Source organism: Theobroma cacao, chromosome 2 (assembly GCF_053813885.1).
Source record: "Theobroma cacao isolate CCN51 chromosome 2, ASM5381388v1, whole genome shotgun sequence".
NCBI classification, from domain to species: domain Eukaryota; kingdom Viridiplantae; phylum Streptophyta; class Magnoliopsida; order Malvales; family Malvaceae; genus Theobroma; species Theobroma cacao.
This window is the reverse complement of record NC_142640.1, coordinates 50,649,265-50,758,331: the sequence shown is the minus strand read 5'-3', so window position 1 is coordinate 50,758,331 and position 109,067 is coordinate 50,649,265. Positions and strand designations below refer to the sequence as shown.

General features: G+C 37.2%; 16 protein-coding genes across 22 annotated transcripts; 9 read left to right on the top strand and 7 right to left on the bottom strand.

The window, feature by feature from the left end:
* Positions 1–1,875: 1,875 nt before the first annotated feature.
* PPC4 (phosphoenolpyruvate carboxylase 4) lies at positions 1,876–12,946 on the bottom strand. Of its 3 annotated transcripts, none has more exons than XM_007046290.3 (20): positions 12,660–12,946; positions 11,681–11,844; positions 11,038–11,152; positions 10,592–10,669; positions 10,423–10,491; positions 10,177–10,255; positions 10,016–10,092; positions 9,810–9,905; positions 9,325–9,484; positions 8,781–8,912; positions 7,609–7,682; positions 7,243–7,521; positions 6,132–6,257; positions 5,940–6,041; positions 5,718–5,864; positions 4,545–4,643; positions 4,285–4,373; positions 3,557–3,683; positions 3,268–3,474; positions 1,876–2,818 (listed from the first exon to the last, which is right to left on the bottom strand). In XM_007046290.3, exons 1-20 carry the CDS (start codon positions 12,813–12,815, stop codon positions 1,994–1,996), a joined length of 3,201 nt encoding a protein of 1,066 aa, XP_007046352.3. In that variant the 5' UTR covers positions 12,816–12,946; the 3' UTR covers positions 1,876–1,993. The 3 variants fall into 3 exon arrangements, with proteins under 3 accessions (XP_007046352.3, XP_017971375.2, XP_088659570.1); XM_018115886.2 differs by having other exon boundaries at positions 9,343–9,484; XM_088803444.1 differs by having other exon boundaries at positions 11,681–11,860; positions 12,660–12,785.
* Positions 12,947–15,983: 3,037 nt separating this feature from the next.
* MGP2 (MALE GAMETOPHYTE DEFECTIVE 2) lies at positions 15,984–20,338 on the top strand. The gene is made up of 11 exons (XM_007046288.3): positions 15,984–16,162; positions 16,249–16,361; positions 16,659–16,745; positions 16,837–16,914; positions 16,993–17,084; positions 17,216–17,417; positions 17,675–17,765; positions 18,248–18,306; positions 18,633–18,781; positions 19,285–19,366; positions 19,479–20,338. Exons 1-11 carry the CDS (start codon positions 16,057–16,059, stop codon positions 19,860–19,862), a joined length of 1,443 nt encoding a protein of 480 aa, XP_007046350.1. The 5' UTR covers positions 15,984–16,056; the 3' UTR covers positions 19,863–20,338.
* Positions 20,339–20,483: 145 nt separating this feature from the next.
* Positions 20,484–21,557, top strand: NUDX1 (nudix hydrolase 1). The gene is made up of 2 exons (XM_018116235.2): positions 20,484–20,871; positions 20,982–21,557. Exons 1-2 carry the CDS (start codon positions 20,715–20,717, stop codon positions 21,302–21,304), a joined length of 480 nt encoding a protein of 159 aa, XP_017971724.2. The 5' UTR covers positions 20,484–20,714; the 3' UTR covers positions 21,305–21,557.
* A 1,804-nt stretch (positions 21,558–23,361) lies between these two features.
* On the top strand, positions 23,362–24,863 carry LOC18610562 (MIZU-KUSSEI-like protein (Protein of unknown function, DUF617)). Its single transcript, XM_018114658.2, has one exon. The coding sequence runs from the start codon at positions 23,673–23,675 to the stop codon at positions 24,456–24,458; it is 786 nt and encodes a 261-aa protein (XP_017970147.2). The 5' UTR covers positions 23,362–23,672; the 3' UTR covers positions 24,459–24,863.
* Positions 24,864–35,364: 10,501 nt separating this feature from the next.
* Positions 35,365–37,717, bottom strand: LOC18610560 (RNI-like superfamily protein). Its single transcript, XM_007046283.3, has 2 exons — positions 37,380–37,717; positions 35,365–36,722 (listed from the first exon to the last, which is right to left on the bottom strand). The coding sequence occupies exons 1-2, from the start codon at positions 37,587–37,589 to the stop codon at positions 35,499–35,501; spliced, it is 1,434 nt and encodes a 477-aa protein (XP_007046345.1). The 5' UTR covers positions 37,590–37,717; the 3' UTR covers positions 35,365–35,498.
* A 2,936-nt stretch (positions 37,718–40,653) lies between these two features.
* Positions 40,654–48,398, bottom strand: LINC3 (little nuclei3). Of its 2 annotated transcripts, XM_007046277.3 has the most exons (8): positions 47,856–48,393; positions 46,618–46,827; positions 45,967–46,220; positions 45,545–45,815; positions 45,383–45,466; positions 42,645–44,716; positions 41,309–41,480; positions 40,654–41,191 (listed from the first exon to the last, which is right to left on the bottom strand). In XM_007046277.3, the coding sequence occupies exons 1-8, from the start codon at positions 48,174–48,176 to the stop codon at positions 40,979–40,981; spliced, it is 3,597 nt and encodes a 1,198-aa protein (XP_007046339.3). In that variant the 5' UTR covers positions 48,177–48,393; the 3' UTR covers positions 40,654–40,978. The 2 variants fall into 2 exon arrangements, with proteins under 2 accessions (XP_007046339.3, XP_088659782.1); XM_088803656.1 differs by lacking the exon at positions 40,654–41,191 and having other exon boundaries at positions 41,350–41,475; positions 47,856–48,398.
* A 1,445-nt stretch (positions 48,399–49,843) lies between these two features.
* DCP5 (decapping 5) lies at positions 49,844–53,429 on the top strand. The gene is made up of 8 exons (XM_018115245.2): positions 49,844–50,189; positions 50,607–50,707; positions 50,876–50,947; positions 51,026–51,979; positions 52,218–52,283; positions 52,583–52,777; positions 52,870–52,980; positions 53,064–53,429. The coding sequence occupies exons 1-8, from the start codon at positions 50,039–50,041 to the stop codon at positions 53,208–53,210; spliced, it is 1,797 nt and encodes a 598-aa protein (XP_017970734.2). The 5' UTR covers positions 49,844–50,038; the 3' UTR covers positions 53,211–53,429.
* Positions 53,430–54,240: 811 nt separating this feature from the next.
* On the bottom strand, positions 54,241–55,823 carry LOC18610557 (clavaminate synthase-like protein At3g21360). Its single transcript, XM_007046275.3, has 3 exons — positions 55,430–55,823; positions 55,038–55,291; positions 54,241–54,929 (listed from the first exon to the last, which is right to left on the bottom strand). The coding sequence occupies exons 1-3, from the start codon at positions 55,793–55,795 to the stop codon at positions 54,584–54,586; spliced, it is 966 nt and encodes a 321-aa protein (XP_007046337.3). The 5' UTR covers positions 55,796–55,823; the 3' UTR covers positions 54,241–54,583.
* Positions 55,824–57,948: 2,125 nt separating this feature from the next.
* On the top strand, positions 57,949–59,940 carry LOC18610556 (Cytochrome b561/ferric reductase transmembrane protein family). The gene is made up of 4 exons (XM_018115249.2): positions 57,949–58,254; positions 58,340–58,391; positions 58,494–58,690; positions 59,487–59,940. The coding sequence occupies exons 1-4, from the start codon at positions 58,081–58,083 to the stop codon at positions 59,811–59,813; spliced, it is 750 nt and encodes a 249-aa protein (XP_017970738.1). The 5' UTR covers positions 57,949–58,080; the 3' UTR covers positions 59,814–59,940.
* A 477-nt stretch (positions 59,941–60,417) lies between these two features.
* Positions 60,418–64,116, top strand: LOC18610555 (SLH domain protein). Its single transcript, XM_007046273.3, has 11 exons — positions 60,418–60,904; positions 60,996–61,085; positions 61,230–61,409; positions 61,588–61,667; positions 61,764–61,852; positions 61,966–62,069; positions 62,166–62,265; positions 62,349–62,424; positions 62,545–62,659; positions 63,072–63,603; positions 63,828–64,116. The coding sequence occupies exons 1-11, from the start codon at positions 60,610–60,612 to the stop codon at positions 63,919–63,921; spliced, it is 1,755 nt and encodes a 584-aa protein (XP_007046335.3). The 5' UTR covers positions 60,418–60,609; the 3' UTR covers positions 63,922–64,116.
* A 2,155-nt stretch (positions 64,117–66,271) lies between these two features.
* CHUP1 (Hydroxyproline-rich glycoprotein family protein) lies at positions 66,272–71,776 on the top strand. Its single transcript, XM_007046272.3, has 9 exons — positions 66,272–66,684; positions 66,911–67,002; positions 67,160–67,912; positions 68,254–69,621; positions 69,729–69,860; positions 70,226–70,407; positions 70,611–70,722; positions 71,141–71,284; positions 71,495–71,776. The coding sequence occupies exons 1-9, from the start codon at positions 66,576–66,578 to the stop codon at positions 71,591–71,593; spliced, it is 2,991 nt and encodes a 996-aa protein (XP_007046334.3). The 5' UTR covers positions 66,272–66,575; the 3' UTR covers positions 71,594–71,776.
* A 331-nt stretch (positions 71,777–72,107) lies between these two features.
* Positions 72,108–75,938, bottom strand: LOC18610552 (P-loop containing nucleoside triphosphate hydrolases superfamily protein). Of its 3 annotated transcripts, none has more exons than XM_018115247.2 (7): positions 74,546–75,937; positions 73,997–74,140; positions 73,821–73,895; positions 73,523–73,716; positions 73,245–73,416; positions 72,692–73,165; positions 72,108–72,304 (listed from the first exon to the last, which is right to left on the bottom strand). In XM_018115247.2, the coding sequence occupies exons 1-7, from the start codon at positions 74,774–74,776 to the stop codon at positions 72,173–72,175; spliced, it is 1,422 nt and encodes a 473-aa protein (XP_017970736.2). In that variant the 5' UTR covers positions 74,777–75,937; the 3' UTR covers positions 72,108–72,172. The 3 variants fall into 3 exon arrangements, with proteins under 3 accessions (XP_017970736.2, XP_007046323.3, XP_017970737.2); XM_007046261.3 differs by having other exon boundaries at positions 72,746–73,165; positions 74,546–75,933; XM_018115248.2 differs by lacking the exon at positions 73,997–74,140 and having other exon boundaries at positions 74,546–75,938.
* A 2,341-nt stretch (positions 75,939–78,279) lies between these two features.
* On the bottom strand, positions 78,280–79,184 carry CLE12 (CLAVATA3/ESR-RELATED 12). Its single transcript, XM_007046259.3, has one exon. The coding sequence runs from the start codon at positions 78,929–78,931 to the stop codon at positions 78,590–78,592; it is 342 nt and encodes a 113-aa protein (XP_007046321.3). The 5' UTR covers positions 78,932–79,184; the 3' UTR covers positions 78,280–78,589.
* Positions 79,185–80,854: 1,670 nt separating this feature from the next.
* LOC18610550 (coiled-coil protein (DUF572)) lies at positions 80,855–83,900 on the top strand. The gene is made up of 7 exons (XM_018114512.2): positions 80,855–80,942; positions 81,470–81,532; positions 81,654–81,733; positions 82,362–82,470; positions 82,640–82,799; positions 83,142–83,305; positions 83,384–83,900. The coding sequence occupies exons 1-7, from the start codon at positions 80,940–80,942 to the stop codon at positions 83,735–83,737; spliced, it is 933 nt and encodes a 310-aa protein (XP_017970001.1). The 5' UTR covers positions 80,855–80,939; the 3' UTR covers positions 83,738–83,900.
* A 6,991-nt stretch (positions 83,901–90,891) lies between these two features.
* TCP12 (TCP domain protein 12) lies at positions 90,892–92,724 on the bottom strand. The gene has a single exon (XM_007046257.3). It carries the CDS (start codon positions 92,526–92,528, stop codon positions 91,068–91,070), a length of 1,461 nt encoding a protein of 486 aa, XP_007046319.3. The 5' UTR covers positions 92,529–92,724; the 3' UTR covers positions 90,892–91,067.
* Positions 92,725–104,513: 11,789 nt separating this feature from the next.
* Positions 104,514–107,537, top strand: LOC18610548 (basic helix-loop-helix (bHLH) DNA-binding superfamily protein). 2 transcript variants are annotated; one of them, XM_007046256.3, is made up of 4 exons: positions 104,514–104,894; positions 105,121–105,744; positions 106,769–107,226; positions 107,370–107,537. In XM_007046256.3, the coding sequence occupies exons 2-4, from the start codon at positions 105,169–105,171 to the stop codon at positions 107,383–107,385; spliced, it is 1,050 nt and encodes a 349-aa protein (XP_007046318.1). In that variant the 5' UTR covers positions 104,514–104,894; positions 105,121–105,168; the 3' UTR covers positions 107,386–107,537. The 2 variants fall into 2 exon arrangements, with proteins under 2 accessions (XP_007046318.1, XP_088660216.1); XM_088804090.1 differs by having other exon boundaries at positions 106,769–107,537.
* The last annotated feature ends 1,530 nt before the right edge of the window (positions 107,538–109,067 follow it).

Sequence of the window (109,067 nt, the reverse complement as noted above, 5' to 3'; positions counted from 1 at the left end):
AGACGTAAGAGCTGCATTCTTAATAGAGTTAGAGAGGTGAGCTTTCCTCATTTCAGGGACGGAAAGGAAAATTGGATAAGGTTTATATTAACGTCACTCTTACGACTTTAAGATTCAAGATTTAAAGACACATTTTTTAATTAATTAAAATTAAATATGTTTTATTGGAGTTTGAAACCACCTTCTTTGATAATTATTAGAACAACAAAACGGCAATAGGTGATGTAGGTAGTTGGAAATCAAATCAAATCGAATGAATTAACACAACGGAAGAAGTGCTCCTACAAGTGGCTTTCACAGTAACAACTTTCTGTAGTTGACAGAACATGCTCTTTGGGCTTATGGTATCGAAAACATGCATGCCAACACAGGCTTCTGTTCACGATTATGACTGGGGATGGAAGTTTTAGAGTCAAATATAGGTAGCTAGCTAGGTTACAGAGAGAAGAAATTGTTCAGCTCCATGCTTGTTGCTCGAAAAAAGTAAGAGAATTTGGCACCAATTAATCATTGGTTTTCAGCAGCATCGGAAGCGAAATGGAATGGAACCTGGCTTTGTAAAAGTAAACAGCAAATAAAAAAGTTAGGCAAGATTGCATTAATGGGAGCGCCACAGATTAAGAATGTTGGGTTAATCGTGCATTTACACCTAAAAAGATGCAGGAAATGAGATATATATTTACAGTTGTCAATGGAAGTCAGAATCCAGGAAAAGAGATGAAGTGACTCCCCACTCAAATTACATACAAGGCAGGCGGTGTAGTACAAGCTAGCTAGCTAGCTAGCTAGCTGATATAAGTCACCATAAGGTGGATCAGCAGGCAGCAGCACTAAAATGAAGATCGATCTTTGAATCAAGGGATTCAGAAATAAAATTAGCTGGACAGCACTACACCTAAGGCAAAGGAAGGAAGGTTATGTGGCTCTGATCTGGTTGCTTGGTGTTGCAGGCCGACTTGATTGAACCTCACTTCCATAAATGGAGGGATGGTATCTCCTTTAAACAACCTTTTGGCATCTTGGGTATCGAAAAGAAAACTGGAGAAAAAGAGGGAACACCAAAAACATAAAGCCAGGCAAGTATACATGTGTAATGAATTAGACATTAGATTCCACGCACTGTGGAGAGTGTACGTACAAAGAGTACCTCCTCAAAAAGAAGGGGAAGATCAAACGAATTCAGGGATGACTGACAAAGAGAAGTGAGACAGATTAATGCATTCATTTTCCCAAATGACATGTAAAAGATGAGAATGATTGCAGGAATTTGCAGCGGGACAAGCTGTTGCACGTTACGACATTACTGATGGAGCCTCCAATAATTTGCTAGTATGGGTGCAGCTTTATTTGACACAAAGTAATACTACTGGTCAGGGCAAAATAAAGGTACTGCTGGGTTCAAGCTAGATCCATCTTAAAGACCCTTTGACATTGAATCTTAAAGTTGACCATTTGTGTTTAGGAGTCTTAATTATTAACAATTATATAAGTTAATACAAATAAAATATTGTTAATTAAACATACCAAGATCTTAAATATACTAAACAAATAACATGACACGAGGTGTTTAATACTTTCATTAAAACAGCCAAATTAAACTCGATAGTGAATCTAGTATATTTTCATTCATGGAGTTCAATTTTGGGAAAAGCAAATCATCTATAATTAATTATAAACTTTTGGCAATTCGATAGCAAGAAGTAGCCAACAGAGAAAGGCAGGAGGCATCGTGAGATAAGAAATCCGGTTATTGGCGATCTCTACTCGACGCAAACTGCAAACTCTCAGATTAGGCGCCATTGCAGTAATATAAAGCAACTCTCGCATAAACTATATGATAGATATTCAAACTGAAAGGTGGGAAAGCGTTCACCGTTGCACTGACCAAAAGCACGTTGCTATCTGAATTTAGTTTTCACAAAAACATAGCCCCAAGTACAGTCATTAACTCAGCTACCAAGACAAAAGATTACTACTACTCAAGAGAGTTAACTTAACCGGTGTTCCTCATCCCTGCTGCAATTCCATTTATAGTAATTAGCAATGCATCTCTAAGTTGTTTGTTATCATCATCACATCTAAGCCTCCTAAGAACCTCCACTTGCAACATGTTCATGGGGTTGAGATACGGGAGCCTGCTCTCTATCAGCCTTCTCAAGCTTCGATTGTTCTCAGATAGTTTCTCATGTCCACTAACCACCAATACATACTTTTCTGTCATCATCAGCTCCCTCCTAAGTTCCGCACCCAGTTCCCGCCTGCTCTCAGACACTAGCACTTCATCGTAATGCTTGGCTATTGGAAAATCGGCCTTTCCTAAAACCATCTCTATAAGGTCGATTGTAGATTGGAAAAATGGCCATTCTTTGTACATGGCTTTCAAGTCCTCTGTGTGACCCTTCTCACAAACACCCTTTAAACCAGCTCCAACACCAAGCCAAGCTGGAAGAACAAATCTGGTCTGGGTCCATGCAAATACCCATGGAATAGCTCGAAGATGTCCGATTCCTGTTGAGGCCTTTCTTCTTGTAGGGCGGCTTCCTATGTTAAGAAAGCCCAGTTCAGCCTGGGGTGTAGCCTCATGGAAGTAGGCAAGGAAATCTGGATTTTCATACACTGTGCTTCGGTAATTCTGGCAACTGATTTTTGAGATCTCCTCCATGAGATTACACCATTTTTGTTCTCGAGGTGGTTGCGGGGGACGCAGAGTTGCGAGGAGCACAGCAGTTGTGTATATTTCTAGCTGTCTAATGGCAGTCTGTGGCAAACCAAATTTCGCCTGCACCATCTCCCCTTGCTCTGTCGAGCGAAGTGTGCCCTGCCAATTCATCAATAGCATTATCAATCACAAACCACAGAAAATATGCCTAATAGCAAAGATATCCCAATGCAACATAAGTTTAGCTCAGAAAGGCTTTGCTACAACATGCAACGTCATTAAAGTTAATGGTAGACCACAAGTGTTAGTTTATGAAATCAATGAAACACAATGCGTAATACATAAGTTCTACCTTGGGACAATAGAATAACAGGACTCGGGAACTCAAGAATTCATCTTTCCAAGTTAACAAAAAGTAGCAAACTGTAAATTGAAGGGACAGAGTAACTTCATCACAATTCACAACAAAAGACAATCAAATAAGTTATTGTAATTTATTACCTTTCAATTGTTCGAATACAAGCTTATCTCCAAAAATATGGAGTATTAAGTTAATAGTTCAATCACAACACCAAATTTCTGAGATATCAACTAAATTGACAACTCACCATTACAGAACCAGGTGGTTGGGACTGAATGGCAAGGTATGTTGGACCACCACCACGACCAATACTCCCTCCTCGGCCATGGAAAAGAGTAACTTTGATTCCAAACTCATTGCAAGCAGCAACAACATCCCCTTGGGCTTTGTAAAGCTCCCATGCAGCAGTGAAGCGCCCAGCATCTTTACCCGAATCAGAATATCCAACCATCACCTGTTTAAAATAACTTTGTAAACACAAGAGATCAATGAGAACTTCAAAATAGATCTTACAAATCGCCATAGAAACAACATACTTCTTGATGCCCATTATGGTTCTTTATAATGTGCTCCCGATACCAGTCAATTGATAATAATTTTCTGATCACTGAACCTGCTCCTCTGAGGTCCTTTACAGTTTCAAACAGGGGAACCACACGCAACCTTCTCAAAAGATATAGATAGAGAAATGTAGTAAGTATGTATACATGTCTAAAATAAACAGTGCCAGAGTTGTGCTAGATCATTTACCCATTACTGAACGTGTCAAACCGCAATGTAAGATGAGCTCTCATTTTTCCCCTTCAGTAATGCTTTATTATTGTTCTATTATTCTTTCCACAGTAAATATCTACAGGCGATTAAATAGTGATTTAAAAGGTTCTGATTTCTTCTGAAACAAAAATATCTTGTAATTTAAAGCTTCCCATCCCACTCCAAATCCCCAGGCCCCTCTTCTCAATCAAAAAAAAAAAAAAGAAAAGATGCAAAGGGACAACCTTCAGCTATGCATTCAGCCACTCCTCTACAAGAGCATATAGGATCATCCATGATAAAAGAGTAGCCCAGAATTTTAATCATATTTAGAGAAAGTGGATGCAAAAAACCAGAACCAGTTCGAGATAAAAAAACTTTAAATCCCAGGGGAAATCATAGTTATCCATTCAGACAAACATATTATTGTGCAATCCTACTTCTAAAATATAATACCATTGAATATATCTAACAGCATATGAGTATCAACTTCTAAGAGGTGCAAACTTACGTTCCACCAGGACATGGTCTCCCTAATTCCCCGCTAACAGCAAGTCGAGCATCTTTCTGCAGAAGCTCCACAGCAAGGACATCGCTTGCCTGCCAATCAGGAGGTATGGGTAACAGTGTTTCGTTTTGTCCCATATAAGAATATAGGCAAAGTTCTTCAAAAGAAATTAAATGACGAAAGGAAAAATAAAAAAGGTTCTGCTATCAACTGCAGATCTTAGAAAATATTTTAAAAGATAGAATAGTTTTAGTAAATCATACATTGGATGCCATAGATATCACATATGCTCCAAGAGAATCACTTCCTAGTTCGGCAGCAACGCGGAAGGTATCTAACACTTCTTTAACATCAGGAGCAACCTGGAAAATATCCAGTTGAAAGAAGAGCTACACGTTAATTAAAGCAATTAAACGAAAGGGAAAATATAAGAAAGGAAAGACTTTGTTCTACCATTTGATTGAAATATTGCAGGAAAGAAGGCACCATCTTCTAAACTCAAATAATGCGCCCCTAAGACGTATGCACCAATGCAAAAACCATCAAGGCCTTAAGGAGAGGCGGTGCATGATAATTGCAAGACGTGTGGATCAGTGTAGCTACTTTCACATTCTAATTAATTAAGGTGTATAAAGACTAACCAACCTCCCACAACCCTTTTTTATTCTTAAATTTGAAACTAGATTGAGGGTTGTCTAAGGAACTATAACCATGCAAGTTTGCTTGGCCATGTGTCCCAAGTTTGGCTTGTTCAAGGAATTCGACATAGTAGGCATGTTGCGTTCCCTTGGCATATTATGTTCCCACAAAAAATGGGTATCTAAGAAGATCTATTGATATCGTAATCTGATATTACCATGATAATCTGACTTTTGTAACAAAATGTGTCCTTATTGTTCACATTTTTGGGACAAAAAATGCCTTGGAATCAAGATTATTCCCGTTTCCTTCAACCAACCAACAGCCTAACATTTTGCACAAGTTTGCTTTCAGCCACCCTACGACCTCGACAATCAAAACCTTGCAACCACCTAGAGTTGATTTTGAGGCATTATGCAATATATTTTTGTTCTTATGCTTAAGGACTACTGATTGTAGGCAGGTTATTCAAATTCTCTTTACTATTGTTATTATTTGTGATGATTACAAGTGGCAATCAAGCAGGTCAAATTGGATTCGGGTCCTAAGCTGTCTCGAGTTAGTTACTTTTAGATTTGAGTTGTTTAATTTTGAATCATTTCAAGTTCACGTTAACTCACATATCCAATCATTTTTATTCAGTTATTTCGGGTTTGGGTTACTTTATTTATTTAGTCACAATGATGCTGTTGTGAGAAGTATGTTCGTATATATGCATTTCGTACATGCCTCGGCCCCTGCTATCAAAGTTCCTGGCTAGCCGCTATACATGCCAATATACTTTTGAAACACCTTACCTCTATAGTAGGAGGAACTAGTGGTCGCTTCCCCTTTAGCTCTTTTGTCAAAAACTCAAGTTTCTTTTCTTCATCCCACTCACTATAAGTACCCATATCCAAATATCTGGTAATTGCATCAAGTGTTTCAGCGTGCCTACCAGATTCCTGTACATTGACAAAAGTTTAGCTAGAACACAAAACATGAGCAGGTCCCAGAATATAACTGAAACCAAAATGCACCTGACGCAAATCAAGCTTCATTAACACCATTCCAAAGGTGACAACTCTCCGAATCAGGTCAGCAAGCCGACCATCCGCTAATATCCCGGCCCCGCATGATTGCTGCGAATTTTAATTAAAGCACATTAATACATTTTAACAGCAGCATGACCTTTCTTCCTACAGCAGGACATGGGAAACTGGAGTAATTACCAGAGACTCATAACATTGAAGCAGCGGTTCCAGAAGTTGATCTGTTGTTTCATAGTAATCCCAAGGATCATATTCACAGGGAAGATCCTCCAGAAGAAGTTCCAGCCGTCTTCGTGTTTTCATGAGCTGAAATTACAGGTCATCGAACACAAATACACTATCATACTGTGGATATTAAAGACCGATTTACCAGAAAAATAAATTTCACAGCCCATGTTTCAATAACTACAACTAATTGATCACCAGTTGTGAAAATAAATTATCAATAGAAAGATTAAAAACCTTCAATGAAATCCATTTCATTTTCTGTCAATATTATCTTACATGTAATGAGCATAATCATTGTTTCACACCTTCTGAACATGACTCCAGCACTAATTTTACATGCAAAACTAGCTCTGCAGAATAAGCATGACACTTAATTATAATTTGTTTCATTCCCTACTCGAAATAATCTTGAAATTCCAGATAAGCTTTTCCTTTACGGTGCCAGTCGAGGCAATTGTCTGCCTCAACTGCTATTGTTGCAATGGTCCTAAAATATAAGGTTTTTTAAAGATCATTTTCACAAAAATATCAAATTTTGCAGCCTAACCTACAAACCTGGCAAAAAGTGTTAAATTTCTATTGCCTTACGATTTCAAATGATAGATGTAACCCTATCATAGCCTAATTAATTGAAATCCAAAACTGTCAAATTATTTTTCAGTCATTTAGCCATTACCATCAGCGCATTTTGCCAAATGCATCTCCATAAGGGTTTCCATTTCCTTAAAACTAAAATTGACACGATCGTAAACATTTTAAATCTTCCAGGTTTTCGGATTTTATTTAACACCATTTCCAACATATATAGAACAGGTAATATCATTTCTTATCCATCTTGTTATTGATGCCTTTAGCTCAATTCTAAGAGCAAGACCATATGCCAGACAAAAATTAAAATCTAAATACCCTCTATAAGAACTAAATCAGCATTTCCAAAACAGAAAAAGGACATGCTCTCTTTGAGCAAGCCATAAATACACGTGGTTCATGCTCCATGAACCAGAACTTTACTTTGGCTATTACATAATTTAACTCATAGAGGCAGCCCAAAAAGAAGCAATACCTTTTCCTTGACATCTCCAAGAACGATTCGATAGGGAGCAATTCCAGGACGTAGAGACGAACTTGGCTCAAGAAGCTTATGGAAGCTGGACCTTCCTATCTGAGATTCTGCAAATAATTTCCTCTGAGCTAGAAGCTGACCAGAGGAGAAAGAACAGCGTGGCGTGACAGCTGATTGTGACCCGTTGGAGTTAGAAACACTTCCATTTGCCAATAATTTGCGTAGATTTTCACTAGAATCCTTCGATGAAATTTCTGAACTAGAAGAGCCCTGACCATCCTAAAAGTTAATTTTAAACTAATTGTTAGCTATGATGATAAACAAAGAACCATTTAAACAGCCAAAAGCTATGAGGGATGACCTCACCTGACGACTTAATGGCATGTAATCAGTCCTGGGGAATTCTAGTTTTGGATACTGAGATCCACCATCATTGTAATCTGTATGAATAAACAGTCAGATAAAATTATTCAATGAAAGAGTATCAGTTCTAAACAAAGGAATAGATTAATGGCATGACCAAAGAAAAAGAAAAGATATATCTAGGCTCATAGCTGTGAACGGATTGTGTAGGACTAGATATAGCATGAAATGTTACTGACAAAATTGAACTTTCTTAGTCCCCATATCCCATGTGAATATTTGTCTCAATTCTGAGAAGGAAGATAAATCTTATAAGAGCATCCCAAACCACCACGACACCAGCACCACAAAAACAAAATTTTTATTACCGGCTACACAAATCCTTTGTGATTGATTAATCATTTTCCATCTTAGAGCAGCAGAGCCAGAGACAAGCAAAAAGTATTGTTCCTTTTCTAATTTTGTATATCATCCTCATCTAAATTCTACACATATAATCATAATAGCACATGAAATCCTTTAGACAGCTTTAGAGACAAGTAAAAATGGTAAAGAGAGAAATGGACAAGGTCTAGTGCCATGGTAATCTTCTCTTGTAGCAAAAAGTAACTAAATATATATACTTGTTCATTTATTGAAATTAAGTAATATGTATATAATTAAAAGTTTTCATGAATAATTAATTCATTTCTATTATGCTTATGATTGTTACGATCAACTAGTAATTCAATACCATATATTCTTGTGCTCATGCTTGAAAACGATGATAATTAGATAATATTCTATTCCTTCCAAAAGACAGATTATGATTCAATCTTAAAGAAATAGCAATATACCACTTCTAATCCAAAAATAACTATCTCCTATTTGAAGTTTTCACTTTTCATTATTTCTAACAATGTACTTTGGCACTGCCTATGAAAATTTCTGGCTTCACTCCTAACACATAATTCGTTACATTGTGGGACAGTTCGAGAGCAATTCATTTGTCTGATTGAAACACAAAAAAAAAAAAAAGACAATGTTTCACATGTTTAATGAAGGGCTCCTCAAATATCATAATAATTAGAGAGACCAAAAACTCTCCAAAAGTATATGCAAAAATAAGGGTGCAAGAGTATTTCCCAAAGTGAAAAAGGACCAAAACTACTTTGCTTTTCTATTTATGTATATACCAGTGCAGGCGGGTAGATCTGCTCTAGCTGGAAGTTGGGTAGGAAGGGATGGAGCTTGTTGGCCATGAAGCTTGAATTGACTTCGGCTTAAAGGTTGGTTCCGACTCTCATGCAGGTCCTCCGATGAGGTTTCTGAAGATAAAACAAAACCTACTCTCAGATTTCAGAAGAAGTAAAAGGATTGAGATTCAGAAAATTAAAACAGATTATAATCCAAAATCTAATAGAATCAAAAGCATTCTAGAAATGACCAAATAGTTCACGAATAGAATCAAAAGCATGTTCCTAACATCAGTTATATCTTCAAGTTTAGGTTTCTTTCAATGAATTTGAAAAATAATCTTCAAAACAATGTGCCGAATTGACATATTTGGTTATCAAGGCCAACTAGATTTATGCTCATCTTAACACTTTCGAAGCTACATGCGCATGACTTTAGCCCCCTAAGAGTAGGTAGTCTTCAATTAGCATAAGATAAGATCAAACTGATATAATAACCATAAAATTCTAGAATACTTGTTTTGAGGTTGAAAAGAACATAAACCTGCCAAACAGCCCACACCTTTTTCTAGAATTTCATGAGCCAATCTGGATAACCTATCATTGCATTGGTTCATGGATAGTTCAAATCTAAGGCTATCAACTTCACGGATGTACAGATCAATGGCCATCCACCTAGACAAAAGTGAGACATCCCTCGTTACCTGAAACAATGAGAAGAAGAGAAAAAAAATGAAGGCATTAGGTACTTGGTCAGAGTAGAAGAAAATAGAAATTCTGGATGGAATTATAAAGATAGGTACTTCTTCAGAGAATGCTAGGAATCAATAGTTGTAACATAGACAAGGTGGGAAGAGGAACATGAAATCTCAACAAAAAAGAAAAGAATAAGTATCAACCTAGAAATTCCAAAACAAAGGTTCCAAAGAGCATTCCCAAAATGAAAGAGTCGTTCAATTTTTAGCATATAAGCCAGTTTTAAAGCAGCCATGAAAGAGCTAGAAAGTAAAAGGATGTAAAGAGCGTCACCTTTGCTGTGACATTAGGATTTCCATCCCTATCACCCCCCATCCAAGAACCAAACTTTATTGGGGTGCATGTTAGTGGAAGTGGCTTTCCTGTATGCTGTAAAAGAAATTGATGAAGAAAAGAAATAATGAGACTGAGAAAGCCAAGAAAGATCGTCTATATATTCAAAGAGCCTATTAGCTTCAAAACAAAAATTGCTATCCCACTTTCTTTAGAGCATTGCTAACACGACGTAAGTAATGAGGTATAGCTTTCCAAAGGGATTGCTCCACAATGTTCAAACCTGATCAAAAATAATATTATTGTCATAGAGAATCTTTTACAAGAAATAAAGCATGCGATTTCTAATATATGTAAAGTGATATACCAGCCCTGGCTTCATCTACAGGAGTAGGTTTGTGGCGTCTAAGTTCATCAGTCTGCCATATAGATGTTATCTCTCTCATCTACAAATGACAAAAGCAATCGTGGTAAAAAAAATAAACAAATAAACAAAAACTGGAAGACATTTTTTCACATGATCACCACAATAGTAAAAACACCAACCCCCCACCCCCATTTCCCTTTATTTTCCTGGAGAGGGGTCAAAAAACAATGCATTGGGGAAAAATACCAGATCTTCAATTAGCATTTCTCGATCTTCATGACCAAGATCAGGTCGGTCATTGTATTCTAACAGATGCTGCAAGGAAAGATAGGCGGACATTCAGATATATAGCTCTAACATAATTTCAAGACTCAAGTAATTAACAATTTTCAGCATAGCCATTTAAGGAACTTACAGCAATTCTTATATGTTTATATTGTAAGGTACGTCGGTTAATTTGGGTGGGATGTGCAGTAAGAACAATCTCAACCTCCTGCAGCAAAAAGAATTTAGAGTTTAAGATAAAAAATAAAGAAGTGAACAACTTTTTGGCATCACTGGTCTTAATATTGCAATTATGTTACTCTTCAATAGTTTGTACAAAAATGAGGGGAAATTGGTAAACTTGATAGCTTTTAGTTAAAGTTGTAAGACAAGCTCACGTTTGTTTGGCTTCGCTGAGGTGAGTTTCACACTTCTCTCAGAAACACACTGAGAAGTTGAAGCTTCTAATACTTAATATTCTTTGCTAATTGGTATTGTTGGATTTGGCAACTGAACAAGGCAATTTTTTTCTTTGGATAAATTACTGAACAAGGCTTTGAAGAAAACTAAACCAAAAGCATTGATAAGAAAATACACCTGCTTGCAAACAGTGTTATAAAGGTCATTTGGAGAAATGCCACCCTGAACCAACTGGTTGAAAATGTCATCACAAGATCTTGATAGATGTGTAACATTTCTCCCCTTACGAACCCTACAAAATTATTATGTCTTAAGTTATTCCAGTTTTCTGATAAAATATAAACTATTATAAAGTTGTTTTGCATTAGCAAAAACTAAAAGAAATAATAATATCACATTAAAAGGAAAACGCAGGACACCTTATATATAGTATGTCTCCAGATTTGTTTGCATTACTTTTACCGGAAATCCGAAATGCAATGCATGCTTTTGCAAGTAGGCACTTAGAAATTAACATGGCCTATTCCTTTATAGTTCATCCACCACTGATTCACAGAATAAATGAGGAAGGCAGAGGAAAAATGCTTGAGAAAGGAAACCATTTCCAGAGTTTCGATTAGAAACGACAAACTAACATAAAAAAATTTTCGCAGCACTCAGAGTTGTTGAAAAAGAAAATCTACCTGAAGTTACATACATAAAACTTTAAAATAATTCAAGTGCAACAGAGGTCTACAATTCTACATGCATTATTCCTTAGAAATTAACAAGTGAAATGAACTCATGAAATGTCAACAGTTGATAACCTACATCCCATTACCTGTGATGGGTCTCAGCGATTCCCATCAAATTGAGGTAATGGCTAAAAGCACGAGCCAATGTCAAGGCTTCCTCTAATGTCATCTTCGATATCTCAGATGCTAGCTGCTTCTCTAGCAACTCTGCCATATCCTCTATCCCGGACAACCGCATATTAGAAGCACTCTACAACATCAAAAAACTAGGAAAAAATCATTCTCAATAAATCTTTCCCCTTTGTTTGCTTTGTGGAAAATGGTAGGAAAGAAAATGTAAAGTCAAATTCTAACATGCACTTGCACACAAAGAAAATAGACAATCAAGCTTTGATTCAGTTAATTTAACTTTTATCCAGAAACAAGTAAATAAATATAGTATCATAAAAGTACAAAATAGAATTTCTCCTCTTCCTTTATTTTACACTTCTCGTTTGAGTATAATTTCTCAGCAATCAAACAGAATCAAATAACATCTCCAAAAAAGAAAAACAATAAAGGAAAGAGCTAACAAAAAGATATACTAGTAAAGACTTTTTTTAGGAAGAAAAACAAATTAGCTATTTGTCTGAGTTGATTTATCGGTTTTGTTTTCAAACTAAATCATCGTAAACCGTAATTTTGCCACACCTTCCTTCCACACTTACGTTTCTTTTCCACCACTTTCTAAGCAACCAAACAGAAGCATTAGCAAAATTTTTTTAAAAAAAAGCAGAAAATAATAATTAAACAGGAAAGAAATCTGCAGAAGAAACACTCAAAAGGACACCATCGATAAGATGAAAAAGAAAAAAGCAACCACAAAAATAAACACAGTATTCTTTTTTTTTTTTTTTTGCTTTTCCATTTTTAAATAATTATTTTGTTCGGACGGTAACCTTGGTCTCTCTGTTTCATTTCATAAACAGCAAAAGAGAAATGAGAAAACACGCAACGAAATCAAATAAACGAATGAATGAGAGAAAAAGAAAAAGGCAAAGATGATATAGAGGAGCCGAACCAGACCTGAGCGAGGAGCCGATTCCTCTCGAGCTTGTCCATAAACTGGCCGCCTACTTCTCTCTGCAAGACATCGTTGAGCAGATTCCCCAGCAGCTTACAGTCATCCTCGAAGCTCTGAAATGAGATTTCCTCCGCTATATCGTCCGTCGTGTCCGTCATTGCTTTGCCGCCAAATCGAAACCGAGAAAAAAAAAAAGTGAGTCGAAGCAGCAGAGGAAGAGGGAGGGGGAGAGGTGAATGTATATGAGTTTCTATGAATTATGATACTATGAGTCAGCAATGAGCAACAGCATCTCCGTTAAAAAAACTTGAAATGGGCAGTAGTAGTACGAATATTTCTGTTAATGTGGGGCCTATAATTTTTACCAGCATGTGATGCCAAGGATTCCTGACACGTGGCTATCTCTTGCGACATTGCCGGCCTGTTTTTCTCAGGTCTCCTGGTAGCACTGAAACCGTGCCCATCCCCCGGGCCACGTCACCAATGTTCACTTTTTCATTTTTCTTTTCATTTCGGTTTTATTATGTCAATGGGAATTATACTTTCATCAGATTCGCTCATAAATGTAAGATTCCCGGAGTATCTTCTTATTTTATGATTATACTTCTTTTGTAGCATCTAAATTAGATTTTTGCTTTAAATTTGTATCCAAATAAATCTTTGACTCTAACCGAAAATTAATTATTACTAAATTTAATATTTTTTTATTTAGGTGACATGTGACTCGAGAAGTTGAGGTTATAATTTGATTATATTATCAAATTAAATATATCCATAAACTGTTATGTCATCATATCATATATCATGATAATATAAAATATTAAATAATTTTAAATTAAAATTAAGAGTTTATTTGAATAAAAATAAAAATGAAATACTCATTTACATGAGAATAACTTTTTTACTATATTAAACTTTATTATTTGTCAAAAAATTAATTGTGCAAATGACGTTTAACAATAACGAAAACAAATAAATAAAGATGAGATAAGCATTGATTGCTTATGAAACTTTTTGGTGAAAATGAGTGGTTCCTATCCTAATTCATATGCATAGTATATAATAATAATAAAAAAGGTCGGATCATGTCATGTGGTCCCTGTTGGATTTAACATCATTATCGCAAGAGTCCAAAATTAAAATTACTGGCATTAAAACCAACCCAAGTTTTAATAATCCCACCATTTTCATTAATAATAATAATAAATAAGAATGGTTGGGGTGTCATTATGATGGATAGGATGCCTTTCAGCATCATTTAAGCCCCAAAATGCAAAGGACTGGGGGATCCTTTTTTCACCCACAAATTCAGCTTTCTTCTACTCTAATCTAAATATTCCCATCGACTTGCTCTATTGTCTCACTCAAATACTATGAGCAATCAAAATTAACCATAATGCAAGAATGCTTGTTTTGTTTAAGCTAATTAGCAAGCCCTTTTTCCAACTTGTCATGCTGAATTAAAACGGACAAATGTGTGCTGAGCTAGATGATCTGATCCCGCTGATTGAGATTCAATGGTCCCAATACTTTTGGTCCCACAAAATGTCAAATCAATCAAGCACCACCTTCCAATGGTCCAACCCCATTTGGCCAAAATCGTATGCACAATACGGCCAAAATGACATTGCATTTACTGTTCTAAGGATATGATCATAATTTTCCAGTGGGTTCCACTAAGTTTTGATTTATTATCAACTTTTGCTACTTCCTACGATCAATCATATGTGGTTGTGACCGCGTTTGTTCAACATTTTGCCTTTTCGTTCGTGTGTTAATGTGATCGGGTACCGGGGGCCGTGGCTATGAATTTTGATCTTTGGGATGCACAGAGAGCCAAGTTTTTCCCTCACCATTAAATGTTTGTGGGCAAGATAAAGAGTCATTAGAGATATGGTTCTTGTAATTTTGTTTTGTATTGTATTGTATTGTAGCAAATGTAGCACATGCCACATGTCATGAATCAATTTTGTCTTGGATTATAATAGGTTAAAACTGTATAAGAGATTGAGTCTTTTGTATTTATGAAATAAATGTTTTCTTTCTAAACATTATAACGATTCATGGTGATATTTTTAAAAATATTTGTTAAGTCTTTAGGACAAAAACCTTACAGAAAAAAAATATTTTTATTTCAAACATTGTAATGAGTATTGTTTAAATACTTGTAAAATCTTGTAAACTATTTATAAGAGTGAGCAGTTGATAAATTGTTGAACTGTTTTACTTGTAAAGGTATATTTGTAGTGAATTATCTAAGGTTGTCCCTATAGCTTGACGATGGCTTGTCTTGATTCATTTGTACTCATTTTCATATTAATAAAATATTTTATTTTATTTGATTCTAATGGTTACATAACACTCGATATGTTTTATGATTTCAATGTGCGTTGTTTTAGTTTAATTTATTATTATTGTTGATATTTGATAAGATATGAACGAATTATTAGCTGACTTACTTAAAATCATTCACTCAAATATCATACGAACTATCATATATTTAAATAAAGAGTTTTAACTCGTGACACCATTCTTTGCACATGGCAAAAGGCAACTGCCTTTTTTTAGCTATGTTTGCAAATAGTAATTCAATTTTATTTTATTTTATTTTATAAAGATCAATGATCCCAAGATTTATATACAATGGTAAGTGTAGAGTATGCTTATAACTTATACTTAGGGACAAGGCATAGGTCCTTTACAATCGATCAATTGATCGGTGTCGATAGGTAATCAATGATAGATTTAAACAATTCGATTTAACAGCATTTCCAAATGAAACCAATCAATGCACCTTCCTACTTGTCCTATATTTTAAACACTCAATTTCTTACTTTGTCAAGTTAATTGTTTATATTCAAAAATTTTATTATAATTTTAATATTCTTTTATCATTTTATTAATTAAAGGCTATTTTGTAATAATAAAATAATGATTCTATTAATTAATAAAAGATAGAGTTGTTTTTAAGAAAACAATCAATTATTTTCAAGAAAATTTATCCCTACAATTTTCTTGAATATTTTTTCTAATTTTTTATTAAAAAATTCAAAATTCACATAAAATACTAATTAAAAACTAATAATGAAACTAAAATGGGATAATAGTGATGACATCAATCAATCAATCATACACTTTCATAGATGAAAAATGTTGAAAAATTCCCTCATTTTCTCTTGTTTTCGATGGGCTTTGGGTCTTGGGCTGGATTCGGACTCCTAAAATTTGGACCTACTAGCATAGCCCATTCTCCCTGTTTTTTTTTCTGATTTGGTCTCAAAATCAAAGACCCGTCAACTAAAAACAGTTGAAACAAAAAAAAAGAAAGTGATAAATCTACTCTAAAAACAGAGGACGACGTCACCTCTGCGCCTCTGATTTATTCCAAGTGGGAAAACAATGAGGTCTCATCACTCTCACAAGAAACCCGCGCTTCTCCCTCTCCTTTGCGCTGCTGCATTTTTTTCTCTTCTTGTTTTCGGAATCCAATCTTCTTTCTTCGCAGGTTCTTTTCTTGGAAAATTGTTAACTGTTGATTCTTCCTTTATTACTTCTTTCCGAATCTTGGCCTAATCGATGTTTCCTTCTCAGGTCCTAGTGACAAAAAAGTAGATCTCAGTAAAGAACAAGTGCGGGTATCTGATCTCGACACCGAGGAAGTGAGGATTTTATCAGACTTTCAGAGCAGCATTCAACAATGCGTGGTTTGTTCTTTTTCCCAGTTCTTTTCATACTTAATTCTTCGATAGTAGTTTGATATTTTGACTTTTGTTGTTAAGTTTATGTTGCTGAAAATGGAACGAAAGAAGAAGAAGAAGCTTGGATTAGTTTTGTTGAATCTGAATGCTGCTTGATCTAGAATTAGCTCAATTGAATCATTAGCTAAATAGAAGGAAACTACTTTGAATTTTTGTATGTTTGGCTGTTTAGTTAATGATAATTGTATATTGTTACTGAAATGTGCATTTTTTGATTATATTACTGAGCTTGAATTGGTGTAGGCGAACAGAGGACTTGGACTCACTGCACATATTATCGATCATTGCAAATTGGTTCTTAAGTTTCCTCCAGGCACAAATAGCACCTGGGTCTGGCTCTCTTTACTTTCTCTTCATGATTCAATTTTCTTCTCAATTCAAATGTCCTTGAATGCTGATTGTTATGCTTTTCTGGTTGCAGTATAATGCGCAGTTTAAGGTTTTTGAACCATTGGAGTACAGTTATGATGTTTGCGATACCATTCTATTGTGGGAACAGGTTAATGTCCAATCCTTCTTCTTGTTATATTTGCCTCCCGAGGAGATCATTTGTACTGATGTGTCTTTATGAATGCAGTACCGTAACATGACGACAGTGTTGACTAGAGAATATCTAGATGCTCGACCAGATGGGTGGTTGGACTATGCGGCAAAAAGGATTGCACAATTGTATGATTTTCTAGAAAAATACTCTATGGTTTATCTTCTCTGATTCTTAGATTTGGTTTTACAGAATTTGGTGCAATATATGCTTTTCTGAATTAGGTAAGTTTGTGAACTTTGTTTGTTGTGGCTTGTAGGGGAGCTGATAAGTGCTTCAATCGAACTCTTTGTGAAGAACATCTTAAGTTGCTTCTACCAACAAAGCCCCCTTTCCATCCACGGCAGTTTCGCACATGTGCGGTTGTTGGGAACTCAGGTGATCTCTTAAAGACAAGGTTTGGGAAAGAAATTGATAGTCATGATGCTGTTATTCGAGACAATGAGGCTCCTGTCAATGAGGTAAAATGAAAATCTAATACTAAAACCAAATGAGTAATCCAATTCTCTGATAGCTCCAATATTGTTTCTTGCCGTATATTTACTTTTCCCCTATGTCACTTCAAGGAATGGAATAGTACATGAACAATTCTCCCTTGAGGCAATTTCTTCCGTAAATGCATGTTCTACTAGGCATTCCTTTGGGTCTTTGTTCTTCTGGTGTCAGTTTGTATTTAATCTAAAAAAAATGCTTATCTCCCTTAACACTCACTCAACAGAAATATGCCAAATATGTTGGTCTGAAGAGGGATTTCCGCCTTGTAGTACGGGGTGCTGCTCGAAACATGGTTAAGATTGTCAATGGATCTGGTGAGTGTGTCTATGTTAATGTTACTGATAAAGTCTTGGATCTTATCTTGCATACTCTTATTTTCATTTCCCTTTCTACATATTGGGGAAAAAGAAAGCTACCGTTCTTTCCGGTGGTGTGTTATTTGTGTTCTTTGGGAGAGTCATAGGATCTGTTATTTTCCTATTTCATTGTGGATGCATTATGTAATTTGCTATCCTTTGTGCCTGCATCAGTTCAATATGAAACTTGAATTACTTGTTGGTGTCATGATAAGCTTTGTAGTTGTGTCTAAATGAGCCTCTACTTTGTTTTCAGTGTTGTAGTGTGGGAAAAGGCAAGGCTAACCTGGTTGACTTTGTTGGTTTTCTCTATCTCCTGTATCTCTTTTATGTTATTTGTTGCTATTGCTCTCATCAGCAAACATGTTTTCATGCATGCATGCATGTATTGGCGTCTATGATGTTGAAACAAATACTCACATGCTTGTTTTTTCATGCAGATGATGAGGTACTTATAATCAAGAGTGTAACCCATAGGGATTTTAATGCAATGATTAAGGTGAGGGTCCATATCTCAGGAAATAAAAAATGTTTATTTGTATTCAGTAGCTGGTTGAGTGAAAAAAGAACTGAATTTGAAGTTGGCCGCTATGATGGCATATGCGATTTTGGAGTGTTAATACCAGTTATCAGATCAAACGCCAGCGATTCTTAAGAGTGCTACCTTCAGTGTTATTTATAATTGTTTGCTGTTGGTTTTGTTTCTTGCTAGGGTAGCTTTTAGTAATACTATCATTTCTTGTGATGATTGCACAAACAAATACTCAATTTATGAGCTGGTTTTTCCATGTCACAATTAAATATTTTGTTTGATTTGCATCACAGAGCATTCCAAATCCTGTTTATCTCTTTCAAGGAATCGTTCTACGTAGGGGTGCGAAAGGAACTGGAATGAAATCTATAGAGCTAGCACTTTCTATGTGTGACATTGTTGATATATATGGTTTCACTGTCGATCCAGGCTACACTGAATGGTCAGTTAATTCTTCTATTATTTCTCCTTAGCTCTGTTGGATTTATTTTTTCTTCTGAATCTAGTGCCCCACATTAAGATTTTCATATAAAATTACTTGTTACTTTTATCAGTTTGTCTCCAATTGTTTTGAATTTGAGGCTTAAATGTATTAAATATAGTATTGTAGACAAATTTTTGTCTTTAATTCTGTGAGTTCAATCTGAGAAGAATGCTTAAGATTTTCTAGTTTGCATTCTGAAAAACAGAAATTAGTTATATAGCGTTGCTGTCCATAAGTTTGTATTGCTGGTTAATTTTTGAAGAAGATGAAAGTTGACTTTGAAATATTACGAGTATGTGGTAGAAAAACAGTGATATGTTCTCCAACACTTTTTCAACTGAGTCATTATTATTGTTATTTTTTTCCTGGTGAATTTGAGTCTTTTTTCTTGTACATATGATGATTTGCTATTGCTTTTTCCCCCAACTTCTTGCTTATGGTTTTCACAATGTTTTTTGTAGGACAAGGTACTTCTCTACACCGAGGAAAGGGCATAATCCACTTCAAGGAAGAGCATACTACCAACTGCTAGAGTGCCTTGGTGTATGATATTTGCCCCTACAAAATACTGTGAAGGCTTTAAATTCCAATTTTTATCACCGTATGCCTCAAAACAATATCCCATCGAGTGACATTCATGGTATATGCTTTCCAGGTTATCAGGATTCATTCTCCTATGAGAGCCAAGAGGAAGCAAGACTGGTCAGATGTGCCAAGTCGAGAAATGATAAGCAGAGCTCATGCAGCTGCCTTGCACTTAAAAAGGGGTGCAGCTGGTCTGTTGGGACAGTTTGATAGTTGCAAGTTTTGGGGCAACGTGGACCCTGACAAAAGTGGGCCTATTTCAGGGTCTTCAGACATGAGTCGGGTTAGGAAACATTCGAATTACAGCAAATGGGAAATCATGCCTTTTGAGAGTCTTAGAAAGGAAGCCCAAGATCATTATAACCAAATGGAAGGTGTTTCTCTGTACAAAATGGATGGCAACAAATTGGACGATCTGGTATGCGTGAGGCATTCCTCAAAATCTGAGGTATAAGAAATGCTACATGTTGGTGCCCCTTCTGCATTCTTTGGGGTTTGATTGGGAGAACCCATATCTTATCACCAGCAATCAGGTGGCCTTTTTGGACTAGAGATCTGCCAAGTCGAGAGCTCATAGTGTTCTCCCATTTCGAAAATCTTACAGTAATCCGAATGCATCCCCTGAAGCAGTGTGTTATAAGTTTCTTGACTCTTAAGTGGGAAAAAGGAACCATAGAAGACAACTGTGGTCACTTCTCTGACAAACTATGATTACAGGTTTTGTTTTGTTCACCTCGCTCTCTATTTTTCTGATATGAAGTGTGTAATGCTCCTACTAATTATATCAGAATATCTCCATAAAGGCAGCCTTGCAAACTTGAAATGGTGCAATTGCCGGGTGTAGTACTAAGTAGGCACTCGATTCTTGTCATCAACTTTAACCGGTTTCTTCTTGATAATGTATTATTTATGGAGAGCACAGTTAAAACTCGTTCTTCCCAATTGAAATTTTTTATACTGTCATCCCATTTACTATGATAACTAAATTTGTTTTTATTCTTCTCTGTTTCTTGCTAAAAAAGAAAAGAAAAGGAATTTTCTACCAATGTTTTCAAACTTTATAGAGCTCTTTCCTATGGCCTGGCTGTCCAATTGCATTTTGCCACGCCAGAAAATGCAACTTATCTGGGGAAAGCGCGGTCTGCGGAGTAAAACGACGTCGTCCCTTCCTCCCCTTCGGCGTTAAGTTTAAAATATTTAATATCCCCCTATAAAAGGCCGCTTTCACTTTCCGCCGCCAACGGTGGAAATCGGATTGGAGGAGAAGCAAACGGGACGCTTGGACCTGTTGAATAGCAAAGAGAATATGCAAAACAGTGTCGTGATGATGGCGGAAACGAAGCCCGTACCACGAGTAGGGGTGGTATTGTTCGTGTTAAAAGGAAACTCGGTCCTGTTGGGGCGCCGCCGCTCCTCCATCGGTGACTCCACCTTCGCTCTCCCCGGCGGCCACCTCGAGTTTGGTCCGTAACTCACAACATATTTAAATGAATAAATTGTTTTCCTCTTTTAATTTAATTTGTTCTTTTATATTTGAGAAATTGTTAGTAGTAACTAAAAGAATTGCTTGCAGGAGAGAGCTTTGAGGAGTGCGGTGCTAGAGAGCTGAAGGAGGAGACCGGGTTGGAAATGGGTAAAGCAGACTTCTTAACAGTGACCAACAACCTCTTCCTGGAGGAAACCAAGCCCGCCCATTACGTTACCATCTTCCTGCGTGCAGTGTTGGCGGACCCTAATCAAGTGCCACAAAACCTGGAGCCAAACAAGTGCCATGGCTGGGATTGGTATGATTGGGATAATCTTCCCCAGCCTTTGTTTTGGCCATTGGAGAAGATGGTACGATCTGGCTTCAATCCCTTTCCGTCGGAATGCGTTTTAGGACTGGATGGTCAATGAGTCATATAAGGTGGACTTATAGTATATAGTATTGAAATACCTACCCCCCATACGAGTATGGTGAAGAACCCTGGTTAAGATTTGAGTAGATGTATTCAAAGCTGAGTTGGCTTTTTCTGAGTTAGTTTTCATGGAGCTTGGTGGCACTGTCAACATATCTACATTGTATTCACCAATAATTGATCAAAGTTATTTTGGCTGATTCCTGTTTCTCTTTTGAACATCTTACAAATGAATCCAGGTTTCCTGAGTATGAATGACTAAAGTGTTTTTAATTAGAAGGACTTGGCAAAATGGCTTTAGTGATGCGTATTTTGTGAGTCTCAATCTAAAGTTTCATTTCTCTTGGTGATTACATTGTATATTCCTAGATGATTCTTGTAAGAGCAACACCTTATTCCAAATTTGCTTTGAAAAGGAACAACTAAAAAACAAATGATCCGCTACCTTGAACAGCTTGTGCACAGTGTAAGGCAAAGCTGTATAAGATAAACACATTAATTAGAAAGTCCAAAGCCAGAGAAGAAAAGAAGCGGTAAAACTCTGGGGATTTAAAACACCAGTTCCAGAAAACAGGGATGAAAGCTTTTTGGATTGGAATTATAGGTCAGTTGCGGGTGGGGTGTTGATCAAAGCATATCGACTTTCCTCTCTTTCTGCTTGGCTTTTTAACTATTATTAATCAGTGGTCCGTCTCTTTCGGTTTGTGAACTCTTTCTCCTGCTTCATCTTTCGGCGGGACCAATAACCTTGTTTTATTATAAATAAGTTTTGGTTGGTTATCTATACATCGCTCACGGACGAAATTTTGCAAATCTTCTTTCTGCGCTATTTGCTTAATGGCTGCTTTATTGTTCTTTCAATGCCTTGCTTCTTGCTTAATCTTGACCTGAATATGCTTTTATGTTCTGCTCGAGCTGTCCAGGGCGAACCATGCATGATACAAAGTGGTTGGTACACAAGAAATTATATATTTTGTTGTTGTAGTGTTAGTTAAACATCAGCTTCTAGTCATGGGATCCGGATTAGTTGATCTGTGAATTTGGGTTGGTCCCATGAATTGGAAAAAACAAAGCTTAAACATCCGGTTTTCTAACTATTTTCATGTGAATGGGACTCAATAATGGTGATCAGAAATTCAACCAGGTTTGACCCTAAGGATTGTCTGCAGCACATGTGGAGCATATGCAATGGAGTGAGACAAATTTCTCAATCAGTCCTTGACCTGGGGGTCTATACCAAGCTCAAAATTTCAAATATATACCATAAAAAAGATAATTGCGGCCTGTCTTAGCTCATTCTTTTCACAGGAAGGAAGTTTATTGGCTCAAGGTTTTAGTTGTCAAATTACGAGTAGATAGTAATTTTTTGACATTGATGCTCCACCGTATACAACTGATAACAAATCATATGAGGTTACTTGGTTTGTTTTCTGCAGGTAGTCCTTGTGACCTGGTATCTGCGAGTTACAAAATTGGCAGCATCGAGTTCCATCATTTTCCCTTTTTACTTGTAATAAAGGAATTTGTGGTATATTACCTCCTTGTAGTATTAAAATGAAGCGAAAGGAGTGAGATGAGAATATTCTCAGAACCTCAGCAGTCAGCACGGAACAAAGTAAAAGAGGGGCTAGCTTTAACCCAGAATCTTGTGAATCTATAAGGTGGTCGACCATATTTTGCAACAGTCACACTAATCATTCTCTGGAATTCAGAAAGAAGAATTCTAGTCCTCCATAGTAAAAAGATGTTAAGGATTACAAAACACGAAGGAGGCTAATGTTGGGTCATAGGTAGAAGCATAGAAGCGAAATTGGGGCTGCGGTGGGTGTTGTGAGCTCGTGATACGGAGCATGAAAGGACTGAAAGGCAGAGTAGGGGTGGTGGTGGTGGGTACGGTTGGTGTGGCTTTACCTGCCTTTAAAACTGTTTCCAATGCGAGTCAGACTCGGCAGTCAATCCTCCCTTTCACTCTCTACCCCACATGATAAAGAAATGACACAAGCTATTGTCTCCTCAGATTCCCACTATTCTTCAATAATCTCCAAACCATGCCCTTCTTCCCTCTCTCTTGTCTCTTTCTCTCTCAGTTATTGTCTCTGTAAGCTTCCCCATTTCTTTGCTCCTGTTACAGTTAGGTGGGGCTGCTCAACTTCCTTTTGTCAGGATTCTCTTGCAAGTCCCCCACTTAGACCCACAAGGCTGACAAAAAAGGCATTCCAAAGGAAAGAATAAATCCACCCCACATTGCCACTTTCCAAATCTCATCTCTTTATTTATTTTCACTTCCTTCTCTCTTCACTCACCGAAACTTGTTGTCTATAAGGAGTTTACTTGTTGTCTAAATATTGTTTCTTTCCTTTCCCCATATGAAGACAATCACAGCCAAGAGCCCCCACGATTCTTCTTTCTCTTTCTCCAGGAGATATTTCAACTGGAAAAAGAAGGTCGAAGATGATGATGACGAGGAAGAAATCCTAACCTTCAGCTCCTCCTCGCATTTTTGTGAGGAAGCAGAGGAGCTCCGAGTCCCAGTGCCCAGTCAAGTTTCTTTAGTTCCAGCACCAAGAAAGAAGCTGCCAATTGTGGCAGTCTCCAAGCTTCGCTCAGCTCTCGCTGTGTTTGGTAAGAACCGATCAGCCTACCGTTCAGGTTTGGGCACCAGAGTTGTAGGAACCCTGTTCGGATATCGGCGTGGTCACGTCCATTTTGCATTTCAAGAAGAAGCAAAGTCGAGTCCAGCATTTTTAATCGAACTTGCAACACCAACCAGTGTTTTAGTTCGGGAAATGGCTTCTGGATTGGTGAGAATTGCCTTGGAGTGTGAAAAGAAAACAGGGAAGAAAGGGGTGAAGTTGCTAGAGGAGCCTGTTTGGAGGACTTACTGCAATGGTAAGAAATGTGGGTTCGCAATGAGGCGTGCGTGCGGACCGGGGGAGTGGAAAGTCTTGAAGGCGGTGGAGCCAATATCAATGGGAGCTGGTGTGCTACCAGGAAATTGCGATGGGAATGGAGCTGGGTCCGAGGGTGAGCTGATGTACATGAGAGCTAGGTTCGAGAGGGTTGTGGGGTCTAAAGACTCGGAAGCCTTTTACATGATGAATCCTGATGGTACCGGTGGCCCTGAACTCAGTGTTTATCTGCTTAGAGTTTAGTTTTCAGTTTTGATGACGCTATCCCATGATCCACTACGCTTTAGATTTTGCTGTTAAGCCATGAAGTCAGTGGAGGTCTGGTTTGGTTCTCCATGTTTTTTGCCTTGTTCCTCATAATCATGGAAAAAATGGGATGTTTTTGTAGTATCATGCTAATATAAATCAACCGTTTTGCTAGTGGAAGGTACTGGCATGATAGTGTTATAGATGGTGTGGCTATGGCGGGGTATATCAATGTATAGCTTCTTTCTCTTTCTTGGGAAGTGGAAACAAAGTTGCAAATGTTTCTCCTCTTAAAGTTATGTTTGATTTGATCTTTCATTTCCGACTAATCTTCTGGTTTTGGGATGAGCGTTCCAGTTTTCACTTGAATGGAAAGGAGAAAGGTTTCCTGTTTTCATGGTATTCGAAGTTAAATTGCATAGTGTTAAACTTGTAAATCCCTGCTCTCCTACATGAATGATGAAAAACTAAAAAAGGAAAAGAGTAATGATAGTAGTAGGATAAATGAACAGAAGATGCTACTTTCATATAAGCTTTTCGACAGAAATGTCAATGCCAACACAACCTTGGAGGTGCTAACTATTTGAGAAGGAAACAATTTTTTATTCCATTCTCTGTCCAGCGAACTCAAAATCATGAATTGCAATTGATTCACCTCCATTTACATTTACATAATCATTATGAAACAGGTAAATTAGAGTGGGACAGAGCCATCCTCCCTGGAAACATATGCCTCCACTCCCACACGTGCCCCTTTGTCATCATCAAATACTTGAATTGGAAGCCTGCCCTTACAATTACTAACATGTGGCAATGATTGTTCTAGGAATCAAATAATGTCTTTTCCTCCACTTAATCCTATTAGCTTTGATGGTTCTACACTTTGGCCTTGATGCAATGAATGAAAACCCAGAAATCTGATGACTGTTTCCTGGCAAAGTTGTTCATCAAGTAGAAACTTTGCAGCAGATTCATAGCTGACAGCAACCTCAAAAGTTGTTAAGAATAGGAGGACCATTTTGCTGTAATTTTAGCCTGTTGGTTATTAGGTAATGGTACACATGGTATCTTTCTTGCAATTCAAATTTTGAACCGAAGAGAGTGAATCAGACGTTGTTTGCTTACAGCCAAAGCAAAACCACAATCCATTGGGATTCTCAAATGGTCAAGACTCAGGAGCAGTCTTGATTGACTCACAGTTTTCATACAGAAAGAAAAGGTCAGGTTTTTGCTTTATTCTCTGGCTCGAGTTCTTCTCCAATTGATGCCTGCACAACTTATTATATTACCCCATATCGTATCATGTCTTATGGAATTTGCTGTATTTGTTGGTTATTCTAATGGTGGAAGTAACGATTGTGCTTCACATCTCCAGAAAAATTGTGTTGTCCCAAGGTATAAATGCCACTTCCAATGCAAAATGACTTTATGCTTTTGTCTTTTCTAAGTCTCTCTAAGCTAAACCAAAACACTCCTTTTGTTGAAAGGTGCACTCACTATACCCTTTTTCACTTGGGGAAGAACATGTGTTGTATCAAACAAATATGAATAAAAGAAAGAAGCGACCAATGACAAATGGAGGTCTAGTCGTCTAAGAATGTGCTCCTGGGCCCTGGTCTTGGGAGCTGAGCTCGAGTCCATGAGCACATGTCAGCTCAGTACATCTGGGCTGCCTTCTAAAAGTTCATTGATTAGCCCAAAAGGTAGCTGCTTACTTTCAAGTTTCAGGTTCCACCCAGTCAGCCCATCATCACCCATCAGCATTTTGGTACATTTGCTATCCAGTGAGGAAGATATCCAATTCCGGAAACAGGCAATTTCCCACATCTTGATCCAAAAGGGTTTGGAACAATTGCCCAAAAAGAAATAGTTTTCTCGAAAACGAAGGATGAATCTTACAAGTTACACCAAAAAAAAAGAGCTGCATCCTTTTCAAGTTTTGCCAACTAAAGGATGTATAGTTTGTTGTGCAGCATTGTAGCAGGATGATGATCCGAGGAAAAAGACTTTTTGTGGGAGAGGAGAGGAATACCTCAATCCAAAACTTTCACATGCATCCTTCAATTGCAAGCCTCTCAAAGGTATGCCTTGATGAAACTACTCCAAGCTTTGATTGAAGAGCGAGTGATAATTGTATCAATTATTTGAGGGTTTGATTCATGTCAAACTTTCCCACATGATTTAACGAGAAAAAGCAGAAGCAGAACCTCCACGTGGGAAGACTAGTTGCCAATGTGATCATCTCCACGGGACAATGGGATTCTACTTTCCCGAAATGAGAAGGGAAAAAATTTAACAGCATTCGGATTCATTTCAATACAATAATAATAAGAAGCGTGGAAATCTTAGTTCCCAGCTTTTTGAGATTTGGATTTTTCCCATCGAAGCCGCAAATTGCACGCACGTTACATAACCCTTTGCCTAAATAATTGCTTTCATGCTGTTTCTTCTGTCCTCTCAATGGCACATGTGTGTGTATATATATATATATACACACACACACACACACATACACATACGAGTTAGTACTAAGTTGGTATTAACAGAGAAATGAAAAGTTCTGGTTAATAACACACTTTAAATAGAGATAAACGAAAGATTAAATAAGTTAGCTAGGAGGTACGAAATGGTCTATAATCTACACTGCACTCTCAAGTGTGAATCTAGATTCGGGCCAAAATCTGGCAACAGCTCACCATATATTTGACCTTTCTTTGCCTTTGTTAATATAATTGCCAGGCCTGCCTGTAAATTACAGCTAAAATCTAGTAGTAGCTAGTAGAGAAATATGATGACAAACGCCCCTGCTTGCTTTTCCTAATGTGTTTTGGAGCTTTCCCAGAGAACATATCCAGTTATTGCAAAATGAGACCAGAACAGAGCAACAGATGTTCAAAATAGCTTATCATTTTTCTAGCAGCCAGCTAGCGTATGGCAAGAAAAAGGATAATTAAAATTAAATTGGGTATCGAACAAACGTTTTGACTCCACCATTATTTCTTTTTATCATGGCATTGACATGAGCTACCTCTATGCATGAATTTGGAATTTTGGACCCACCATTTAACAAAAAAAAAATTTACACCAAAAGTCAGTTCAAAGATACTCCATCGGCAATGAGAATCATGTTTCTTGCTATTTTAGCCTACCCTTCTCTCTTTTATTCATAACAATTTAAGGTAAGATAACTCCAACTTAGTATGAAATTATTGAGAGAAGTTTGGGTTCAACACTACTACTCACACTTCACTCACATGAAAAGTGAAAGACAGACTGATTCATTATCTACCAATTTAAGTTAAGCTCACCAAACCTACAAACATAAAAATCATCCGTCGATCCCACTCATGACATTTAACATAAAATCATTTGACCATAGGTGGAGTGTCTAAAATTTGATAGAATTTACATTGGTATTACTGGTTTACAAGAGTGGTTGAAATGTGTCTCCAAATTCAAGCAAATGTGTGTGGCATGAACCATGGAGGTTCATATTCTTACCTGTTCCCTTAAACAAAGGTGAAGCAGTCCGTACTCTTCTTTATTTTATTGATATAGTCCTTTATAGGATTCGAGTTAGTTAGGCAATTTTCAAGATATCTGATGGTGGTCAGACGTGACAAATATGCCCAATGAAAGAGAAAATTAAAGAGTAGGCAGCATTTGAGAATCAATGGAGATAGTTTGTCTTATCAATTATCATCCTCCTTAATTCCTGCTTCTTTTTCTTTATGCTTTTCTCATTCTGTTTTTGGACAAACTCCAAGTTTTCAATGAAGGAAAGTGCCCATCAGAATTCTTGAATTTGCGGTCATCAGGCTTCCGTTCCATGTTGGTTCAGAAGCTCTGCTTTTTGTCCAAAACAGAGGTTCTGGTCTAAAATGAAACACACACAACCCAAGGATGTTAGGCGCAGACAAAGTCTCATTGATCAAAAGGTACTTAGCCTGAATAAACCTCATTGAAGGGAAGACTCAGAAGAAGCGGGGGCCAAAGGCGCCCAAGTCTACTCTAAACGGATGGCAAAGTTGATTGAATTTGAATGGTAATTACTGAGCTTTATCACCTACAGTACTGGAAGTAGATCCAAATGCTGGCTTTTCTTGACCCAGAGTCAAAGCCAAAAACAGGGAGAAAGATAGAGAGAGTAGAAAGGCAGATTACCCTGATTTGATCCATACCTACTGTACGTATGCGAAACCTTCTTGCAAAGAACATGTGAAAACAGATTCAGATCATATCCAAAATTTGATCATCATTCTATCCCAAAATTTCAATTCATTTCAACAAAAGTATACAGCTGCATTCATACTGAAATGAATATACTAGAAGTAATTTCAACAAACAAATCTTTCTATACAGTATAGCTAAGAAACCCCGGAATGCCCAAAGGGAAATCAGCTCTGTTTTTTGATCCGATCTCATTAGGCTTCACATTCAATCCACCCCCCAAAAAAAGAACCCTTTGCCACAGATAATCCTAATAACTAAAGAAAAAAAAAGAGAGAACTATATATGGAAAGATTTAAAGAAGAAGAAAAAAACTTATAAACTACAAAAAAAAAAAAAGGGTCTGTTTGTACTCAGTTTTTAGTGGAATCGACGACAGAGTTGTGTCTTTTCGAAGGACCAGAAGGTGGTATAGGTGTCCCCTTGGGAAAGAAGTTGAACATCTGTCCTTGGTATTGAAAACTCGTCTCGTGTCTTCTCCGCAAAGTGGCCATAGAAACTTTGTCGTCGATGATCATGGTTGCGCCGGGCCTTGTGGCAAAACTAGAGCCAGCAAGAAGCATAATTAGGAAGCTGACATAGATGATATTGGAAAGCTGCCTCGTGCATGAAATTCGTTTGGATTGAAAAGAAAGTGACGATGACAAAGGGGGAGCCATTGAAGAAGAGAGAAAACGAAACTGCTTCGGCCTAGGTGTAGAGGCTAGAGGCAGTAGGGTTTTAGATGAAGAGTTTTGAAGGCTGTTTTTCTCTAGTTTTTTACTGGGAGCGGGGAGACAAGTTATATGTATTTATATATATGGTGAAGGAGTAAAGGGAGAAAGAAAAAAGGTGGCAAATGGGGACGCAAAGGGTAGGAAATTAAGGGAGGAGGGAAGAGAGTGAAATACACGCTAAAGGCTGTTGAAATTTGATTTTTGAGATTGTCAACGGTTTGGAAAATTATTATTGAAAGAATTTGGTGCCGGCATGGACTTTATTTTGTGTATATTTTTCTCTCTGCCTCTTCTCATCTCTTTCAATTTCTTATATCTTGCTACCCAAGTTTTTATATAAAATTGTTACTACTTGTATTTTCTCTTTAAAGGATAAGCATTGCAGGGTAGACTTTCCTAGAAACTGTGGCAAATTGAACTGGAAAAGAACAGGAAGATCGGGAGGATTGCAAAGCCGGCCATGTGCCCTAACCATCCTGTTCATATATATTTTCCATTATAAATGTTATTTGTTGACAAGAGATAGCCTACTTGTACACGCAGAAAATTGGGATTTTCATAGACGGAAAGTATGGTGGAAAAATAGATATACATGGACTTTAGATATTGGTGATGAATTTTATCTGCATGGCATCAGATGACTTTCATCTTTTACTTGTTTGTAACTGTGTATATTTTTGTTTATATTCACAAAAAAATCAAGAACCCCAAGGAAAAGATTTGTGATTTGATGTGGGGAGAGACGATGAATTCAATGGTTTAGGGGGGCACTGTTCATGCCAACTCCCATGAAGAGTACGTGATGGAGGCGTCTGAATCCAGAATTCAATGGCACCCTGCCTTTGCCCTCTTACTTATGATAGTGAAAGGAGAACCACAAACACTGTGCCGAATGCTTTCTCTATCACTTTTAATTATGAAATTAATTCAAGTAATAATGATAAAAAAAAATTAGAAGAGCGATTACTATGAGCACTTGATATCCAATGTTTCTGAAACAGACCCTTCAAAGCTTGTATAACGGGGAACTAGTTTTACAGCACATGAGAAAAAGAAAGGGGGGGAAAGGTCGGTGGTGTCGTTCCGGTACTGTGTTTAGCCATGTAGAGTAGATTGGGCCATGAGGGTCAGCCGATCAGGAGATTCTTAACCTGATGATGATGATGATGATGATGATGATGATGATGATGATGATGATGATGATGATGATGATGATGATGATGATGATGATGATGATGATGATGATGATGATGATGATGATGATGATAGACAGTCAAAGGAAAATATTAGAAAAAACACATTGAAAATTTTCTACTTGAAAATTCGTTGGATGGATGGAATGGATTTGCTGAAATTCTAACAATTCTGACCCTGAATTCAATTTATTATATCTTTTGCAATTATGGAGGAAAATTTGTAGTTGATCAAAGACGAAAATGAAGGCGAAAAATGAATGCAAGTGGGGTGGGGATCTCTTGCGTGGGAAGCTCTTACAAGAAATCAAGACCTGACGGGGAAGCTGACATTGATAAGACATGTGTAATTGGCATACAATTCCCAGATAGTAATGGTTTCTTGTCTTCTTGAGTTTCCAATTACTCTGTTAAAAATCAAAGAAAGTCTCCTCCATGAGTAAGCATCCTCAGCATCCCAAATCGAGCTGCGGTGCGCAACAGGAATTCGTGAAGTGCAACTATGTGAACTTGACCATGTCATTCAGGGAATAAGACCATGTTAAAGTAAACTAATGAAAGATCCGTGTCAAGACTTTGAACTAGCCTCGGGGTGTTGAACATGTGGCGAATGGCCAAGTGGGGTAGGTACCCCATTTCAAGATGAGATTGTCCTGTGTCAATTGTCAAATGTCAACGTGATTGGCATGATCACGACCGTTGGATTAACCTTAACCCCGGACGCAAAATTAGGCAAATATTAGGAAATTGACGACCCAATGAGACCGACATTCACCACTGAGAGAGAGAGGCTAAAACCGGGGATCAAGGCTTCTTTTGTTAAGTTTTTCATTTAAAAAGAGTGTATTAGCAGACTCTTCTTGGGGTGCACTTAAAAACTCCTAATTTTGTCAACTTTTGTGGGTTTTTTCTTGAGACTTTGAGATATGGTGATGCATTTGCCCAAGCATGCAATACACGATGCCTTATGTTATGTTGACACTTGAAAGAATTCTTTGCCATATGGCACGACCTTGCTGTGAAAGAAAACCGATCCCATAACTAAAGATTTTTTTTCTTCTTTTAATTTCTTCCCATTTGTCGGCCTTGCGGTTGTTGCTTCGCTAATTCACCATATGATCGTCCATTTCACCAACCCTGGCTGAACCCAGATCGAGGATGGACTACTTCTTGAAGGTCCATTCAGCCAACTCATGCTTCAAGTTGTGGCACTTTCTGGTCCTTGTCAGCTTAGCCATATCTGTGTCAAGACTACAAGGCAGTTTTCTCATGCCTGTTTCTCATATCTCCTAAAGGGACCTTGGACTGCATTTATTAAAGGAGAAAACATGCGATTCTTGGTTGCCAGTACAACTATTTTCAATTTCTAATGTTAATAACACTCTTCTTATTTTTAAAAGTTTTTAATTTAAAGAATCGAAAAGAATAGTACTATAATCAACATCGACAACAATAACACTAAATAATTATTTGATTTTTGTTTTTTTTTTTTTTAACTCGTGTAACAATACCTAAAACCAAATATGAACAAGTTCAAGTTTGTAGAGAAATTTCTTTACGTTGAAATAACTGCTATGGTCATCCGTAGGTGTGTGGCACCTATAGATGAGGAGTAATGGAAAAAGTGAAGTAACACGAGGTTAAACATGAGGTGAAGTACCTTATAGTCCTCAATCCTCGTGTTAAACATGTAAATCTACATTGATTGAGGATTGAGGGGGCGAGGTGCGAGGGCAGAGCAGTAACAGCTGTTACTGGTTTGATCTTTTACCCTTGGGAGCAGCTAATTAATTAACATGTCCCTAGTTCAGGATACCAACATAAATGAGGAATTGCTTGCCACAAATGTAAACTGCAGTTTGATGCTATTCTAAGCCTTAGGGATTCAATGGGGAAGAAAATCAACAACCACAAGTATGTAATCGGATGTGACAGCCTTTGAAATATTGGTAGATAGTCAGATTATTATGCCTATTTGAGGCGTATGTCCAAGATTGTTATGATAAAGCTAAAATCTAATGCACATAATTAAAATTAAGAGTAGAGCTTTCAAGATTTTGCTTTAGAGTTTCAATACCTGTTGCAACATTTAGGGGAGGCTTGGGCTTGAAACCAAGACAGGTTCCACATTCTGTGCTTTCTCTCACATGCAATGCGAAAAAAAAAATTAAACAAAAGGCAATGCTAGTCAGTAAGCTTCTCATGGGATCTCAACATAAAGAGAAAGAAAGGAACAAAAAGATAATTAAGTGGAAAATATATAGTGGCAAATAATGAAGGTTAGTCGACTAAACATAAAGAAATCTGCAGTACTGCAAAATCTGAAATGTCTCAATATATTTTGCTGTCATCAAGGGTTTGTCAATATATAGTATCATCTATTGAGGTTCAAAAGATATGTCTTGAATAATTACAATTGAAAACACAAATTACTTAACTGAATAACCAGCAATGAAAGAGATATGTCTTTTGGAGAAATTCTTTATAAAAATCCAAAGTAGAGATCAATTCAACACATAATAAAAGAAAATTAGTTCTGATGTCAAGAAAAATTATCTCAATAAGCATTTTGTAACGATCCGAGTCCAACCACTACTAGTAACTTGAGTTTAAACTTTTGAGGGTCACGCGATTTAAGCTTAAAAAACTGCTGGGTCAGTGGTTGGACTTGTATTGTTACAAATGGTATCAGAGCCTGCGCCAGTCCGATATAAGCTTTCATATTGCTCTACTGAGATCTTGATCTCATGAGGACATTAAGGATTGGAGTGAGTGGTATTGTGTGAGATTGTGATATCTAACATTCCACATCTAATGTGAATGTAATTGTTAAGATCTATATAACAATTCAAGTCCACTCCTACTAGCAACTTGAGCTAAAGCCTTTGAGGGTCACGTGATTTAGACCCAAATAGCTGCTGGACCAGTGATTGAACTTGGATCGTTACATATTTACTATATATAGAGTGGATTACAAAGTGTAGTCAAAGGAAACCTTATTATATCCTAAACCTATTCGATTCAACCTGTTGTATACCATAATTGGCAAAACCAAAATAAACATAAAGAAAAAGTAACATCTGCAGCACGCTCTGTTCTTTTATACTCACGCCAATGGCCCCCAAAAAGATTGTGATTCCATGGTGGCTAAACACAACCCTTGTACGAACAACAGTTAATTCAGCATCAAGAACAAAGCACAGCAAAAACAATTACAACAACAAAAGCACAGGTTCTTTATATATAGTTTACCCCCTCCCAATCCCAATAGTAAAAAATGTAGTAACAAATAAGCGAGGCTGGCGTAAGGTGAATGAATGTTGTTGTAGTTGAATTAATGACATGAGAACTGAGGCAAAAGTCATGTGCGTGCAAGGTTTAAGAGTCAACTCTTCTGACCCGGGTGGACAAAGCGTGTAAAAGGAAAGTTCTACTTTTCTTTGCTTCTGACTTGTTCAAATTTTGGTACACCCAAATTAGTTTGTTCAATGAGGAAGGAGGCTCAGCCGACTACAGACCACCGCTCCAAGAAAAATTGATATATTTCGTCACAGCATATTGTCAATACTACAGACAGAGACAATTATGCTTTCTTTTTTTTTTTTTTTATTTCTTGGATTAAAATACATTTGCAGTCATTTGTTTTGACTTTATTATGTTTGCTGAATAAATCTGAAAATGAATTTGGAATACTGATGACTGCTGACTTGATGACTACATGTATCTATGGACTACTTCAAGCCCAGTCCATTTTCTGCTTCAATGGATAAGGACACCAGGTTGTTCTTTTCTGTAGAGCTTTGATGGAATATTGGGCTTCAGTCTTGTCCATACAACATAAGTTACCTCATGCAAACCCATCTACAAACTCCCTGCAGTTTAGCATTGGGGCAACTGCTACACGTTGTCATGCACAACGCTTTTTTTTTTCTTTGCCCAATACTGCTCATGCAAGGTTTGAATCTCTACCCTTAATCCTAAATTCTGTACACAATCAGTAAATTGAAATTTTACTTATGATTTGAATGTGAAGTGAAGTGTATGAATGAAAATAAGAGGCTTAGATTAGATGAAAGAGTCTTCAAACAGATCAGAACAGAACAGAATTCTCATGGGGATCAGTCCAAGGAACTAAAACAAGTGAAGGAACATCCAATTTGGGTCAGAGCTTCAGAATGCCCTATGAACAATAGAAGAAAGCAACCTAGATCCAAGAGAGCTCAGCTGGCCATTTGTCTGACTTTTTTTATTATAAGATGTAACCGGTCGCAGTTCTCATCTCATCATCATTATCATCTTTAAACATAAGAGCCACAGACCACTGCATTGTTTACAGGCTACAAGTCCAACGAAAGTACTGACCTTGTTGCAGCTGATCAGTTGCAGGTCACAGCCTACAAGCCTCCGTTATCCCCATACAGCCATACTTCACTTTCAATGTATTAAAGTCATAACTGCCATGCATTGGAAATCCAACTAAAAAATCAAAAAATGGATCCCAGATCCTAATTTCATATTTATCTTCTGCTTACAGAAGTTCCCTGCCTTTACAGTCTGTTACTTAGTTTGGCCATCAGGAACCAAAATCAGAATTACTGGTTAAGGTTGACAAGTAGAAGACTATGACAGAAATGTCCAGGGAGAAGGTATATTCGTAACTTTAGGAAATAGTATTAATTCTTCAACAAGTACTATACTTTACCTTACTTGACAACTAAGGCATAAAACAAAACTGTGCATGTAATTAGGGGATTTTTAGCAATATTGGATAATGAAAAATTTGTAATACAGAAAAGATACTAGCTCGATGTTAGGTTGCAAGAGAGAGAAAGAGAACATAGCTGTTGTATGTGAAAGGGTCAATTACCAGGCCTAGCATCTTCTTTTCTAATTAGGACCTATATGAAAAGATTCAAGAGTAGTACTGTTATCAATGTATCTACCAAGAAAAACCGCCAAAGCCCATGAATGCCATAGCTTGAGAATCCCGATGAGGCAATAAAATGGGAATTCTGATTCAAATTCCCATCCCCCAACTGCGCCCTGGAATTGGGCTCAAGCAAAGTGACACCTCCTTGGCATGGCTTTACTCCATATGGAACATTAGTTGCTGTCATTAACCCAACTGGGTAGCAGAGATTTGGGTTATTCCAAGCCCCAAAGCGCCTCCCCATTTTCCCATAAAACTCTTCAGAGAATTTAAGCACTCCTGTCAGATTGTTCCCATTTAGATAAAGCGCTCTAAGACTAGGCAGAGATGCTAGCTTTGATGGGAGATCGCCTGTGAGATTGTTGTCACCAAGACCCAGAAATCTCACCATCTTCAATCCACAAAGGGACTCAGGAATATCACCTGTCAAGCCCACATTAGAGAGATCCAAAATGACCAGATTTTGCAAGCTTTGCCACTCTAGGCTCATAAGATCTCCACCTAATGGGTTGCTAGATAATACCAACTCTTCCAAAGAATGCATCTCTACAATTGACTGGGTTAATCCACCTGAAAACCTGTTGTTTCTCAAATCCAAAAGGGTCAAGTTCTTCAGATAAGCAATCTCTCCAAGCAGCTTCCCCTCCAGTTGATTGTTACTCAAATCAAGCTTCAAGAGTGAAGTCAGGCCGCCAAGAGCAAAAGGCATATGGCCTGAGAGCGAATTTCTACTTAAATCCAAGATTAACAGCTCCTTTAAACTTCCAAAACTATCTGGAATTTGACCAGTGAACCTATTTCCAGCCAGGACTAGTCGATTCAAGTTAGTTAAGTTGCCAATATTTATTGGTAATTCTCCTGTTAATCCATTTTCTAGTAAGACTAAAGATTGGAGCCTAGTTAGGTAGCCAAAGCTAGTAGGAACTTGCCCAGTGAGACCTGGGTTGGATCGAAACTCTAATAACTCTAAGCTGCCAGCAAGTTTGTCCCATTTACCACCAGGGATGGTAATTGGATGTCTGCCAGGTGAGATGAAACAATTGAAAAAGCTGAGAGATTTTAGGTGCTTAAGCTGGAATAGCTGTTGCCTAAATTCCACATTAGTGGCACAACCAAGAGAGTTGTCATGAACTGGACCAATGCTCAAAGCAGTAACATACCATAGGCCACCAACGATATCACAAGAGACCCCCTGCATTAAAATTCAAAGCAAGATATTACCACTTAATCAAATCTGTCACATAGGTTATGGTACCAATTAAGAATACTAATCATTTCTAACAACAAAAATCGATTTATTGAAAGGTAAGTGATGTACAGGATAGTTTCAGAATATAAAGAATATAACAAAAAATTGACTGGAAAGTGTTTCTGCATGCGGTTTGACTCTGACTAGTGACAATATGCTGTTTGGTTTCTTTTGAATGCAAAATACAGTGGTTCTTTGGAACAACCAACAGCCTGGTGGCAGCTGGAGTTTTCCAGCTCTCTTGAATGGTAATGGGTTGATACAACATACCATGTCATCGCAGATTCTTCAACCAGAATGGAGAAACATCCCCCGTGCTACATTTTAACTGTTATGCCTAAAGTAATCATTTCGGTTCACACATAAAGGAAACTGCTATAACAAAGAGATCATTAAATAAGATACCCGAATGTATATCTGCCTATACAAAAATGTATGCTTATAAATATTCTTGAATGAAAAAACTTGGAAGTGCAAACAAAACTTCATCTCAAGCACAATCAATGAAGGAGAAAAAAAGAGAAGGGGTAATTCGTAAATGGGAAACTAGCTCTGAAACAGTAAATTCTATCAAGAAAGGTTAAAACTAAAAAGTATTACCTGTATAGGAGTCCAACCACAAGGATCTGGATAGAGATCTGAGCCATTCCACCAATTACCAACAAAGCCTTGTACGGCAGAGTACAGAGCAGTTTGCTCAGCTTTCTCCATGGGAGCTGCTTCACTGTCTGCTTGGCCACAGCACCAAACACCCAAACACAAAATGCAGACAGCCAAAGTTAAATGATTGCTTCTGATAAGCATCCCCATGACTGGATACCGTTAAAAGCACAATCTTTTCAACCTCAGGAAGCGAAAAACAAATATAGATAGGCTTAAACGAACCGCAACGTGTTGGTCATTGAAAAAGAGCAAGGAAGAAAGATATAGATGTTACTACAAGCTTAAAAAAGAAGACAAGGCCTTTTTAAAATGAAAAGCACAAGGCTTTCGAAAGTTCCAGGAGTTTCCAGTGCCAAAACAAGGTAAAGAAGAGAGACAGAAGAAGAAGGGAAAAAGGGAATTCAAGCCATCAACATAGCTGCAAAGGTCTTGAGTACCAGTATGGGACCCCTTCGAAAGCCACTTGTGTGCCTTGGAGAAAGCTTGTTCGATAATGTTGAGAGGGAAAAGTACAAAAAGATGGTTAATTGAAAAAGGAAAAGGAAAACGGAGAGAGCATTAGAAGCAAAGGAATAAGTTGAGCACTTTCCTTCCTTGTGTGTTTTAGGTAAGTAATATAGCAGAGCAGAAAGAACACAAAAGATGTAAGCACAGTTCTCAAAGCCAAGAAAGTAATAACAGTAATGACAATAATAACAAGATCAAAAGCAGTAGAAAGTAGAAACTGAAGGGGCTTTGACTGCTGAAAGCGAAAGGAAGAGTGGCCCTTTACACGGCTCTACTTTGCCAGCCCTTGTGATTCTTCCCCGCAGACTCCTTTTGGGTTTATTGGTACTGGTGTTACTACTAATAATTACTGATAATTATTACTTTTTCATTTAATGTATTGACAGAGATGGTTAAAGAGAGTGGTGGTTGAGGGATTTATTGTTGGAGAGAGTGGTTAAGGTTGTAGGATTACTTAGGGGTTCAGGAAGGAGGGGACCAGTGTCCGCTCAAACAAGAAGAGCATGAAAATGCATGCAAGACAAAGTTGGGTTTTTATCTCTTTTGCTTTTCTGAGCTGGTTGGTTTCTGAAACAGTACTGTTCAGAAGCAGAGAGACGTATGAAAGGACAAAACAGCATCGAACTGTGTTAAAAACAGTGGGGATTCTGCCTAGACTCCAAATATAGATTCAGAGCTTTCCTGGGAAGAAATGGCAACTGGAAACTGGGATGGTTAATTAAGCATGCATGATGCACTCTGTGTGCTGAAATGGAAACCTTGGTTTGTAACAACATAATGGAGTGAACAACTTGGTTTAGTTCGGAGATTACATCAAACCTTTGATAGTTTAAATGATCTTTAATCATGAAACCAGTTCACATGTACCAAACTAAAAACTAGCTTATTGGTTGAAAGACAATTTTCCCAAATGAAACCTTTAAGGAACCAAATTGATTTCCTTATCAGAAAACGACACGAGAGAAATGTCGGTATATGTAAAACTTAAGAGTGACACGTCACAATCATACTTTGACTAATTTGGAAAATCTGCTGTCTCTTTCTCTCCTACGAGTACGACCTCCATGCTAACAAGGTCCCGGCCATGCAAAGGTCGGTTTAGGATAGGTGATGAGATGCACCGCACCCATCAAAGCCTACGTTGGTATTGGCATTGCTTTGCGGTCGGTGAGCCCTTTAGATTACGTTTGGTTGACAAAATAAATAAAAATAAAATAAAATAATATATTATTATAAATTTAAAATTTTTTCTTTTCATAATAATATTAATAATTAATCATTTAAATATTAATATTTTATTTATAATTTAATCATTAACATTTGAAAATATTAATATTTTATTTGTTATGATTAAAATATAAATAATTTTAATTAATTTTTAAAATTAAAATGTTATTTTTCATAATATATAATTGATCATTTAAACTTTTTTTTATAATAATATTAATAATTGATAATTTAAATATTAATATTTTATATATAATTTAATCATTAATATTTTAAAATATTAATATTTTATTTATAATTTAAACATTATTATGGTTCAAATATTAATAATTTTAATTAATTTTAAAAATTCAAATATTATTTTTTATAGTATATAATATGTAATTTTTTAAACTTATAAAAGACATTTTAGTCTTTATAATTTTTTGAAGTTATTCTTTAACTGATGAATGGCTAACATGAGAGGTGTTGGTATTAGTTATCCTTTAGTTTTAACTTATTTTGAGGAATAACCGTTCAAGAAAAATGGCTATTCCTTGAAGCACGTAAGAACCAAACAAAAAAATATATGTTCTTTAGGAGTAGAAGGGGGGATGGCTTAACCATTCCTCCAACCAAACATGCTATTAGGTGTTTGAGGAGAACCAAAAAACATAAACCAGAAGCAACGGTAATTAAAATTGAGGGAGTTTTTGGAGGCTTTGTGGTTTGGGGTCTGGACTCTGGACCACAATTCGTGAGCTTCTTGCTTTGTTTAGGGATAGGAAGGCATAGCCTAGACTGTACTGCTTGTTTTATTTTTTGCACTCTGTTGGCAGACCTAATGGCTAATTCAAAGCTGACCAGTCCTTTTCCATCTTTCTTTCTGGTGGTGCCTCCTTTTTAAAACAGTGATTCATAGATTTAGGGTGCCCACCACCTTTGTTCTGCTCTGCCCTGTCTCATTTAGCTCACTTCTTTTGCCCTGGTCATACCCTATTCCTCTCCTCCATTTTCAAACCCATAGCTGAGCTGATCCCCACCGCCTTCATATCTTGCATTCTGAAATAATCTTTTCTCTTGGACCATTATGATACCCTACTAAACTCTACCATCCACCCACCATTCTCGAGCATCTGCATCAGCAACTCCCACAAAAACACAACACGTCGCCTCCTTTAATCACAGGTACACTACATATTTCATGCAACTTAAACTCTGACTACAACCGACAAAATTTTAATAAATTGAAAAAAACCAAAAAAACAAAACAGAACGTTGAGGTTCTAAGAGAGACATGGGCCTTTAGGGTTGTTTTTCTTATCCCATTTCGTTCGAGGGTCTGGAGATCAGTTTAAACACCAAGAAGCACACATCCCATCCCTCAGAACCTGACCAAGTTACCTTGGAGAACAACACACACGACAAACAAACAAACCAAACAAGCTGGAGAGACAAAAGCTCTACTCCATGCACAACAACGTTTTTTAGGATATCATTTCTAGTAAAGGGAGAAAGGCAAAAGCAGGCTTTGCACTAATTTCATAACATGGAATGGTCAAAAATGAAACAAAGATTCGGCAGCTAATACTTGCAAGTGGAGACATAATAAAGAATCTAGTATACAAAGTGAACTAGGAATTGTTGAAACCACTTGCACATCAACTTCCTAGCTAGACAGGTAACACTCCTATCCAACCAACAGGTAAAAAAAAAGTTAAAGACACAAGGCAAAGCTCTGAAGCTGAAGCATGTCTTGCAGAGCCAATGAGTGAGCCACCTCCAGTCTCAGAAGAAACAAGAGAAAAAAAAAGAGGAAGCCTTCATGAGGTAAAAAAGGTCCAGATTTTCTTTCCTATTGAGACTTCACCCGGATGTTCTATCTCATCATCAGAGTCATCCTCATCTTCATCGATCGAGCTCACACTCTGATCTTCATTGCCATTTTCAGCTGTACCAACTTCTTCACTCAAATCCACACTCCCAACTGGCTTTGCAGCATTGGCATTGTCATCGACATCCACACTTGTTTTGAACTGCACGGCAACAAAGGAGAGGGGAGGGGGATAGCTCAGAAATTTCTTAGAATCAGAAAGACCAGAAGAAACTCATAACATAGCATCTCAACACATATGATATGGGGAGGATTTTACCCTAACAACCTTCTCTTCTACAATCTCCACATTTTTCAATGTTGTGACCTGCACTAAATTAGAACTTCTGTTCTCAGTATCAGAAACTCCTCCCTCCACGACACCACCATCAGGCTCCTGCCTAGTCTTCAGCAAATCAGATGAGGCTAGGGCTGCCTTGGCTGTGACTGTACTGCAAAAACATTTAAATAAAACCTTAGAATGATCAAATGTTTTCCTCTTGATAAAGCTTGATAATATTCAAAACAATCACGTAAGACCAGATGGGAAAACAAGACCAATCCAATTAAAGCGAAACCTGGTTAAATAGAAAACCAGAACATTATATCTTCTACAAACGATACTTTCTATGTTACGCAATTAAAGATACAAAAACAGTACCCTGTTATATGATGAAGCTTACAGTATCTGTCAACATTCTCTGACACCTAAAAAAACCCACATATTAAAATAGATGGACGCAAAATTATTGTCACCTTCTATGTTGTGGATGCATTTTTTGCTTTTCTTCTTTTATTTTTCAGCATGTGCTGTATCAAAAATCTGAATAATAATAATTGTCCCTGCACCATAATCCAACACAAACACAAAAAAAACTGACCTTCAAACATTTACTTACAAGGCCAGAAAACACATCATCTTTAAAATAGAACTTAATTTTTGGCAACATTTTTGTTTCTGTTTTTCTAGTAAATTGTCATTGAAAAACAAAAATAAACATGTTTTTTTCAAAAATTAAAAGAAACAAAAATAATGCAAACAAAAAATTTTCTTGTTTCACCATTTGTTAATACAATATTTCCACTTCTAACACTATTCATATGCAGCTGAATAGTGTGAGTAAAATGCAGTGTGAGTGAATTGAACTAACTGAAGCAACTTAAGAGAAATGTTGGAGTGCAATTTTCAGGCCTAGATATGATTTTATCCTATCATTTTAACAGCTAACGCATTTCTTGAGTCTACTTTGCATTCCATGCAGACATGAGTTTTGATGCCCAAGAAACATGAGTGGTAGTTGTAGCATCTGATCTGCAGAAGGCCCTTAAAGGCAGATCAAACCATGTTGATTTCAAAATTAATTAACAGCCACTTCAATAAGGGCTCAGCCAACACTCAAAAGCAGATTTAGCAACTTAGAAAAATAAAAAATAAAAAAAAAACTTTTCAAAGAAGATAAAGGTCGTCACTCCTTCCCTTTCTATCAATTAAACAGGGTGAGATACTGGAACCTAGTCAAAGCACCAAACGATGTTAAAAGCAACATCGTACAACATATAGAATGCCAAAACTAGCAATCATTAAGACAATTACATATACAATAAATGGAACTTACAGCTTGGGTCGCCTGAGATTGTATCTTTTTTCCCCTGGGGTTTGGAGGCCTTGAGCAGCTGTCTGTTGCCTCTTCCTTTGCCCACCAGTTGTGACACTATCAGAACGTCCTTCACTATCTGCAGCATCCAACTCGGTATCTGTAATTTTGGAATCTTGTGGTCGTCGCCGCTTTCTTGCATTATTGCGTGCCCTGTTCTCACTATGAGTAGAAACACCAGCACTTACTTCATTAGCATGGCTGATATCATCTGGCTGCACACTCTCACTAGGCTCAGGTTCTTCTGGACTTTCACCAAGGAATAGTTTTGCATCTTCAACTACAGCCTTCACTGAGCGTGTCCGATTCAGTCCAGATTTAGGTTTTCTTCCAGGTTTGCGGCGACCACTCTTCCTCTCTGACTGCTGAGAATCTTCAGGAACTTCTTGCACTTTACTGTCAGTGTAGCTATGATCAAGGGATGGACCAGATCGATCATCCACCTTTCCAATTTTATCAGATTGGAGCAATTGGTTATTGATAGAGTCACCTGGAATCCTTAAAGATGGCTCTCCTGCCTTTTCATGAATATTTCCTCCTGCTTCCTTATTGGTAAGCTCACCGGGCCCTTCAGCTTTACTTTCATTTCTCTTTGTTGGTGAAATGCTAAAAATCTTGGTAGTGCATTTGCGAAGCCAAGACATGCGACCAGCAGATTCAGGATACTGTGAATAAGCTTCAGGAGATCTCTTGATATTTTTAACACCAGAAGCACCTAAATAACCTTGATGATTCCTTATGAGTTCATCAGCTAGTCGTGGAAGAGGAACGATTTCCCTATCCTCCACATCAGGTAGTTGGAAGTTAGAGAGTACAAAGTCCCTCGTTATTTCTCCGCAGGTCTTACAAGACTTAAGCTTCTCAACAAATTCAAGGAAGCTATGTCTTTCACGGATAAAATGTTCCCGCTGGTCCTTGAGCCTGCTGCTAAGTATACCCAGTTCATCAATATCCTTTCGCATTTCTTGCTGCTGCTCGTTCAGCTTATCCCTGTTAATTGCAACTTCCTGTTTTTCCCTTTCTACAGCAAGCCTTGCAGACCTTATTTCTTCCATTTCCCTCTCAACATCTTCTTTCGAGCATCTCATATTAGCAAGTTCTCTCTCCTTCACCTCTTCAAATGCAACAATCCTTTCCTGCAGATCTTTCTGCTTTTGATCAAACCTATTCTGCAAATCAGTTTCAAGATTCATTTTCTGCAGCTCAAAATCTTGAAGCATTTTAATGTGTTCATTCTGAGCTTCTTCCAATAGAACTGACTTCTCATGCTTCATTGAGGCTTCAAATGATTCTTTCTGCAGCCTGATTGATTCCATCTCCCTACAAACATAATCTCGCATGGCAGATTCCTCCTTCTTCAACCTTTCTTCTTCTGAATGTCGAAACTTTTCGAACTTATCCTTTTCTTCAACAATTTCCTTTCGTTGCATGGTAATTTCAGCTCTTTTTTCATCCAAAACTTCCCACTCTTTCTCAAAATTTTCCCTTTGCTGTTTCAGATCTTCATGTTCCTTCAAAAGCAACTCCTCCTGATGTCTGCAGCTGTCTATCTGCTGTTTCAATTCTGACTGCAAACGGATGTGTTCCGACCTCTCCTCTTCAGTTATTTTAAGCTTTTGAGACTCTTCACGTATCCTTAACTCCTGCTGACTAGTTTCAGCCCCTATCTTATCAATCTCATCTTTGAGAGCCTGCAAGCTCTCTTTAGCAGAGTACAGTTGCTGCTTTTCCAACTCCAACTTTTTCTCCTCAGTTTTCACAAACTTATCTCTGTCCTTGACAGTTTTCAACCTCACCTCGAGGTCCTTTTCTCTCTCTTTCACTCTCTCCAACTTCTTATCCAATGCTTGTTCTTGCTTTCTCAATTTTTCTTCCTTGTGGTGAAGTTCGGCTTCCTGCTGGTTCACTTCATTTACCTTGCTTTCAAGTTCCTCATTAACAGACTTTCTCTTTTCCTCCAGTTCCAACTCAAACTCCTGCATTTTAGCATCAAGAATAACCCTTTGCTCATTAACAAGTTTCTGAATCTCCACCTACAAGGACCCAAGGAATAAAAAACAGTTTAGGCTGCTACATAATGATTATTAAATAATAACCAGTTCATGCTCACGGAAAGGAAAACGCAAAGAGATTATTTTCACCCAAGTCATTGCAGTCATGTCTAGTGCCCATACACATAGATTTCTACCAACAAAACAAGAGCAATCTGCATTAAGCACACACAAGGGGCATACCGATCGATAAGGGACAAGCTCTCATACTTCATATAGAAGCAGCACTTTACCACACAAAGAAGTTGGGAACCATAATTGGGTAAATTATAACCAAAACCATGCTCATCAATTTATTTGATCGAAATTAATATCGAGGGAGAAGGAGAAGGTTCCCAATGAGTTTCAGACATGCATGCATCAGACACATATGGAGAGAAAAAGGTTATGAAATTTGAATTTGGTGCAAATTTCTATGTGCCTTCACATAATGATTTGTGTATGTGTGGTGTGTTTCTTTTATGGAAAAGTACAATACAAGACAAGGTGCCAAGAAAAATGGTAAAGCACCACAGTTATTGAAGCAAAAAGAGAACAAGGAAAGATGCCATAAAACAGAATATTAAGACTCATTTAATCCAGGGCATATAGCATTTTTTTTTGCAACATTTTGCGAGCCAAGCACAAATAGAACGTGTCGTGACTCACCCTTTCTCTAGCAGTAAGCATTTCTTCCAATGCAACTAGATCCTTCTCTTTTGCCTGTAGAATACTTCTCATGGACTCAGCTTCCTAAAATACTTAACAAAATGCAACAATTAGGATGGGAATCACAATAAACTAATGCATTAACTTAGGCAAGAAACCCACCTTCTCTTTGGAAACCAAATCAGTAAATCGTTTGCTTACATCATCTTCCATCTCCTTTAACTTCAAGGTGGACAAATCAATCTTATTTTGTACCTCTTCAAAACTCCTCTCTTTCTGCTTGAGAAGTCTATCATTCTCATTTGCCTTTTCCTCCCTCTGATTAAGTGTTCTCCTAAGCTCAGACAGCCTCTCTTCTCCTTTGTTTAGTTTCCTCTCCCACCCATTCAAGTCTTCCCTCTGTTTGTAAAAGGTTGCCTGATGTGCTTCTCGTCTAAAAGCAGTAAAAGAAATGCATAAAATCAGAGAATGTCATGAGATGAGCATGATCCAAGAAAGTTCAAGGAAAAACAATCATAACATTTACTAGTAAGCCTTTCAAAAGAAAAAAAAAACATATACTAGTAAAAAGTTAAGGGGAATACTCAGCAATTAAGGAGAGGCGCTCTCTTTGAAGCAGACTTTCACGGGCCTCCATCTCTTGCAGTTTCATTTCCAATTCTGAACTTTTTCTATTTACCTCTGCAAGCGTAGCATCAGCAGCATGCATCTTTTCTTCCACTTCCAAGGATTTTCCTTCAATTCCAGCAACCAGTGCACTTGCATTAGCCAACTTTGTGTCAGAACTAAGCTTGACCTGGGCATGTTCTTCTTGAATATCACGTAATGTCTTTTCAAGCTGTAACAACATATATGGCCAACATATCAATATCAAAGCACAACCTTCACTGAAGACAACAAACAATCGTTACAAGCAAATAAAAGATGCTAAATGATACTAAGAGATAACAATGAGAAGAAATATAGATCAAATCTATTGTAGTCATAGTAATAAAGCTAAAACCATGGTGTGCCACAAATGTACTAGAGCATGGAACGCCCATCAAGCTAACAGGAAAAGATGCAAAAAGAGATTGCTTCTAAAAGCTCAACAGACTACATTCTCATGTACCAATGAGTTAGAAAGACAAAAAATATGACTGGAAATTAAATAATGAACGCTAAGGATGCTACTAAGTAGAGACATTGTAAAAGATCCTATAAAGAAAAAAAAAAAAGAGAGAGAAAGTGCATACATCTGCCACACACTGTTTTTCAACATCTAAGGCTTTTGCCAAGTTCTCCTCTCGCTTTTGAACTTCAGAATAGGCAATCAAGTGTGCAGCCTGCTCACGTCTTAGGATCTCCTCAGCTTCAGCAAGTTCTTGCGTCAATTCTTCACACTTTGATGTCCATTCTTTTTTCTCGATGAGGAGAAGGCCCATATTATACTGGTAATCAAAAAGCTGCACAAAAGTAGAGGCATCAAACAATGAAAAACTGTTTACCAATTCTACGTGTGCAGCTTCAATAGGGAACTTCACATAATCTCACAACAGATAAAAAAAATAAAGCTCAACCATTCAAAGTTATCTGCATAAGCAATCAGGAGATGATGGACATGATCATTCACAACTACACAACTAACAAAATCAACAACAAAAAGGATTCATGTTTCACCAGTATTGCAATGAAGCATCATCACATGATTCATCCATTCATTTCACTAAAGTAGACAGCCTCGTGCATTAGACTCCCACATCGCAGAAAAGTCCAAATATATGCAGCCTTACCTTGCTTCGCAGATAGACCAATTCCACAACTTGAACACGTGACCTCCTGGTCACCATGGAGCAACCTAAATGTTGCACCAAGGCTTACCAATTCAAACCACTAAATGATATTAAAAAGTTCGCATAAAAACTGAAATGGCAAGGCAGCTAACAGCTGACCACTTGAGTGGTGATTAAATGGCCCTGAAAAAATCCTTCTAGCGCACAAATACTGGAATAACTAGTTCTGAACAGCAAATGATGGCAAAGGGCACACAACCAAATAAGAGCAGCAGACACCAAAGGCCAATACGAATAAACCCCAGCACAAAGTCAGTGTTGTACTGAACTTGACACATTTGATTGATTCTCATAGAAGCAGTCCAAGCTCCCAACCAAGTTTCAATTTTAACCAATATCATACAACACCTTACACACACATGAATTAAATTTTAAATTTAAATATAAATTTTTTCCCAGCTCTTGAGTTTATTTGGATTAAAAGTTAAAACATCAAATTAAAATTTCTAGAAAGAGAAGTTTATCATTCAATCAGACCTTGGTCTGATGCAAAAAAAGAAAAAAAAAATCAGACCTTGGTTAAGCTTCACATGATTCCACGAAGGCATTTAAATTATTTAGCAATATCTATAAAACATAAGCTACCATATATCAGAATCTAAAAACAAAAGCTTTAAAAGGAAGGGGTAGAAATGACCGACCTCTCTTTCAAGCTTGGAGAGCCTTTCGACAAGGGCCTCATGGTCCCTCCTTTCCAAGGCCGCTTCGTCCAAGAAACCCGCTTCCTTGAACCGCCTCCAATCCTCCATGCCCTCCTCTTCCAATCCCACATTCAGCGGCCCTCTGCCGCTAAGAGAACCAACAGGCGGTGGTGGTAGTTTCCTCGTATCATCGAAAAATGCAACAGCTTTTCCCTTCCCGCCAATGCCTCCACTCCTAGTGTTCGAAACCCCCGCTCTTTGCGGCTCGGTAGAGGGGGTCAGCGGTAGTCCCGGCCACGCCTTCCTCTGCGGCGTGAACATATCACCAAGAACACAAAACAAAACCAGGATATTCCACAAAAGAAGAAAACTCAACTTTCTTGGAAAAGCCCTAGAGACCTCCCAATCGGCACAGTTTTGCAAATTCAAGGAGTTCAGCACCGGTAACTGAAAATCTAATTTTTTATTTTTTTTTTAAAAAATAAAGAAATGGAAAGCGTTGGTGTTGTATGTATTATTTGGCGAGAGATGAGGGTAAATGTAAAGGAAACTGCTCGCGTGAAGCGGCGTACTGATGGAGCTGTCGGGGCGCGGGGGCTTCTGAATGACCAAATCGTCCCTCATGGGCCTTGTTGTCTCTTTGGGCTTTCTTGGGCCGCGTTATCTTTTTATGAGTATTTTTTTTTCTTTTATGCAAGTTTGAAAGATTAATACTTGTCATTGCCAAATGGAGTAACTCTTGGCAATTTTTGAGTTATTATTATTAGTTTTAAATTTTTAAAATAGATAAAATTAAAAATATATATTTTAATGTGAACAAATAATAAATTGTGTCTTAGATAAAAATTTTGATACAAGGAAAAAAGTTGTATTAAACTACATATTTACATGGAAATTATTTACCTATTTTAATTACTATTATTTCACAAACACTGTAATTTAATGTGTATTTTAGTTTCTTTAGGACATATACATACAATAATCATTATAATTTATTTAATTTGATGACATCATAAAATAATAAATTAGTTATACTAGTATTAGTTAACGACTTATTAATGGTAGAGATGCAACGAGATAAGGATGGTGTTTATTAACACCAAATCCGATTGAACTATTTAACACCTTCACCCAAAATCATATCGACTTAAAATCAAGTTAGCATTTTTAAGATTTGACTTTGACTTAAAATATATATTTTAAACTCGTATCTTATTTGATCCAACCCCAAATTTATTTTAATTGTTTTACTCTAGCAAAATGTTTTTGAATTGTTTTTATATAAATCACATCTTAATTGCATATATAATGCATTATATGATTAAGTTAATTTCTTAATTAAACATTAAATAGAAAATTTATCAATACATATATATATATATAAATATAAAATCTAATAAAAATTAAAATATTTTTATTTTATCTTAAACTCATCTTGTGCGACTGTTTAAACATAAAAATTTTAACCCAATCCATATTAATTATTGATTTTCAAATAAAAAATTCACTCTTGTCAAGTTGAGGAAGACAAAATTCGAAAAGAGATAAGTCTTTTTCTTATCCCTAATTAAGTAATATAATCTTTTAATTTTTTATTTGTCAAAATTATTTTACATTCTAAGTATAATAAAATATTTTATAGTATTAAAACCTACTCTTATTATTTAATTATCATTATTATATAATTATTTTATACTAATTAAAAAAACAATATTTCCTTTCAGAAACAATTTAAGAAAACAATAGTAGGATGCTTGTGAATGATTAGTAGCTACTAATTGCTTATGCTAATCGAATGAAGAGTCACCTGACGTGGTGTTACCTGATTGGTAGCAACTGCGGTAACGTACGTTGGACTAGAGCAGTCCCCTCGAATTGGACCGAGAAGACCAACAAGGCCAAAATGAGGAACGTGGCATCGACCTATTGGGGTTGCAGTCAACATCGAAAAAGCATCCCACAAAACGCAAAACCGTATTTAGATATTCAGGAACCGAAGGTAATTCTTGTGTCACAGAGGAGGAAAAGAGGGAAACCAAAGGCCCCCAATCTAAAGCCTAAAAAACCCTAATTTCTCTATTTTTGAGTTCAGTTTCACTATCCTTCTCTCTCCCTCGTTCTATTTACATTTATAGATAAATATTATCTTTTCTATGTTCTAGCGAGGAAGAAGAGATCGGGTAATGGCGACGGAGAATTCGAGTTCGAAATCGGGTGCAACGGCCGATTCCTACATAGGGAGCTTAATAAGCTTGACTTCCAAGAGTGAGATCAGATACGAGGGTATTCTTTATAACATCAACCCTGACGAGTCTAGTATTGGATTAAGAAACGGTACTTTCTTTCACTTGAGCTTGATTTCTCTGTTTTCACTTTGTTGTTTTTTGTTTTTATTTTTTGGTTTTCACTAATTTTTATTATAAAAGTGATTTCTTGGTTGGTATAAAAGAACTTATCGACTGTTAGGTGCAGCTCTAAATAGAACAATTTCATGGTATTTTTTGCTTGGACTCTTTATTGACTTGAAGTCAAGCGCCTTGCTTTCCCTGGGATTTGTTGCTTTTACAGGCAAATTGAACTGGATTACTAATTGGGAATCCACTCATTCTTGGCAAATTGAACTATTTATTGGTTGTTCTGGTCTAATGTGTTTACTTTCTTGAAATTGGCTACTATTGCTTTAATACAAATTTGTGGAGTGTTGCTCTGAATTCATAGTATGTGATTATTCTTTTATTTTTGTTTGGGCAGTGCGATCATTTGGAACTGAAGGAAGGAAAAAGGATGGTCCGCAAGTGCCCCTAAGTGACAAAGTCTATGAATACATATTGTTCCGTGGAACTGACATTAAGGTATTGTGCTTATACATTTGCTTGCTTTCACAAATTATAATTGCCCCAGAACTTAATTTGCTTAGTGTTGAGATTTACTGGGTAAATCTTTCTTCAATTGCTAATTAATCAAATTAATCTAGATGTTAATGTATTTACAGTAACTAATGCAACTTCTTGGCATTACAGGATTTACAGGTTAAATCTTCACCACCTGCACAGCCTACCCCTCCCATAAACAATGATCCTGCAATTATCCAGGTTAGGAAAAAAAAAAAGAAATGAAATAGTAATTTAAGTCTGACATATTAAATCCTGAAGGTTTTCATATCCTTGCAGTCTCACTATCCTCATCCAGTTTCCACATCTACAAGTATGCCTTCTGCTGCTAGTGGACCTTTGACTGATCTTACTTCACACAATACTCAAATGGGACTACCAGGGTCAAATTTTCAAGCTCCCCTACCTTTATATCAACCCGGAGGGAACATAGGGTCATGGGGGGCAGCACCTCCACCTCCAAGTGCTAATGGTACTGGGCTTGCTATGCCAATGTATTGGCAAGGATACTATGGCCCTCCGAATGGGCTTCCACATTTGCACCAGCAATCTTTGCTTCGACCACCACCAGGACTGTCAATGCCTCCTTCCATGCAGCAACCAATGCAATATCCTAATTTTAATGCCCCTTTGCCTACTGGCCCTGCCAATTTACATAGTTCAAGCTTGTCTGAAGTTACTCCTCCTTTGCTTCCTGCCAGTACAGGTTCCCTTAATTTAACCTCTACTACTTTATCATCCTCTACTTTGCCATCTGCGCTGCCTCCTGCACCCTCTGCTACACTAGCATTAGAAACCTTGCCTAGTTCATTGCCTATAAAAGCTCCCAATCCTGTACTTCCTCCAGCCACTCTAGGTGCTAGCTTGCCAGCACTTTCTCCTTTGACGACTTCTGGTCCAGAATTAAATTCCATTGTACCACCAATTGCCAACAAGCCAAATGCAATTCCTACTTTGCCATATCAAAGTGCTTCTCAGGCTGCATCCTCTGTTATCGGGGTATCAAATTCCATTCGCATGGAAACATCTACACCGTCACTGGTAACCCCTGGTCAGCTCTTGCAGTCAGGATGTACTGTTGTTCCTTTGCCTCAGCCTGCAGCAACTGCCCATAAAGATGTGGAAGTGGTTCAAGTATCCTCCTCCTCATCAACTGAACCATCAGCACCTCTTGTCTCAGAAGCTCAGCCTCCAATATTGCCCTTACCTGTTCCTTCACAGGCTGCCCAAAAGGTACTTGGCAGTTTCTATTTCACTTTTTTCTTTCTGTGGGCAGTAGGCTAAGGGAAGTTTGGTAGTGCATCTTTCTTTAAGATGTAGCTGCATTTTCTTGTGAACTGTAATGCTTTGTTGGTCTATAATAAAAGCCTTTCATGAATATAAACTTTATATGAGTTTCATTTACTATAATTTGCTTAAGCGAATGCTGTGAGGACCCTAACAAGTTTCTTTCTATCTTTTTTTTCCCTAGCCTAATGGAGCTTCTTTCCAACCTCGCTATGGTTATAGAGGACGTGAAAGAGGAAGAGGAACTGGGGTAAACTTCGTTTACATTTGGAGTCCAAAATTTTTAATTTTCACAAATTTGAAAAGATATAGCAAACTGAATATGAAGTTGAAGCTATGTGATAGATTAAACCATTCATTTGAGTAGGTAATGGATTGGGTGGAAAAGATTGGGTCAGTTTATAATAGTTTAGTGCCCTTTCTAATATTTTTGGAGATGAATTGTTGGCAGATTCAGTTTCTTTTTGATAAATTTAAATACATTTTGATTATGGTTATAATTATTCATCAAGGCTTTGACATTGTGTTATTGAAAACTCTTTTTGGTAGAGTTCACGTCCGGTGACAAAATTTACTGAGGACTTTGATTTCATAGCAATGAATGAGAAATTCAAGAAGGATGAAGTATGGGGTCATCTTGGTAAGAGTAGTAAATCTCATTCTAAGGATAAAGAAGGGGATGCCACTGATGAAGATGGTTCTCAAGATGAAGATGATGCTGAAATATCAAAGATTCAAGCCAAGGTTATATTGCTACCTTGTATTAAACTCTTGTACTAAATTTGATTACTATTAAAGGCTCCTACTCACTCTATGAGTTTGCTTTTGTATTATAGGCTGTTTACAATAAGGATGACTTTTTTGATACTCTCTCCTGCAATGCACTTGATAATGACTCACAAAATGGAAGGCCCAGATTCTCTGAGCAAATGAAAATAGACACAGAGGTGATGCATTTCACTCTTTCTTCCTATTGGCTCTCCAAAATATGTGGACCTTGTTTGATATTGATGTAGTTTTGGTGTTGCAGACTTTTGGTGATTTTTCAAGATATCGAGGTGGTCGAGGTGGACGAGGACCTGGACGCGGTGGTCGTTTTCGTGGTGGTTATTATGGGAGAGGGTATGGATATGTGGGGAGGGGTCGTGGGAGAGCCATGTCTATGCGTGCTCCATAGTGGCTCTTGATGTTTCAAAAAGGTTACAGCTGCCGGCAGGCCATGTCTAGTTGTTTTCTTTTGTTTGAAATGTTACAGTGGGTACACAGTGAAGCCCGGCCTGCCCAGCAATCAGACGAATCTAGGGCTATGCTCAAGATTTGTCTCTTAATTCTCCAGAAATAAAAACTAGGGACTAGGGAAGTTGCTTTATGTTATTTCACCTTGCCCTATTATGTTTCTTGTTGTTGATAGTTCTTTTATGGATCTAATCTAATGAAGAAGCATTCAGTTTCAATTAAAAGATGTGCTTGTTTTGCCATTTAGCAGAACTTTTTATATGGTGGTTGATTTGTTATATTCATTTTTGGAAATTGCATATGGAAAGCAAAAATATTGGAAGGAAACAGCTTTATTCACCGGGGAATGGCTTGGTCATGGGATTCATGCAGGTCCTTCAATAATACAGCTTAAAGTGCATCGCTAACCACTTCTAGCATGAAAATAGACTATAACTGATTTGTGTATATGGATGGGAGTTGAGAGGTACGCTACGTGAGGGCGGGTTTAGTCTATATGAGTAATTACATGGTTGTTAGTTGTTAAACTTGTAGTTGAACGTGAATTCAATTATAAAGTTGTGAGGGTAATATCTTTCTGTATAAGAGTCTGGTGTAGTGAAGCAATTAATTTATCTATTTAGGAGATTAGTACACTATGCCTTTTGTCTGTACTTCTGGAGCTTGGGGCAATGCTTTAATTATATATTGGTCATTGAAAATGCATTTGGCCGACTGGCTTAAAACTCCAGGGAGCTCCTAAATGGACAGATGAATGGGATGCTAGAATCCTGATGGATTTTAATCACTAAGGGGAATGGCGTGCATCATGCACTGTCAACATCTACAAAACATCCTCCGGAACCCAGGTAGGAGAGATAACCCAGCAGTTCTTACTTCTCAGGTATCATTTTCTTCCCAGAAGATGGTGATCGGAGAACAAAACTTGCAGTGACAAGGAACACAAGGAGAGCTTGGTACTCCAGGTCTCCTTCATTAATATATTTATGCAAGAAGGTGGTTCTCCTCTTGCCCTTGAAGGTTAGCTGGGTGCCTGATAATATATTTACCTTCAAGAGCAAGATTCGAGAGCCAGTAAGGAAAGGATACTAAAAATGTTACTGCTATATGTTTATGCAAGAATAAAAGTGTTCCCAAAAGTTTTATTATCTATTACAAGGAAACATTCCACGGGACAGTGATTCCCCATTCGATATGGTATTGATGTATGGTATCAAAGCAAACCAAACCTGGTAAGTTATAACATGTCTTGGATAAGTTGTTACGAGGAAGGATAGTATTGGACAAAACACCATTTATTAAGCAAAGGGTAAACTACTTGCAAGTGGCAACGAGGACTCTCCTTGGGGGCTTAGCAGGCCTCCGTCCGTGGAGCAAAGCCAAGTTGTCAAAGAAGAGAACATCACCCTTCTCCCACTTGAATTGAATGCTTTCTTCTTCAATGATCTCTTCACATCTCTTAACTACTTTTTCTGGTATCTCTGTTCCGTCTGCCAAACAGGCTGAGCTAAGCTCTTTTCCATGCATACCAACTACGGTGTTAAACCACATTCTTCTCCCCTTTCTTCCCTCGAACACCTTTGTTAGAGAACGAGGTCCCAGTATAGTCTTCACCCCACCATTTGGTAGCCACTCCATGTCCATTCCCAGTGCTTTGGCTCTGTAAAAAATTTTGCTATGCGATCAGGCTCTTAGTTATCTGTCTCAGAAAAGAATATATGTATGATTGTATGTGCTTCAGTTTGGTAAAACCTATAAATGTTCAAACCTTCTCTCAGCCTCTGCACGGTCCGAAGTTCCAAAAGCATCTTCCCAGCCTCGACCCCTCATTGATGATGTATCATCCTTGCTGAGAGCTGTGAATGTGTAGTTTAACCCCTTGGCATCTATTTCCTCTATAGCTTCTGGGAACTCCTTTAGCATCCTTTCTGTTACTCGAAAGCTAGGAACGAAGGGTGTCTCCCCACCTTCCGGTGGTGGCACCTCGCAGAATAGCAGTAATTTCTTTGGAAATTCCTTTATCTGGTAAATATGGACATTGCAATTAAGATATGATTAGCAGCTATACAAGATGACTAAGATCAGGGGAGTAAGTTGTTTCAACTTCATTGCATCTGATTGATCAGGCCGCCAGCCATAGATGAATGTAACCAGACTTACCAGAACCATTTCATGATGGTAATATATGAACTCAGAGAGAGGTCCTTCATTAGCCGTCCAAACACGTTTATACACATGCGTCCGAGGTGCTGGTCCAACATAACGAATATCTTCCCAACCAAAAGCTTCCACGATGTCGTTGAAGTCTTGAGCATCCTTGACATCGAAACCTCGGAGGAGGACTGCACTGTTTTTGATGATCAATTTCTCGAACCAATCCTTGTTTGTCTTTAAAGCCAACACAAGTGACACTACATCAGCCTTGTCTGCCTCTGGGGGTTGCAGAACCAATGGCATGGTTTCACCATCCACCAGCTTTTGGCCTTGGCATTTTCCTACCTTGAAGTCCTTGCGAGAAAATTCCATATCTTTTCTTTCCTGCTTGTAAGTTGTATAATTTTTGTTGTTCTGATGCAGATGTTGTCAGCGAAATGGGGGCTCCTAAATAGTGGTGGCATTGGCATTTACTAGGCAGGGATTAAGTAATCTGATCGTAATTGTGGCTAGCAATTTAATGGGCGGCTTTTAGATTCTTTTATGTCGTGTTGTGGTCAGCCGGTTGTGGTCTTTTTTTATTGTAATTTGCCCTTTGGCAATCTAAGTTAAAGAACAACATAGAGGGAGAGCAAAGATTGATTTGAAGTGAATCAATATATACTCTCGATGCCTCCCAAGCAGGGAGCGCCTGGTATAGTAGCTAGACACAAGAACATGCCGTGAAATGCTGTTCAAGTTTATCCCCAGCTACCACACTTTTAGCAGTTATGAGCTTATAGCTTGTTCTAGCAATTATCAAAGTTTTTGCCATTTTCGTAGAGTGAAGAAAAGTTCGAGGGACAAGGATTTAGCACAAGAAGTTTCACCCCAGACAGCTTCTCTATCCTATTCTCATTGGATACCTAATTATTAATTTCATTCGAATCAGTCCAACATAAAAGAGGGTAAAGCCAAACAAGCTAAGCCACAACTTGAAAAACTGGTGGCCCTATCTTCCAAAAGAAAGCATAAAAATGATAATTTGGAATAATTAATAATATATATGAATCCATTTCCTTGAAGTTTCCACGTTGGGGTGTTAGTCATGCAAGTCAGGTTTTACTCAGGGAGCTCCATTCGTAAAGCCATGTAGATTAACTACAAAACGGAATAGCCAAATGCAGAAAGAATGTTTCAACGTTGCCGTCCCCACACTGATCAGAAATCACAATGCATGTTTGCAAATTACACCGCCCAGGGCCAGGCCAGGTTTATATATACTGTGAGTTGTGACTGCCACTGTTTTGAGGGTGCATCCAGTTCTGTTGGATCCAATGCAATCCCTTGTAAAAAGAACAGAAAAAAAAAAAAAGAAAAAAAAGAAGATGAACTATGAAATCATCTTATCTTGAGGCATGAGTGCTTCACTTACAAGCTTGGAAGAGGTGTTGTTTTATGTTGCTATCAAATTCAATATTCAAATCAAGATAACTCTCTTGATAATCATAATTAACTCAACACACCCACACTGAATTCTGTAATTATCTTTAATCCTCTTGAATACAAACTAAATTCTTTCCATCCATATACCAGCCAAATTCACGAAGTATATATTGATCATTTCATCTGTCTTTATCTTATTTTGTTTTGTTTGATTTTTTATCTTCTTGAAGGGGAAAAGAACTAAAGACATCCACATAGAACTTATAGATTATTCCAAGTTGATTAGATTCACAACTCTCTTTTTATTTATAATAACTAAGTTCAGTCATAAATTTATTGATAAGTTTAAAAACTCAATGAAACCACTGTATCTTTTAAAAATTTTGATCTATTTCATGATCATAATATATATAATAAGTGAAAAGCTATTAGCACCCGACTTATATATAGTCCAGACAATTCCTTAATTTATAATAATGTTTTGATTAGGATATGATGATTTATTTATATTACAATTAAAGTATAAAAAGACAATCACAAACTATGTTGTCAAATGAATCAATTAATCAAATAAAAACTAAAAAAACACAAATAATCACAAAGAAAATCGTTTTACAATTACCCTGGTGAGACAGCCACCAATTGAGAATCAAATAACCTTCCAAACAGTTTATTTATCATAATAAATATCACGAAAACAAAATAAATGTTCATCCATAATTATAAGAAAATATCAAATGCAACATGTAGAGATAGAAGCATAGTAAAATAATAACTAATCCATATTAGAATTACATAAAACAAAATAACTTGGAAGATATATATAGAATCAGATGTTTTATGCAAATAATTGCAGTGCAGGGTCCATTGGTACGGGAAGGAGGCATCAAATCATGATGCAGCACTGCCCCACAGTCCTTAATCCTCCCAAATTCCCAACAGTTTAATTTAATCTAGTGGTTTTATCTTTCAGCCTAATCAACATGTAAATTATTGAACTGTAGTTAAATAATAGTAGTAATAGGATTTCAGCACAGGGAATCTAAGGCAGTATATCTGGAAGTATCGACGGTTTCTATATAAAGAAATTTTTAAAAAAAGTAGTGCCTTTGGTGCTTTACTTTCTGCACCCTGGTAGATCTAAGACAAGGAGCTCAGCTGTCTGTCGGTAGCACTCGTCACTTCACTCAGTTGTACTACTGTCTGAAACTGAAAAAGTGAAAGAAGGCTGCATGTCGTTGCACAAGCCCATGGCGGCAATTTCTCCTTCTTTGGTTCCACTTCTCTTCTTTGCTCGAATATCAGGGCTGGTAGTTGCAGCTTTGGTCCTCTCTTGGGCTCTTCTTTTCAAGTCTAGCTTCATTCCTCGCTCTTCTTTTTCCTCCCAAGAAGACCTCATCTATGCAGTGAGTATATGTGTATACCTCAGCCATTCTCTTAGTTTACATTGATTTCCTCCTGCAGAGTTTGAAGTTATGTCTGTGTTGACAGGTTCTTCATCCTTTGCTGATGGTGATCGGCTTCATTCTCATAAGTGGAGAAGGTAGTCACTAGTCACTAGTGAAAATAGATTCTGCCTTGTTGAAACAACAGTTTTCGAGAAAATGCGGTTCGAGTGGTGATTTTATTTTGCTTTTGTTTTCAGCTATTTTGATACACAGATGGTTGCCTGGTTCAAGGAATTTGAAGAAATCTGTGCACTTGTGCCTTCAAGGGCTGGCTTTGGGTTCTGGGGTATTTGGGATTTGGACAAAGTTCCATGGAAAAGATGGCATTGTGGCTAATTTTTACAGCCTGCATTCTTGGATGGGTTTGATCTGTGTCTGCTTGTTTGCAGCTCAGGTTCTACTCTTCAATCCCTCATATTTTACTGAATTCATATTAATAGTACAAAAGTTTCCTTCAAAAAAGTCCCCTCAACTTTTCTTTACATCTATGTTCAATTAATTTTCTTGGGGCAAGTTAATTAATATAGCAAGTTTTAGAAGCTTATAGGAAACTGAGTTGTCACATAAAAAAGATAAAGTTTTTTTCATATTGTGACACCAGTTTCAATTACAAGTTTCAAAAATGTATTCAAACCTTCTTTTTAATTCCTTTTTTTTTTTTTTGCTGAAATAATGTATTCGAGCGTTACAAATACGCCTCCTTCGGCTTTATCTGCTAACAATTTGATGAAAACAGCACAGCATCAATTTCTATTTAGATGAAATGATTAAGCGAAACTTTTGGATGTTTATTGAAGTAAGGTGGCAACAGCCAACTTGCAGTAATGTAGGTCCCTATCTTGATATCTCCTGCAAAACTCTTGAGCCTGGAGCAGCACGAATGGACTTATCAACTAACTCAGACCTAGATTTAGCTCCCGAGCCTCATCTGGAACCTGTAATGCAACTTATGTTGTCAGTTCAGTTGTGTATGTTAATAATCATGAAAATTTTCAAAGAAAAACTGTGATACATTGGCATACTCTCACATGGTCAAAATAATTATCACAATAAGAGCAAGCCAGCAACTTTGGCTTTGGCTTGCTGGTGATATGTAGTCACTATGGAAAAAACATCTTTTGATTCAGTCTGATAATATGGAGATCAGCATTTTGGTATACTTACTGTTGTGGTTGTCTATGTCAATGCAGTGGTTGGTGGGGTTTCTAAGCTTCTGGCACCGGGGTGAGGTGAGGATGACAAGAGCAAAGATCTTGCCATGGCATATCTTCCTTGGTCTCTACACCTATGGCGTAGCAGTGGCCACTGCAGAAACCGGGCTATTAGAGAAATTGACGTTCTTGCAAACCAGGAGGAACTTGTCGAGACACTGTCCTGAGTCCATGATTGTTAACAGTCTAGGTCTGGGGCTGGTTCTCCTCTGCGGCATTGTCATATTCACGGCTGTTTCGCCTAAAAATCATGCTGTTCAAAGCAAACTTATGTATTCATCAGATACAAAGTGTTTGAGTTCTTGAGGGAGTAAATACAAGTAAAAAACAAAATATGATAAGCCATTCCTCTATTGTTGTATATATCATAATGATCTTTCTGCTGCATGGGAGGAATGAAATGTTTTCAGAAATGAAAAAGCCTTTGTCATCATTCTTGCTTCTGTGCACCTAGAGAGAAGGGCAACATGGCCAAAGAATTGTTGATTTATCACAAAATTCCCGACTGAATATCCCTTACTGATCCTGATTCACCTTGGGTATAATGGAATTACTTAAAAGTTGAACTTTGATGTGCAAGTAAATGGCTAAAGCAAACTGTGGCTTATTGTTCATCATCTGCTCGGAAGTTGAAAATTAGCCTCCCCAAAGAGTGTTCTTTTCTAGTTTTCTTTAACTAGAAAACAGAGATGAAGCATGCCTCTTTTGGAAATAAGCCTCCCCAAAGAGTGTACTAACATTAAATTAGTGTGTTTCTTGTATAACATACAATTAATTACCAAATGATCCTTTGTGAAGGAAAAGGAAGACCAAATTTTACTTTATCAGAGGAAGTTTTCTTATTTTGGTGAAATTGTTACATGACCAAAGTAACTTTATATATATATATATAAAGAAACTAGTAAAAGTATTTAATGGTTAATGAACCCTGGCCAACAGAAGAAACAAGGTGGAGTTGTTATGAGTTAAAAGTGACTAGTGGTGCAGCTGAGGGAGAATCGTAAGCCCCAAAGCTTTGCTCTTTCGAGTTCCGATGCTTGCTGTTGATTCATCTCTATTTTCAATCCAATCCCCTGATTTTATTAGTTAATCAAGGAAGAATATGGGGTCATCCACCGCATCTTCATTGTCTCTCTTCATCTCACCTGACACTGAAAGCCCCTCCTTTCTACGACGACCTCGACGCCGTGGCAGCAACCTTTCATTCCTCACATCTCCGACCGCATTTCTCTGTTATCCAAGATCCTCAAACTCCCGAACTCTGCGTCTCTCTGCATCTCTTCTTCACTCGAACGTCGACCTCTCCTGGTCCCCTCCCGACCCCAATTCACTACCCAACGACTATGGTGGTTGGGCTGTTGTTCAAGCTCCTCCGAATCGAAGCACAAAAAAAAAAGGTCTGTACTTTCTTTTTTTTTCAAAAATGAATTTTTTCTTCATATAGAGAAAATTTGGTCAAATCAGAAATTAGTTTTTGTTGTTGTGCAGGATTCTCTAGCGTTTTTGTTGGGGGTTTAATTGGGTCTTCAGCTGCCGTTGCAATTGCCGCCATTGCATACTTTTCGCTCAGTAGAAAGGGTCTGTTCTTTTATTTATTTCAATCATTAATATGATTTATCAACAATTGTAATTTCTTAATATAAAAATGCTTTTGGATTTTCTTCAATGAACACAATGGTACATTTGAAGTCATGTTTAGTGCATTTCTGCTGAGATTTGCAGGGTTTAAGTTCCAGTTTAGCAGTCCATTGAATACTTTACACGGGGTCTTTAGCTGGACTGAGATGAAAGGTGATCGAACCACAGCTACGGACTATCTTGAAGCTGATGAAAAGGTTGCTGAGGCACCTGAAGCTATACCTGACTGTGTACCTCCTACAACTACTGAAACTGTTGCTTCAGGTGCAGTCAATTGTAAACTTTATGTTTCTGTTTTTTTGTAGTTCAATGTTTTAGGTTGCTTTTTGGTGGAGAGAAGCAAAGTTAATTGATGAAACCAAAGTTCTTATTTACATTTCAATAAGGCAGTATTTGGAACTGCAATAGAATGTTTAATCTATTGATGCTTTGACAACTACAGATAAGCGTCAACGTATCATGGTACCAGTTGCTGTGGATTCTACTCAACAGGAAGCTTTATTGGTTCTAAAAAAGCTGAAGGTTTGTTTTTAGAAGCTTCTTTTGTGTAAAAATCATTCTACCACCTTTTCAAATGAACTGCATCATGATTGTAATTTGAGTAATTAAGGCATGCAGATCATTGAAGATGATGTCAGAGCTGATGAATTATGCACAAGAAGGGAATATGTGAGATGGCTTGTTCGTATGAGTTCTTTATTAGAAAGGTAGTAACTGTCTTGTGCTTGTGTTTTGGGAATAGTTTTGAATTGAAAATTTGAAGTGCCGAGCATGTCTTTTGCATGATCTGATCTGGCTTGGAAACTTATTTGTCTTCTAGGAACCCTAAGCATAGGATTATTCCATCCATTGCACTTTCTGGATCAAAAACTGCAGCATATGATGATGTTGGTGCTGATGACCCAGATTTTGAGTCCATTCAAGGTAAAGCCCAATTTGATATTATGCATATAACTTCAGGCTTGTATCTTTTATAAAGATGACAATTAATAGTTTTTCTCCTTGGAACTTTCGATTTAGCCTTGGCAGAGGCAGGCATCATTCCCAGCAAGCTCTCAGGGAGGATTACCGGTTCTGACAGTTCAAAAGGCCAAGAAGGAATCAACTTTTCTCCTGACCGGTACAGCTGCACAGCCCTTCATGAATTTTGTCAATATTTTAATAAGTACTCTTTGACTCAGTGAAACATATCTGCTGTTCTAGATTCATTTCTCGACAGGATCTTATAAACTGGAAAGCCCTGGTAGAGTATGACTGTGAGCCAGGAGTAATAGAGCAGGTACAATAAATATCGCTCATCATTTGATATAATTTCTTGTACAATTTGTTTAGGAACTATTAGACTGATGCTTCAGCAGTCTTTTCATAGCTCTTAAAACCTGACTTGTTTACAGTCCAGATATCAAGGACAAAGATAGATTATATGGATTTGAAGGAGATCAGTCCAGATTCGTCACCCGGACTCTTTATAGACATGTTGGCTGGGGAAAAGAGCATACTTAGAAAAGTTTTTGGTACAATTCTTGTCTTGGTTTCTTACTTACATATGTATGCACTATCTCCCTTCCCTATTTCTCTCCCCACTGATTTATTTCCCTTCCTCAAATAATTATTTAATATGTAAATAGCAGGAGTTTTCTTGACTAGTACCATTTCTACAATAGAAGTACTCGAAACTGACTACCAAGTCAATATGTTAGAAGTTAAATTTAGGAAATCAAGAGTTGTTTTGGCCAAGAAATTGCTACGATCAAATGCTGAACAAACTCATAGATGAAAATTAGTAGAAGTTCTTGCAATTGTCATTGGAAAGGAGATGTGCTAAGTTGCACATTCTTTCTTTTTTTATCGAGAAAAATGAACCTTTGTACTATATCTCCTTTCTAAGGGCCAAATCTCATGTAAGTCTATTTCTAAATTTTGTAGGACAAAGCAAGCGATTTCAATCAAATAAACCTTCATCAAAAGCACAAGCAGCAGTGGCATTGACAAGTGGCCGGATGGCAGAAGCAATTTCTAATGAGTTGTTGAAACTAGAAACTGAGAGTTCTTCAAGGAGAGCTGAGATGAAAGAAATCAAGTCTGAGTTGCTTGAAAAGGGAGACATACAGAGGTTTTGGGATGAAAAGCTGAATGAAGAAAGAACCCGCGGTATTGAGGTGGAGAAGCTTTATTTTTCTGCAGCTCAGGACCTGGAACTGGAGAAGATTTTTCAGGAGAAGTGGTCTGCTGAGTCTCTTAAGGAAAAGGCAGCAATGGACTGCCAGAGGCAATTGCTTTCTAGTCTGAAAGAAGATGTTGCTGAGATGTCAGGAAGGCTTGCATCTGAGAGGACGATGTATGAGGCTGAGCAGAGTAAGTTGCATGCTATGCTCAGTGGTTTACAGTCCAAGCAAGAACGAATACTTGATGCAAAATCCATATTGGAAACTGAGATTGAAGCTCTTCGAATTCTCAGGTAAATGCTGGAATTGCATGCTTCCTCCCGCTCCTCGCCGCACCATACTCATTTATTGTTAATGCTTGTCACAAAAGCTGGTTTAGCACTGATTCATTAGGCTTATCCTATACTATAATGTAATATTGCTTTTGGAAAGACTCCTTGGGTCCTGAGCAATATTGCTACCTTGCATTTTTTAAGTAGTGATTCATGGTTCTCATTAATGAAAGCAATGGCTGCAGATCTTGGGTAGAGGATGAAGCAAGAAAAAGCCAAGCCCGAGCTAAGGTTCTTGAGGAGGTTGGACGAAGATGGAAATGGAATGACCAAGCTTGATTGTCAATCAGCTGGAAGTAGAGTCGGCACTGACAGCTTCAAAATATTAACATCAGAAGGCTATATAAAAAATCTGATGGAGGGCAATAAAAGAAATCTTTATTATTTTGTTGAGCATGCTCAGGATGGGGTACTTTGGTCAAAGTGTTGATATCTGGATTATATATACTCATTTTTGCATGATGTTGCCCATAAGGTTTCATTTTTTCCATTGTCTTTTTATAGTAGTTTACAGTTGAAGAATCGAAGGGGACGAAGGAAGTCGAGAATCAATATTATTCATGTGTGGGCACATGCCCTTTTCTTTATTGAATTTTGTTCAGCTAAAGAACTCTTAGCCAATGCAAAGATGGACTAGAACGTCACCAGCAATCATAATTTCCTGGAAGAGGAGAAAGGTAGTCTAGGATAGCAGTACTCTATCCTGGAATTGCCACCTTGGGTTGAATAAGGGTGGTAATTTGAGATGCTGATGAGATTGCCATTGCAGTAGAGTCACAATTTATGGCAGTACGAATGCTTAATTGAAGTAATCTTAATCTCATATATGACATTTTATTATAAAAAAACTCTTGAATTATGTGATGTTGGGATCATTTCATGTATCATCTTAACGATTAGAATATAAAATCTAATTTGAGAATTTCGGACTGGAATATTGAAATGAGAACAAGCCTCCTAACCAAAAAAAGGAAAAAGAAAAGAGCATATCCCATTGTTTTTGTGAAAAAAATATAACAATAATAAAAAAGATGCCTTGGTAGGTGGCATTAAGGGGAGGGTGTTCAAAAAGTGATTCCCGCCCGACCATTGGACAACGTAGGCACTTTCCCCTTCTCCATCGGACCCTTCTGTTTCTCTGTAAGCTATGTAATGTTCCCTGACCGTACCAGGTATGCTCTATATTTTATTTGTACTTCACTTTCTGTTTCCTGTTCATGTCTTTTCTGTTTTTTAAGCTATATATATATACATATATATTCTCATCGACCATGAATTTGCTGAAAATTTTGGGTTTCATGCAAATCAAATAAATTCCCACTGTACTAAAAAACAAGGGCAGAAAATTTCAATCCAGGAAAGTTAGAACCGGTAATGAATCATTCATGGGAGAGCTGTGAACCACCGGCTGCTTTGGATAATATATTGGCTGCTATTGCCCACTTGAGCCCACTCAGTTCATGTCAATGAAAATGACTTTTCTTCTTCTGCTTTTATTTTTCCCATAAATATTTTCGGCTTATTTTTCCTTTTTAGCTTTTTTTTCCCCTGAGAAAAATGGCATTGATAAGTTAGCACCAATAAATTCCTCAGCCACAAGAAGGAATGTTCAGGGTTTGATTAATACCATCTATCAAGTTGTCTGCCATTGCACTTCCCATTGTCACCATCTTGGCGGAATTAAATTGCTATCTCCACCCCCCGCCCCCCCCTTTTTTTTTTTAACCAATGGAGCTAAGTGCTTAAGTTAATTTTCAGTTCTACAAGTTTCACCCAAAACCCACCACTTGTCTTAGAACATAATGAATGATTCAAGCACATTTTGTCTGGTATAATTGAGACATGCTTTGATGTATATTAGTTATATGTAATTAGAGCTGCCGGTTATTCTGTTTTTTTGGCCCAGAAAGAGAGAGAGAAAGGGAGATGTCTTTCCATCAGATAAAACCCAGCAAATCCCAAGGAAAAGCCAAAAGATGAACATGTGATTGGGAGGTCAATCACCAGGAAAGTTGGGTTTACATTGTTTTTTGCTTGGACGTACCTGTGCATATGCTTCCGTCCATTAAGCAAACTGCTGGGAGTTAAAGTTTCAGCCTTTACTTATCTGCTTTGGTTTATCTTGTGGGGTGGGGGGTCCAAGGCTGCTGTGGTACACGGTTGATCAGACGGTTGCAATTGGTCCATGGTTACCCTTGATCTACAAAAGCTTGATTAGAGAAATTTAATTGGACAAACACCTACCGATTAGTTGGAACTGAAACTTTCAATTAAATGCATTAGAGACAAGACAGTCTCTCCCCACATCTTATCTTAATTGCTAATAAAATATATACGTAGTCCTTAATCAAAAAGGGAAGATATTTTGGCACACTTGCTTTTTGTTCAAATTTACAGTTTCTGGTGTCTCTTTCAGCTTTAGGTTTGGCCTTGTTTGCACTGTACAACATCTTTCTCAGGAAAATGGTAAGGTTTTAGTCCTACCCATAAGTTAATTGTCAATCTTTTCGGAGCAAAACTGGCCACTGGTTATTGGTGGTTGCTGTAGTTCTTAGCATGACAGTTTTTTTGGATTGTACTCATCAAAGAAAATTGTGTATACTATAAAGATTTTCTTGAAAGGTCGAGAAATCTGATAACATGATAATGCTAGTGGAATAGGAACGTTTATATGTGGATATGGCTTTTATAGTTGAGCATATTTTCTACTTCTCTAACTTGTGTTCTGCTTGAAGTTGCACCAGGATTGCGTTTATACAAGCCTTGCAGGCGACCTCTTACATTCTCAGTTGCTGGTTTTGCACTTGAAGGGTCATAATGGTTTGAGTTATTAGTGATGGGGGATGAGGAGAAATGGACTGGGGGATGTCTTTGGATTTTTTCTTTTCTATAGATGAGTGGAGGAAGAGGATTTTCCTATCAACAATTCCTCCATGATAGTCAGGGTAGGATTCGTTGTTGCTGCTTCAATTGCAGCTTTTGCAGTTAAGCAGCTCAATGTCAAAAACTCAAAGTCATCAACTTCTTTGGCCAAATCTTCAGGTACTCGAGTTTGTAATTTCTCAGTAATTCAATATTTAGCGATTGTAATCGATAAAAGAAAGATTGCACTTTTCACTAATTGATGTTTTCCCATTATAAAACTCTACAATTCATGGTTTATGTAATTGCTAAACTTATATATATTGAAAACAAGGATGTCATTCTTTTACTCATATGGGCTTCATTGTGTTATGTTAACTTCTGCTCTGGTAACACTGAAACTCAGAAAATGGAGAAGCAAGCTTTGAGGAACATCCAAATGAGGGGGACAACAAAAAGCAGTTTGCATATTCTAATGATAGCCTCAAAAAGAAGGATGTAAGTGTATATCTAACTCCTTCAATCAAATTTTCAGATCCTATTGACAATATACTTCTTACCAGATATCACTTGCTCTTATTGACTTATTGTCTAAGAATATTAGCTAGTCTTTATTATTTCCTATCAATTATTGAGATGTGATCCATTATTACAGGGTGAGAAAGAAGAGGAGGAAGAAGACGTTAAATTGATTAGTAGCATATTTAATCGAGTTAATGGTAGCCAACCAGATATTGGTGATGAAGATATACTACCTGAATTTGAAGACCTTCTGTCAGGGGAGATTGAATATCCATTATCCGCTGACAAGTTTGCAAGGGCAGAGAGAGAAAAAATTTATGAAACTGAGATGGCAAACAATGCAAGTGAACTGGAACGGTTGCGCAATTTAGTCAAGGAACTGGAGGAGAGGGAAGTGAAGCTCGAGGGTGAATTGCTGGAGTACTATGGTTTAAAGGAGCAGGAATCAGATATTTTTGAATTAAAAAGGCAGCTCAAGATCAAGACAGTTGAAATTGACATGCTGAATATTACCATCAGCTCTTTGCAGTCTGAGAGGAAGAAGCTCCAAGAAGACATTGCACATGGAGCTTCTGTAAAGAAGGAGCTGGAAGTTGCAAGGAACAAAATCAAGGAGCTACAAAGGCAAATTCAGCTCGATGCTAACCAGACAAAAGCCCAGTTATTGTTTCTCAAGCAACAAGTTTCTGGTCTTCAAGCAAAAGAGCAAGAAGCCATCAAGAATGATGCTGAGGTTGAGAAGAAGCTGAAAGCTGTGAAGGAGTTAGAAATGGAAGTTATGGAGCTTAGAAGGAAGAACAAAGAGCTTCAACATGAAAAGAGGGAGTTAACTGTTAAATTGGATGCTGCTGAAGCAAAAATTGCTGCCCTTTCCAACATGACAGAGGTAATTGCCATCATACTCCCCCATTTATCATACTCTCAACTCAGGTAGATAGTTAAGGGCCCTTTAATCCTACCTATATAATAATATACTGAGCAAGAGAATTATTAGTCAAATACCTTAATGAACTTTCTCTGCAAAATTCAGAAGCATAAACCAACTTTCAAAGAGAGAGAATACCAACAAGCTAGGAGTATGGTAGGAAACGCTTAGATACAGATTTTTGGAAAATGATTTGACAAATTAAACAATCAGGCCTAGGCTGTGTGATTAGTAGTAGTGTATAAGTTCTACTTTATGCGTGTACATGATTTTCTTCTTCTCTTTGTCTCATGCTGTTGCAGACTGAAATTGATGTCAGGGCAAGAGAAGAGGTCAGTAATTTAAGACATGCAAATGAAGATCTGCTAAAGCAAGTGGAAGGGCTTCAGATGAACAGATTTAGTGAAGTTGAAGAGCTAGTGTACCTTCGTTGGGTCAATGCATGCTTGAGATATGAACTCCGGAACTACCAGACTCCTGAAGGAAAAATATCAGCTCGTGATCTCAACAAAAGTCTGAGCCCCAAGTCCCAAGAGACGGCTAAACAGTTGCTATTGGAATATGCAGGATCAGAGCGTGGGCAAGGGGACACAGATATTGAAAGCAACTTCTCTCATCCATCCTCCACTGGAAGTGAGGATTTGGATAATGCTTCTATTTATAGTTCCAACAGTAGATATAGCAGTCTCAGTAAGAAACCTAGCTTAATCCAAAAGCTGAAGAAATGGGGCAGGAGCAAAGATGATTCAAGTGCTGTTTCATCACCAGCCAGATCCCTCTCTGGAGGCTCTCCAAGCAGAATTAGCATGAGCCAACATTCTCGGGGTCCATTAGAAGCACTGATGCTGAGGAATGCTGGTGATGGTGTGGCAATCACTACTTTTGGTAAAAATGAGCAGGAATTTACTGACTCCCCTGAAACCCCAACTATTCCAAACATTAGAACACAAGTGTCTTCTGGTGACTCTCCGAATTCTGTTGCAACATCATTCCACTTAATGTCTAGATCGGTGGATGGAAGTCTAGAGGAAAAATATCCTGCTTATAAGGACCGTCATAAGTTGGCCTTGGAGAGGGAGAAACAAATTAAGCAAAAAGCACAGCAAGCAAGGGCAGAGAGGTTTGGAGACAAGTCAAATTTCAGTTCAAAAGCAGAAAGAGAGAAACCTGTAATTTTACCACCAAAACTTGCTCAAATAAAGGAGAGGACGGTTTTTCCTGGTGACTCAAGTGGGCAATCCAATGACGATAAGGCTGTAGATTCTCAAACAATAAGCAAGATGAAACTTGCCCACATTGAAAAGAGACCACCTAGGGTGCCCAGGCCACCACCTAAGCCAGCCGGTGGTACTTCTGCTGGTGTGAATACCACTACAACTGGACAACCTCCAGCTCCACCTCCACTACCTTGTGCCCTGCCGCCGCTGCCTCCACCACCTCCTCCTGGTGGACCACCACCGCCGCCCCCTCCTCCAGGAAGCCTACCTAGAGAGGCAGGGAGTGGTGATAAAGTTCACCGGGCTCCCGAACTTGTTGAATTTTATCAAACATTGATGAAACGAGAGGCAAAGAAGGACACGTCAAGTTTGATTTCTCCAACATCTAATCCATCAGATGCTAGGAGCAACATGATTGGAGAGATTGAGAACAGATCGTCATTCCTCTTAGCTGTGTGTTAAAATTTTCCTTTCCTTTCATTTATCTGCTTATCTTAAGATAAAGTATAGGTGTTCTTTAATCAAACTTAACAGCATGAAATTTTGTGGAATGGATCCAGGTAAAAGCTGATGTGGAAACTCAAGGTGACTTTGTCCAGTCCTTGGCAACCGAAATTCGAGCAGCTTCCTTCACCAGCATAGAAGACCTGGTGGCTTTTGTAAATTGGCTAGATGAGGAACTTTCCTTCTTGGTATGCAATAATAATTTCCACAAGCTAAAATATGCATTTCATCTGTCAGAGGCACTTATGGTTTAAATTTAAAGAGATCTTATTGCATAAAGGGTATATAGATATTTTGAGGTAATATGGCAGAAAGATGTATCTTGCAACTAAACCCTGGGTCTAGTCACATGCCATGTTTCTCTTCATAGTCAGCTCTCTTGTTCTACCAATCATAAAGAAAGACCTTATGGCATTGCTTTAACTCATATTGCGGCAAGATACATTGTTTATGAACCTCATAATTTTCAATACATATTTGCTTATCTGTTTGACAGATTCACTAGAAATTGTCTGTCTACTATCGACTTAATTATCTTCCTGCACCTGTCTAGGTTGATGAAAGAGCAGTTCTCAAGCACTTTGATTGGCCTGAAGGAAAAGCTGATGCATTAAGAGAGGCAGCTTTTGAATACCAGGACCTAGTGAAGTTGGAAAAGCAGATCTCATCCTTTGTTGATGATCCCAGCCTCCCTTGTGAAGCTGCTCTGAAGAAGATGTACAAGTTGCTTGAAAAGTATGTCAGTTTGGATTCATTTAGTTTACTGTCTGAACTCTTGGGCAATAATCTTTTTAAATCCCAAATAAAATGCTACTATTTTCCTTTAGGAGCATTTCAATATTAGTCTAGTAGAGGTGCAGTTTCTCTTGTCATAAACTGTCAGTGGGTCAGTTTTTTTACATCAATTCTGATTTGCTATTTCATTTTTTGTTTCTCAGGGTGGAACAAAGTGTATATGCACTTTTACGTACAAGAGACATGGCTATTTCACGATACAAGGAGTTTGGAATTCCAGTTAATTGGTTATTGGATTCTGGGGTTGTTGGAAAGGTATGAATTAAAACTATGAATTAAAAGGTTTGGTTTGGTCATTTTATGCAACGTGTTGTTTTATTTGTGAAACTCCCTTCTCTCTAGTGGCAAATAATATGATATATGGAGCATAGCTCACGGATTGGCACCCTGTTATAGTGATGAAATAGCTTTTTGATCAACACTAGTAGATTATGCTAATGGTTTCAATAATGTCAATGATAAGGATATGGAGTGTTAGAAGGGCCGCACTGAAAATTTCATATTCTGTGTCAGTTTGGAATACTTCTCTAGATTTTATATTGAAGTCTTCTTATGATTCAGAAGTTGCATAAATTTTCTATATGTAGATGAAACCACCACTACAAATGTAAACGTGTATGTAATTTGTCCTACTATATAATTGTCAATTTCTGCTTTCTTTCCCCTATTGCAGATCAAGCTTTCATCTGTACAATTGGCAAGGAAATACATGAAACGTGTAGCATCAGAACTTGATTTATTGACTGGACCTGAGAAAGAACCTAACAGAGAGTTTATACTTCTGCAAGGCATCCGTTTTGCTTTCCGTGTTCATCAGGTATTTTGCTTTGCACTTGGTTCTCTTGATCTTTAGCATCCATGCTAAAGGTTACAGAATTGATCCCTGGTCAATCAAAGGAATTCCTTGTACTGCTTAAGTAATGCGCTCTCGATTTCTACTTGAAAACTAAAACTATAACTGTGTTTTGAGGAAGAAACTTCTTTGAAATGTACAAATAAATGATGACTTGATTTCCTCCTTCCCCAGTTTGCGGGCGGTTTTGATGCAGAAAGCATGAAGGCTTTTGAAGAACTTAGGAGCCGTGTGCATTCACAAATGGGAGAAGACAATAAGCCGGAAGCATGATGCACTTTATTTGGCCTTATTCTTTTCCTTAGTCTTCCACTGCTCTACTGTATATTGCCTTTATACTTGACAATGTATTAGAAATTACTCCATATAGATTGAATATTGTACAATGACCTGTCCAGTTTAATTAGACATGAGACAGAAAAAGGAAAGAGCAATGCATCTAAAAATATTGTTTTATGTTGCAATGTGTTCAAATTTCTACCTTCCCAAAATCCTTGCTGCACTTTGAATTTGTTAAATATGCTTCCTGCTCTTTGTTTAACTCACGGGTCCTCTAAATCTTATACTATCTCGGACTTAGGTCTACACTGGCTTCTGTGAGCCACTTGCACCACCCAAATCCCAAGCAGAAAGCTTGCTTCCATTTGGGATGGTTGCCATCACTTATATTTTTGTTGTTCTCTGGGTTCCTAACAAGCCAAATTTGAAGTCCAGTGCTTTTCTGTTGATTTAAAGGACTCCTATCACATCTATACCATATCCAATTCCCACAGTAAAATCTGACCACTGTTGTTTCAAGAAAGATATCCAATACGGAAATGAAAATTATTAAAACAATGGTTCAGAACCGCATTATCGAATTGTGATTACAAGACTTCTGTCTGTGAACTTGGCGCCTCCGACCTTCCCTTGAATTTCAGGCGGCAGAAATATGACTCGTCTTTGGTCCCCTGCTTCCACCAACAACTCAGATCCTCCTCTATACTGCAGTTGTCACATATAAAAGAGTCACCAGCATTATCGACCATATGGAAGTCTTAATTTTTAGAAAATGTGAAGAGGTATAACAAGATGTGAGTAACCATGCAAGTTAAATACACCTAAAAAAGGTTTCCAAGAAAAAAGTTGAATTCTTAGTTGTTATCTGACAAACTAAGCTAATTCTACTTAAAACTTAATGTATCAATTCTTTACAAAGTGGTATCTCTATCGGCTATCCCTCTCCAGGGACAACTTTATTTTTGCTCATTAGGAAGATTAATTTAACCCAAAAAAAAAGGGGGGGGGGGGGGGGGAAGGGGGGGAACAGATTTCTATTAAGTAGCATTTTCAAGATAGGAAAGTAAAATTTCTGCCAGCATCTCAGAAAACCTTCAGAACTATCAGAGAACATAGAAGAATTGGAGAGTTCAGAACTGAAGATACTTGATATAGCTTGATCTCTGACTTGTCAAAACCTGGCATGAGAAGGGTTACTGATTTTCTTGCCACATCAAAATTTATTGATGACACTATGCTATACTTCTGGCCTGCTGGCAAAGAAAGGAGATCCCTTGCGCCTTCACTGGTATTGCTCAGCATGATGGCATTCCAATCTTGAGGGGAACCCATTGAGAGATTTGGAATAAAGGCTAAAGGCAAGGGAAAAAAACTCTTCTTGACATTTTCCATTGATTCTACATCCAAATCAGGGGAAGCAATGGCGAATGCACCAGAAACCTGCGTACCAGCTTGCATTGTACAACCCCAATAACGCAATGCAGAACTGATAGATGTTGGAATGTTTGGGTTCATCACAAGAAAGCAGCCAAATTGATGAGGTTCTGAAAAGGTAGAAGATCCTACCTGCATAGCTTACAGTCATTGGCAGTCCATTTGGATCAACTTAAAATTTAGTAATTGATAAAATGAAATTTATGATAACCTCAAGAATTCGTTCCAGACTGTCCCATATTTCTGCACTCATTGTCCCATTGAGTTGGGATGGCTTCCCACTTATGCCCATGGCTTCATCTACAAGTCTCAGGAGTGAAGGACCAGCCAATCTCCCAAGATCTGTCTTCTCAGCAAGACTTCGCAGGTATTTCAAGTACAGTCTGTGCATAGTCATATGGTTGTATATTGATCATTTTGAACAAGAAATAATTTCTTCTATTTTTTGTCCCACGGGGGCTAGGGGAAGAGAAAACATTATTTCCAAACCTTGCTTTACTGCTTGCACCTATCAATCGTAGGGTTTCCTCAGTGCTGATACCATCATATATTATCACATCAAATTTATCTTTTTGATGGTTCCTTTGAGCCCATCTCCCAAATAATCCCAGAAGCCTCACAAGTGCAAGTGCTGAAAACATAGAATCCATCCCAGGAAGCACCCCAAGCTCTTCTCCCACAACCTACTATGTGTCAAATAATGATACATAGTGAAGTACTGTGCAGACAAAACATCCAAGGCAAGGAAGTCAAAACTAAAAAAATTCAAGAGATATTACATACCCACCCCTTCGAGAACTCCTTGTGTCAAATTAAGACGAGCATCTGCTTGCTTCAACTGATTGAGGGGTTCAAGAAGCATCTGCAGTTTAACAAAAAATCCATTCTCAGCCAATAGCCATTTCAGCCAACATTTTCTCACTGGCATAGATACAATATGGAAAAGAAAGTAAAGAAACATACTTCAGTTGTTTCCAGCCTAACAACTGAAAGGTTGTCACGGTATACAATGGGAGAAGACTCAATCTTACAATTGAGAAGATACTCAGCGGTGCGATCCTGGCCGTGTAACACTAAGCACGTACTCAGTCCAGACATCGCATAATGCTAAGCAGCAGCAAAGAAAGTCAAAATGGAAAGAAGACAGGGGAACGGGAAGGAAAACGAACAGAACAGTTGAGCCTGAATGCTAAAACTTGAAAGGGGTTTCGGCACATTCACCAAATAGTACGCAGTAAATAAATGATGCTAAAGTTCTCGGCCAACAAATAAGAATTTAGTAAAGCTAATTTGTCCGGTTAACAAATTTAGTACTAGAAAACAACATTTGCTTGCAACGTGATGTAAATCTGTCATGAGTCCTGGAATTGCCCATTCCTGATTTATCCTGTCAGTTTAGGCTTCGGGCACCAAACTATCCGTGTAACGGAGACAAAGGGCATCTAAGAAGGCATTGATGTTTCAAGTAACAAAGAAAAATCAGATAAAATGCATAGAGATAAAAGAAGGAACCTGGGCAGCAAAAACGGCGGAGGTGGTCTTGCCGGAGCCACCCTTTCCTAAGAAAGTGATCAACCTTGTACTTGAGGAAGATGAATCAACGTTGTCATTTTTATCGTTAACAGAAGAAGCCGCCTTAACAAGAATTACTTGAGATATTCTTCTTCTTAAAGGACTCAAGAGACTGGAATTGGAATTGAAGCGAGGGAAGAGGGCAGGGGAAGACAGAAGAAAAGCGGACATCTTTTTTTTTTTTTTTTTCTGAAAATGGTTTTCAGACAGACTGGAGTAAGTAGCGGATAGATAGAGGTTGGAAGCTGTTCATGTGTAGGGGCCATCTCTGGCCCAATCGGACATATCTCGAAAAATTCAAGCCCAGCTCGGCCCGTTATCTACAATATTTTCATAACTAAAAGCATGAAGAAGATTAATGTTAGAAAGGATATACAATAAGGTACTCTGCAGGAGATCTTACTGTGTGGATATCCAGACTAACGCCTTTGTCGACTCTCTTGCTAAATTTGGTGTGATAGTAGCACGAAACCGATACAAGTGTCATCATACACGGTTTCTACTTTTGAAAAATGTCGATTTCTTATATCTATTAGATGTTTGAGTGTTGGCATGTTATTAATCTTTCTCGTGAAGATCATAAGCATGCATGCATGCATCATGTCATCCTATTTAATACATCTCTTTTGATTGAGAAGAAATATCAAGAAAAAAAAAAGGGTAGCTCGAAATGCTTAATTAGCTCCAGGAAGAGAAAAACTCAGCAAGGGACTTGCCCCTGCTGCAGGTGACCTTGGTGGTGGCTTGGAAAAGCTGATTTCCATAAGTAACTATCATAGAATATTACACCTGCAAAATTCTGGTGGCCTGCATGCATTTCTGGCCCACCAAAATCGCCTACTGCCACAAATTTAACCATCTCCTGCTCTTCAGCTCCATTTTCAGTCGTCTGCTGATCAATATCGTGACTGCCTCTTTTCTTGTAGATGAACCAAATTGCTTTGTCACCGATGTTTGTGACAAGTTGCTTAGGCTTCAGTAAGGGTGACTTTCGGTGCAAATTTTGTATCAATTGCTTCGTCCCTAAACTTGGGATGAGCACGGCCATAGTGTGTGTGCTTAGCACTTAAGGCTACCAGGCTGATACTGAGAGAAACAAGGCGAGAGGAATGGATCCCAGTACTGATGGTTTTCATCGATTACACGGACCATCTGGGGGCCCTGATGCTTGTGAATGAATATTTCAATTTTGGTTAGAATCAATTGTAAATGCAAAAAGGTAGTCAATTTGTTTGAAATATTATAAGGAGCAGTTGAGTCGAGGCAAAGGGTGTCTGATCAAGTGGAAATTCTTGGCCTTTGGAGGTCTCTATTCTGCTCAATTTTAATCTTTTTCTTCTTAATGGGGGTTGAACGTCGACTGATTCCAGATTTGCAGGTTATGATACTCTACTTTCCTAGCTGTACTCCAGCTGCTAATTAAATCTAGTCCACTTAATCCTCCAACCACTTCCTAGAACTAATCCAAGACGTGTTTGTCACAGCTAATTTGGCAGATTTTAGTCCAATAATAAATTAATTTGATTGAAAATCATGCTCAATCCTTTCCCTTAATAAATCTTCCTTTGACTATCTTCAGCTTAATCTTTTCGGCTTCATGCATTATTCCATGATTCATTTATCATGCATTGCCAAATTCCAAGCTCCCCTTGTTTTAATTTTCTGCCAAATTTATTACAAAACACACAAGTTGTTGTCAGTATACATCGGTCACAATCCAACAATAAAAAACTTTGTTAGATTAGATCAGATTAACACAAACTGTTGGGATATATATATTGTCATGGAATAATTTCTTTTATTTACAACGCTCAACATCCAAGTGAATTGTGTTCAATCTTTCCACTGAATTAAGGTACGAAACATCTTTTTCATTAGGTGGCCTATCACTCCATTGATCTCTGATGAACTGTGTAATGAGACAGGGATGAGATCTCTCTCATTCGCAAATTGTTTAAACCCATGAAAGATAGGCAACAATATCAAACTCTCACGCATACCAACTTGGCCTCTATGTTCTCCAAATGTTGCTGTCAGATACAAGTTGTAAAAGCAATCACCAATTAGAGTGATGTTGTAATCAAACTTAAAGATGATTAGACGTACCACGTCCAATCTGGGGAATTAAGTCGGCCAATCCTTCCTTTGGTTAGGCTCTAATTCTCATCTAGCTAGCTAGCTAGCTAGGTTCTAGCTTTGACAGAAGAGGTTTTTACCATCAAGAAATTAATTTTTGTTGTAAAAATTTATAATATTTGTTGATGAATGATGCCCGCCCTAACCTCCATCTCCTCAAATTTTGCTTTTAGTAAAATAACTTATCTTAAATACAATACTTTCAATCCATAATCATGATGATGGCTATCATTAGAACATTGATCTTTAAGGATATATATATATATATATATATATAGATATTCTCCTCTACCTCTGACCGAATATCTTTTCCTCTCTTTTATGCCCATCGAGAAGAGATAATCATGTCATGATCTAATTCCACCGCAACCATATATAGCCACATGGATACTTTATTCATAGGAGTAAATTGCATCACACATATACATGTTCATATATAATAGTGACAATTCATATCACATATAACCTCATTATTCCTACATGGAACTAAAAAGTTTATTGCTTTAATTAGCATGTAGTGGTTGATTTTCCAATAAATATTATTATATATTATATACTATTTTAGATACATGTTGTATCTTATAAATATAAGATGATATTTTCGACCTATTAACATAGATTAAATATTCATCATATATATATAAACATGGTCAACGCTTAAAACTACATTATAATAACAGATAAAACTTTGTCTAACTCAAATTATGTGAAACTCAAAAACCCTCTTAATCATAAAAGAAAACAAAAATCAAATCCTTAAGATTGTCAAAAGAGACTAAATCACGGTAAATTAATTACTTTGTATCGTCTGCTTCTCTCACTTTCTCATCCTCTTTGATTTTATTCTGTTTAAGTTTAAAGTTGCATTTTTTTAATATATAAATGTGCTGTTCATCTCCTTTTAACATTTTGGCCTAAATTTACAACATCCAAACACATTCCATGAACGAAAAGAAAAGAAAAGAAAAACTTTGGAGATGTTAGTAGTTTCTTGAAATCAAGTGGAGTGACCCATAGGGCATAGCCATAAAATAAAAAGGACTAGTAATGATAGAAACAGCACATGCATACCAAAATTAAATGAGTGCCCATCACTAAAATCCTCACCAATTGGACCAATTTTCCACACCGAAGCTTGGCTACAAAAATTGGGGTAATTAAATTTTAATTCTGCATGATCTATGGGCATCACCAATGGGAGATGAATGCAACCATAACCATCATTTACAAATCCGCCACGTGGCACCAAACCATCACGTGAAGTCAGAACAAAACACACATATATACCTTGATCTTCAACACAAAGCAATTAATCCTTATTACACTAATCATATATTCTTTTTACTTTCTTAGCCAAAGAAAAAATGATTATTAATTATGGTGTGTGTTAGCTTGGTTTTGTTCTATCGTGCCGTCACAGCTACTCATGTTTCCTTTGAAATCCCACCAAAAAAAAAAAAGGAAATTAAAATCAAGTAGTATGTAAAATAATCATTGTTAATAATCATGAAAACCTATCTCTAGAACCCTAAAATTAATGTATAGAATGTATGTATCATTTCTGTGATCTTGGGATTGTAATATTTGTCCTCTAGTACATATACAAGCTCAAGCTCAAACTCACAAGAATATATTATACAGATATAATCATCAATGTGATCTAAAAGCAATTAAGGTTTCATATATAGAGAACTAAAGTAAAGGATCGATGACCAAGAAAAAAAAATCAGAAAGTAAGAAACAAAATCACCATCATAGAATAGACCAGCTGTGTTTTTTCTTTTTGTTTCGGGTTTTTTTTTTCCTGTAATTCCTTCACCTGAGAAATAATCATCATCATCATCATCTTCAATGGTGCAATGGGTTCGGACCAGTAGGTACAAGTCGCTTTTCGACACCATAACGCGGATCAATCTCGGTATCGGCTGCCTGGGATTGTCTTTTCATGTCTGGAGAGTGTTTATCCTGCTGCTCCTGTTGATGATGCTTTTGAAACGGGGTGAAATCAAATTTGCCAGCAACAACTTTCCTACTGATCAAAGGGTTACGAGAAAGCGATGAGAAGGTTATGGAGCTGGCTTGTCTGCCATTGATCTTGAACTTGAAACTGTGGAATTCATGAAGCAATAAGAAGAGGAGAGAGAGCCAAAGGACGGTGAAGAAGACCAAGTGGGAAACTTTCCAGGCCATGGAGGATGAGTAGTAGCAGAAGGGTTACAAAGGGAAGCATGGAGCAGAAAGTAAAGGGGAACCACAAGGCAGAGATTTTTGAAGTTTGACAAAATATAGGGAATGTGAAGGAAGGGTTGAAATGTGTGTGGATTTGGCCTTTCATGTGAGACCTGAGGGCACCTTTTAATGCTAACAAGAGAAAAGAGAGAAAGGGGGAGCGGTAGACCCTTTCCCAATGAAAGTTCCTTAGAAATCAAGGGAAAAAAGGGCAATGATTAAAAGATTGTCAAAGCTTGAATAATATTAAGTTTGATAATGGTTATTATTAGTAATCTTTTGAATATCTTTGACGCATAGGAATAATGAATAAATGACAATTTATTCTCTCTCTCTCTCTCTCTCTCTTTTTCTTTTAGAAATATATATATATCTATCCAAGAGTGCATGATCATATGATGGGGTGCAAGGGAAGAAGATCCATGCTGGTTTTGAGTGAATTGCAACTAATGGAAAAATGGGTGGGGAATGTGCAATCCACATTTTCTATGGACAAAGCAATCTATGAATAGTTTCACAAGGAAAACAAAAATAAAAATAAAGTTGGTGACAGAGATATATATATAGTGAAGATGATTGCCATATATAGTGTTTTAGGCTTACCTCAAATAATATCACCTTTCTTTCTTCTTCCTAATAATACCAAAAATTGTGACTTGATCTGAATTGATCACTAATTCCTTACATGATTCCCTTTAAACCTAAAGACGTCCAACCATGCTTATAATATAAATATTTAATATTTATAGGGTTATTGGATCTATATAATAGGGTACCTCTTTTTCCTATTAAGACAATATTTTAGCTTCATCCTGTTGGTGTACTATGATCACTTTAATATATATATATATATATGTGTGTGTGTGTGTTTAAATTATTAACTAGTTATCTTGACCTTGGTACATGGACCAATTAAAAAAAAAACATTGACATTGGTATAAGAGGAGAGATAATTGTGACACTAAATTTAAAGTAATTATTTTAGTCTCATTCTATCTTTATCATAAGTTCACATCTTGATTAGTTTGAAGACTCAATATTCCTTTTTTATTCCCTTTTATAGTTCAATATTATTGGTTCATTATTTAAAAAAATATAAACATTAAAAATAATTAATCAATTTCAACAATATTGCGGAATGCTATAGTCTAAAATCATATGTACCGCGCATAAAATTAAAAGAAACAAACCAACATCACCGCTATCAAAAACGAATATGTATATTTCCCATATGCTCCAATTAATTCTACGAATTGCTTGTCATCTTTTAATATTAGCTGTGAAGGATTGATCACTCATTAAATTTACTTGTTAAACAACTCGTCTCTCTTTATGAATTTAATAAAGACCCATCAACTGTATTATTTGGGGGGAATGATTTATTATTATTTTTTGTTATTATTCCTTTTGTATTAATTTTTGTTTTTAAAGAAAGCAATAAACAAAACATTGCATTCGACAAAACAAATTATTTAAGACCATTTATTTATTTTTAGATGTAGTAAAACAAAAGCAAAGGGAAGTCCTCCTTCTTTTCATAAATTATCATTTTTAATAAAAATATTCTGTTTGCATTAAGTGTCTCATTTAATATCTTTTTCATCATTTTATGTTGTGCGTCTAATAAAATTTTATATTAATATTACAGTTATGTTATTATTTTCCGTTAAAATTTAACCACAGAGAATTTTTTATTCAAGCTTTTCTTAATATTACTAACTAAAATTTGTTTTTTTTTTGGTATATATTACCAAAAAAGGAATGCAAGGAAATGTTGAAGCCCAAAATAAAAATGGGCCTCAACTTCATTACGGTCCATAGCCCAAAATCGGCCCACAATGGAAACACTATATATAGTGCAAAAAATTGGTAAAAGGCCAGAAAAAAGGCAAAGGAAATTCCCAATCTCCAGAAACCTAATCAGAAGAAAGGGAAGAAGAAAGACAAGAATCGAGAACGAGAAGAAAAGATGGTATGCAAATTATTAAACCTAGTTTTTTGGTTTTGCCTTTCGTTTTTTTCCCTACAATTAGAGTTTCGTGTTATTCCAATGGTTGGATATAGATGTTAGAATCCCTAGATAGTGATTTTGGTAAAATAATGTCGGTTTCACTTATATTTACTATTCGTAATCGTGCGTAAGATCGTGCCCCATGAAATGCAAGTTTTATGCCAATTTAGGAGTTTGAATTGCAGAATTTTGATGCAGTTATGTCGATTTCATTGATTTCAAGCTTTAGTTTCTTATGGCTGGATTGATTTCATGAAATTCCTAAAAGATGTTTTAGAGCAATGTTCTAAGGGAAATATGTTTTAGCCTGATTGCTAATATAAGTTTTATTATGTTGTTTTTCATAAGAGTTGAAGGGTTGCGACGTGAATTAATGCTTTTTTAAGTTTTTCTGCTGTTCAACTTTTGTCTGAAGCTAGGGTTTTTTTTTCTCCCTTCATTGCAATTAATTTAACAATGCTTAACCTGCTTTCTTTGTGCTTCTGCAGTCTTCACTTGCAGCTGCTAGAGCGGATAACTTTTACTATCCGCCGGAATGGGACCCAAGTCAGGTATGTAGGGTTTACAATTATTTTCTTTCTGTTTTTTTTTTTTTGTTGCAAGGAAATCTTTTGCTAAATGTAACTTATGACATATCACGTTTTAAAACTGTGGGGTTGTGTTCATTTTCAGGGCTCTTTGAACAAGTTTCATGGTCAACATGCTTTAAGAGAGAGGGCAAGGAAAATAGATCAAGGCATTTTGATCATAAGGTAATGAATCACACTCCTTTCGGAGTTTTGATGCTATTTTTTTTGTCTCAAAAATATTGTTTCAGTATCTTCAAGATATATATATATATATATATATATATATATATATATGTATATATATTGAGGGTGGTTAATGTTGAAAATAATCATCTGAAAATAGAACATGACTAACCTTTTTTGGGGTTGTTTCACTGTGTTCTGATAAGAGTGGTTGCAACTAGGCTCTGACTTGCTATTTTTCTTGACTTAAGAAAGCAATACTTCCCTATCCTTTTTCTTTTGTTTTTCCACAAAAAGGAAGCACAAAGCTTTATACTTCTCTTTCATTTTATAGCCGTTACTATCTATGTTAAGATGTAGGTGCATAGAGATGTCCTAAGGTTTAATATTCCAGCATGAAATTGTGAAGCTATACATGATATCTGGGTGATTGTTTAAGAGCTTTCTAATCTTCTAAGTGACATAGGTCTCCAGCCAACTTGTTAAGACCAAGTCTTTCAACTATAAATTACTTAAATTTGTTAATTGCTTTTGTTTTAAATGATCCTTGCACATTTTGTTGTTTTGGGAAGTTTCTTTGTAAATGGTAATTATAGTGTCTGGTTCTCATTATTGTTAATCTTTTCAGGTTTGAAATGCCTTTCAATGTTTGGTGTGGTGGATGCAATTCCATGATTGCAAAAGGTGTACGGTTCAACGCTGAAAAGAAGCAAGTGGGAAATTATTATTCTACAAAGGTATCTTTTCTTACTGGTGGCATTAGCTATTATGTATAATTTATTTTAATCTGAGCTAGTGGAAGAGTGTTTCTCTGTGCTTTGGATCTGGTTAATGGAAACTTAATCTTTGAATTAACATTAGCTCAGGGATGATCAGGTTTTCCTTACAATTTCCTGTTTCTTTTAGATATGGAGCTTTACCATGAAGTCTGCATGCTGCAAACATGAGATCGTCATTCAGACAGACCCAAAAAATTGCGAGTATGTGATCGTTAGTGGAGCTCAGAGGAAAACTGAAGTGTTTGATGTTGAGGATGCAGAGACATTAGAACTCCCTGCTGATGAAGGTATATAATGAGTTGCATGTATTTATACTTTGCTTTGCATTGAAATATTGTATTGTGGCACAATTTGCACCAATAGTTTGGGAAGTGTGAATCTCTCTTGCACTTGCAATCAAAGGCACGGGTTGACTCACAATGAGGTTAACCCATAGTGCCATGTATGACACTTAATGATGTTTTGTAAACATCTTTTTTTTTTCTGTGTCCGTTGGGATTATACTTACATTAATGTGCTTCAAAGAGGCCCTTCATCGTGAATTTTAAGACTAGCAATTTGGTCATAACATCTGATTACCTTTTCAAAGTTCTGTTGGGTTTTGACTGTTTAAGTTTGTTGCCGTGCAGAAAGAGGCAAGCTTGCAGATCCATTTTACCGTCTTGAACATCAGGAAGAGGATTTGCAGAAGAAGAAAGAAGCTGAGCCAGTATTAGTGCGCCTTCAGCGAGTGTCTGATGCCAGGCATTCAGATGACTATGCCCTCAACAAAGCTCTCCGTGCCAAACTTAGAGTACGTTGCTAATTTCAGATGGTTACATATTCTTCTAGACTTGCTTCTAAGTTATACTCACTCAGTTTATGTTCTCAGAGTCAAAAGAAGAGGGTTGTTGAAGAGGAATCTGCTTCGAGGAAAATGGGCCTAAGCATTCGACTCCTTCCAGCAACCAAAGAAGATGCTGCTACTGCTTCAGGGGTCAAGTTTTCTTCCAAGTTTGACAGAAATAGGAAAGATAAGCGAGCATTGATTAAAGCTGCTTCAATCTTCCCTGGATCATCTGGGTCCTTCATGTCCTCCAATAAGAAAAGGTTGGAGCTAGAGTCCAAGAGAAGAAAAATCTCTGCAGCTGCAGCTTCTAACTTGCTGACAGGGGGATTCAAGCCATCGTCATGGTCACAAAATGCTGTGAAGAAGAGTGCTTCAATGACTGCACGAAAGTTTTAGCTTGAAAATTGAGGCTGCTTGTATATAAAATATCTCTACTGTTTGTCAACGACCAGAGATCTGTCTGTGGTCTTAACATATCAATCTAGATGTGTAATAGGTGTTCTATGTGATACAATTATTATATTTTGAAAATAGAATGAGTAGATAGTTTTGCTTCCCACTTCAACATGTAATGTTTACAATTCCTTTGGGCAAGACTTCAACATTGGAAGGACGGAGCGCCTGTTGTCTGATTAAGAAATTTGTGAATGTCTACAGCAACAGCATTGTGAAACCTTTGTGAATGCCGTTTCTTCATAAGTTGTTCGGGTTACTCAAAATCTAAAGCCTGTTGATATTGGGCCAGGGAACCATAGATCAAGCTGGGGCTTGGGTCTTGAATGTGGCCCTGGCAGAAATGGGTTTGGCCTAGCACAAGCCCATTAAGGTCGTCTTGTTACCAGGGTAGCTTTAAGTTGATCAAATTTCCATTTATCAATAGTTACATGAAGGGCAAGACTTAGGTATAATTGATGAGGTTCTTGATTAATTATTACGTTTTGTCACGAAGCAAAATGCTTTTATATCGAAAGAGTTTGTGAAAAATTTGATGAATCGGCTTGATCTGCATCCTGTTTCTTCTTTAAAAGAAATTTCATGGTATGAGAGTTGCAATCATGCAACGGAATTAAACCAATGGGCGTAAGATGAGAAAGAATTGGAGTGAGTTTCAAATACCTGCTAGCTGTTGAAACCATCTCGGCATTAACAGGCAGTAAAAGAAGGAAAAATGAAGATGTTTGAAATGGTTCAAAGGGGAATCTTGAGCCACATGCAACGAGGGAACCAACTGAATCTGATCACTGATCTCTCTCTCTCTCTCTCTCTCTCTGTGTGCAGATCGCAATAATTTGGTTCGCTATAATTCTTCCCAACAGCGCGTGGCTCCATAAGTATAGTATTATATTATATACATGGAAATGGATGCACAGCTTCCGTATACATTATCCTTGTAGTGAAAGTGAATGAATTATAAGAAAACCCCAAAGAGGAAAAGATGTTGCAGCTAGCAGTTGAGACGTCCTGATGAGTAGTAGTACGTACACTTTGCAGCTAAGGGACTGATCGAGAGGCTTAAATTCCGGCTCATGATACAGGGTAATTATCATCGCACTGTCGCTGTCCATACACTATAAGATGTAAAGATCTTCGTGTCCTTGTTGTTTTATAGCCTTCCCAAATTCACTTTTTCTTTTTTGGGTCTGCAGGGTGGCGTTAATTAGATGATGAGCAAGTGTGTAAATATATACTTTTGTTTTAGCAGCAAAGGAGAAGCCCCCCGTACTGAGCCTTGTAGGCCATATCGTTCATCTTTCTCAGTCTGTAACACCTAACACTGCCATAAGATCACGCAACTGACTCAAAACAAGCAAATCCAACTAACTAACCCTTATAAAATACATTAAAGATGAGAGGCAGAGATGTTTCAGCTCTTTGTCAGTGTTTACTACTATTTTTCTGTCAATAAATAAATAAAAGAAAAAACAAAAAAACTTTCAGTCTCAGTACAAAACCCATCATTCGTATCCATATATCTTATATAACAGTATCTGGGGGTTTCCTTCTTTTGCTTTCCCTCTCCAAATCCATCCATTCCTCTATACTATACCATACTCTCTCTCTCTCTCTCTCTCTCTCTCTCAAAAAAAAAAAGAAAACTTGTGTTTCTGATTGCAGATAGAGACTGATCTCTTTTCCGGGTTTGTCGCTAAAAATAGCTCTGCTCTTCATTATTATTTGCTCCCTCTGAGCGGTCTCTTTCTTTGGCTTTTCTTTTCTCTACTCTCATCTTTATTTATGTTTGGCGTTTTAATGCAGTTATCCTTGGCTGCTTTCGAGTGTCTGCTAGTGCGCTCAGGCCTTAGCTAGACTAAGAGATATTGGTCTTAAAAACTGAAAAATGTTTTGGCAATCTGTTGTTGGTATTCCAGGGCTATTGCCCATGATTTTGCACTTGCTTGCTGCTTCCGTACTTTGATAGTATCATTCTTGCTCGAGCAATCAAAGAAACCATGCCGGGTCTAGAAATATATCACTGCAAGCCCTTTCAGGTTAGTTAGTTAGTTAGTTGGCTAGCTATAACTCCTTTTCTTTTGTTCTTTGTTTGCTCTCTTACTCTCTTAACACTGAGAGAAAATGGTGTGAGAAAGTGGGGTGTTGCCTCACAGTAAACATCCGTCTCTGCTTCCATTCTTTCGAATCTTCTTTGTTTCACGCACAATTGCATGAAAAAATGTTGGCTTCAAGATTAGGACACTCGGTTTTGTTTATGGGGTTTGCATGCTAAGCATTGACCTGGATGATGGACCCACATCACTCCTCCTTCGTGGTCCCACTTTGATGAGTTAATGATCTCCTTTCGATCTACAGGACCCACATCCCAAAACAAATGGATGTAATGATGCAATCATGAAATGATGGGGTTGAAGATCAAAAGGGCAAAACCCCATCATCTTTCACTTGCTTGTCGATCATTCTTTCTCTGGGTTATCGCTAAACACTCACCACTAGTTGTTTAAAGAGAGAGTGAAAGCTTAAAAAGTCAAAAGAAAAGGAATAATAATGGTCTGCTTTTTACTCTCAAATACTATACTCTCAGTCCATTACACAAGCAAAAGCCTAAAGTTGTTAGCTTTAGTATAAATACAAGCATCGTACCATTCCTACTTTTAACGTTTTGACTGAGGAACTACAGTTTGCTGCCATTACTCCCTGCCGCCCGCTGCCCAACTTAGCATAAACCATCTTTCCTTTCTTTATTTTCCTTAAATACGTTTAGTACGTCAAGATCGAGTTAGTCCCCCTGCTGTCTATCTGCTTTGTTTCTCTTCCTTCTTCTTTACCTTCTCCTCTTTCATTGCATGTGTTGAATCATTATCCTACCTCTGCATGTAAACTAAGACTAAGAATTATAAAATGTTTAATTTTAGAATTGCAAAATAATCATCAGGCCTTGGACAGAAGATTGAGTCATTTCTTTGGCTGCTACTGAATGCTAATCCCATAAGTTGAGTTGATGGTAGTAATTAACAATGACAGACAAAGTGGAAGGCGCCCATTGTCCTTCAAAAGTGATAAATCCAAAAGGGGCCCCCAAATATATATATATATAAATACAAATACAAACACAAGCTGTGCCCACTTCGATCACTGCTACTTTTTCTCGATTAAAATTAAATTTTTTTATCAATGTCATAAATCTGATATAATTAAAATAGTCTAATATAATTTAGATAAAAAGACAATTAAAGACAATAAATATCATAGTATAATAGTATCTGATTTTAGCCACTAGCTAGCATAGGAGAAGGCTATGTTTCTTTGTCTGCGTTCAAACACCTTGGGTAATGTAGATGTTAGTAGCTATGCAGCTTAGGGGGTGTCTTGAATTATATGATATTTGTGTCAGTTTGGGCCATTTCATTTTGAACCTAATTTGTTTAGGTCTACTTTTTTGACTATAGGGTTGGAATCACAGTTAAACCGTATCTTTACCAAACAAAGAAGCAAATATATATAAAATCTATGCATCCATATCCATTAATGTTTGTTCATCAACCATTTCTTTTTCCTGCAAGATAATAAGAAATTGATATGTCTATGCTTGCAACATGGCAGGGCATGGCAGATCATGTGGCAATTAATGTGTGAGCTTATGGTTTCTATAACATATATACTTGCCATTAGTTCATCATAAATCCTCAACATGTTGTAGGAAACTCAGGTTTGCTGGTTATAATTACAAGGAAAACTCAAGAATTAACATATGGTGTTTAGACTTATGGAGCGCGACTTATGAAAGCTTTCAATTTCTTTTTCTTTCAAGGTTTTGGTTTCTTCATCACTTTCCTAAGGCCAAGGGCTAAGGGCATTGAAGTTTTGGCGTTATGTAGTTATCAGCATTAGTTAACAGATAAAAGCACTACCACGGGGCAGCTCGCATGTGTTCCCCTCTCCCCCAACAAAACTGGAATCTGATGAAAGATAGTTTTCTTTGGGCAAGGTGCGGTATGTTTTAATTTTCTCTTGACCCAACTTTTCCGCCATTCCCGTCTTTTGCATGACCAATTTGGACCACCATTAATTTCAACTTGCTTCAAGCTGATGCGGACAAGCATCCAACGATCTTGAGTCTAAATGAGCTAGATATATATATATACATATATATATATATATATGTATATATATATATATATATAGCTGCATGTGGTTGGTATTGTGTACCAATTACTGCATGCTTATGTGGTAGTCTGATTTTGGTACGATTAGTTTCTGATTAAATTTTGTATTGTTTTTAATATATTGAGTACGAATACAACACATTTTTGCATACCGTTTTTATTCCTTTGCTTGAAGCTGTTTATAATTTCGAATAAACCCATGATCAGCACAGTCATAACATCTGTTTATGGTACTCTAGGAGCTGAACATGCTGTTGCAGTTCCATGCAGGGAAGTAATTAACAGATCAGTTACACGCTGCATGTTGTTTGTTTAATCATCTTAACAGCTAATTGTTGCTTGTACCTCTAGGCCTTAGGGCCAATTCTCACTGTAGTGTTTCACTGATTGGCTGAGAAAAAAAAAAAAAAAACAGAAATCTGTATGCAGATGATCTGTATAATCAGCTCATTACAGAATCCTATTTTTGTGAATTAGAACTTAAAAATGGTGGTTTTCTCTGGACTGTACCGTTCGGCTCTTGATTCCTGTTTTCTTATAAATAGTCTTTAGCTTGAAATTAAAGATCAGAACATCAAGGTATAGCTAACATGATGCTTGGTGAGCTGAATGCATTAGAGATCTGATAAAAAAAGTTGTGTCATCTGTTACTGAGCTGACTAATAACACAACAAGTTTAGATGCTTCTCCATGAGTAGTTCCTTTTAACATGATCCATGAGGTGAGGATCATAAAATGCGATCTGCCCAGAGCTTTAATTTCCAAGAATCCGTGTTATGCTTGCTTCTGATTCTTGTGCAAATAATGGAAGACAGAAATTGTACTATAGTATACCATATATACATATACATATATATGAATTCAGGTTTCAATGAGGCTATGATTGAAGATTGAGGCATCATGGTCCACCTTGGTAGTCTGGGAAACATTAAAAGAAAAAATGATGTGATACCTTAAGATAAGATAATGAAGAGACAAGCTGGAAAGTTCACTAACTTGACATATATAAGGACAGAGCAGCTGAGCTCCATGACAAGATCAAATCATGAAAGCAAGGTAGTCTACCTTGTGGCCTGTACATATACATAGAGGCAGCATAGAAACTTAAGCATGAAAATTTAGTCGTTACAATCAAATCTGGGAAGATATGAACTATGTGATATATATGTCAAGAAAGTGTGTTCAAGCAGAAGCAATAAGACTGTTAAACATTAAGGATTGATGTGGATTTGCAGTAAAATCATCTACAATGGTTTTTTTTCCTTCAGACTTCTACGAAGAGATTGATTTATTAAGGTTGAAATCAATAGAAATGTACTGTTTTCCATAAACTATTGTTATCAGTTAATTTTACAGCATGATATACTTTATTTCTTCTTAGATCAGGAAATATGATGCATGCTTGACATAATTGTTTTATGCAAAGTAGGAAAGGATATATGACTTGAAATTTCAACTTCATTCATGGTTAATCTATATTCTTGCTTGAGCAATCAGGAGCTAAGAAGAGAGACAGAGAGAAGATCAAGGGAGACCAACAGCTTTAACTCCTTTAAGAAAGCAGTTTTGATAGGAATTGAATGAATTCATGGGTTAGCCAAAATAAATGCATACCTGCCTTGCAGTCTTCAGTGGAATTGATGCATATGCTCCCCACCCCAACCAGCCAAAGCTTCTTGTAATGATTTTGCAATGTCCTCAATTGCTTTCTTGCTATGCCTACTTAGGGATGGGTTGTATTTTCCATTTTAGAAGACACATATATAGGTTTATATATAAGTACAATATGTTTATTGCTATGGTCATAAGGCTACATGCAGTTGGACAGCAGACCAAAGAAATAAAGTTTGAAGCAGAGGGAGCATTAAGATTTGGCAGACAAGGTATGGAAATTAAACTCCAGTAATTTATTGTGTTGACAATTCAAAAAGAAAAGAAAAAATCATCTGCTTGCTACAGCATACAATAGTAAGTGCAATGTCTACCAAAGTATAGACCAGCATTGATATAAGTCACCTTGGGGAATCTTTATGGAAAAGTTTTTACTGATAATTTTCATTAAAAATGTAAGCAAATCCTAAGTTTAATTTCCACTAGCATGTTCCTGACTTGATATTAACAATTTTTCTCCTCAGAATTTATTTTTAGTTCTGATTTATTTGTTCTTATTGCTGTAAAACATTCTTCACCAGCACCAGAAAACCTTGACTTGACACTTATCAGTAAATCCTTGTGATCAATATCCATTACCTGGTAGATTTGCTTAAGATTGAAGAGGGGAATATCCAGACTGAATTGTTTAATTTTACAATTATAGATTAACTAGTCAAGGTTAATCCTTTAATCACCTCTGTTGTATTCTACCACTATTCATGATATAGAAACATAGAATTCATCATCATGACCAAAGCCGAATAATTTTGACAAATGAAAATATTTCTACCTGAGATCAGTAACAGCCCGCCCTTGTATGGTTGAATTCCTGTTGCCACCTGCAGTTGAGATGGTGAAATCTCTAAATATATATAATATATATATATATATATATAATCAATCAAGTCTGTCAGTGCTTGTTCACCTTCAATGCACTGTGAGTCTCCAAGAATTTTTGGTGATAACAATGTCTTGCGGATAGAATAAATTATTTCCATAGGGAAAGAAAGAGAACAGTGGAAATTAGCTCATTCTTTTATTTCTATTATTTTCTTCCTAAATCATAATTATAACATGAACATTTGTCTTCCTCATCCGTACTGGGAGGCGACACAGTGCATAACTGGATATTGAGTAAATGCTCTGAATTATTGTCAATGATAAGTTCTCATAACAGTAGATGAAATCTATCAAAACAGTAATTTGTTTGAAGTAATATTTCCTGTAGCAACATTGTCTCTTAGGAGTAAGAAAGAACAAAGTCAAAAAATAGGAGACTGACAAAACACAAAGTCAAATTCTGATAAACTTCATAGAAGAAATACAACAACACTCAATCCATTCCCACCATTAAGCAGAGAGGATTCACCACACACAAAATCAAGTTGAAGAAAGCCGTACAGTTGTTGTTTGACATAATTAGGAAAACAGGAAGGGATTTATCAGCATCTTCGTCAATAAAAATTGTGGTATTTGCTGGCAACAATAGGATTTTCTTGGTAATGTGAATGCAAACCGATGTCTGAGGAGGGCACGAGGATTGAAGTAGGGCTTCCTTCATGGGCATTTGAGGGGGTCATCAAGTCTGGATTATGGCTCACTGTTTTAGCATACGAGTTGACCACGAGATTTGAACTAGGGTTTTCCTCTTGGGTGTTTGCATTTGGGTCCGTCATGAAAATTATACTAGGGTTTTGTTCTTGGGCATTACCTGTGGAATCCTTGATGTTTGTCAGTGCATAGTAACCGTATCGGATCCTGTCACTGTTCATGCCCCAATTTCCAGAAAATATTGGACAATTTTCCTCTGAATTTTCTTCGCTTGAGTCTGCGAAGTTGTGCGAGTAATTAAACATGGATGACGATCTTGGTGCTCTAGTGAGGCCGAGAAATTTCTCAATGACGCTTACAGAATCAATTTCATGTTCTAGCAAGTGTACAGTGCTTTGGTGCCGTTGTTCTACTTCCTCAGCCACTACCTTGAGAGTAGAGTTCGTTTGAGTAGAGGGACCCAAATTTTCACCAGCTTCAAGAGGACTCGAGGACTGCAAGCGCTCCAATTCATTAGGGTTCGATTCATCTGAACACTTTTGGGATTTTTCCAGCCCTCTCATCTTCATTTTCTCTCTAGTTCTCTCCCTTGCTCTTGCTCTCGCCTTGTCCCTAGATTCTCTTGCAACAGGATTGAATGAAGCTTTACGTGATTTTCTTTCCTTTGTCGCTCTAGCTGTACTCCTCATAGATTCACCTCTCGCTATAACACCTTGCAGGTCTCCCATATTGTCCTCATACTCTTTAGCTGCTGATACTACTTCGCTTTCAGAGGTAGATGACACGCTCTTTCCACCTCCACTGCAGCTGTGCTTCACCCCGGGGAAGTTGTCAGTGAGTTCCTTGATAGCAGCCTTGGATTTAGAGAAGAGCCATTCAATAGTTTTGCTTGCTTTGTCGAAGCCTAACATGTCCTGAAGATCAAAAAACTTGCGTGCAATTTGAAGTGACAACCTCATACGCCGATCTCTTGGACCATGAGCTGTATAGATCTTGCTGTGTCTGTCTTTCTTTCCAGTTCTCTTTCGAGGAATCCCCTGCTTTGCTCCGTTACCGGCACTTCTCTTCCTTTTGGTGGTGACTTTTTTGGTTTCCTTCATTGGAGAAGCTGCGTTAATCTCAGAATCCGGTGGCGCCACGTTGCTACTGGAGCCCACGATTTGTTGTTGTGCTTGTGATAACAGATGACTCATAAGCAACCCATCATCATCGTCATCAATGAAGGGTGCGGGTAAGTGCCAGAAGGGAGGATTAGGATCCTCCTGTGATGAGCCTGCAGAGTTTCTATCGCCTGTAAAAGAGCTTCCAGGCATAGTATGGGTGGTTAAGGGAAAAGGGTTGTAATTATTGTTTGAAGGAAACATGGCTGCAACAGAAGAAACACTGTTGTCTAGCTGAACCTGAAATATTACGCTAGAAGCGGGTATTTATGGGAGACAAGAGCTTTTTTCTTCATCTGTTTTGAAGGGAAAAAAGGCGAAGTCTAGGCAGCTTAAGCTTGGTGGAAAGAAAAAGAGAGAGAATGGGCACTGTGGAAGTGAGTGGATACTAAACACAGGTCGTGGGAAGCAGAGAAGCTGTGAAAGTGAGGGGAGTGAATATGAATATGAATTGAGCCCCCAGCTTGTGTTGTGACACTTCACGTGGGTGCAGGTAGTTGCTTGATAGCAACCCTTCCTATTTATTTCTTTCTTTCTCTCTTTCTTTCTTTTCAGACAGAAAGATAGATTGAAAGAAAGAAGAAAGAGGAGGAGAGAGAGATTGTCGAGAATTACAACGAGGAGAGAGTAGACGTGGCCACCTCTAGAAAACCTAGCTAGGGAGGAGAGGAGAGGAGAGGAGAGGAGAGGAGAGAAAGAGAAAGAGAAAGAGAGAACACAAGGACAATAATTAATGATAGCACAACTGAAGAAAGAGAGAGAGAGAGAGAGAGTGGCATTATATGTACATGTAGAGGTAGAGCCAGCCGGAGCCTGCTTTTACCGCCCGTGGATGGGCAAAGGCTTTCTTTGACTGGGGAGACCAAATGTCGCTTTCCTGGCTTCATTTCCCTCTGACAACTGCCTTTGCATTTGATTATTCATGGGGATCCTTCATTTTCCCTAATCTAACCTCCTAATTATTTCCAAAAGAGGTTAACTCTATGACCTAACATCGTTTTGGGTCTTCCTTCTTCCCTGGAACTCCAACCACGCAATTACTCTTCTTGCCTCCCTTGCTCTTGTCATCCCTGCATTCTTCTGTACACAATATCTATCATAACATTTTTGGAATACCAATTCCAATATGTCATCATCGAAGCAGCTGCATAGGAAATGCAGATCAGCAAAACTACTCAGTTTTCCACCCATCGAATTATTTAAATAAAGTTGGTCATGATCATGAGCAGGCATTCAATTAGAAACTGATCACGTGCAAGAATATACCATTACAAAACTTTCGTCCGTTTCAACAAATTTCACACCATTATCAATTGCCCATGTTAAAATTAATCTCAAACAGACTACAATCAATTAAGCTCATTCACATTTTCAGATTTGTTTGTCAAAAATTAGTGAAAATTTTTAAGACATGGATTAGCAAAATCAATTGTTTCCCTACTACATTGTAACGTCTTTAAAAAGCTTGGCCTCCATCTTTTTAATAAAGATGAACAACTTTCCCTATGAATTCTGAATAAAAATCCTTGTTTTTCACTATTCTCTGTATTTTGTTAAATTTTACCATGCGTCTAACTTTTCCTATTCATTTGTGATTATGTACTTATTGCAGAAATTCACAGCTTAACTTTTGAACAGAGCAGTTCCCGTGCTCATCTCCTTGCTTACCATTGCAGTTGCAGCTTTCTCTAGCACACATGCACCCACCAATTCAGAGAAGAGAAAAAAGAAAAACAGATCATTTATGTCAGCATGTTCCTTTACTAGCTATGGTATTAGTAGCAGTACAACCCTAGTCATATCCGTATCCATAGGAGAGTTTCTGAAAACCCTAACGTCTGCCCCTACTCTTTTTTTTTTTCTTTCATTTGTACTTAGCATGGATTTGGATCCAAATACTATTACCAGCCAGCCTGAAAATTAACCAGTGTTGCATTTCTCATGTTTACCTAAGATATTCCCTTCATTCATTCCATTTTTTACATGAAGCTGTTTGCAAACTAACAATCAAATGGCTAGCTGGCTTAATTAGTTCATCTCCCATGGCCCCTTTCCAAGTTCCATTCCTGTTTAATTTCATTTTCCTTCTCCAGAGACGTACAACTTGCGAGGACCACATGTCGCCATGTCAATGCCTTTTAACTTTTTCCTTTTTCTCGAACCAAAATAGATATTTTAATTCAAAAATAATAATATTCATTACTGACACCATTTTATCATGACACTCAATGATATTTAAAATTGACAAAAAAAACACACAATATCAAACTCAATTTAAATCTATCCGCATAAATTTTAAAGACTGACACATCTTATCGATACTATGTCATAAACATTTCATTTCTAATCATTCTCATTTTAATAAAAGTATCAACACCACAACACGCTTCTCTCATTATATCTTAGAAGTGAACATTTCCAATTACTGCTCGGAACTCCGTAACCTCCAAGGTCTTTTATGGCCTTTAGCTAATAGGGGGTATTTTTCCTTTGTCGGGGATAAGTAATACTAACGGTCATTCTCATCTGAAGCAACAAGAGAGCATCACAGCAAAATTAATTAAGAAAAGTAAGGTTTATCAGATAATATATGGTATAATAAATGGTGATGCTGTCCAGCCCAAAGTCATAATCATTTACTACTAGTACGTTATCTTTTGCTTGCAAACCATAGGGTGCAACGTGGCCTGTTATTGTCTGGACTGCGAATGCTTCCAGAAAATGGGACAAGGTTGGTTAATGATCATGACCAGAGTCGAAAGATGTAGGCGGTAATTAAGTGTCAGAGAATAAACTAGTTTGTCAAAGATACAGAGCTAAAAAAGGCCTACGATTTTGGATACATATATTAGCAGCAGGACTCCCCATCTCATTCCTTCTATGTTCCAAGTGTATTTTCTTTCCTTCATTTGCATACACTTGCTAACACTATTGCAAGTTAATCCAAGCGCTTATTCTTGGCTCACTGTACTTTTTTCTTTGTTAATTTCTTGGGAGTCATTGACATTCGTTCATTTTAGGTTGGTCTTTGATGAAAATGTACAAATATAGAGATAAATATACAGCAGGAAACTGCATGCGCGAAGTACCAAGCAAGAGCGGCTTGAAATTAAGCAGTCGTTACAGATACAACATTGGCGGGTCTTGTCCCTTAGTGATCGATCTTTTTCTGTTTACACTACTGAAAGTTTAAAGCTCTAGCTCTTTTTTGCTATACAGATCCCACCAAAAGGAGAATGTTACATCCTGTCTGTAATGTACAAGGATGAAGATCCAAAAACTATGTGCATACATCGCCTTATCATATGTAGTATGTAGTTGCTTAGATTGAATTTAAACAAATTACTTGTAACCTTTTGCTTTTGGGGGGGGGGGGGGGGTCCTTCCGATGCTGCCTTCTGTCACAAAAAATTGTTTCCCAAAAGCTAAACACATGTGCAAGTGATGCACTGGCTTGTCTTAATCCAAGTTGAAGAGAAATTAAACCCCAATTAAAGTTTTCCACTAAATAATACAAATGTGTGCGTATATATATGTATGTTTATGTCTTTCATGGTGTTTTTTGTTCTAGTTTTACGTTGCCGGGTTTCTCTCTTTTAACCCCACTCTGCCAAGGAAGTGGCCCTGGATTGTGGAATCTGATGGCAATTGAATAAGACTGAACAGCAGATGGTTACCACCTGAAACATTACTTACTGCCCATTTGTGATGATGGCAATAACTCGTGAGTTTGGGTTGTGTTGTTTCCCCATCATGGGATCACCTGCCAAATGCCAATACATGTAAATCACTTGGTTTGTAAAGGGTGTACGCGGAGTGCACTTCTACCAATGATAAGCTAAGCAGGAAGCAAACCACTTTCAGTACTTTGGCTTATTGGATGACCAAAACTATACATATATGGAAGTAAGATTTTGCCCCTCGTGTGCTCCAAATTTGACAACCAAGGCAATTGATAGATGACCATTCCTTCCTTAATTTGTGTGGAGCATCCAGCTTCCTGCTAGCGTGTCGCCCGCCGAAGTACTGTTTTTATCACACTGCCAGACATAATTAATTAATGTTTCTGAAAACCTGTGAGGGACCAAGTAAATCACCTAAACAATTTTCTCCATTTAGAGATTTATACATTCAAAGTACTAATTGCCTAATATTCCACTGCTCTTTGTTGCCAACAGAACTAATGATAGTACATACGGATTGTTGGAATTGGGATCCTCAGATAATTATACTTCTGTGGCATATAACAGTAAGCCATGCTTGCAGGAAGCATGTGCATCAGAATTCTTTCTTCTTTTTCTTCTTGAGATGATGATACAATGGCTACATAACTATAATGAGAATAATTCTTCTCCAATTTCCCTAGGCCTAGCTAGGTAATTAAGCAATATTCTAAACGGTCTGCTTCTGGATCATTTGCATATGAACGCTTTCTCAGATGCCCTTAATTGGGTATCATTACCATGTCTATGTAGAAAGAAAAAAGTGTAAAAGATGCCTGCCATGGGGGCAGATAAAATTGAGTTCCACAATCAGTTTCGGAGAGGCGCTAGCTGCGACTTTCTCTAAGGGATATCGAATATTGATTGATGGAACTGGTCTCCTTTTTCCACAACGACCACATATAGACATAGTTGCCTCCCCTCCATCGGCTTAATTATTCACAATTGGCGTAACAAATTTCAAAGGGATCGATTGTGTGCAGATGCATGCATGCTGTGCTTGGGATGGAGCTGCTGATGTAACAAGTAAAGCTGGCCAGCTGTGCATGCATGCTTAAGCATCATCAAATTAAAAGGTAATTAAAAAGGCCAATCGTGCCACTAAAAGACTTGCTGAAAGAACTACCTGATGCGATGGCATTAACTTAACCTCATCAGCTTGGCTCAATTCATCACTGAGGAAGCTTTAGAGACGTTAACAAACCAACGTTTGCTTTTACAAGCCACAAATCATTAGATAACGATAAGTTAATTTGGCAGTAAGTGCTCAAGAGTCAAGAGTACCACTGTACTGTCTGATCTATAATTTCTCTCATTCACTTCACCTCTGTCTTATGATGCTAAAGTTTAAAGTTTCTCCTTAAATTTCATCAAACATCCAATAATTAATTTTTAGAATAAAACCCAACTATACATATATATATATATATATATATATATATATATATATATATTCTGTATGTTAATTATATTTTCTATCATTGCATTTGACCTTGTAACTCTCTTCTCACTGTGCATATAAAAATTCTATTGTCAATGCCAAGAACTCGAACAATGAAGAGAAGAAAAAACCCATTGATGGGCCTTGCCTCACCATAAAGGCATGAACAAAACCCATTGATCGGTGTAAGGGAAATTTAGAACCCATTGACCATACAACTAGCTTTCATTATTCCTTTCGGCCATAAGCCCAGCTAGCACTGCTCTGTGATTAATGCCTACGATGGAGCACCCATCATCGTTTGAAGGAAACAGGCTGGGCTGTGGAAGTCAAGGTAACTCTTGGACTCCCGGCCCTAACTAAAATTGAAGTATTAATAGGCTCAAGCACACATATAAATGGCCCAACTCAGCCTTTACTATATTATAAACACTAAGCTTTAAAAACACCCAAAACAAATACTCAACAAATCCATATTAAGAGAAAAATATATATCCAGCCAGGCCTCACCTTGAAGGTAGCTTTGGCTTAATGTGGTAAGATGAAAGCCTCCAGATTTCTGCATCTTGGTTTTAGTCCTCCTTTGGATGCATCTAAAGATAGATATTTGTTAATTAACGAAAAATACAACAATTTACAAATAAATTAAACAATTGCCGTTGTCGTTAATCAACTGAACATTGACAGGAGATCCTTGATGAATCTGTCTATCATCAATTCATTTGTAGTTCAAGAATACGTTGGATTTTCTAGTTGCTCAACTCATCTCGGAACAAGTATAATCTCGTTATTATATAAAATATATATATATATATATATAAATCAAATGGTGTCTCCTTTGTTCACATTTTGCGTGCTCCACTGAATTCTTGATAACCAAGTTGAACTTGCCTTGTTTTTTTGTCTGGCATGTTATGAATATATATGATATTGAGTTACTTTTAAGCGTGCTAATGAAAAGGCGCAGTGTTGATCATATATATATATATATATATATTTGTAAGCTTTTTACATTGATCATTAATCAAAGGTATTCGAAATTGCTTTCCCCAACTTCAACTGCAGATCACAATGATGCATATACATGTGAAGTGTCTTAGCGTTTTGTTCAAGCATTCGTCTTGGTGATGAAAAACAGCTAGCTCTTCTTCTGTTGCACTCGCATGCATTCACTTTTTCTGTATGATGACTCTATACAATGTCCATCTCCATCTCCATCTCCATCTCCCCCATCCTTGTTTTCTGCTTAATTATATCGCCAGCCTATGAGTTATCATCAGGAGCTACCATCTTTGCAATCATATTTTGATCTATATATATATATATATATATATATATATATATATATACAAACATATATATTCCATGTTACTTGTTCCATACTCAAGCCAAACTTGGAATTATAGTTACCATTAATGCAATAAAACATTATGATGGCAATAGTAAAAACAACATCTTCATGTACAAGTTTATATGTTGTTAATTATTTACATTGCTTGCTATGGTTATATCTCTCACCAAATCTTTGTGGATAAGAACATATATAAAAATAATAAATTCAACATATCTTTCGAGCTATTAATGAATTATCTTGTCAAAACTGATGTTTCTAATTATGGCAAGATACAATTCTGACAATTAATTAAATAAATTTTGTAAGAAGTCTAGTTATAATTTAATTGTAAACGTTAAGGCAGACGACAAAGGCAAAAGTAATAATGCAAAAGCTTGGTAATCAATGGCAGCAGTTAGATCATAATTGCCTGTTAACAATTCCCTGACATTTTCGGCTCATTTTGATTATGAGACAAAGCTAGGTAGTGGGGACTCACTTTCGGCTTTGGAAAGAAAATGAATCGATAAGAAGCATATATTTTGTACTTGTAAGTTGTCATTGAAAGAGACGTGTTGATGAGGGGTGGGGAAGTGCAATTGGTTAGGCAGCAAGCTCACTGTCCCACTTTGAGGACACATTCCATGGAAATTTGGGGCATATTTCTTTGACTCTTCTTGTATACTAAGATATCAAAGGGAACTGCCTCCCTCCAGCTGCAGCCAGGCAGAGAATATAGTTGGCTTGATCCCTTTTGAATGGGACAACTCGGCAATTGAAAACATAATAATCCCAGTCAAGCACCAAGGACGGCTTTTGCTGAGAGTGGAGAAGTTGAACACTGTGGAAATTTTGTTTTGGGATTAAAGACGAGATGCAGTTTGGACCCACCAACACCTCTCCTCCATTTCGAAAAGCCTAACCCATTAATTGGGACCGTCCAAACTTGTTTGCTCACTGCATTCTTAATTTCTATGCCTTGCCTTTTTAGATTCAGATTGAGATACTTCTTAGCAACCAATTTTCTATGCCTTTTAACATAATTACTTGACTCTTCAATAGCAGCAACCAGACACAGAGCAGAGTTTAATGAATTCAAATGGCTGAACTGCACACAATTACCGGGTAGACTGTAACATGATGACCAGCCAAGTCGGTTCAAAAGTGCAATCCTAGACCTTCGGCACAACTTTAAACGACCTTGACTTGATATTTGTCAATGCGCTGGTTGGACCAGGAGTTATGGTTTTTGTTGACCTATATATAATAGCAGATAGTTTAAATCGAAATCTCAATTAATTCTTATTGACCGAAAGTCTCTATGTAGGATCATAGACCAATTTAGTTATTACGTTTTAGGGATGCATGCCTATAGATATAAATATATCAGAAAGAAAAGTTATACTGATGTAAACAGGGGTCCTAATCATACACCATCTGTTTTGGTCCAAAACTGCTGATACCTCTTGTGGCTCATGACTGGGAAAAGAAAAATGGAAGGGGAAGCCTAGATATATGTATAGAAACCATTGAAGTTTCTGCAAAAGTAAACTTTATTGACATATTTAGTGGACGCCATGAGTGAAATGTCCTACCAGCTCTGGACTCGAAGAAAATATATACAGAAAAAGAAGCCGCGCGCACCAGTTAAGTGTGTATAAAGAAACAAAACTGGAAGCAAAAGGTAGAGATTGATTCATGAATAGAAGATTCACTGTATATCTTTAATTTCCCATACGAGACGATATATACTTAATTTACAGCCTTCACGTTTTTATAATAATATCATTGAAAGATAAGCAAAATTCGACGAGTTGAGTTAATCCTTGCATTATGATCCGTTTACTTATATTTAATAAAAAAATTATTCTTTGATTGAGAAATTAAGCAAATCGATTCTTTTTTGTTGAAAGCAATTTAATTAAGTATCTACGATTATACTTATTACTTATTTATTTAGAGATTGCTTGATTGTTATCCTACAAATTAGTTGTACTTTTTTCTTTGCTTAGATTCTTATGAACGATTAAGTTTTTTATTCAAAGATTGCTCCCTCGTTGAATTGTTTGTTAATATTATATTTAATTTTTGTAATTAATTTTAGAGAATTGCTTCTCCATTGAATTATTTATTGATAGTCCTTAATATTTTTTAAGAGATTGCTTCTCATTGAGATTTTTGTTATTATATTTGTTAATTTTTGTTTATTGTTACGTTTATCTAGAAATTGAGATTATTGTTATTATTAAATTATTTATTATCATACTAATTAATTCTTTTAAGTAAATTATTGAGATTGATTCCTTTGAAAAATTTTCAAGATTTATTTGCATAATTTTCCTATGAACTTTTTTTGTTTAAATTGTTTTATATTATTGTCAAACATTGAATTTCTAGCATGACTGTTTAATTTATAAATATTATTTTAGATTTTTCGCCTCCCCAAACATAAAATCTTGACTCTGCCACTACGTCAGGAAATCCTCATCTAGCTGCATGACCCTTGGATCATCACCTTGAACTGGATCGCACTCTGCTCTCAATTTTTTTAGTTAAACATCATTAGTGCTTAACTTAAAAAGCAAGATGTACTTGTAAGATTTTTCTGGTGAGAAAAGTGGAACCATGTGGACCTCCTTCGCTTCAGCTTATGACCAAGTTTTATAACATATATATGTTTAATTACTCTTAGCTTTCCAGTTACTCAAATTCTCTTATATATTTTCAAGTTCAAAATATCACTGCATATATACATACCATGATCATCTATTAGTACAATTTTCTTGTTAGAGAATTAATCATCATTATCAAACACTTATATTCCATGCATCACCGACTAATTATTTCTCAACTATTAACTTAATTTAATGATGTTTCCTCTTATTTATTGTAGTGACAATTCCATTAATTTGGACCATGCATGTTTTCATTCAATGTATTTTGCTTGTAAGGAGTGTGTTATAACTATTCATGTGTGCTTACCATGCATGCAAAGGATTATATTGAAGACGACCTTTTTTTTTTTTTTTTTGCCTGAAAGAAAGTTGGAGAGAGTTTTAATTTCCATTAACTCATGCAATTAATTACAAGGCATACGCATCTCGAAATTATAACTATATAGTAAATATTTGTAATAGTGATTGTAGTGTGACCAAACAATTAGCTAGCTATACGTATGGAGTACATTCAGATATATATATACATAGGACGAGCTTCAGATCAGCCTAGTTAGGTTTTCCTTCAATTGAAATCTGAATTTGAGTCTTGAATTCAAACCCAATACTCATCACGAGGCAGAAGCCAAAACTAAGTTGCTGCTTCTCTAATTAATCTCTATATATAAGATAGGCAAGAATTGATCAAAGAAGAAAAGAAAATGAGAAGCCCTCAGCAGGAAGTGGAATATTGAGGCTTTGAAAAAACAAAGGGAAGAAATGAACGTCATGACAGGGTGGGATAGATGTCATCATAAACCCCACAACAATGGGGGACTTGTCGTGGGTTTAGGTTAGTGGTGCTGCAGCTATCATAAAATGTTTGAATATTTTTGTCTTCTTAAAAACAAAGAGAGAAAGGAAAATATATATATATATATATATATATATATATATATATATATATATCCCACAAACTTGACAAAAGTTAGCACAGAAAAGAAGAAAAGATAAAACATTGGGGGACCAAAGCAGCCATGCGTGTGACCACAAAAAGACCCCTAAAAAATATAAACCATCCCCTTCTCTAACCAAGTAGTAGCACAGCAGAGAAACAAGTCTAGACCCACTGCCCTTTGGGTCACTGCATACCCCTCAGAAGGTAAAAGGAAGCAGAAGCACGCACTAGGAGGGGGGTGACGAACTTGCTGCTACTTGACAATTTTCTCCTTTGCTTATTGCTCATGATATACATGGACAGTCAATATATAACAAAACCCAATTCCATTTGAAATATGCTTAAGACAAAGAAAAAATGGGGTTTGCCCCCCTCTTGAAACAATTATGGTGTTGAAAAGGTAAGTTGGTTGGAATGATTTTTGCTTTGCTTTTTCTTGGCCAAGCTGCTTGTATAACTGTGTAATTACGCAGAGTTTGCTGCTTCATCCCCACCCCCCACTCCCTTTTTTTTTTAACCTTTTTACCATAAAAAACATTGCATATCGAGACTTGTATTGAACCTCTTTAGGGCAACCAATTAACCAGCAAGGTGGTGGCAGCATAAAATAGAGGTCGTGGTAAAAGTGGATATTGGAAGAAAATAGAGAATAATTGGAAGCTCGGGATACCGTGCCATTTGTCAAAAGTTAATGGAAACATCTATTATTCCTTTTAGTGTCTTGGTCTATAAGTTTTATTATTTACATATGGGACATTGAATTTCGCCAAGCAAGCAAAGGGTAATCTTTTTTCCTTCACAATAACGTGTCAAAACAAAATGGAGGAAGATATTTTTCCACCTTCATTTTCTTTTAAATCTTTTTTATAACATAAGGTATATGATTATATAATTTTATTAATTTAAATTGTATGAATAGATATATATTGATCAACATTAATGTATATATATATATATATTCAAGTATAATCCAAATAAGATCCTTTAACCTAGAAATTAACATGCATGGTTGTCCATGGGGGAAACACCTTTCTCACACTTTCAATTGAGGCTTCATTACTTTAGGTACTAGAATGCCACTATGACAGTGAGTTTCCCAATTAAGCTGAACATTCTACAATGGAGACAATAATGCATGTGGTGCCTTCATAGTTGATGATGCATTGGGAATTAACCTTCCTAACGGAAAAAAGGCAAAGCTGCCCCGCCAATCCATGCCAATGCTTTACATGTGTCATGTGAAAACGGAGAGCACACCATTTTTTTTTTTATCGAATTAAAGCTCGCAAGCATAGCCATTCATTCACAATGAATTAGCATAATTATGAAGTACCCAAATTCCCCTTGAAGTATGAACCAATTCCACTCGAAAAAAGGCCAAAATTATTCTAGTGGGATATAGCAGAATGAGGGAAGCCATGAATGAACCAACCTCATGGAGAGTGAAGAGGAGCAGAGAGAGAGAAAGGGGGAAGGTGGAGTGTGTTCCAAGACACAATGATTACATAGTCTTGGGGAAGCAGAAAGGGTGGCGTGGAAATAGCCAAGAGTGTGGAAGAACGTGGGGGCTTGACCGAGGTAGGAAAAGGAAGAGGCGAGGCTATGCATACTTTTTATTCTTATTTAAAAAAGAGAGAAAAAAAAAAAGAAGAAGAAGAAAAGTGATAAATTAAGGTGAAAAAATAAAAGAAATGAAAAGGGTTTCGCTAAGCCTTTTTTCATGATGATACTATCAGCCTTTTTGGTCTTTGGTCGGTCGACAATCTGTGTGTTGTGTGTTCACTGTGTTTTGTTTTTGTGTTTCCCATCCCCCACTCTCTCTCTCCAACTGCACTCACAGAGTGTAATTATACACTTTGAACCAATCACAAAGCAACAAATATTATTATTTTTATAAGGGGAAAGAGAGAGAGAGAGAGAGAAATACTTTGGTGTATAAACTAGGACTAGCACAGAATAAAATAAAAATAAAAATAAAGAAACAGGATCCCCTCCCCAAACCTGATAGCTACAGGGATGGATAGAGAATGCCGTAAGAAGAAAGGAAAGGAGACTAGCAGTACTTGCAGACTCTATAAATTTAGTGTGGTGGGAGAGGAAGGAAGGGCGCAGATCATCAGAGAGAGAGAGAGAGAAAGAAAGGAAGAAAAAAACAAAGGAACCAAAAAGACACCAACAAAGCACGGAGGAAAAGGAAAGCTTATTTTGAAGCAAAGGGATCAAAAAGGGTCATCACCCACAAAGGCGTGGCAGAAAATAACCTACCCAAGTGAAAGAGATTGCGTGATCATTCATAAGACAAGTCCAATCCTTTTTGGCTTTGGCCTTGGCTTTGCTTTTCTGTTTGCCACCACCCTCCACCACCACAAAGCGACAGAGAAGAAGAAGAAGAAGAAGAAGAAGAAGAACAGAGAGAGTGGTGTCTGAAAAGTCCATCTATATATCTAACATATCAGCGGAAGGTCTGTCTCTTTTATTTATTCTTTTTTGCTTCTTTCTTTTCACAGCCCCTTCTTCCTATTTCTCTCCCCTTTCCTCTAGGAAAGTGTAGGCCAACTTCCATATATCGGTTTCTTCGAATCATCCTTTTCATTCCTATTAGAGAACGAAGTGATCAATATGAAAACAACTTCATATCCATATAGAATTTGAATCTCTATTGTCTGCTTTTGTAATATATTGAGGCAGAGTTGAGAGAGCGAGGGCAGAGGGAGAGGAAGGGAGAGATACGAGGGGATGTGCGGGAAGAAAGAGGAAGACCAAGGAGAGTGTTCTCAAGCTATCCATAACATACAAGGCTACCAAGAACAGTTACTTATTCAACAACACCAACAGATGCAACAACACCACCACCAACAGCAGAACAATGATTTATTTGGAGGAACTAGAGGGGGATTGATATTCCCTGAAGTATCACCCATCCTGCCATGGTCTCTCCCTCCTGTTCACAGTTTCAATCCAGCCCACTTCAATGGAAACCAGGTTCGAGACCATGACCCTTTTCTGGTCCCTCCTCCGCCATCATCATACGGGGCTTTATTCAACAGAAGAGCTCCTGCCCTACAGTTTGCATATGATGGCCCATCAACTGACCATCTAAGGATCTTATCTGACACCCTCGGACCGGTCGTTCAACCCGGTTCAGCTCCTTTCGGACTACAGGCTGAGTTGGGTAAGATGACTGCTCAAGAAATCATGGATGCTAAGGCTCTTGCTGCTTCTAAAAGCCACAGCGAAGCTGAGAGGAGAAGAAGAGAACGAATCAACAACCATCTCGCCAAGCTACGCAGCTTACTCCCAAGCACCACGAAAGTAAGTTGCAGTCATTGCATATCAGTCATGGAAAAATTATTCACAAACAAAACAAAAATTGCTTATAAAATTGTCAAAAAGAAACCATTATAAATCATCACGCGTACAACATGTCCTAGTATATTATATGGAAGTGTCATAAACCTTTTGTGCACCCTTTTTGTTTTGTATTATAATGAGCTTTTTCCCCTTCAAAGATATCTGGTAGATCCTCCTAAGATTCTACTTAGATGGTTGGTCTGATAATAAGCTATCAAACCTACCCATTTAGACTTTAAAGGTCGTCACATTTCTTTCTTGGCCCTTCTTTTCTCAGCCTGGTTTCGATCTTTTCACCAGTAAAAAGAAAAATGCTTGTCTTTTGGTTTATTCTTATCAGACTTGTGGTAGTTCCAAGAAGAGGGAAAGGAAAATAATACGAAAAGGGTATGAGCGTTAATGTCGCTCGGTTGATATGATAAAGAGAAACCAAGGAGCAGTTGAAAAGCTTCCATGGAAATTTCTTGCCGGATCATCAGTCAAATTAAGTAGGGAATGAAAAGAAATAAAGAGGGACAAACTAGCATCCTTTGTCAGTCACACTATTAAGCCTGTGCCGTTCCCTTGAGGAAAAAACAATAGAAAAATACCCACCATAACCATTAACAACCTATTCTTTGAGCTACTTTCAAGTTTGAATCATCAAAGCAGAGAGAAAACAGCAAAATCCGTCTATTCTTTTTACACACAAAAACCACTTTAACATACCATTTCCTGTCTATTTGAATTTTTTCAAGTCACTTTAATTTAAACTTGTCTTCTGGTTTTCTTCTTTTGGTTATTTCTTGTGATGCATTGATGGGACAAAGCTTCATCGCTAGCAGAAGTAACCTAGCATGCATGTTAATCAATTTAATAAGTAAAACTACTACATTCTTATTTTTTGAACTACATTTTAATGTGTTTGTAGAGTTTGATACAAAGATATTGAAATGCTGCTCCTTTACGTAATGTTCACTTGCTTTGATTATCACTTGTGACATAGACGGACAAGGCTTCACTGCTTGCAGAAGTCATCCAACACGTCAAGGAGCTGAAACGGCAAACTTCTTTGATAGCAGAAACGAGTCCTGTACCGACCGAAATCGATGAACTAACAGTGGATACATCGGATGAAGATGGTAAGTTCCTGATCAAAGCTTCACTTTGCTGTGAAGATAGGTCCGATCTTTTGCCTGACCTAATCAAGACCTTGAAAGCATTACGTCTAAAAACACTAAAAGCTGAGATCACAACGCTTGGTGGGCGTGTAAAGAATGTTCTGTTTATCACTGGAGAAGAAGACTCAAGCAGCAGTGGTGACCAGCAGCAACAGCAGCAGCAATATTCTGTTAGTTCAATACAAGAAGCATTGAAAGCAGTGATGGAGAAGACTTCTGGGGATGAGTCTTCTGCCGGGAGTGTTAAGAGACAAAGAACCAACATCAGTATTCTTGAACACAGGTCTCTTTAACTTACAAAAGGCCTTAATTCTTCTTCTCTTCTACTTCGTTTTTTTTTTTTTTTGTGTTTTCTGGTATTCATGAGGGTGTTCATTTGTCTTTCTTTTCTTTTCTGAGTGTGTTTTTGTGTATTTCTTCTACCAGTGGACAAAATAGGTAATGATGGTGTGCTTTGTGTACTTAAAAATCGGTTCAATTAAAGAAGAGGGAGGGGAAGAGAAAGAGAGAGAGAGAGAGAAGGGGCATGGCATCATCATCATGCATGATCATCAGCTGGTTGGTTTTTTGGAATGGTGATGCAGAGAAAGAGAAGGAGAGAAAAAAGGGATTGTTTTAGTAGTAAATAGGCAAGAAAACAGTGGAGGATCTTTTTCGTGGGAAGAGAAACCTTATATCGAAACCCAACATGGAAAACGTGAAGTTTGATTGCTCTGAGTAGAACCCAGTTTGGACAAAAACCACAAACTCGATCTCTGGGCATTTTCTTTTGTTTGTTTTCGAGCACAAGTACTGCCTTTTTTCCTTCTCTCTCTCTCTCTCCTCACTTTAGGTGAAATTTATGATCATATCATAAGCAATTAAGAATGGTGACGACGTTGTTCTTGTCATGTACTCTGAAACCATACGTCCCCACCACCCCCCCCCCCCCCCCCCACCATCCACCATCTCCATCGTCCAACGTTGCAATTTCGGGCTTTTCACTTTCTTTCTCGTTTGCTTCTATCTTTTCTTAACAAAATGAGTGGTGTGGAAGGCTTATGAGAGAGAGAGAGAAAGAGAGAGAAAGGGAAGGGAATGGAGAGAAAAAACCCTAACGAGGCAGGCATGTTCTATGCACGAGGGAAAGAGAGAGAAAAGAGACTGTTTTTAGGCAATGTACATATATATATATTGATATCGTATTTGACTTTCTTCGTTTTCCTTCCCCTCTTTCTTCTTCTTCTTGATCATTAAAGGCTTTCTTTTTCTTCTTTTGAATTTTGCTTGTTATGCAGATATAATTTCATCCTTAACACGTACCTACATTTTGCTTATTTTTTCTTACATTAAACATTACTTAATTGTTCAACATATATATATATATAGATAGAGAAAGAGAGAGAGAGAGAGAGAGAGAGAGAGAGAGAGATTGTAAAAAGAATGTGAATGACATGAAGGGTTGTTATTTTATATGCATGGATATAGATTTTACAAATTCTAATATCAGTTTACATTCCTATATATAATTATCACGTATTCATTTAATAATACAATATTGACTTCTTTATTATAATTAAATTGTCTTAGTGTATAAGATAATCTTTGTATATGTCATAGTATATGAAAAAATTACATCTATCTTTAGTGAAATATTTTAGATGCATACCCCTATGAAAAAATCATTGCATGTAAATGGTTGCTTAGCATGGAGGTGATCATCTATCTATATTCAAGGATGATTATTACATCTGACAGGATAATTCTTATATCAAGAAAATTGCTTGGAATCCCCCATCCATCTCGTTCTATCATTAGTCACACATAAACATGTAATTAATTAACAGTCACCCTACATTTGCAATTCAATAATTTATATTTACAAGGTATGGGAGTGCCAAGACTTTTAGAATGCAAGAGAAAACATCAAAGTGCAAAATTAATCCTTCAACTTCTTAATTAATTAATCATCTTGCAAGATTTTAAGTGCACTAATTTTTCTTCCTTGTATTTGGTTTTTAAGTAAAGTTCTTTAATCCAAATATATGTATTTAAATACGTTTAAATTAGATAAAAAAAATACAACATGATTGATTGATTGATTGATGCTAGACCTTGTTAAATAGCTTAAGTATATACAAGATT

Excerpts from the sequence above, each read along its gene's own strand:
- PPC4 (XM_007046290.3), bottom strand. The coding sequence starts at position 12,815 with ATGACGGACACGACGGACGATATAGCGGAGGAAATCTCATTTCAGAGC. Across the intron at positions 4,644-5,717 it reads TAGTTCCTCCTACTATAGAG|GTTGCTCCTGATGTTAAAGA; the intron begins GTAAGGTGTTTC and ends GATATTTTCCAG. Across the intron at positions 2,819-3,267 it reads AACCACCTGGTTCTGTAATG|GGCACACTTCGCTCGACAGA; the intron begins GTGAGTTGTCAA and ends ATGAATTGGCAG.
- MGP2 (XM_007046288.3), top strand. The coding sequence starts at position 16,057 with ATGAGGTCTCATCACTCTCACAAGAAACCCGCGCTTCTCCCTCTCCTT. Across the intron at positions 17,766-18,247 it reads TAAGATTGTCAATGGATCTG|ATGATGAGGTACTTATAATC; the intron begins GTGAGTGTGTCT and ends TTTTTCATGCAG. Across the intron at positions 18,782-19,284 it reads GATCCAGGCTACACTGAATG|GACAAGGTACTTCTCTACAC; the intron begins GTCAGTTAATTC and ends TGTTTTTTGTAG.
- NUDX1 (XM_018116235.2), top strand. The coding sequence starts at position 20,715 with ATGCAAAACAGTGTCGTGATGATGGCGGAAACGAAGCCCGTACCACGA. Across the intron at positions 20,872-20,981 it reads CGGCGGCCACCTCGAGTTTG|GAGAGAGCTTTGAGGAGTGC; the intron begins GTCCGTAACTCA and ends AATTGCTTGCAG.
- LOC18610562 (XM_018114658.2), top strand. The coding sequence starts at position 23,673 with ATGAAGACAATCACAGCCAAGAGCCCCCACGATTCTTCTTTCTCTTTC.
- LOC18610560 (XM_007046283.3), bottom strand. The coding sequence starts at position 37,589 with ATGGGGATGCTTATCAGAAGCAATCATTTAACTTTGGCTGTCTGCATT. Across the intron at positions 36,723-37,379 it reads GTGGTTGGACTCCTATACAG|GGGGTCTCTTGTGATATCGT; the intron begins GTAATACTTTTT and ends ATTTTAATGCAG.
- LINC3 (XM_007046277.3), bottom strand. The coding sequence starts at position 48,176 with ATGTTCACGCCGCAGAGGAAGGCGTGGCCGGGACTACCGCTGACCCCC. Across the intron at positions 46,221-46,617 it reads AAAAACAGTGTGTGGCAGAT|CTTGAAAAGACATTACGTGA; the intron begins GTATGCACTTTC and ends ATGTTGTTACAG. Across the intron at positions 41,192-41,308 it reads TAGAAGAGAAGGTTGTTAGG|TTCAAAACAAGTGTGGATGT; the intron begins GTAAAATCCTCC and ends GTTGCCGTGCAG.
- DCP5 (XM_018115245.2), top strand. The coding sequence starts at position 50,039 with ATGGCGACGGAGAATTCGAGTTCGAAATCGGGTGCAACGGCCGATTCC. Across the intron at positions 50,190-50,606 it reads TAGTATTGGATTAAGAAACG|TGCGATCATTTGGAACTGAA; the intron begins GTACTTTCTTTC and ends TTGTTTGGGCAG. Across the intron at positions 51,980-52,217 it reads CTTCACAGGCTGCCCAAAAG|CCTAATGGAGCTTCTTTCCA; the intron begins GTACTTGGCAGT and ends TTTTTTCCCTAG.
- LOC18610557 (XM_007046275.3), bottom strand. The coding sequence starts at position 55,795 with ATGGAATTTTCTCGCAAGGACTTCAAGGTAGGAAAATGCCAAGGCCAA. Across the intron at positions 55,292-55,429 it reads ACCATCATGAAATGGTTCTG|ATAAAGGAATTTCCAAAGAA; the intron begins GTAAGTCTGGTT and ends CATATTTACCAG. Across the intron at positions 54,930-55,037 it reads CGTGCAGAGGCTGAGAGAAG|AGCCAAAGCACTGGGAATGG; the intron begins GTTTGAACATTT and ends AATTTTTTACAG.
- LOC18610556 (XM_018115249.2), top strand. The coding sequence starts at position 58,081 with ATGTCGTTGCACAAGCCCATGGCGGCAATTTCTCCTTCTTTGGTTCCA. Across the intron at positions 58,392-58,493 it reads CATTCTCATAAGTGGAGAAG|CTATTTTGATACACAGATGG; the intron begins GTAGTCACTAGT and ends TTTTGTTTTCAG. Across the intron at positions 58,691-59,486 it reads TCTGCTTGTTTGCAGCTCAG|TGGTTGGTGGGGTTTCTAAG; the intron begins GTTCTACTCTTC and ends ATGTCAATGCAG.
- LOC18610555 (XM_007046273.3), top strand. The coding sequence starts at position 60,610 with ATGGGGTCATCCACCGCATCTTCATTGTCTCTCTTCATCTCACCTGAC. Across the intron at positions 61,410-61,587 it reads TACTGAAACTGTTGCTTCAG|ATAAGCGTCAACGTATCATG; the intron begins GTGCAGTCAATT and ends TGACAACTACAG. Across the intron at positions 62,425-62,544 it reads AGCCAGGAGTAATAGAGCAG|ATATCAAGGACAAAGATAGA; the intron begins GTACAATAAATA and ends TTTACAGTCCAG.
- CHUP1 (XM_007046272.3), top strand. The coding sequence starts at position 66,576 with ATGATAGTCAGGGTAGGATTCGTTGTTGCTGCTTCAATTGCAGCTTTT. Across the intron at positions 69,622-69,728 it reads GATCGTCATTCCTCTTAGCT|GTAAAAGCTGATGTGGAAAC; the intron begins GTGTGTTAAAAT and ends GAATGGATCCAG. Across the intron at positions 70,723-71,140 it reads ATTCTGGGGTTGTTGGAAAG|ATCAAGCTTTCATCTGTACA; the intron begins GTATGAATTAAA and ends CCCCTATTGCAG.
- LOC18610552 (XM_018115247.2), bottom strand. The coding sequence starts at position 74,776 with ATGTCCGCTTTTCTTCTGTCTTCCCCTGCCCTCTTCCCTCGCTTCAAT. Across the intron at positions 73,896-73,996 it reads TTAGGCTGGAAACAACTGAA|ATGCTTCTTGAACCCCTCAA; the intron begins GTATGTTTCTTT and ends GTTAAACTGCAG. Across the intron at positions 73,166-73,244 it reads GTCTGGAACGAATTCTTGAG|GTAGGATCTTCTACCTTTTC; the intron begins GTTATCATAAAT and ends TAAGCTATGCAG.
- CLE12 (XM_007046259.3), bottom strand. The coding sequence starts at position 78,931 with ATGGCCTGGAAAGTTTCCCACTTGGTCTTCTTCACCGTCCTTTGGCTC.
- LOC18610550 (XM_018114512.2), top strand. Across the intron at positions 82,800-83,141 it reads AGAACTCCCTGCTGATGAAG|AAAGAGGCAAGCTTGCAGAT; the intron begins GTATATAATGAG and ends GTTGCCGTGCAG. Across the intron at positions 83,306-83,383 it reads CTCTCCGTGCCAAACTTAGA|AGTCAAAAGAAGAGGGTTGT; the intron begins GTACGTTGCTAA and ends TTATGTTCTCAG.
- TCP12 (XM_007046257.3), bottom strand. The coding sequence starts at position 92,528 with ATGTTTCCTTCAAACAATAATTACAACCCTTTTCCCTTAACCACCCAT.
- LOC18610548 (XM_007046256.3), top strand. The coding sequence starts at position 105,169 with ATGTGCGGGAAGAAAGAGGAAGACCAAGGAGAGTGTTCTCAAGCTATC. Across the intron at positions 105,745-106,768 it reads TACTCCCAAGCACCACGAAA|ACGGACAAGGCTTCACTGCT; the intron begins GTAAGTTGCAGT and ends CTTGTGACATAG.